Source organism: Rhizophagus irregularis, chromosome 6 (genome assembly GCF_026210795.1).
Source record: "Rhizophagus irregularis chromosome 6, complete sequence".
In the NCBI taxonomy this organism is placed as follows: domain Eukaryota; kingdom Fungi; phylum Glomeromycota; class Glomeromycetes; order Glomerales; family Glomeraceae; genus Rhizophagus; species Rhizophagus irregularis.
The window spans coordinates 5,545,011-5,689,189 of NC_089434.1; the positions used below are offsets into that span (position 1 = coordinate 5,545,011).

Genomic DNA, 144,179 nt, shown 5'->3' on the forward strand with positions numbered 1-144,179 from the left:
GTTGCGGACTAATTCCTGTTAAGTGATCTGGTTGGGATTCTCCACATTTTAATTCACTTTCACCATCTTTTTTATGCAAGTAGTATATCTTCCCTGGAATATATAGTTTTCTGTTGGTGCCTTCCAATTCATTTTTATTCAGATTCTATCATAATATTAATATTTACAAAAAGATAATTAATTCATTAATTATTTGAATTAATATTACAATTTAACATTACATACCATTTTAGATATCTCTCTTAAATTTTCAAAACTCATTCTTGTAATAATATCATTTTCATTCACAAAATTATTAATAAAATCCTTGGTTCTAGAAGTTAAAGAAAATGAACAACATGGTGGGGTTGCAAAATTCCATGCTTGGGTATCAAACTCATGTTTTTGTAAAAGTATAGCTACAATAGATGACACAGCTGCGCCTAAAGAATGCCCAGTCACTTTAACAGAATAATTATTATATTTTTTAATTTTATCACGTAACTCATTAAAAATAATGTTTGCACTTTGATGCATTCCACAATGATAATAGTCTTCGCAATTATAATCTACATTGTATGCTTTAAGATCGATCAATATATCAGAAATACTCTACAAAAAATATTGTTAATTAATAGATAAATTTTTATATATGTGTTAGAATAGAAAAGAACTTGGTTAAATCTTACAAGGGTTCCGCGGATACATATGATAATGGATTTTTTTGGTTTATCTTCAATTATCATGTATGCAGGTATATTCTTTCTATTTTTGGTATAACAAATGAGTTTTTTACTACGACGTTCAAGAGATTTTTTAATTTTGTTTTCAGCAAGAAGTCCTAGCATTGAATATTTCTAATCGAATATTATGATAAACTTGTTAGTAAACAAAAATGGTTAGTGGTCAATAAATTCAGATTATATACAAGAACATACGTATAATATATTTGAAAATTTTAAGTATTCTAGGGCATCCTTTATTTTATTCTCAATAAGAGGAGGATATGTAATTGGATGATCACTAAATAAATAATAACATCAATTAACAAGACTTCCCATATTAATATGTAAATAAATAAAATAAAAAAAAATATTACAGGCGTTTTTGGGTATCACAACTCCTAGATCTAAGAAGCTTGCATATTTCCATAATCCCGCCATCAAAATCCTCAAGAAGGAGTTGGACATCCCTAACATTAGAATGTGGTTGTAATTGTGTTCTGGAGGTATGCATACTTATTTTAATACGACCAATAATTTCTTGTGATCCTTTAGCTTTAAGATCAATAACACTGTTGTCATTAATATAAAATTAGTATAAAAAATATTTTTTCACTTGAATGATGAAACGTGTAGTGTAGGGTGGAAGTGTTGTGTAGTGTATGGCGCCCCATGTGACATCATACATAGGTGATAAATAATATAAATCGGCCAAAATTATCATAACGCGGGCTGGGATATTATTTATCACCTGAGTATATTCCACACTCTTATACTTTACCGCGTTACACACAGCTAAATATCACCATACACTACACATGATTTCGTCTTACCGTTCAATTTTTTGGTCCGGTTCTAAAAAATTTAATCGAATGGAACCACATCCAATTGCTTTCCCATGAAGGTGATGTTCTCCAACTAGTTTCTGAAATTTCTGAAATTTCTGAGATTTCTGAAATTTTGATCGGATGTCATCAAGAGTATTTTCAATTAATAAGGGTTCGTAAACTCTAAATTTTAATTTACTATGATACAACCATTCATCAGGGATATTAAGATTCTCTATACTCCCTTTAGAAACATAGGTACACTTATTAACAAACTTAAGTTTAGTCCATTTAAGTGATTGAGAACAAGTTATCTGTTCAATACGGACGGTAACCGCTAAACCTAATTAAATGAATGTGTAATTAATATAGGTCAATGCATAATTAGTTATTAATTGTTTACTTTTTAAACCATAAGAATAACAAACATATATGAAGCTACAGCAGTATACCATTTAATGATGACATTGATTTGTGTTTTCTCGATAGTTGTTTAAAATTTATAGCTAAACATTACAAGTCTAAGCGACCTTTATATAATAATACTAATTATATTCCAACAAAAAACCGGTTATGATACCAAATTTAATATTTAGATACATGAAAATACAGTATTATTATAACTAAAAATGAGGCGCCTATTACAAAATCGGCTTTATTGAAAAATCCACATTTCTTTGTTAAAATTAATAATAGACTAGTAGAGATTGGTATTATTCGTCCAGCTTTATATATAATACAGGACACGAAAATTGCTGTCACAGATTATGCAGTCTACCCTTGAGATGGATATTGTAAAAATCTGAAGTATAGCCTCGCTCCTAAAGGGCTCGTCACACATTTAAATTATGTCATACAAGCATTCATTTTTATGCATTCACCTTTCATTTAAATCTATGCTTTCGTACATGCGTCATGAGATAATTAGGTTTGTTGTAGCGATTATGCAGGTTCAAATGCATAACAGTCACCACCCAAAATGTTGTACCATAGTATGTCGATCATTTACTAGCAAAATTTACTAAACCTGCATAATCGCTACTAATTACCTCATGGCGCATGCACGAAAGCATATACTCAGAATGAATTCTTGTTGTTTTTGGTATATAGAATTCAGTTTACCTATAACAGATAAGGGAATTAAAAAAGGGCGAAAAATCATGCATAACAGTCACCGGACATGTCCACTAGCAAAATTTACTATGATTTTTTCGCCCTTTTATTTAATTCCCTTATCTGTTATAGGTAAACTGAATTCTATATACCAAAAACATACAAGCATTCATTTTTATGCATTCACCTTTCATTTGAGTATATGCTTTCGTGCATGCACCATACAGGTTTATGCATAACAGTCATTTGTTAGGGCTTAATTTGTTGAAAAAAAAATTTATTTAAAATTGTTTCTCAGTATTATATACAAAAAGGATATATTATAACTTTGATAAAAAAAAAAAATATAAATAGTTAAATCAAGAAATGATCATCGTGCATCATTTGCTTGAAAAAAAAAGGAAAAAAAAAATTTTTTTAATAAAACTAATAAAACCAAAAAAGCAAATTAAAATAAAAACAATCAGTCTAAATTTGTTTATATTGAACAAAAAATTTATGATTTTATTTCATATTCTTAACCCAGTAATCCATATATCAATGAATCAGAATTGACACATTTAGAGGCTTATACTATTATGAATTGAAAAAATTTTAATTTTGTTATAGGTCCAAGTTTCATAGATGCAAAATAAAAACACTCAGTTAATTACGTTTCTTGATATCCTTAAATAATAATTATTAAATTATTTTATTATGATAAACGGCGAATTTTTTTTCTTCAAAATTATTAATTTAAGTACGAATTAATATTCGATGCAGGAGTGTTACACAATTCGTTTATTTTATGCGTCTTGAGAGACAAATTGTCTTCATATTTATTAGTCAATCGACTCTGCTAGAATTTTACAATGAATTTAAAGATATACTGATATACTTTATTATGAATTTAATCTTCTTGTAAAATTAATATGCATGCACGTCATCTCAAGATTGTCATCTATAATCCTTATTCGGTAATGTACTAGTGTTGCAATAACTGTGTGTAATCTAATCAACATATGCGTTAACACGGGGAAGAATTTTAGAGGTTGTACTATACCATTTGTTGCTTCGAAAATGAAAAAATCTATTAAGATAATTAATTTGTAAATATCTTCTTACTTGATGATTTTTAGCTTTTTTTTTTACGAAAAAATTCAGCTCCCTGAATTTCACAAATATAGAGGGATGCAAAAATTACCAATCATTCAAATCACAGTATCAATTATTATTATCAGTTATGATATTTACAATTTATTTACAACTTAATAAACCTGTAATTTAGGAGTGCTACGAAAAGGTGTAGAGTAGTGCCCCCGTGGTGAGTAGAGTATAACGAGGAAGTGACATTATACTCAAGTGATAAATAAACACCTCGGCCCAAGCTCGGCCCAGCGGTTTGGCCAGGTGTCTATTCATCAATTGCGTATGTTTCACACCCTTTATGTTACACACTGCCAAATGTCACCATACTCTACTCACCACGGGAGCACTACTCTACACCTTTTCGTCTTACCGGTAATTTAGCTGGTGTAAATATTCACATATAATAAAAATATTGTTTTCCGTATTTTACCATTTTTTCAAATACAAATTTGTCGGATATCTTGGTGCATTTTTGTAACGAAGTACTAAAAAAAAAAAAATTTTTTAACAATCAGAGAAAAATAAAAACAAAAATAATTTCTTTGTAAATTTTTTTTTTTAATTTTAAAATTTTATTAAATCTATTTCTATTTTATTTAAATTTAATAAAATAACTATATTTTTCATATAATTTTTGTAATAAAGAAAACAATAATACTGCATTATGTTCGCTCTATAATTAATCAATAATAACGATTGACTTGTGGATCAATTCCTTAAATTAAATTCGTATTAGCCATTGTTGATCTGATAATTATATTACGTTACGTTAATAAAGATCATACGATGATCGGCTGAATGGTAACTGATTTCAGTTCTTCGATAGAAATGATGTATTTGTTTTTTTTTTTATTTTCAACATATGCATGTGATGTTTCAAAACATACAACCAAATATGATTACATTGATCAACATTGTACAGGGTGCTAGAATATATGAGGGTGAAAAAAAGTTCGCCTGCAAACTTTGAAGTTTAAATCGGAAAATTTATGATGAATGTAAGTATTGATCTGCAAAGGATCTTGGTAAGTTCTTTGTAGAAGAAATAAATAATTATCAACCATTAATTAATAAGAGTAAAATAATAATCTATTTTTTAATCATTGTATTCCATGGTACATTATCTATAATCGGTTTATTAATACAACTTTAATATTTGTTTCATGCATATGTTTTAAATAATTATCCCTTTATTAATTTTCTTTCAACAAAAAGCCTTCTTTTATTTAATATATACTTAATCTGTATAATTATTGAACAAAAAAGAACTCATTATGTTGATTTTACGCCACTGACGCGCGATTTTTCTATTTGTTTAAAGTAGAAAATTTATTTTCGTGTTTACTTTTTTGAAAAAAGAAAAGGTATTACTCATACACATATCGGACGATAGAGGAATTCCCTAAAATTTTGGGGATATTTTTGTGATCAATTGTCAGCCAATAAATTAAACTACATTTATTATATATATACTCGCAAGAAACTCATCTGTTATAAACAAATGGGACAATGGGTTAGACGTGATTTATATATAATAATATACATAATAAAAAGAGGGTTAGACGCGATTCTATATAAGTAAAAGAATCAGATTACGTAATATTAATAGACAATTAAGGCCCAATTTCTCCAATCAGCCGATATGATAAACTCATCATTAATTCATCATCATTCATCATCATTAATTTATGATTGTTCTTCTTTCTATTAACAATCTCTTGACTTTTGTTATATGTTTTCGTTACTGCGTAAGTTTCATAATATTATATAAAAGCAGCCATTTAATTCTCGAAAAAAATCTTTATAAGAATTTCATGAAATGAAAAAATTCAATTATGCCCGGCCCGTTGTTAAAATTATATTTAAATTATGTTTAATATATACATAAAATTATGATTCATAAGCTTTTTCCTCCCATCAAAAAACCAAAAACACAAAAATAAAATAATAATAATAAAAATGACGAGAAAAGTTCGGCAGGTTAAACGAATGAATTAAATTATAATTCGTTTTTTTTTGTACAAATAGAATTCCGTAAAACGATTAAGATTTTTACTGGGTTACAAAATTTTAATGGTTTTTTTTTCTATATCTCTCCACCTTATCTTCCTCCCTTTTCATTTTATTTTCTTTTATATCTCGGAGTCTAATTCGTATTTACTATTTCCGATTGCCGTTGAAATTTCTGTTTTTTATCTTTTTGAACGTTATTTTTTTTTTAAAGTTATTTTTTAAAGTTATTTTTTGAACGTTATTTTTTTTGAATGAACGTTATTTTTTTTTCTTCTCTCGTTCTGCTTCTTTTTGTTTTGTTTTGTTTTTATTTTCATTTATTATTATCTTCATTTTATTAGTCTTTTATTTTTAATAAATTTATACTTATCGGGTTATTTCACGTGAAAATTCTTAAAAAAATTCAGGATATTTTCCTGAGATTCTTTTTTCATAAATGTTTACAATGTTGCATAATTTTCTCAAGAATGTTTAAACTTTTTTGAATGATATTCTATTGACATCTATAAAAAGAAAATAATATAAATTTTCTACTTAAATCGTGACAGCAACAAATAAATCCTCAACATATAATCTCTACGTAATTGTCTTGATGAAATTGAACACGAATCGCTTGCTTAACTAAAATTCTTTATTTATTCTTATAAAATATAGTTAAAAAATTCGATAAAATGTAATAAATAGATGATAAAATTTTTTCGTCTAAGTATAGTTTATAATACTTCAATATCGGGCACTAGAATCTTTTTTTGTTAGTAATACGCGGCAAATTCAATGAAGTCTTACCGTAAAAAGCTCTGTCATGTGATACCCAACAATTATTGTAATAATTTTTTTTCACGTGCCAATAAGTAATTGTTATCAGTCATGTTGTTAGGGATGGGATCAGTTCGTCGGCTCTATTTCGGTCATAATTTTGATGACAACCCGATTTGGATCGAACCGGTTCGGAGCCGGATCGATTTTTAGAACAACTTCCCAGAGTGTTTCAAGTTCAGAATCTGCTAAAATTAGAATCGGTTCCAGAACCGGTTTGGAACCGCTCTGTTTGGAACTTCCCCATCTCTACATGTTGTAGTTAATAACTGATTTACCACTAGGACAGAGACCCGGGAAAATTCCATTTTTATAATAAATGAATAAATCGGAATTTTTGCTGTATTATGGAATAAACCGGAATTTTTATGATTTTTAACAATTTTATTCCGTCACGTGACAACTAGCCAATCATTATTGCATATTTTATTGACTATATCGTGATAGAATTTGTAAAAAAACTAGTAATTAGTAAATTGTTGATCATTTAAATCGTTTTTGGCTAAAATTATTGTCGTGTCACTAGATCAACCTAAGTTGGCCTGCATTAAGATGTAAGCCGGCTAGAATTATCAAATATTTCTTACTATAATTTTTTATCGGAATTTTTTCCGTTATCGTGATAAAAATTTGCGATTTAATATCGGAATAAATCCGGGTCTCTGCACTAGGATTGCTATGTATATCATGTGGCCGAAGGCCACATGATAGAGTAGCATAGTGTAAATCAGTTATCGTAAATATGACTGATAATAAAGTTATTGGATATGTATGACGTAAGCAACTGAGACCTTTTTCGTGTATCTTATTTATTATTTTATAATAAAGTGATCAAGATTTTGTATATCGCTAATTATAAAGTGACCAAAATTTGTGTATCACTATTATAAAGTGATCAATAACATACGTGAAAAATGTCCAATGCTTACATAGAACATATACAATAATGTGTCTTATCTGTTATTTTAAAATCAAATTTGAATTTATAATAATTAGGTACTTGTAATTACATATTCAATTATATATTTTATTTAATTATTAAATAAAATAAAATAATATTTGATATGAAAAAAAAAAAATAATAAAATATTTATTTTTTTGGCTAATATAATTGCTTTATCATATAATAACCTAAAAAAATGGATTGAAAACCCAATAATCGAAAAATTAATTATATTAAAAATATTTTTCAAAAGAATTCATTACTGCATGCATTCGACCGGGTCGCATTATCACACTACAGATTATCAATTAAATAAAATGTTTAAACTCATAATAAATGATTCTGGATTACCTGAAAATACTGAGAATAATATAGATAATATTAGCGTGACAAATAAAAAAAGAAAAAGATCCGTTAACAAATAAATTACGCGTTACCATGATGATCCTTCAAGTATAATACGATAAGCATTAATTTTTTAAAAAAAAATAGTATTGTTTTTTAATACTTAAAAAAAAATGTTTTTTGTACAATTAATTTATTACCAAATGAAATTTTATTAGAAATATTAGAAAATTTAATAAATTATATATACAAGCTACAAATATGTTACGTCTTTAAAAATTGTGTGTAAACGCATGAATACAATAAAATATTATAGGTTAAATCTAGAATTTAAGTATTTAACGAATTATCGTATGGTCACTATGGTTGAAACTTGAAAGTATAGCATTACACAATTATTACAATTATTGAACGTATCATAAGAGATCTGATACAGTAATATAATAATTACAGAGTTAAGGAAATTTAAAAATGCAAATATTAACGTTAGTGTCTATTTTATAAATAAATAAATTACTGCATTCTTATTACCTTCAAACTTAGTATTATTATTTCATTTATTTTAAAAAACAAATTACTTGAAAAAATTTTTTGCGAGTGCCATTAATGAGAGTTCATCCGATCATATTGCACTATTTTCAAAAGCTAATCATATCAGATATATATTAGAATTTTTTTGATATTGTTTCTAAATAGTTGAATTGTCGGTTAAAATTTGTATCTGTCTTGAATGGGCCTAGAGTGTCTGTAGGAATTTGCATAATTTTTGAATATTTGCGACAGTTTATAAATGGCGTTACCGACTAATTTTTCTTATTTTTTTTTTTAAAAAAATGGTTTAAATATTATATAATTTCGTATTAACTCATTAACTTTTAAAAACAAAATAAAATAAAAAAATGAATTTCATTTTCAAATTTATGTCGATCCGTTTATCATGTGGACTGTGGACTTGCGGAACCTGGTGACGCAAACTAGATTAAGAAGTAGAGTACTTTGTAATCTTTTACTATCTATATTTTTTTTAAACAAAAGAAACCGGCTTGTCATTTTATCGCCTGATTCCCATATCAATCAATCATTTGCATTTATTATGTTTGATATAAATGGTGCACTTTATTATATAATTTCGTACTTTCAAATTTATGTCGATCCGTTTATCATGTGAACTGTGGACCTGCGGAACTGAGTACGGTTAGCTAAACTGTACTGTACGAAGTGAGAACTCACCAATCAGATTTTATTGTACGATAAATAAAAAAAATTTAAAAGTATACAATGAGTTATGATTGGCTAAAATATTTTCGTACAGTACAGTTTGACCGTACAATACAGTTTATCTATTTACCTTGCGGTACCTAGTGGCGCAAACTAGATTAAGAAGTAGAGTACTTTGTAATCTTTTACTATATATATTTTTTTTTAAACAAAAGAAACCGGCTTGTCATTTTGTCGCCTGATTCCCATATCAATCAATCATTTGCATTTTATTATGTTTGATATAAATGGTGCATTTTATTATATAATTTCGTACTAACTCTTTAACTTTTAAAAACAAAATAAAATAAAAAAATGAATTTCATTTTCAAATTTATGTCGATCCATTTATCATGTGGACTGTGGACTAGTGGCGCAAACTAGATTAAGAAGTAGAGTACTTTGTAATCTTTTACTATCTATATTTTTTTTAAACAAAAGAAATCGGCTTGTCATTTTATCGCCTGATTCCCATATCAATCAATCATTTGCATTTTATTATGTTTGATATAAATGGGAAAAATTAATTTTATGTAAAACAACAAATAACACGAGAAATTTCAAACAAAAAAAAAAAAATTATAAAAGATAGAAAATCTAAAAAATTTTTTTTATTCAAACTATCTCAATTCGTGATTATGTACAAAAATGTCATCATCTAATTCATCTTATAATCCAGCTGAAGAAACAATTAATTCAATTCTCACTGGATTACTTCCAGTATTGATAGTTGGTCTGTTTAATGGTTTTGAAGATGGTAAAAAAAAGAAATTATCTGTGATAAATATATTTGATGATTTTGTTATATTTGCATCTATTGTCATATATCCTTTAATTACAGCAATTGAGTGGTATCAATATTATAGCAACTATTACAAAAAAACAGTTATTATAAATTACACCTTTATAGCATTTTTTGGAATAATTTCATATATCTATTTCTTATTGGTTCAATACATAAATGAAGAGAATGAAAAGAATGAAGAAGAAAACAATGAAAATGTAAGCTCGGTTGAAGAAGAAAAAAAAATTGATAAGAGAGGAAGTAATGAAATAAGTATAAATGTGGATAATGAAAATGGAAACAACAAAAATGGAGAGAATGAAAAGAATGAAGAAGAAAACAATGAAAATGTACTAAGCTTGGTTGAAGAAGAAAAAAAAATTGATAAGAGAGGAAGTGATGAAATAAATATAAATGTGGATAATGAAAATGGAAACAACAAAAATGAAGAGAATGAAAAGAATGAAGAAGAAAACAATGAAAATGTAAGCTCGGTTGAGGAAGAAATAAAAATTGATGAGATAGGAAGTGATGAAATAAGTAAAAATGTGGATAATGAAAATGGAAACAACAAAAATGAAGAGAATGATGAAAAAATAAATGGGAGAGAAATAATCAAAATAATCATAAAAGCGTTATTTGAAAGATCTATAAATGAAATACAATTGTTAGCTTGCTACTTCATTTTTGTGCTTACTATTTCAACATATTTTGGGTATGATGCCTTTATCCATGGTGATCATGATCTCTCGTTTGGTTTTAATAACCCTAACAAGGTTTATAATCACATGAGTAGTTATTGCATTGAAAACTTTGGAGTTAACAAATGCAACAGTTTGAGGCTAACAAATATAATAATATACTTTGCTGGAATTGTATTTTATGTTTTACATGGGCTTTATATCTCAATTTTACGCATTCGCAAACTTCGTGAAGGCAAATTGGGACGTTACTTAGAAAACTTTAAACATATCGATCAATTCACTACAATCTTAAATGTTTTTAAACATATCAATATAGTGTTATTAATTGTTTATCCAGCTATTGTATCTGGATATTTAATTAGCACCAGTCCTATTACCACAAAAATAGCTTTTGGAATTTGTACTTTATCTTTTACTAGATTAGTTGACCATTTTAATGAAAACCCTGATAAAATCAATACATTAATCTCCATTTATCTGAATGGCGAAGGAAATAGTAAAGATAAAGAGCAAATAGATAAACTAACAGAAGAGATAGAAAAACTAACAAATAAGATAAACAATCAAACAAACGTGATATATAATCTAAGAAATGAGATAAAAGAGAATAAGCTGAACAAAGTGGAAAACGTGAATTAAGAAATGAAAAAAATTGAAATAGGAACTAAAAAAGAACAAAGGAGCGAAAAAAAATATATTGAATGTGGTATTTAGTTTTTTTCAGGAAATATAGAGGTATAAAATGGTAGCTAGTTAAATATATAATTCTGTAAAAATTTATGTCATTTATAAATATTACATGTATATATATCATATATTTTATCTTCAATTAAATATTGTAAGATTTATTATCACATTAATAAACAAAGTGTTAAAGTTAACTTTCTTTTAATGGCTCGCATATGCGTTATTATTATTTGGATGAAGTTTATATTGTGTAGTACATAAAAAATTTATCATGTGATCAATATGTAATTTTATTGGCGGGTAAGTTTATCACGTGACTGAGAACTTAAATAAATTCTTTAATTACTCTCCCTTAAAAGTCAACTAATCAGATGTCACGATTTTATATATAACCTTTTTTTATTAATAAACAATAAACAATAAACTCCGGGTCCCTGGTCAATTTTAAATTTCAATGTTATGTGAACCGAAAAATTGAATTTGTGTTGTGAAACTGTTTGCGATTAGTGAAATGTTTCGCCTATTTTGAGTTTCAGTTTTGGCTATTCCGAAACTGTCAAAACCTGGTGAAATGTCTGAAACCTAGCAAAACTTCCGAAACTCAGCGAAACTAAAATTGTCATGCATGTCATAATTGGTTGTTAAATAAGTTTCATATCCAAAATCCAGTTGTAGATTACACGCCCGTTCATTCAATTTACATTAAATTTTAAATTTCAAAATCGCAATCTAAATTCTTTTTATCATTCGTGTTTTCATATTTATTTATTTTATTCGCTTTAGTTGGAATATTAAATAAATTATATATATATATACTATATACTAGCCGTTGAACCCGTCAACCCGTTGCTCCGCCGCAACGTCAGATAAACATACACGTGATCGGTACGACGGTTAAATGTTATACGCGATTTTATACAGTCTTTCGGGTGCACAGGTATAAATTCGTAGTCTAAACATTACGGATACACAGGTATAAATTGTAGTCTAAACGTTACAGGAACACAGATATAAATATGTAATCTAAACGTGACTGTCACACAGGAAAACAATTATTATATAGTAGATTTTTACCATATTTACAATATCCAATCATATTCCGATTATGACGAAATTTTTTAAATGGAAGTTGATATTTGGTAGCAAGTGTCAAAAATGAGAACTTGTACAAAATCCTACCTTACATCTAAAATAATTTAAATGAGAAATGAGATCTTGGAATCATATGATTATACCTTATAGCCAATTAAAAGTTAAACATTTAACACGTGACTTTTTTAGGTTTCAGAGTTTCGCCAGTTTCGGAATTTTGCACAATTGGCAAAACCAGTTTCGCCTCACACATTTAGGACGTGCTCACTGCTCACTTGTCATCTAGTAGAAATTGCAAAGAGTATGATAACAAAAACTTTAATTTTTGTTATTTTTATTAATTTTCTTATTTACTAGATCAAAAGCATTGTTTCTATAATCAAAATACAATGAGCCTTTTCTACGATCATGTATATGCGACAGATAACCATCACACAGTTCAGGCTGTCATATGCCTTTACACCTCACATTATCTGTTAGAGGTGTATTGAATATGAATAATAAACATTTTAAATACTTTATACCAAACAAACAATTTTTTTAAGCACTACGATAATTTTATTTCCTAGTAAATAAGAAATAAAAATAAAAATATTGGAAAAAAATCAGTAAAAAAAATAGAACAAGTCGTCTAAATAAAAAAAACGTAGAAGAGGGGGGATGAGCACATTAAAAATCGAGAAATAGATTATCACAAACACGGAAAGAGTTTCGTAATTCGTACACGACAAGAATTTAGAAAAAAAAAGATTCAACATAAGAACCGAATATAGACTTGGCTTACAAAAGGGTTTTTTATACAAAGCATATGATTTATAACGGTGTTACGGGTATTACAAAAAAAAAAAAGATTTTTACGAAAAAAAATGCGAGAACGAAATGTATTAAAAAAAATCGAACTGATCAAAAAGGACAGTGATATATAGTACAGTAATGTTCACGTACAGTAATGTTCACGTACTGTAATGTTCACGTACTGTAAGCCCAAGCCCACCTACCTAGTGTTTCGATCCGTTTCCGGGTTCAACCGGATAAACCCGGATAAATTTTTTTTTTAGGTATCCGGATAATTACGGTTTTTACCCGGATAAATATCCGGATAAAAAATAGTAAGATTGACCCGGAATCCGGATAAAAAACAATTTTTTTTTAAAAAATTTAAATCACTTATTAATTTTCATAACATTTCATATATTTTTAATACTATGATTCAATTTGGTAAATTCATATTATATAAAGGCTAGATTTTACTTTAAAGATATAATAATATATTTTTTATTATTTTTAATCCCTATAAGAAATATGTATACGGAAAGGATACGTTTTGTATACATTTTATGTACGTTTCTATAGATTCCGTGTACAAATTCCGTATATTTAATAAGCAATTCATTTTTGAACATTTTTTAAAAAAACTAATGTATACGGAAAAAATTAATCATACGGAATGTATACGGAATTTTTAAACTTAATATTTTTAGAAAATAATTTTACAAAAATCTCGTATCATACTAACACGAGATCACGTGATTGTTTATTGTTTTGTTATGATACGTTTTTTGTTTTTATATAAACCCTTACTTTGATGAGTTTGATCTTCCGATCTTCCTTTCTGTCTTTCCCTTCCTTCTCTTTTCTCTTGTCTTATTTTTGTTATTTTTCTAAATTTTTCTTCTTTTTTCGTCACCCCCCTTTTAAAAAAAAATTTTTTTTTTTCGTACCTCACTTTAAAAATTTTTTTTTTCATCACTCTCCTTTAAAAAAAAAATTTTTTTGATTTTATTCTTTTATTCCCACTCTTCTTTTTTTTAAAAAAAATTTTCTTCTTTCTATTTCTATTTCCTCTTTATAAAAAAATTTTTTGTTTTTCTAACTTTGACGTCCTCCCTTTAAAAAAATATTTTTTTTAACTTTCCTAACTTCGTTACTCTCTTTTTAAGAAAATTTTTTTTTTAATTTATTCTTTATTCCCCTTTCTTTTTTATTTATATTTATCCCTTTTTTTATTTCATAGGCCAGCAGATTTTTTTTTGTGAGAAGATTCAGTTTCTTTTTTCTTTTTTGTAGATCAGTTTGGGAGTCCTTTCCTTTTTGTAGGATTGTTCAGGATTTTTTTCTTTTTTTAGGTCAGTTCAAATTTTCTTTTTTTTTTTTGTAAGTTGGATTCAGTTTCTTTTCTTTTTGTAGGTTGTTTCAGTTTTGTTGCTTCAGAGACTTCTTTTTTTGTAGGTCAGTTTTGGATTTATTTTGTTGTTTTGGTTTCTTTTTCATCAGATGCTTCATAATTCTTTTCATTTATGTAGGTCAGACATTCTGGAGTTCTCTTTCTTTTTTTGTAGGAATGCTGACCTTTGGTGACTTGGACGATTGCAGATACTATATGAAGGGGGTTTTTGTTTCCAATTAAGTTAGACGTTCTTTTTTGTTTTTTTTAGGTTGTTTGACTCCAAATGAACCTGAAATTATAGATAATTTTGGTTGCAATAGGTGGCCTTAATAAAGAGGGAATTTTCATAATGTATTTGTATTTTGTTTATTTTTTATTTTATATTTAATTTAATAAAGTAAAATTAGATTTATGTAAATATAATTATAGTAAACTGTAATACAAATAGTAAATTCAGTGACCAAATCGTATAAATTTCGTGATAAAATCAGTGATCAAATCATGTAAATTCCGTATGAATTCCGTGCAAATTCCGTATCCAAACCATATTTTTAGTGATACGGAATTGTGCATTTTTCCGTATCCTATTATGATACGTTATTTCTAAGGAAAAAAATCGTATAAAAACTTTATAAAAAACGTATCCAATTTTTTTATAGGGAATTATTCATTAACTACAAGGAAATAATTTTAAATTATATCGCATAATTTGAATATAAAATATTAAATTCGCGGCATTTATTATTAAATTTATATAGTTCAGCATTTAATTATATAATATAGTTAATATTATACAGTATTTATTTATTTTGGTTATTTAGGACTAGATTAACTGTAATTTAAATTTAATAAATAAAGGATAAATGCTATAAATTGATTAATAAATTTTTACAAGAATCCCGTGAAATTTAATTGTTATAAATTTAATAAATGCCACGAATTTAGTTCAATAAAGCCACAAATTAAAGCCACAGATTTAATCAAATAAATCATGAATTTAATCAAATAAAAGCCACATATTTAAGTAAAAAATACACTAATTTAATTAAATAATGCCACATTTGAATTTAATAATTGCCACGAATTTAATTAAATAAATGTTACATATTAAATTAATTAAATGCCATATATTAAATTAAATGAATGCCACGAATTTTATTTAATAAAAATGATCTATAGTAAAAAAAAATTTTGTTAATTTTATCCGGGTTTCGGTTTCTATCCGGATATATCCGGATTTTTATCCGAGTCGGATAATCCGGATAGAAACCGGATATTTTTTTTAATTTATCCGGATGACGGTTTCTGCCCGGATCGAAACACTACACCTACCCACCCCACTGCCCTGTTAAAGGTTGGAACAAATGTAGGCCACCAAATATGATAAATTGACTATTATTGATAAGATTTTTTTAAAGTGAAATAAATAATAATCCTTTTTTTAATCATTGTATTCCATGGTACATTATCTATAACAAAAAAGTAAAACAAGTAGTATTAATAAACCGATTATTCTTCGTGGAACTTTAGTATTTGTTTCATGCATATTTTATTAATTTTCTTTCAACAAAAAGCCTTCTTTTAATATATACTTAATCTGTATAATTATTGAACAAAAAGAAATCATTATGTTGATTTTACGCCACTGACGCGCGATTTCTCTATTTATTTTAAGTAGAAAATTTATTTTCGTGTTTACTTACTTTTTTGAAAAAAGAAAAGGTATTATTCATACGTAAACTCAAATACATCATCATTAATTTATGCACGCCAAGAAACGCGTTTGTTCTTCTTTCTACTAACAATCCCTTGGCTTTTGTTATATATGTATTCCCTCCCCTTACTCGTTTCATACAACTTTTCGTTACTGCGCAAGTTTCATGATATTATATAAAAGCAGCCAATTAAGTCTCGAAAAAAATCTTTATAAGAATTTCATGAAATGAAAAAATTCAATTATGCCCAGTCCGTTGTTAAAATTATGTTTAAATTATGTTTAATATATACATAAAATTATGATTCATAAGCTTTTTCCCCCATCAAAAAACCAAAAAAACACAAAAAAAAAATAAAAAAAAAATAAATAAATAAAAAAATGATGAGGAGAGTTCGGTAGGTTAAACGAATGAATTAAATTATAATTCGTTAAAAAATATCATTGTACAAATAGAATTTCGTAAACGATTTAAGATTTTTTTACTGGGTTACAAAATTTTAATGTTTTTTTTTCTATATATCTACACCTTACCTTCCTTTTCGTTTTCGTTTTATTTTCTTTTATATCTCGGAGATTCTAAATTCGTATTTACTATTCCCGATTGCCGTTGAAATTTCTTTTTTATCTTTTTGAACGTTATTTTTTTTTTCTTCTCTTGTTTCTGCTTCTTTTTGTTTTGTTTTTTTTATTTTCATTATTATTATCTTCATTTTATTAGTCTTTTATTTTTAATAAATTTATACTTATTGGGTTATTTCACATGAAAATTCTTAAAAAAATTCAGGATATTTTCCTGAATCCTGAGATTCTTTTTTCATAAATGTTTACATTGTTGCTTAATTTTCTCAAGAATGTTTAAACTTTTTTGAATGAGTGCTTCGATCCGTGTACGGATTGATCCGGATTGATCCGGATGAAATCAAAAATCCGGATGAAATCCGCGGTTTGAACCGGATTTCGTCGGATCCATCCGGATTGCCAGTTTTCGGATAACTTAAAATATTTCTGAAACCAATGATCAGAATTTAACAATTTAAGGCATGTTTGATAGTGCTTGACGTTGCGCATTTAATGGTAGGACTGGATTTTTTGAAATAATTTTTTTTTATCCGGATTTTCGTTTAATAACAATTTTCATCCGGATTAAATGTTATTCAATCCGGATGACGGATTTCATCCGGATCGAAGCACTATTTTCTACTTAAATCGTGCAAATCCTCAACATATAATCTCTACGTAATTGTCTTGATGAAATTGAACACGAATCGCTTGCTTAACTAAAATTCTTTATTTATTCTTATAAAATATAATTAAAAAATTCGATAAAATGTAATAAATAGATAATAAAAATTTTCGTCCACTTTATCTAAGTATAGTTTATAATGCTTCAATATCGGGCACTAGAATCTTTTTTTTTTGTTAGTAATACGCGGCAAATGAATAAACAATAGTTTAGTTCAGTGCATGTTCATGCAAGACTTACCGTAAAAAGCTCTGTCACGTGATATCCAACAATAAATTTTTTTCGCGTGCCAATAATGTGCAATCTTGAAAAATCAAATTTGAATTTATAATAATTAGTACTTGTAATTACATATTCAATTATATATTTTATTTAATTATTAAATAAAATAAAATAATATTTGATATGAAAAAAAAATAATAAAATATTTATTTTTCTGGTTAATATAATTGCTTTATCATATAATAACCTAAAAAAAAAATGGATTGAAAAATTAATTATATTAAAAATATTTGCCAAAGAATTTATTACTGCATGCATTCAATAAAATGTTTAAACTCATAATAAATGACTGAAAATACTGAGAATAATATAGATAATATTAGCGTTGCGTTACAAATAGAAAAGATCCGCTAACAAATAAATTACGCGTTTACCATGATGATCCTTCAAGTATAATACGATAAGCATTGATTTTTTTTTAAAAAAAATAGTATTGTTTTTTTTAATACTTAAATAAAAATGTTTTTTGTACAATTAATTTATTACCAAATGAAATTTTATAGAAAATTTAATAAATTATATATATAAGCTACAAATATGTTACGTCTTTAAAAATTGTGTGTAAACGCTGGAACACACTTATACGGCGATGAATACAATAAAATATTATATAGGTTAAATCTAGAATTTAAGTATTTAACGAATTATCGTATGGTCACTATGGTCGAAAGTATAGCATTACACAATTATTACAATTATTGAACGTATCATAAGAGATCTGATACAGTAATATAATAATTACAGAGTTAAGGAAAATTTAAAAATGCAGATATTTTAACGTTAGAGTCTATTTAAAGATTTATTTTATAAATAAATAAATTACTGCATTCTTACCTTCAAACTTAGTATTATTATTTCATTTATTTTAAAAAACAAATTACTCAAAAAAAATTTTTGCGAGTGCCATTAATGAGAGTTCATCCGATCATATTGCACTATTTTCAAAAGCTAATCATATATATTAGAAACTTTTTTTGATATTGTTTCTAAATAGTTGAATTGTCGGTTAAAATTTGTATCTGTCTTGAATGGACCTAGAGTGTCTGCGACAGTTTATAAATGGCGTTACCGACTAATTTTTCTTCTTTTTTTTTTTAATTAAATATATTAAATATTATATAATTTCGTACTAACTCATTAAATTTTTAAAAACAAAATAAAATAAAAAAAATGAATTTCATTTTTCAAATTTATGTCGATCCGTTTATCATGTGGACTTGTGGGTCTGCTGATTTACCCCAGTAACGCCACAAAAAATTTCCACACATTGAAAAAATCTCAAAATGGAAAACAGGAAAGGTGTGACGCCGGTGACATTTTGTGGCGATACTGAGGAAGATTACTCCAACACTTTTCTGCCCCCACGTGATCATAGTAAAAATATTTGTCACCCTCCGCGTTTCCCTTTTTTCATAAGTATTCTGGGGACTTGGATTTTTTTCGAGGTATGAAAAATTATTTATCACATCATTATTAATCACATGGTTAATTTCTTAATTCCGTAATGCCGGCCAAAAAGTCACGTGGGGGCAGAAAAGTGACGGTGATACTGGGGTAAATGATCTGCTGCAAAAAGTAACGAAACAATGAAACCTGCAAAAAATTAGTGGCGCAAACTAGATTAAGAAATCGAGTACTTTATTTGTAATCTTTTACTATCTATATTTCTTTAAACAAAGAACATTGACTTTGACTGATTCACATATCAACCATTTGCATTGATATAAATGGAAAAATTAATGTTATGTATGTTATGTAAAACAACAAATAACACGAGAAATTTCAAAAAAAAAAAAAAAAAAAATTATAAAAGATAAAAATTATAAAAGATAAAAAAATCTAAAAAAAATATTTTTTCTCAATTCGTGAATTATTTACAAAATGTCATCATCTTATAATCCAGCTGAAGAAACAATTAATTCAATTCTCACTGGATTACTTCCAGTATTGATAGTTGGTCTGTTTAATGGTTTTGAAGATGGTAAAAGAATGAAATTATCCGTGATAAATATATTTGATGATTTTGTTATATTTGCATCTATTGTCATATATCCTATAATTACAGCAATTGATTGGTATCAATATTATAGCAGCTATTACAAAAAAACAGTTATTGCATATTACACTGTTATAGCAATTCTTGGAATAATTTCATACATCCGTTTCTTACGGGTTCAATACATAAATGAAGTTAAAGAAAACGAAAACAATAAAAATGTAAGCTTGGATGAAGAAGAAACAGAAATAGATGAGAGAGGAAATGGTGAAACAAGTATAAATATGGATAATGTCAACACAAATAAAGAGAATGATGAAAAAATAAATGGGAGAGTAATTTACAAAATTATAAAAAAGTTATTTAAAAAATCTACAGGTGAAATATTTAAAGGTGAAATGTTAGCTTGCTACTTCATTTTCGTACTTACTTTTTCATCATATATTGGGTATGACGCCTTTATCAGTGGTGATCTTGATGCTCCCAACTTAAGTTTGAATAACGTTACTTTTAGTACCGATAATTTTAATAACGCTAAAAATAACGTTAACAAGGCTTTTAGTCACATGAGTAGTTATTGCATTGAAAACTTTGGAGTTAAAAAATGCAACAATTTGAGGCTAACAAATATGATAATATATTTTTCTGGAATTGTATTCTATGGTTTACATGGGTTTTATATCACAATTTTACGCATTCACAAACTTCGCAAAGGTAATTTGGGACGTTATTTAGGAGATTTTAAACATATTATCGATCATTTCAAAACAATCTTTAAGTTTTTTAAACATATCAATATAGTGTTATTAATTGTTTATCCAGCTATTGTATCTGGATATTTAATTAGCACCGATCCTATTACCACAAAAATAGCTTTTGGAATTTGTACTTTAGCTTTTACTAGATTAGTTGACCATTTTAATGAAAAACCTGATAAAATCAATACATTAATCTCCATTTATCTGAATGGCGAAGAAAATAGTAAAGATAAAGAGCAAATAGATAAACTAACAGAAGAGATAGAAAAGCTAACAAAAAAGATAAACAATCAAACAAACGTGATAAATAATCTAAGAAAAGAGATAAAAGAAAACAAGCTGAACAGAGCGGAAACGTGAATTAAGAAATGAAAAAAATTGAAATAGGAATATGAAAGAACTAAAAAAACAAAAAAAATATATTGAACAGTCTTTTAATTAGGTATTCAGTTTTTTCAGGAAATATAGAGGTGTAAAAATTTATGTTATTGTATAAATGTATAAATATTACCTGATATATATATTTTATCTTCAATTAAATAAACATTTTATTATCACATTAATAAACAAAGTGTTAAAGTTAACTTTCTTTTAATGGCTCGCATATGCGTTATTATTTGGATGATGTTCTTGAACATTGTAGAATATTGTTCCTGCTGAATCGAATAATGATGATACCATTGACCGATAAAAAGCTAAAATAGGAGGATCTGTAAAGGACCCCGAAGCCCGAGCTATACGCATCAGGAAATTTTAGAAGTGTTGATTCATACCAGTATATGCGTTAATTAATATCATCTAGTTGTTTAACACGATTTGTAATGTTCATTAACACCTGTATATTACAGAAGCATCCTATTAAAAAAATTTTAAAAAAAGAAAATTTTCGAATTTCGGGGAAAAGATATATTTTATATATCACGTGTATCACGTGATACTGAATTAATAATTACCGCAGCTGCTTCAGCTGCGGTATAACGAAAAAAAAAATTAATTCATGATACATGAGTCAACTACAAAAAATTTATATTCAATTTTGGTGCAAATTTTTGTCGAACATTAATCAATTTTTAGTAGAACCCAGTTTTCCATCCTAGAGTAACCATGTTTAACATTTAACATGTTTAATTAAAAAATCTTCATTTATAAAATTTGTAATAATAAAAAATAATAAATTAAATTCTTTATTAAATTTCTAATTTACTAAATGTATTACTTGTCCCACATACACCTATAGATTACCTTCATACATAAAACGAAATTGTATTAGGCTATAAAAATTTTTTCACTTCATTTCTTGTAATAAGATCAAATATTTCATCAACTATAACGCTTCATGGATATTGGACATGCTCAGAGCCCGCATTGTGAGCATGGCGGCAAGCCATTTATGATATAGAAAAAAGCAATTAGAAAGAAGTAATTCGATTGCTTTTTCTTTAAATCCATGAATATTTGATTGAATTTCCATTGACATTTCTCCCAGGTTGTAAGTTCAGGTATAGAATCGTTCGCGAGATATCAACATTGTCCTTTGCAGTATAACAAGAATTTGTGGAATCTGTTCATAAATGATGACAAGAAAAGAGAGAAAATATATAAATAAATAAATAAATATGTGTGTAAGCACATTAATAATTCGTAAATTATAATTAAGATTATATTATATTTACCAGTATAAATTTTTACATAATCTTCAGGTGTATTAGGAACAGGTGTCTCTCTACAATTTGAGTACAAATGTTTCTTGGTTCTGTATGAAACGAGGAATGTCCACTAGATATTTCCCATAATAATACACCCACACTATGGGAAAATATCCATGTGGACATTCCACAATCATCCTGGACGAACCAAGATTTGCTAATTTAATATTTTTTTGATGACTTAGCATCAAAATATTGGAGTGCTATATTATTAGATGCAATAAATAACATATATTAAAATTATAATATAATAACAATACAAAATAAGAAAATAAGAATGTAAAATAAACGAACTTTACCAAGTCACGGTGCACAATTCCTTCATCATGTAAAGATAATACAACATGAGCTAATTGAAATGCCATATTGATTTTATCTTTCCATGTAAGTTGAACACTAAGAGTACCGCTATCAGCGTATTCCATTACTAACGAAATTTTATTAAAAAAAATTATTTTAGGTCTCAAAAAGGGTAATTATATATTATATATATTTATATCCAAATATTTAAAACATTCATTATACCTCTTATAGTGCCGTAAAAATGAGTAATATTTTTACAAAAGTTTACTTCAATAATCTAAAACATGAATAGAATTGTTTTAAAAATTTGATATACGTTAAAATAAAAATAACACTTGTATAATAATTACCTCTTTAACAATTTCCTTTAGAGTAATAAATTTATTAAAGTAAACTTTTGCCATAATTCTGGAACCAATTCTTTTAAATTCACGATTGTTTAAGTTTCTAGTATTAAGCATTTTTGTATTGAAAAAAAAAAACCAAAAGAGCGTGATTATATGCAACTTTTATGTAGATTATCTTGGATATCGGTGTTACCGATTTGTTGATTGATAAAATATAAAAATGGCTGTGCAAAAAAGCCCCCTGGAAAATCGGTATAATAATGGCATCTAATAAGAGCTTTTCACAATACTGTACATCTTTTAATTGCGCCACAAGAAATATATTAGTATTATCAATAACTGATCAATTAGGAAGTCCTTTGTGCGACCAATAGGAATCAATGCGATCTTTCATTATGCTGATATTCATATTGTAAATTCGGTTTTGCGTTTAACTTTTCTGATTTATTTTTTGATTATCGAGACGGATTTTTACTGATAACGAACGAAAAATATTAGTAATGCTTATTTTCTGTATGAATACTGATAATTTTAAAATTTTACAATGAAAATTTTTTTCTTACTACTCTGTACTACAAATACATTTCATGTAGGTCCAATAGCTATCAAGCCTATCTTGATGGTATCACGTGGAGTAAAAATTATGGCTTTGATAGGCTGGCTATACAAGCTTTTGTCAGGTTGCTCGGTATTAAGCCATTTTTTTACCGGCTGAATGCGCATGCGGCTATGCCAATTGATTCCGGCTTTGATTTCAAATTTACTATATTTCAAAGTTTCGATGAGCTTATGGCTTTGGGCCTATATATGAGCTATAATTAACCTTGCGGTACGCATACCAAGCCATTTTACCGGCTAAATATGCATGCGGCTATGCACTGGCTATTCCAATTGATTCCCAGCTTTGATTTCAAAATTACTTTATTTATAAACTTAGATGGGCTTTGCTTGATAGGCTTTGTTAGGCTCGATCTTATCGTCCATCAGCTAAATGTGCACGCGGCTACCCTACAAAAAGAGATGCCCGGAAATTGTAACGAGATAACATCCAGAAAATGTCTAAATCGTCCGGAAATGTACCGAAATATAAAAGATTCCGGACGTCCCGAAAGACTCCGGATATTATCTGGACAATTTATTCCAGTCAAATTCCGGGATTTCTTTTCATAGAATGATCTTAAAAAGAAATGTAAAACTTCGTAATCAATTCGCTATTATTCTTCAAATAATGTTTTCAAATTTTTTGGAACCTCCTCTCCCCTGTTATTATTTATTTTAGGAAATACAAAAATTAAAATACAATTTAAAATGAAATGTCATCCTGTCCCGACTTTTTGTCCGTTAAAAGATATTTTCAATATTATACCGACATTCATGTATAAAGATTTACAAATGAGCAGACTTTATGATCCATAATTTTTTAATATTCCAGGCACAACCAAATTGTGCGACATGAACTCCGAGAAAAAGATGGAGATTAAATTATGAAAGGAAAAAATTAATACATGATGAATTTCGGGAAAAAACGGTTTAAGTTATGGAAGAAAAAAAAAGGTCGGGAAGCCATTAAAACTCTAAATGGCTGTGTTATTAATATTCAATCACTAATTTCCCATATACAAAAAATTTGTTTAATCAATTATTTGGGAAGTATCTTAAAAATATTTAGCCAAAACATAAAATTAGTATACAACAAAACTTTTTGTTATAAATTAAACTCTTTAAACTTTAAAGATTAAATCATCAGTTGTTAAAGATGTAATTTTTTAGTTTCAAAATCTGATAATTTCTCGAGGTTGCTTCAATGCTTCATCAACCTCTCACAATTCTTTCACAATATTTTCTTTTGAAAATAATAATTCAATATAATAAAATATTATATATATATATATGATAATAAAAAGATAAATACCGATATTATAATAATATTATTTTGGTTTGGTTAATAAAAGATATGGTATAAATAGAATGTTCCTATATGTTTTGATAAAATTGAGCCCCAATATGACGGTTATAGGTTTTAATATGTAATAATTAACAGTTTACATTGCTCTTATAACGAAGTAGCCGTCCTGAACATCAACTTCGTTACGAAGAATCTGAAGACTTTAATTGGTTGGTTCACTATATCGAGAGTATTTTGGCGAATACTATTGGCTTTACATCACGTGATTCGTAATAATAACAGCGATATTGTTTACCATATGATTTATCCTGATGATTTATTATTGAAGTGATCATATTAACGTTGGTATGATCTGACGGCAAGCGATTACTGTAGAAGAATCAAAGAATCTTTAAATCAAATGAGCAAGAAACGCTCCTTATTATAAAAAATAAATAAATAAATAATTTAAACTTCGACAAATCGGCTGTCGATATATCTCGTTGGTTTCTGATTATTTATGAACACGGATTATATGCAATCCAAAAAGATCGGCGAATCCGAATTTGTGAATACAATGATCATCTTAGGAAAATTTTACACAAATAAGCCATCTTCATGCACAGGACAGGCGAAAATAATTGGTTTAATTCTATCCAAGTATGACAGTAAGCAATTGACCTAAAAAAATGTAATTGTTTCCAATTTTAGTAATAATATATAAGACAAAGTAATACTTTGCCATAAAGAAAAATCCATTATTTGTAGAAATATTTACAGACGTAGTATATTTTTCGTGAACATTCTTCGGGCAATCCTCTTGATTTGACGATAATGTAATCAGGTGATTTGTCGATCAATTATTAGCGTATACCTACAATTCTTTACAACTTTTAAAAAATTAATTCCGTTAAAAAAAATATGCATTGTCCGTTTTTTTTTTTCGTGATAAATCAACTGATATTTTGGTGGATTATTATTTTTTGAGATATATACAGTATAACGAACGAACGATAATAGCCATTTTATATCCCGTTTGCGATTCTTCCTCCTAAATTCTTACGAATTTTGTAACATTTCTTACGAAAGTTACCTGGCATTTATTCAGTAATTTTATGTTTATCAAGTGGGATGTTTTTCTTTAGAGAATGTGAAAGTGAAACAAGTACCCATCAATCAGATCACCGAATCGCTCTTATAAAGATATAAAAATAGTTGAATATGCTATAAATTTACCATTTATATACAAGCAAGCTAGTATTTTTATGCAAAAGTTACAGAATTTTATTGTTCGAAGCGTAGCAATTTCCGTCTGTCCGCCGCATGATTAATGATCAGGTGTAACCAATGAAATTTTAGGATCAGTATGTAACATCATCAAAAAGATTACTACATTACTTTATTCATTACTTTATAGCAATTTATTATTTCTAGCTTCGTTTCTATTCAACATAATATTTTTTAGAAATTATAAAATATTCGTACTGAACTTACAAGTAGGGTTTTAATCGAATAATAACTTTTCCAAAAGTTCTCTCTAGACTTACAGCCCAATCATTAGTAAAGTTATAATTATTAGATAATAACTGCGTCAATAGATAGTGTTGTTGATGATAAAGGTTATAATCATATTGGGAAATAAATTTCTTGAACAAAGAAATAGAAAGAATATGAGAACTCAAAGAAGATCGCACACAATAGTTGTAAATTCGTCTATTCTATATGAGGAACTCTAAATTAGGTGAAAGTGGAATTAACGAGTTATTCAATAATTGAAGAATTAAAACACATAGAAAATTATATTCACATGGGTGTGAATTTCACTGCTGTTGGGTATGTAATATACATTTATATATCTTTTTTAAAAAAATTTTTGCGTTAAATTTTATTTTATTTACAAATGGCCTTTGTCTTTTCATCGTGAACTACCCAAAAAGCCAGTGTTTATATTATATTATCGGTACAATAGAAATGATTTATTTATCATGAATAGGTTTAGTAACTGAAGCACAAGGCGTGATACTATTATTCAATTAGTGAACCGCCACTGTTTACCGGAAAAAAATCAATAATCTCAAAATCAGCCAGCGCATACGATAAGCATATATTTCACATTCTATCACCAGCACCAGCACCCAGTTCATTGAAACAATTAAACATTTCAAATTAAAATCATCTCTCATTACTACGTGACGATCAAACTCTCTCTAGTTACAATTAGATGCAGGATTATAATAGTCAAAAGATTCTACCAAGTTCGAATTTTATTTTTTTGGTCAACATTGTTTCTTAAAATTTTCATTCAAAAATTTAGTTCGATAAATTACTTATACCATTCAGCATATTTCTGAAAACTGGAACAATCGACTAAGGAGATAAGAATTTGATTAATTAAATACTTTAACAAAGAATAAAAAACAAAGGTCAGCGAGTGGTATTTCTTCCATTTGTCTAATTTTCATCGTAGTTAGTCACAATTATTAAACCTTTTTGTTCTCTAGGTCTTTGCGGTGGATTATTTCCACTTGAGAAGGATAGTAATGGAAGGTATTACACGATTACTTTCATTATTTATGAAAAAGATTGTGCACTGTTCTACGCATATATACAGTACTTGATCAAGGTTTGCTGCTTTTAAAGAGCTTATTAGAATAATAAAATATATGATCTTATTATTCTTAACGATCCATAATATTTACTAAAATGGTTGATTTGATCTCTTTTACAAAAGGAAAAAAGTTGCTGATATTTTTACGGATGATGTTTAATTAGAATGATGGATTAAAGGTCTCGATATTTAAAACCAGTAATCTGTCCTGTACATAGCTCCGTGAAATAACATTGAGAAATCGTGATTGTGAGAGATGATACATGATCCTATTTATGGAAAAATATGATGGTGGCAATGTGGGCGTTGCTGCTGCAGGTGGCGGTTTAATCAGAGTGAGTTATGATGAAGATGATGATAGCGCTTGTTCCTGGTTTATTCCAAAGGAAATTGAAGAGATCTAAATCAGGAGACAACAAACGAAAACGTGTATTATTTTGAATTAATAAGGGTTCCAAGGAAAAGTAAAGTCCCTGCTTTATTGCCGTTAATCCAATCACCGAATAACGCGCGAATCAGCAAAATTAATAAAATAATTTTTTGCCATCCTTACAATCAACAATTCATGACTAGTGATTTATTAATACCATTTTTCACACCATTTTTCACAAAATTAATAATGAAGCATTGAAAGATGATGTCTTCATCAAATATAATGATATCCAGAATCAGGAAAAGTGTCGAGACCAATCATCGATCGCGAACTCTTGCGGCTTTATTACATAACCAGTTATCGGCTTGAACGATGGTATGTAATTTAAATATTATAAACTAAGTTTGTAATATTCATGTATTGACAAGTTTGATAATTAGATACCACGCATCACGACATGGAAAAACGACGCGTTTTTTTGGGGTATGATATTTTGAAGCTATAAATGTTTCTTTTTCATAAAGTTGATTTCTAGGTATTTACAAAAATATTATAGACCTTTTACGATCAATGACCAATACTTTTTTTTTTATTCAATTTCGAGTAAGTGAATTTTTTAATGATTAATTCCGATGTTTCATAACGAAATCTAACTTGTATGCACTTTTTATGCTTCTTTTATACAGAACTTTCATGGCTAAATATTTTAAATAATATGTTCAAAAATATATTTTGATATTTTTTTTTTCCTTTAAATAAAATAATTATAATCATTCAAATTGAGAATTTTTCTTTTTACTTGAAGTTGGGAATCATAGATTTCGCCTATGAAGAATATAAAATGTATGCACAAGACTAACTATAAAAAATAATCAAGATAATTAAGTAAAGTCCTTAAGTGAATAATTTATATTTAAAACAAATTAAAATATTAGTCATTTGGATCATTATTTTTTCAATTAAGGCATTCTTTATTTATAATTTCATTATTTGTTATTTGTCAAATTTTTATTAACCTAAATTCCTCATTATAATTAATATTACTACTTTATATTGTAAAATTAATGTAAATTTACAAATTTTAAAATAAAATACAATTTGTACACTTTTGTGAATCAGATTTATTTACAGCAGAATTGATTTTGATTGCTATAATATTACGGAACAATGCTGAATTGTATATTGACTAACGTAATTAATTTGTACCAACGTAATAAATCTATGACCAAAGTTCTGCAAGTATTGCCAAAGCATTTATGAAGGTATAGCAACATGAATTGCCCCGAAGATTTTGCACGCTGACGGTAGGTCGGAATTCAAGGTTGAAGTTATTAGGTAATGAAGGATAAAGGCACGCGTATCCGGGTAGGTACTATACTGACGTAATTATTCGTACAGACGCAATAATTATTACCGACGTAATTATCAAGAGCTGATCCTAAAAAAAAATGAAAACGAACGTTAGTAACGTCCAAACAAAAAGAACACATTCGCCACCTTCAACTCACGATTCTGGAATCTCAAATCAAAATCTAAGTCCAGGAGCTGTCACTAAAGAAAAAAAAATGAAAAGGAAAATTAGTGAGGGTTTCCAACTCTCAATTCCTATTCCGCTCTGAGGTCCAAGACCGAAATTCACGTCCAGGCGTCCAAGGAAGTATCTACAAGAAAAAAAAAATAAAAGGGACGTTTCAGTCAAATTTCTAACATTTCCTAACCTCCCTACTCTCTAATACCAATTCTCACACCTTATTATGAAATCCAGTCCGGTAAAGTACCCTCAAAAAAAAAAAAAATACTATTTCGGTACTTTTCTTTTTGAAAGGTTCGTCTTTATTTTCAAAAAAAAAGGTTCTTTATTTTTAAATTAAATAGAATATATATATACACATATATTCTCTTGTTTTAAAATAAAAAAAAAGATATTTCCTTTTTTTAAAAAAAAATTTTAAGAAAGAAGTAAGATATTTCTACGTCTTCTTTAAAAAATAAAATAAAATATATATATCGTTTTATGAAAAAAAAAGTAGTTTTACTAAAAAAAAAAATATTTCGTCTTTAAAAAAAAAAATATATTTCGTTTTATAGAAATATAAAAAAATATTTTAATTATTCCGTTTCGTTTTAAAAAATAAGGAAACAATAATACTATCGCTTTATTAAAAAAAACAAATATTCCGTTTTATTAAAAAAAAATTAAATATTTTGAAAAAAAAATATTTCTTTTTTTTTTAAATTAAGCAAAACTAAAAATATTTCTCTTTTTGTAAAACGCTGAACCATTTCTCATTATTTTTTCAATTTAAGTAAAACGAACAAATATTTATTTCATTTTCCAGTTAAGTAAAAACGAAAATACTTCTTTTCCTTTTTTTTCAATTAAGTAAAAACGAAAATACTTCTTTCCTTTTTTCAATTAAGTAAAAACAAAAAGTACTTCTTTCCTTTTTTCAATTAAGTAAAAACAAAAAGTACTTCTTTCTTTTTTTCAATAAGTAAAAACGATAAATACTTCACTTTTTTTTTCAATTAAGCGAACACGAAAAAATGTTTCTTTCTTTTTTTCAAATTAAATAAAAACGAAAATATTTATTTGTTTTTTTCATTTTTTCATCTTTTTTTAAAAAAAAATTTGGTTCGGTAAGTCATATGACCTTCGGTAAGTCATTACCGAGCCGAACAATATTTAAAGCTTTTTTGTTACATATATTGTTTTTTGTATCACATTTTAATAATTTAATTAACCATTTTTTTAAACCGGAAATTTCAGGTTGATCGATTTAATCTTCACGTTAATACTTTACTTTCCGCAAATTTTTTTTTTAAAAAAAAAATTTTCATGTTTTGAAATTCAATACGCATCTCGCACATAATTTTTTATAGTTGCCGTAGTGATTTGTATCTTTAGTTTTGGGATAATAATATAAATTATCCGGAGGGAAAATTCTTCCTGTGACGAATAAGGTGACAAATAGAATTTTTAAATAACAAAAAATTTCTAAGTCCCCAGACCGTGGGGGTGTGATACATTGTGATACTGAATTTTCTATAAAAAATTCTTAGTAATATTTTAGAATAATTCTTTTTAATGTGCAGTTATTTAACTTGCAAGAATTCTATAATAAACATCATATTTTTTGATTTTATCAAAGTATTAAGAGTACTGATTAAATATGTAGATGTTCAATAAACATCAATGATCTTTTTCTGATCATATTATTTATCTATATAAAATTTTTAGAATTTAGAAAAAATTCAAGAAAATGATCTTTGAAAAAAAATAATTATAATAAACAATTGGTATGAATTTGCAATTTTAAAAAATTGAAATAATAGGCTTTTCTAGTATAAAACATAATATTTAATGTAAAGAAATTATTTCAAAAATATTAGCTCTTTGCTTGTATATAGATCATATATATCAATAAATTCAATATACCAAAAATCAAGTATGATCAATAAAAGTGAATTATCAATATTTAAAAAAAATGATAGCATGTATATTATATATTAAATTTAACTTTTTGTCTTTAATTTGTGGCTGCATAAAGATAAAATAAATGAAACTTAATAAAAGCATAATAGGAAAATCTAACATTATCAATTGGATTTTATTAAGTATATCATATTTTTTAATTGTTAGTTATTAGTATTATAGTTGGATTTATTGAACCTTAAATTAACTAAATTCTAAAACACATAATTAAAGTTCTTTTGTTTTTTAATCTAATTACCTACAGCTTCATTATATATATTATTATACTATAATTTATTTAGTATTGTGACTTGTTAAACAATTAGTTAATTATTTGTATATTAGTAAAATACTGTGATGCATTATTTTTTTATAATCGTAATATTAGTATAAATATTACTATATTTAAATTATATTGTTATCTTCAATTCAATTTTAATAGTGAAAATACTTTTTCATTTTACAAAATTTTATTAGTATATGACAAGATTTATTTATATATATAAAGTATATAAATTTAGAAAAATCAGCCCAACTTTCAATATCACTTTTTGATTAATTTAATTGAATTTATTAAATAAATTATTTGTTTCATAATAATAAATAATATATTTTTATTAAAATACAAATTTAAGAATTATGAAATAGTAAATATTTAAAATTAGATGGAATTATATTATAATTTTATTACTTAATCTAAAGAAATTATTCTTTAAATATTTAGTTTATATTTAATATTATTAATGTAATTTATTATTTATTGATTTATTAATTTAAGACTTTATTTGTATTTAATAATTAATTGTACAAATATTTTAAATAATACTAATATAACTCACATTTAAAATTATTTAAAGTTTATATTAAAATTTTTCAAAAGTTGCATATTACAAGAGTATTTTCAAAATTTCATTATCCTACATACCACTGTTTTTTAATACAACTGGTAATTTAATTTTATAAAATTTATATCATTAAATTTGTTTTAATAAGAAAATTCTAATAATAGTAAAATTGCATTTTTGGCTTCAATATTAATAATAGAATTATGCCATAAAATGTATTTTTACTTTAGTATTTAACATTTATTAGATCTTATTATAATTTATATAAATTATGATTTTAGCTTTAAATAAATAAAAAAAAAATTCTATTATTATATCAATTATTATTTTCTTTTATTTCTATCAATAGAACATGATAATTAAAATTTTTTACAAATAATACAAATAAGAAAAACTTATTTTAAATTACATTTTTTGATTATTGAATTACTTATAAAAGAAACATTAATTATTTTTACTCAAAAAATTATAACACTTTTGCTCTCATTGCATTTCTATTAAAATATATTAAATTTATTAAACTAATTGTAATAAAATTTTAAACTTAATATTTCCTTTTAAGTTTTAATATTATTTATTTATTGCTAATATTCTTTTTTTATATAAATTATACTAAATATATTTAATTTTCCTTTCAAATTTATTTCTTTAATTTTCTTAATTATTCTTTTTCTTTTTTCAATTTACTTAATCTCTTTACTCTTAATTCCTTACTTTCCTTTCATACATTCAATTAAAACATTTTTAATTGAATAATATAAATGGCAAAATTGAATGTAATCTTTTAATTAATTGCTTTTATACAAATACAGTAAATTTAGTTGATTAAAAAACTATTTACATTGACTCTTGATATAATTATTAATAATATTAGAAAATGAATGAAAGATTTTCTAATATTTAAGAAAATAAAAATAAATTGCTTATATAGAACTAATATACTGTAAAATTCTAAATATAAGCATACATTCCTCTGAATATAAATACCTTCAGATTTTATATTATCTAAAAGTAAGCACTCTTAACTAATATTTTCTTTAAAAATATTTATTTTTTTAATATATTTTATTATCTTTTTATAATTTTTTTGTATATTTAATTATTTGTAAATATTATTATATTGGTTATCAATTATATAATTTATAATTAATTAATTATTAGACTAAAGATCTGAAAACTATGTCTTTTTTATTAAATATCAAGCCAAATACTAAGCATTTTTTTGTTAAATATAAAGCTATTTTATTAAATATTAAGCTTTTTTTTTTGTTAAATATTAAGCTACTTTTGTTAAATACTAACATTTTTTGTTAAATCCAAAGCTATTTTGTTAAATACTAAACTTCTTTTTTGTTAAATACTAAATTACTTTTATTAAATATTAACATTTTTTTTTTGTCAAATTCAAAGTCATTTTTATTAAATTTTAAGTTTTTTATTAAGTATCAAGTAATTTCTGTTAAATATTAAGAAAAACAACAAATTATAAAATTTTTTTAGTTCTTTTATTTATCAAAATAGAATAAATTAATTAAAAATAAAATTCTAATATAAATATCTGTTACTAATCATAAAATTAGCTATAAATAAAATTAATTTTTCTTGAATTTATAATTAATAGTAGGTATTGATGATGCTAATTAAAATTCTAATTTATAGCTAATTTAAATTAATCTTAATATGTTTTTTTTACTTTAACTAATGGCTTTTTTGTTTAATATAATTTGGATTAGTTTTATTTTGATAGTTTTTCATTTTTATTATTTATTATTTTATTATTTTTATTATTTATTATTTTATTATTTTTATTATTTATTATTTTATTATTTTTATAGATATTATTTTATAGATAAATTAAAATAAAGTTTTAAGATATTTTATATTATTTATTATAAATATTTTTGTTATAAAAAGTTTAATAAACAATCTATATAAATACTTGAAAAAATATTATTAAAAGAAAAAGCCTATTTATGAAATAAATATAATGCAAATGTAGGAAATAATTAAATAATTGAAAATAAAAACTTCTAATTGTAAATATAGTTTTATAAAGATATATTATACGTTATATCAATTGTAAATATTAAAGGCTACTAATTTTATTAATATCATAATTTGTAATGCATATTGTATTAAAAGATAAATTAGCCAATTATATTAATGAATTTACAGCTAATAAAAAATCTTGTGATTATACTGGCATTTCTTCATGTAGGAGATTATCATGGATTGGGTGATTCAAGTCTAAAGGATCTTTGCCACCCTTAAGCCAATCGTTACCATCATCTCTCTTAGGTTCATTCATTCCTTTCTCTGTCCTAACTCCCCAAAGATGTCCAGAGTTCTTCTTTCATGATTCCTGCTGTCAGTCATCACTGCTAAGGTTGTCATCTGTCTTAGCTGGAGTGATTTGAGGTGTAGATGATGAACTTTCTTCGGACGAGGCAACTGAATTATGGCAGGAGCCCCTGGTCAAATCTCAGAGAAATTACCCATAGTCCCTTAGATTTTATCATTAATCAACTCTGAAATTGGGTTCGCATTATATGTAGTGATATACTTAATTTTGTCTACATCTACCTTTTCAAATAATTTATATATCTTCACAGCTTTCTGAGTTTCCCTTGCAAGTATTTGCGGGAAATTTCTGAGTCGTAATCCCGTTTCTTCAGATCTCTTTTTACGAAAAATAGGAAAAATAGAAAGGCCTTCCAAGATTTATCCCCTTTGCCTTTTTTCCTTGATTTCACCTTTGCCATCTTTACCATCTTGTATAGTTGCTCCAACCTGAATCAATTCTTTTCCATAATAATACCAGCGTAAAATCTCTTCCTGATTAGCACAATTACGCCACACTCAGCATCCGTTGTTTTATCGAATAATTATGCTAAAGAATGAAGAATTTTGGCCAGGGCCCCGGCTAAAATTTCATCGCAAGGATCGCATTCTTGTTTTTAAGATCAAAATTCTCCATCACGAAGGTACCATTCTTAGAATCAAGTTTTCCTCTTGCAGAGTAACGCGTCCTCTTCATGTTTTTTCAAATTCGGCATTCTCAGCCTCAAGCTCAGTGGTACGCTGTCTCAATACTTCAAGCTCGGGTGGGTTCGCTTTGTTAACTAACATTGTGAAAATTTATGAAGGGAATTGTTCAATGTTATGTGACAAATGAAAAGACTTGCTTTATTAATATACTATACATGCTTATTTTTTCTTTATCTTTTCTACACGGCGTTTCTTATTTGCGGTTCCTCACTATCCTTTAACAAGCATAACCCCTAAAATCATCTTCACGTTCTTGTACAAGTGTGTTGGGATAAAAATTTATTTCCGAGAAAGTAGTGATCGTTAATACGTTTTTATATCGCACAGAAATTGCATCATTTCACGTGACCCGCTTTCTCGACTCTCCTACCTCTCGAACAGGAAATTTGCAATTATTTATTCTTTTACGATAGTATTCGATCAAGAAAGGAAATTGGAAGATTCAGTATAGCAACCCGATGAAAAAGAAACGATCAGAAGAGCCACATTTCCCGTGATCTCAGATCCTTCGTGAAAGAATGCGGACATGCAAATCAATTAAAGAATTGGAATTTGACTAAGAAAAGAGTTATAAACAAGATATATAAATGTATGTATACCGATACAGTGTATTTCTGCAAATTCAACCATTTTAACTTACATAATTATTAGATTATTCGAATGAGATATGAGATTTGTAAAATCATCCAAACTTAAAAAGTTATTTATTTGTTGTACTGACTGCCATTGTGTAGCTACAATTTTTAATAGAAAAGAACATGTACAGTACGCTATCTCTTTTGAATAAAGATGAAAAAGTCATACTTGTTATTGTGTCTTTTACTCATAACCAATTTTTCAATAACGGTTTACGCACAGCAAGTAGAATTATATGATGCCACCAGCGATGCCATCGATTTTTTCATCACGGTCATGGTCCCACTGTTGGCAATATCACTCTTTGAAACAAAGAGACGAACAAAAAGAAATATATTCACTTTTCTCGACGATTTCATAATCTATTCCAGCTTCCTCATACCCGTCATATATTTCTATTTCTACAGTATCAGGACCGGTACAACCCACACACTGAATTTTGCAGTAGCTTGTGCCCTATTTTTTGCTCTTATTTTGATACTGTTTGAATTCTTACTTTTCATGAGGGAAGATTATTTTAGAAGATACAAGAGATTTTGTAGTATAATCTATGCATTCATTCTTTCTGTAAATGTATTTGAGCTAGGAATTATTTTTAAGACCAACACAGTAGTGAAAAAATTAGATCCTTATGTTATGACTGCCATTTGTGATGGAGGTCGTGTCAGATGTAATCTTGCTACTGCTTTGCTCATAATAGCCGTCATTTCTTCGCTTCTACTTTTGCTTCTGCCAATATCCAAAGCGATCGGGCGTTGCTACCTCACTTCATTCTATGTAAAACTTTCTTCAACTTTATGTCATGCAGTGATAATAAGCATGGTAACACTAGTGACGGGGTGGACACTAAGTAATAGTGAATATGTGACGAAGATTGTATTGGCTATTGGTACATTATCTATCACACGAATTATTAATCGTTTCAGGGATTTTGATACTAGCAAAGTAATAAACGTCCAAGGACAAGAAGAAATACCCAAAAGAATTTTGTTGTCGCATTTTTTGTTCGATTTTGATGACTTATCTAATGGGATCAAAGAAACAAAAGAACTCAAGCAAACGGTTTAAAAACTCTATTATTCTAATATGGATTTGTAAATATTTTATCCCAATGAAAATAAATTATTTTGATTCTCTTATTATTTTTATAATTTTAATATGCCGAAATTATTTGCATAAAATTCTATCAGGTTCGCATAGTGAATTATCTATTCAAAGATGAGTTCATGGTCCTCACTCCTCAGCATTAAATTTTCATCCAATTCGTTTCCATATCGTAGAGTTGCTAAAAATAGGATCTGTCTATGTTTCTAAACTTCAGTGATGATACCAAGCTTAACATGAAGATTGATCAAATGACGCCAAAGATTCTAAATCACTATCCAATAAAGAGTGAGGCGAAATAACATCTGAAACTCATTTAAGGCCATATATCACGCGATATCATTCGCATTTTAGCTCTAGGTCTTTATTCATAATATCATATTTGTCGCATCATTTGCAAAAATCCAGTCTTTTAATGATCAATCTCCCAATTTATTCATCTATTGCTAACTGAATTTTGAATTTGTGACGAATGGCCTCTATATTACGAGTTCTCAAATAAAAAGGTCCTAATATCACTTGATTGCCAAAAGAATTAATCAACAGCATTCATTCTGGCACTGTTTGATAGCTATAAACTTTCACGATCACGAGTGGGAACGCGTTCAGAAAGTATAAAAACTCGATCATCCTCTTTTCCTATCTTTCTCAATAAATTAATTTTCACAAATCTCTTATTATCCTTTTGACTCATTTGATTATGATTATGGGTTCATAAGCACCCGTTTCTGTATCCGTCAGACATTAAACATTCTTAATCGATTCCGGATACGTGGCATATTTGTCAATAACCTATCAAAAACCAGTTGCGATTTTAGAATATGTTCATACATTACTATTGTTCCATTTGGACTTTCGCGACTTATAATACAATTACCTGCCCTGCTGGAAATCAAAACAAGGAACTGTTGAACAAAGAAATCAGCGAACTTAAGTCTTTAAACCCGGGAATACACCTAGAGTTAAAGCTTTACTTCGAGAAATTTCTATGAAATGATCACACAAAGACACTAGAAAATATAATTCCAAGGTAAGAAATGAAACTCACTCGTTTGAGGTGTTACTAATAATGTAAAAAGGCATAATGGCATATAATCCCTCCTTTGTAAAATGAAGAACAGAACCTCTCAATACATAAATACATAACTAACTATTTTGACCAGGACACAACTTTAAACTTTGAGGCAAATGTATCGTTCTTATCAATCTTATGAGACTAACTCCGAAAACATCTCGCAACGCGTAACTTATTTTTAGATCATCACAGGTGACACACTCACACTCCACAATTTTAACCATATGACTTTGTCAGAAAATTACATACTGTACATATTTTCTTCGGAATCCTGCGCTAGTCTGAAATGGTGCGATTTGCAACTAGATGCAAACCTTTGTATAGATGCAGGTAAGATCAGTAAAGTATTAGTGTAAAGAATTCTATTATCAGATAATTGTAATACTGATAATAGTGGTATTAAAGTTGCTTGTTTAAATTCCTTTAAAATCTTATGATTAATTTTGCAAAATAGTTTTAATATAGAATTTCTCTAGTTATACCATTATTAATATAATTTGATAGTTTTAGCATTCAATTAATTTGATAACTTGTTAAACCCTCCTAGTTTTTTAGCAATCTTACTGGTAATAGTAAATAAAAAAGTAATAAAAATAGTTTTAAAATTCAAAAAACTATATATAATAGTTTTTTTTTTTTAATATTAAATCATGTACTTAAATATTATATTACAAATAAAATTAAAAATATAAGTAAACCAAAATAAAATACTATAAACTAGAAATAAAATAAAAATAAAATAAAAAATAAAGATAATAATAATTTAAATAAAATTATAAATAAAAAATAAAATTTAAATAAAAATATAGAATTTCAGATTTTGATAAAATATAGCTTTACTATAAAAATTAATTTCAAAACCATCTATATTAAATACCTATTATGGGTCACGTTTAACTCACTGACAATTACTTCACCGACAATCATTTCACCGACAAACGTTTCACCGACAGGGTTATTTCATCAACAAACGTTTCACTGACATATATATATAATTTTTTTTTTTTTTTTTAATAACACGAAATACTGTATATATAAAATTAAATATAAAATTTTATAAAATATTTACATATATCTTTATAACTTTTGTATGAAATAGGGGGAATTTTTTTTTGTTAGTAACATGTGTTTCTTTGTTAGATTTAATACAAAAAAGCTACTATTAATAACCTGAACAAAGAAAACTTTTTAATATTATCTTTATTTAGTAATTATTAATATGTACATAGTCACAATTTTTTATTACCGTAGACTTTTATCCAATATTGATAAACTTTTTATCCATCTTTTTAAATAAAAATCATCCGTGAGAATATCAAAAAAAATTATTATTGTTATTAGGAAGTATAATATAAAATTAACCTTTTTTTTTATTCTCACTAAATTTTCTTCTTTTATTAAAGAAATGGATATTTGCGAGATTATTCCTTCTATTCGTAATAAACATAAAATTAATGTTCCATGGCAGGTTATGGTCAAAGACAAAAACAGAAATTATATGTACTATTGGTATTGTGAAAAGCGAGATATGTTAAACTGCAAAGGACGAGTAACAACAATTTTAACTGAAGATCAGCATCATCTTGTAAAAGCTACTGACCATAATCATGCCGCTAAAGCCAACTAAGTTAAAGTTATAAAAGCTATCAAATTATTAAAAGAGAGGTTTCAACAATCAAATGACAATCCCGTATAGGTTATCCAATCTATTGTAGCTGGCACTTCGCAAGATGTCTACCCGTATCTTCTATCACGTGATGCTTTTCGTCAGACGGTTAAACAAATTCGACATATTAATTATCCAATAGAACCACAATCATTAGATCAACTTATCATACCCAAAAATATGCGAAAAACCTTAAATGGTTCAGATTTCTTAATTAAGGATTTAACCGTATGTGAAGAAAAAGTATTGATTTTTACTACTACTTCTAATATTAAATATTTAGCACAATTAAACTTTTGGCTCGCAGATAGAACTTTCAAAACGGTTTCAACAATTTTTAGACAATTATATACAATACATGGAAGTATTAGAAGCAATGAAAATTCACAAATAATGCCGCTGGTATATGCTTTAATGTTAAATAAATCTGAAGTAGCTTATAGAGCTTTATTTCAAGAATTAATTGACTTCAGCTATGAACATGATGTTGATCTACAGCTTCAGTTTATTATAACCGATTTTGAAATTATTGCGATTAATGCCATACGTGCTGAATTTCAAGGAGTTCAAAATAAAGGTTACCACTTTCATTTATCGCAGAATATTTATCGCAAAGTGCAAGAACTTGGCCTTACAGTTCAGTATGGAACTGACAAAACTTTCAGTTTACTCATTCACCACATTCCTGCTTTGGCTTTTTTACCTCATAACAATATACCTTCAGCATTTGATGAACTAAGAGCCATCATGCCAGAAGAAGCCAATAGTATCATGGAATTGTTCGAAATCTATTACATCCATGGTAGTAGTGCCTCGACCCGTATCCGGATCAATCCGGATTGATCCGGATTTTTTTTTTTTTCGGATATCCGGATTTTCACGGTTTTCATCCGGATTATAAACCGGATGAAAAATATCCGGTTTGACCCGGAATCCGGATGAAATTTTTATTATTTTTTTTTTTATTAATAATAATTTTGCTGATCCATAAAGATCTATATCTAAATGATATTATGGCTAATTATTTTTGCGCCTAATACCAATTTTTTTATTAAAATTTATTAAATTTATATTTGTCATATTAAACTTTTTAATACAGTAAGTTTAAGAAGATTTTTCAATTATAATTTATTTATTGAAGTTTGTATCAGATTTGTTTATTTAAATTTATACATTAACAAATAACAAATAATTTTAGATTTCACATTCAAACATTCAAAAGAAAAAAAACTTTATATTATTTTTGTTACAACAAAATAATAATTATTGTTTTAAATGAAAAATTGTTCAATATTATAAATTTATATAATTATAACAACTTTTTTTAAAAATTAAAACTAGTGTTATATAATTTGATTCAAATGATTCTTTAATTTTGAAAGAAGAAACAAATCCTTAAAAAATTGCCTTACTAACCCAACACATCTATTTATAGTAATCTTTAGCTGTATATAAAAATATCTTGTTTAAAATTTCATAATTAGTTAATTTACAAAGAAATGTTAAACAATAGTCTGAGACAATGCTGAAATAATATGAAATTGGTTTGAAGAAAAGTATTTAATGAAATTGGAATTATGTAAATTTCGTGGTCTTGGATAATTTTGGCCAAATTTGTAATTCTGGCCGAAATTAACATCACGTGATACCGAAAAAATAGTTTAGCCACCGGGCAAAAAATTTTTTATCGGCTGGCATGAAAATTTAATGTTACACAATTTGTAATTCTGGCCGGCGTTATGAATTCTGGCCAGAATTATTGCCGATCATTTGTAAATCCAATCCGGTTTCCGGTTTCTATCCGGATTATCTGATCCGGATTCAAAATCCGGGTCAATCCGGATATAATCCGGATTTTTTTTTTGTGTAATCCGGATGACGGTTTTCATCCGGGTCGAAGCACTACATGGTAGGATATGACGAACAACAAGAAGTGGGAATATAATCTGCTTTGATCCATTATTCCCACCCTCAATCTGGTCAGTCACAAACAATATTGAGTACACTTTTCCTAGAATCCAGAATGTCGCCGAAGCATGGCATAGGAGATGGAATACATTGGTAGGTCATGCACATATAGGTATCTTCAAAATAATAAAAGAAATACAGTATGAACAAAATCAAGTTGAAAATAATATCGAGGTAATTTTGCAAGGAGTCCCATGCCCTTTACAAAAGAAAAAGGATCAGGAATGAGAAATTTGAATTCAAACAGTTTATAATGACCGGGATAATAGAGAAGTTATTGATTTCCTTAGGGGAATAGCACATAATTTATCATTTTAGCTTGATTTTAATTGTTTTAAATAAATGTATTAAATGTATTAATGTAATAAGTAACAGCAACTATACTAAATTACAAGGGAAATGTAAAAAATATACAATAAAATGGTACCCAATAAAACACAATACGAATCCATTTGAAATGTTTATAAAATAAATAGCTTTATCAGTGAAATGATTGTTGGTGAAACGTTTGTCAGTGAGATAACCCTGTCGGTGAAACGTTTGTCAGTGAAATGTTTGTCGGCAAAATGATTGTTGGCGAAATGAACCAGGCCCCCTATTATATATAATTTTATAGTACCTTATTTCATTTTTAAAAATTGGCTATCAATTACTATTCAATTTCTAATTTTAAAAAAAATTATATATTTGAAATATCTTAATATTTCTAACTAAACTAAAAGGATACATAACAATTACTTTTATGAAATAGAAAATTTTTTGTCCATATAACAGATTCTAATCAAGAGTTATCTATTCCCTTCATATATTTAATATTAAAGAATTTTTTTCTAAAAAAAAGATATAGAGAACTCAAGTTTATTGTTAAGTCAGAAAAAACTATACTAACAATTAATACTCTCTTTTTAAAAATATTTGTTAATGAATTTTATAGAATTATTTGGCAATTACGTTGCAATTTAGTAATAAAATGAAAATGCACAAAAGGAATTAAGAAGCAAGATTTAAGAAAGAAGATACCAGCACATCAATATATTGCATATGAATAAATTCTAATTCAACAAATAGAAGGTGATACATATGATTTAAAGAGAAGAAAAATTCTTAAACATAATAAACAATAGTCAATTGCTTTTGGAAAAACAAGACAATATATAAATCAGTTTATTAGAGAAAAAAATAGGATGATTTGGAAGATATATAATGATATTAAAATGTATAAATACAAAAATAATTTTTTTTTGTTTAGAAGGTAGTAAAAGCATATACTGAAGCCATATAAAATAATAATTCTATATAATTTGATAGCTACTATAGGAAGATATAGATGAATTTTATATTGGTGATAGTAGATTTAAATACAATACAAAAATTGTTAAAACAGATAATTAGAAAAATTATTTTAGATTTTAAAATATTGATTTAGGAATATAGAAATGAATTACAGTTAAGAAAAGAAAAAAGATATAATATTAGTAATACAGACAAAAAAATGAAGTCGAATAGTAAAAAGTGTAATAGAAAGTACATTATAATAGAACACTTTAGTAAAACTAATTAAAACAAATGAAATAATTTAGCATTTTATTGGAAAGGTTATTGGGCAAATTTTTAAGTAGATCTTGATAGTTATCTAAATTTTGATTGTATTATTATTTATAATAGTAATATAATATCTAGGTAATAAGTTAACTTTTTCTTTGAAAAAGTAGTCTTTTTTCATAATGCTTAATTTTTATATGTATTATGTTTTTCTTATTTTTATAAATTTAGTATATGTAAGTAAATATAGTTATATTAAGATAAAATCGCATCTATATAAATTAATAAAAAAAAAAAATCAAAATCTGAAATCCAAAATTATCTTCTATATTAATAAACAACTTAATTTATTCAATAACTAAAATTATATTTGAAATTATTTAAATCATTTAACCTAAAATATATTAAAAATTGTATATAATAATTATTTTTTTTTTATATAAAAAATATTTCAAATCTAAAATTCTTACTAAAATTATATTTTTTTAAAATCCAATTTAAGAGCCATTTATGTATAGTATTTAAATTATATATGGGCCAGTGCAAAAAGATTCGTACCTCACTAAAAATAGATAAGATTTACATTAAGGTCAAATATTGCACAATAAAATATAACAGTCTGAAATTCATATATTTGATAAATAATACTTGATTTTAAATTTTTTTTCTTATACCATCCTTTTTTCTTTTTTAAAATAAAATAGAATACTTTTAAAATATAAAAAAAAATAGTAATAATTAATGATTGCAATTACATTTTTTAAATTAATTTTATAAAGATAAGCCATCTGATGTTCTCATATTCATATTATACAAGTAAACTGCTGAAGTATTGGAAATTACTAAAAGTACAATTAAAATTATGATATCAAATTAAAATAAGGTATAGCAGCAATATATTTATGTTAAAACTTTACATATAAAATGTAAATAAATAATAAACTGCCTAATATTTTTGCTGAAACTTGGAGTTTACAATCGATATTGATTAGATATTGCAATGATATCATTATGATATCATTACGATATTTTGATAAAAAATAGATTCGACATCGTTAAGTTAGTCGTAACTGTATTTATTCGATATTGATTAGTTCGATATCTCTGCGATATCGCTGCGATCATTATGCGATGTAAATATTATCACGTAACCACATCGTAGTGATGTCGTATTAACATTGAATTAATATTACAAAAATATTTGACATTTATTTGATATCGTAACCACATCGTAATGATGTCATATTAATATTGAATTAATATTACAAAATATTTGACATTTTATTTGATATCGTAACCATGTCGTAGTGATATTGTATTAACATTGAATTAATATTACAAAATATTTGACATTTTATTTGATATTGTAACCACATCGTAGTAGGACCCCGGATATCTCCAAAACAGGTCATAAGTCACACTTTCGGCAGATTGGCCCATTTTTCAGGGGCTCAAAAAATCGTTTTTTGTAAATATCTCGGCATCCAGTGGTCCAATTTTGATGAACTTTTTTTTAAATTGTAGAGCTAAATGAGGGCTACAAAATAAAAAAAAGTTCATTAAAATTGAATTACTGGATGCTGAGATATTTACAAAAAACGATTTTTTGAGTTTCAGCAAAAAGGGGTGTTTTTGGCCAAAAGTCCATTATGACCTTTATATTAGATATCCGGGGTCCTATCGTAGTGATATCATATTAACATCAAATTAATATTGCAAAAATATTTTACATCTATTTTATATCGTAACCACATCATAGTGATGTCGTATTAACATTGAATTAATATTACAAAATATTTGACATTTTATTTGATATCGTAACCACATCGTAGTGATATCATATTAACATCGAATTAATATTGCAAAAATATTTTACATCTGTTTGATATCGTAGCCACATCGTAGTGATGTCGTATTAACATTGAATTAATATTACAATTTTATTTGATATCGTAACTACATCATAATAATATCATATTAATATCGAATTAATATTACAAAAAATGTTTTACATTTATTTAATATCGTAACTACATCGTAATGATATTATATCAACACTGAATTAACATCACAAAAATATTTTTATTGTAATATATGTTTATTATTTATTATACATTAATAATAATAATTTTTTATTAGTGGATTATTATAGGTGAGTGGAGTACGTTTCTTTTCTTCCTTTTTTTTTATTCTTTTCTTCTCTTTTTTATTCTTTTCTTTTCGTATGTGAGTGGATGGATACGTTATTTTCAATTTTAAAATATATATATATATATAAAAAAAACAATCATGATTAATAAAATGTATTCTTTGTAAAATATATTTAAAATTTAATACATAATCTTGGGATAATAGTTAGAGCAGGTAATTCTGGGATTTTGTAAAGAATAATAAAAATGATAATATTTTTAAGTTAGTTCTTTCTTTAAATTTTTTTGAGAGTGTTTTGTTTCTTAAAATCATAATATTGTAAAAAAATGCTGGTTGCTACGACTGACGGACAACGACAAATTGTCAGGCTACCCCCGGACAAAGTAATTGGAAGGCAGAAAATGCCATAAATATCCAGCCCTATTTTACAACATTTTCTTCCAGGCTAAAGCAAATATTACAAAAGAAATTGCAAATATATTTAACAAGCAATAGATACATGGCCATTGAAAAATATATTCACACTTCATATTGTAATACCACAGTCTAACAAAGAAATTGCAAATATATTTAACAAGCAATAGATACATGGCCATTGAAAAATATATTCACATTTATACCACAGTCTAACAAAAAAATACTCAAACCACAACATATTGTAAAAAAAATATGAAAAATACGCGTATATCCTATTTTCATACCTTGCTTAACAGCTCCACTATTTATTTAAAAAATGGCTTTTTTCTCTTTTGTATGTGGTTAAGTGGGTACATTTTTCCTTTCTTTTATTCTTTTCTTTCGTATGTGAGTGGTGGGTACATTTTCTTTTCTTTATTCTTTTTTTATTCTTGCTTTTCGTATGTGGGTGTTTTACTATGTTGAATATATAAACTAAAGTGTCCCAAAGTATTGTTAATATTGTAAAAAGATAATTAAAGTATACTTTAAAAAGAGAAAAGAAGAGATGAACAAAATACCGTAAAGTGTTAATATAAAAGACAAAAGAAAAGTGTATTTTTGAAAATAAACAAAAAAAATCTCATTAATAAACGCGAATTTTAGCTATTTTTAGATATCACATGCATGTAATTAAAGTGATTTTAATTGGTTAATTTTAATTTATTATTACATCATGCATATGATTTTATTGGTTAATTTTAACCAAAATTTTATACGATACAAATTAAATAATTATTTTATTATATTTATATAATTAATATAATTATATGGCTGTAAAATAAAAATTATTTTTTATCCAAATTCTATTTGTAGTATCATGATTTGGTAGTTGGCACCTTTCTGAATTACAATTATGAATAAAGTGTACTTTTTGAACATTATCTATTACAGTAATTGGAAAAATACGTCTCCATTTATCTCCTGTTGCTTGAAGACGGTAAAGTGGACATTTTAATACTGAATGTTCAACCATAGTATCTTCAAACCAATCTACAACAATAAATGCATAATATTTGTTATTATTACCCTTATGTTGAAAGATACCTTTAATTATTGCATAAGATTCTTCATGATCTTCTTCATAAATTATGATAAAATCATTGAGATGTAGGTGAACTTTTGAAAGGATACCATTTTCTTCTTCAATCATATATGATGCAAATTTGTACCAACTAATTGAAGAATTTATAAGTGCCGCCTCAAACTTCATATCCACATAAGATAAAAACAATTCAATTTTAAAATTATGCAAAGTCAAGAGAAGTTTATCATGTTCCTGCTTTGACATTCTTTTTTTTAAGGAAATATTGGAAATAAAATTTACTGGTGAAGTAACTAAATTAAAAGATTAGTAAATATTATGCATATGTGAAAAAATAAATATGAAGTACTATAATATTTTGCTATCTTACCTTTTACGTCATCATTTTGAATTTGTTCCTCAATTAAATATTTATCTTCTGTAACATACCAATTCGAAAATAATTGATCAAAATTTGAACTTGTGAACCCAGTACAAGATCTATTTAATCTTGGATCTATACCTCCATCTGCTAAATGTCGAATTGCAAATAAAGTATTGTAACATTTTAATAAATCCAGGTCTATAGTTTTGCAATTAGTTTTTGGTATCATTCCTTTAAAGATACGATGAACCATCTCTTTTATACCAACCTGAGAGTTGACAAGTGTACCAAAAGTTTTAGCATGCATCAAAAGATGCATATTAATATGTATATTTAGTAAGTTAACAAAACTTGCAAAAACCTATAAAAAAACAAAATATTGTTAATTATTGAATTATTCCATGTTCTGAATTTCAAATTTATAATTATACCTTTGGAAGAATTAAAAACTCTTCTTTAAGACATAGCTGTAATTTTTCATAGCTATCTAACGTAAATTCCTTATTAAAAACTGCTTTCATAGTCTTTGCAACTTGTACCCAACAAGATATAATAGCTTTTAGCACTAAGCTAATTCGAGCCACATCAATCCTTTGTCGAATAGTGGCTGCTTCATTATTTTTGAGGCTTGATTCCTTTAAAAATCGATTTAATAAAAATGGCATAATCATAGCTAGTTTAAGAAGATCAGACATCATAAAGCTATTGTAATGACTAATTGGATTTGGTAGACGAGACCACTTTTTTGGAATTTCAAAATTTTTCCAAATTTTAACAAAATCATCCTCTCCTTCTTGTGAAAATAATTCACAGGTTAGTTTTAGTAACCGCCCAATCTTTCCTGCGGTGGCATGATAAATATCCTGTGGCGTCTGTAAATGTCTCTCACGTTTTAATTTATCCAAAATACTAGGTAATGATCTTAAACCATATTCTATACAAAGTTGTCCTCTTTTTGAACTTACAGATTCTTGAGAAATTTTTGAAATTTCTTCATCTGTGATATGATGATAACGTAATGTTGCACACTATCCTGATTATAGGTACTCAATGATTCCTTTTTAGTTGTACAAGTACGGCAACCTTTATTTGCATTATGTCTAAATTGATTTTTAAATTTAAATCATTTTAATAGTTGTTACGAAAATATATTATTAAGATTAATAATTAAATTGAAAAATACCTCAGTACTCCTGCCATATCATTACCTTGAGGTAGATCTGCTGTAACAAGGCCCAACCCAGCAATAACCCATGCATCTTGTCCTTGAACAGTCATAATCTTTCCTTTCTCAAATTTTTTTATTTCTGAAACAAATGGTACCATAAACTCGTTAAAATTTCCACCAAAAGGAATAAATCCAAGAACAAAATGGTTCTTGATTAGCTTTCTCTGATGCGTTGGCATGTTACCAAACTGTATATAGACGCCACCTAAGGAATGGTATACATTTCTAAATGTACCAAAATCATCATAGTAAAGATCTAAAAACAGCTTATAAACTGGCATAGACGACAGTGGATTTCTGACAGAAATGTAATCTGAAGGATGTTGGTATGAAAGCTTTGCATCACGAACGTGCCAACGGTCATTACATTTATAAATTATTTCAGTAATTCGTAATGAACCTTCTGGAATAATTTGGTGTTTATACGTCATCATTATAGTTACTTTCTCTAAAATTTGAGAGGTAATTATGGTTATAAATGGTTCATCCTGAAACCATACTTCCCCAGTTAGAGAACGACGTCATCTTGATAGCCCTTTTATATTTCCAGGTAAATCATCATAATTTAAAATTAGTTGAACTCGTAACTCATAGTTTCCATTTTCATCTTTTAAAATTGCTCTCAACCTTCCAAGTTTTTTAAGACCATTATCATGATAGTAGACAAAATCACCAGATTGATATATTACTATTTTATTAAAATAAATATTTTAATGTTAACAAATCATAATTATACCAAAGTATATTGTTCTATTACCTTCTGATATTATTATTTCATGTTGTCCAAAAAGTGGTGATTCTCCCCATAAAGTTTCATGCCAATATTCTGACTTTGTTTCAAAATTAACACCAGGTCCGAAATACATATGCTTCATCAGCATTGGATTGTTGAGAACACGCCATATAATATCACTAATTGAGAGTTGATATAAAAGCTTCGAATCTCGCGAAGTTGACGTAGTTTTTTTTGGTAAAATTTGAATAGGCTTTGTTATTATTGGTAGGAGAGGAAGACGTTTTCTCCATGATTGGAATCTATGGATATTTTTTACTACATGAGTAGGTTCGAATTGAGGATTGTGAATGATATCAACAAGGTCTTCATATGCTTTTGTAGAAACATTATGCTTCTGAAGCCAACAAAATAGTGCCGTAGTTGTATAATTATCAAAGTACGGTGCAAATTCACCATTGCAGGACGGTATCTTGTCTTCATCCAAAGCTTCAACAATTTGATGTATTTCTTCCTCTTTGTTGTCATTACGTTCCTCTTCGTCATTGTTACGTTCCTCTTCCTCTTCATTATTACCTTCCTCTTCCTCTTCTTCATTATTGTCTCCATTATCATCATCTTCCTCCTCATCCCTATTGTATTCATTGTCATTTTTCTCTTCCTCTTCACTATTGTATTCATTGTCAGTTTCTTCTTCCTCTTCATTATCAAATGATTGATCATCATCTTCCATCTCATCATTGTAATACTGAGGACCAATTGATCCATATTCATTATCATCATCATTAATGTCCTGAAAACTTAAATCATTATCTTCGTGATTATACTGAAAGTCCATGTTATCGTCATCATTATCAGGTGAACGTACAGGTGAACGTCTCTCACCGGAAGTAGTTATCTCACCAAGATTGCTGTAAGAAAACTGATTTTGAATTCGAATTGGTTTTATTGGTTTGGCGTGACTATTCGTCTCCTCATCTTTATAACAATTACAATTTAAATTAATTTAAATTTAACTAGAATTTTATTAATTCAATTAGAACTTTAAATTTATTAAGCGTGTTAGCAAAAAAAAAAAAAAAATGCAATTGCCAATTAAGTAATCACTTCGGTTAAATTAATGCCGATTTGGCTATTAATGGATACACAAAATTTAGGGTCAATTATACTGTATATGGTTAATGACAATTGGTATGACAAATAATATTATCGAATAATGTCATTTATTGAATAAAATAATAAGTATATAATAAAATAAAATAAAACATAATAATAAAATAAAATATAACATAATAATAAAATAAAATAAAATATAATAATAAAATAAAATAAAACATAATAATAAAATAAAATAAAACATAATAATAAAATAAAATAAAACATAATAATAAAATAAAATAAAACATAATAATAAAATACAATAAAACATAATAATAAAATAAAATAAAACATAATAATAAAATAAAATAAAACATATAATAAAATAAAATAAAAAATAAAATGAAATAAAAATATTAATGACGTCGGTGACGATAAGATCGAGAATGAGAGCGCTCGCGCTCTCGGTAGTAGGGAGATCGAGAACGAGAGCGCCCGCGCTCTCGGTGGTGGTAGAGGGATCGGGAGCGAGAGCACCTAGAGCGCCTGTGCTCTCTATACTCGTATGTCCTACGATCTACCCTATTTCTCCGGGAGGACCGGACTAATGCTTAAAACAAAGCAATTATTAATATAAATGCAATGAATTAATGAAAAAATCAGTTAAATAATAAATACTTACACTCAACTCTCCAGAACTCGTCCGAGAGTTCTTGGTGGAACCTCTCGTCGTGCAAAGACGGGGTACGAGTAGGGTAATCATCAGGATTTCTATTGATTAGCCTCTCTAGATTCTCGTACCCCGCCTTTAGTGAATTCCACTTCTCTCTGCATTGTTTTCTAGTTGGCCTGAATGTGTGGTTATTTCGTATATTACGAGCAATTCCACGCCATAATTGTTTTTGATCATGTAACCTCATTGTGGTGAATAAGGGCTGATAGGCCCGACGACGCTGAATTAAGGTCAAAGCAGCGTCATCGGGCCATTGAATGTATACTGAAAGATTTGCGTTTAAGTTTAATGCTGCCATTATTAAATATTATTAGTTTGATGGGGAAAATGTCAAGAAAAGGCTCTATATTTATAATAAATTTATTATGATTTCTTTGAGTTTATTTTTACGATCTTGTCTAAATTTTTTAGTTCTAATGCAATCCTTAATTAATTTATTTAACATTGAATACACACATAATTTTTTTTTGATTTCTTTGAGTTTATTTTTACGATCTTGTCTAAATTTTTTAGTTCTAATGCAATCATCCTTAATTAATTTATTTAACATTGAATACACACATAATTTTTTTTTGATTTCTTTGAGTTTATTTTTACGATCTTGTCTAGTTCTAATGCAATCATCTTTAATTAATTTATTTAACATTGAATACACACATATTTTTTTTTGATTTCTTTGAGTTTATTTTTATGATCTTGTCTAAATTTTTTAGTTCTAATGCAATCATCTTTAATTAATTTATTTAACATTGAATACACACATAATTTTTTGATTTATTAATTTATTTTAAAAATATAGTTACAGTAATACTGCATCACGGCGTTAATTAATATATATAAATAAAAATAAATAAACAAATTCTATTAATAAAAAGTGAGTTAAAAATGTTATTTATAATTATACATTAAAAAAAGCAATAAAGAAGACGAAAGTAATCTGCAAATTATATTTAAGGTAAAAGAAAATGTAATATTTTAAACCACGCATGTCCTTCCTTGATTATATTTCATATTACACTGCGATGATATATTACAATTATACTGAATTTTAAGCTAACCTTAATCTACACCATAAGGAACTTAATTCGATCTTAATTTACTCCGTTTTAGAATATTACCGAACAATTAGACAAATGATTAGTTGCACATGACTTGCATTATTTGTATAGTTGATACTTTATATACCGATATTTGATTACACCAATATGTATTAAAACTCTTTCCTACAGTATAAAATATCAATATATCGGTATTTTTCAAATATCGTTGTAAGTTGACTACTGTAGATCCCATCTATCTATTTAAAAAATTCTTTTATGTAATCAATCCAGGGGCTTACACTAAATAAGGCTTAGATATGGCTTAGTTAGATAGGATCATCACATGGTTCAGTTTAAAAATAATCGACCTTTTTTATTGATTGGTTTTTTTCTGATCATATTTTATATTTTATCGTCAAGAGTATAATTATTTAAAAATTTAATTTTTCTTGCATGTCATCGTATCACACATAAAAATGGAAATTCAAAACGTAATATTCCATTAATTTCTTCTCACTCCTTTTTCTTCTACCGATCATTTTTCTTCTCACCCCTTTCCATTATTTTTCTTCTCATTCCACGTATAGCCTGAAAATATAATAAAATTTGGAACCGTAAAATCGATTTGAGGTAATCTTCCATATAAAAAAAAATGTCACTGAATGAAATTCGATATTGTAATAATTTATTTATATAAACTAAATTTAATTTCTGATCCTCTAGAAATCATAGTTTTTTTCCATCTTTCAACATTTTCAACTGATCCCGCATTCCCCTCAATTTATACGGTACACAACGATATTGAGATCCTGCATACTTTCCAATTACGTTCTATAATTAAAATTACAGTAACCAAGATCTCATTTATATCGTGACAACCTCGTTTTATATCCCATATTTGATCAAGGGGTTATATCGACAATCTCGCTCTTTTCGATCAAGAGATCTCATTTATATCATGACAATCTTGCGAGAAGTTTACTTCACTTTTTTTCTCGTTCTCTCATTTTCTCTTGTTCTCTCATTACGATATTATGACTAAACGTAATAATAAAGAAATAGAAATCAAAACAGGTATATATGTAACTCTTCCGTAAAAGTTTTGCTTATATGTAAGAATAATAACCGAAATATGTATAATAGGATCGAAAAAAAATCAAAGGACCTTACCGAGAAAGAGGAGAGAAATAAATATTGAAGAAACTAATCAATTATTATTAGGTAAATATTAATTTATATAGGCTTTAGCTCTTTAATATTATTCTATTAATTTTTAATTGAAATAATTGAAATAATATATTACATACAGATATGAATACCAGGCAAAAACATAACGAAAGTGAAAAGGAAGTAATAGTAGAAGAGGATGTAAGGGATAAAAGTGAAGAAGAAGAGGAGGAAGAAGAAGAAGAAGATGATGATGATAACGACAAGTTAGGCGCGGCTAAAACAATTCCAGATCCGTTTCAGTTTTGTACCAAATTAGACATATGTAACTGGCTTGTAAAAAATCCAGAAATCTTACGATTAGCGAATGAGATGAACGAATCATCTTATGTTGTTAGTTCAAAGAATACTGAAGTTAGTATTAATACAATATGATAATATTTATTATGTCTAAATCTCAAATAACGTATCTCAATATTTTAGGATAAAATACGACTATGGGATGAGTCGGTAAAGTGCTTATTTTTACGAGTGAGGAATCCGAGTAGTGAAGCACTCGACAATTTGGTTGTGAAAATTTTTCGGTTTAAAATTTACACTAGCGAAGCTAGAGGATATCTAGATAAAACTCGTAAGTCTTTAACAGACTTCAGGAATAAATTCAACCAAAATATTCTAAATTTAGTGAGGGAATACAAAGAAATCAGAAAGAGCAGGTATTTGTTTATTTTATTGTTTTATAGTCAACAAAATAGTGCTATTTGTATAATTATTAATTAATTAATTATAGGGGTACGACTGGAAATCTTTCCCAAAAAGAAATTAAAGATTACGTTGACAAAAACGTGGTGCAGAAACTTCTAAACCGTCAACTCGCAGCTGTCAATATTTTGGAATTGACAAATAATGGAGGCATGGATACGTTAGTTGAGTTTGTTAAGGAAGCCGTCTGCGTTTCTTGAGACGGTAAAAACTTACCTGGTATAAAGGAGTTGGATACCATGACTAAAAATATAATTATCCCTTCCCGAAGTGGAAGTGATATAGTAAATACCCTAAACAAGTAAGTTATTTTATTTATTTCGCACATCACGCCTTTGATAATAATATATTAATAAAATTAAATTATAGATTTAGGTGCGTTCTTATAAAATTATATGACGAAGAAGAATCATTAATAAATGATTTTATAAAATTTTAATAAAAAAATAAAATTGAGTTTTATTGAGTATTTCTTTTTAGTTTATTTAATTATATTCTTTTAATGGTATAGACTTTAATAATAATTAGCTTCAATCGAAAAATCACAAAAAGTTTTAAAAGTTTTGAATATCTGTTGAGATTCAATCATATTTGAATTTCTTTAACTTGTTGTGTTATTACCATTAAATAATCAATTATCTATATAAACTGTGTAAAGTTAATTTGGCTCTATTTTGATAATATCCACCTATAAAGAACTCATCCGTGCATTACCTAAACAATTATTGGTTGATCAAGTTCGTATAATACCAAATTTATAAAATTGTCTGATTAAATGATCGCGTAATTAAATGATTGCGTATATTAAATGATCACGTATAAGACCTATTAATTCCTAAAAAGTCAATTCAACCACCATTTTATTTAACCGCTATTTATTTGTACGTTTTTTTTTTTGAAAAAAAAAAAACTTTCTTTCTGAAAAGTAGAGTCTTCCTCCTATACCGTTTGCCGTCGTGCATAGTGTGTTATAGGAAAAGGCGGACTTGTTTGATTGATTATATGGGCATAAGCTTATGTTATATAGGCGTAAAACTTATATAATCAGTTTGATAACGCAACGAAAATCCTTTAATCAAGGGTTAAAATAGGCATGATGGGATATTCTCATATATCATGAGCTCTGTCTGTTCGAAGTGTCGTTTTATATATAATTAAGTAGGCTTAAGTCGTAAGTAACTTTTTTATAACATTGATTATTGGAGAATTAAGTGGCAAAAATAATTTTTAGTTTGTAAAACTTTAACTCCATACCAACTTGTGTGTGTTTGGGCGTTAATTTATTCCCTAACCCTTAGACCCACTCGTGGGTTAGGTAGGTTGCTTTGCACTTCTTGCAGCCTATCTTCTAATGGGTTTTAGGCCCACGTTTGCCCATTTAAAATTTATTAAACAGGATATCATCCGTCTAAACACATTGCAACGTTTGTTGATGAAGCTATGGTTGTCTAATAAAAGTTCGCTTTGCCTGGCAATTTATAGTGGATTCAATGGATCAAATTACAAACAACAATAATTTAGTCATATGAGAATTTCAGGCCAAAGAATAAGGGTGCATTGTCAAAGTTGAGAATATATTTGTATTTTTTTTTTTAAAGCCGTCATTCTCATGAACTTTTTCATTGTATCCCTAAGTTCAATGATTTTGGTAATGATGAAACTGCAGTTGTTTATAGGGGTTTCCCGCCAAACTTCTGGGGTGAATTTATGTCTGGTATTTTCGAATATACTTATCCTTTTTGCAATAGAGTCGTAGCGAGTCTTCTTAAAGCGTACCTGTGACTATACTTCTCCGCTAATTAATTATGTCATATTTCGGCGAACGGACCAATTCACTATTTATTATAAAATTACTATGAATTAATTACGTCTGTCAAAATAAATTTAATTAGTATTTTGTCATTTTGACGAAAAGTATACCTGTGACACCCCATCCAACTTGGGCAGTGTCGCTGAATCTAAAGCAAGGTACCCAGTTAATCCTCAACTTTGGGTTGATGAGTTATGATTCTGGAGTATTAAGGCATAATGTTTTGACTTACATCACCAATTTAACTCATAATTCTAATTTATTGAATTAGTTTATTATAGATTTATTGATATTTTTTTTATCTGTTATATAATATTTAAACTAATGTATACTTTATCTGTAATTAAAATTGTTATTGTAATAAATAACCGGTAACTTAAATCTATTGAAATTAACTTTTAAATTAGATTACAAATTATTAAAATATTATAAAATTGAATTTAACGATATTTGATTGATTTGATATTTTTATAGATAATATCATTTTGATATTATTTTGATACTGAATTAATATTAAAATAATATTATATTGATATTGCATTTATTAAAAAAAAATCATTATTGTTATAACAATATCAAAATGATATCGTTTCGTTATTTGTCAATATCGATTAGATAATTATAAAGTGATATCTTTACAATATCATATTGATATTGAATTAATGTTAGAACGATATCATATTAATATCGTATTTACTTTCTATTTTTCATTATTGTTATAACAATATCGAAATGATATCGATTTGATGTTTCGTCAATATCGTTATGATGTCGATTAGATAATTATAAAGTGATATCTTTACGATATCATATTGATATTGAATTAATGTTGGAATGATATCATATTAATATCGTATTAACTTTCTATTTTTCATTATTGTTATAACAATATCGAAATGATATCGATTTGATGTTTCGTCAATATCGTTATGATGTCGATTAGATAATTATAAAGTGATATCTTTACGATATCATATTGACATTAAATTAATGTTGGAACGATATCATATTAATATCGTATTTACTTTCTATTTTTCATTATTGTTATAACAATATCGAAATATCGATATGATATCGATTTGATGTTTCGTCAATATCGTTATGATGTCGATTAGATAATTATAAAGTGATATCTTTACGATATCATATTGATATTGAATTAATGTTGGAACGATATCATATTAATATCGTATTTACTTCCCATTTTTCAAAAAATTCATTATTGTTATAACAATATCGAAATGATATCGATCTGATATTTTTTCAAACAAATATCTTTACGATATCATTTCGATATATTGAATTAATATTGAAATGATATCATTGCGATATCATAATGATATCATTTGCAAATCGATATCGCCACGATATTTATTTAACATCATTATTATATCAATTCGGTATTGTTTAAAAATTCAAGGTTTCTGTAAAGAATTTACAATATTGCCTTTTTAATAAATGGAAAATATCAGAATTTTTAAAATTAATTTAAATAAACAAAGAAAAAGCATTTATTTTCTTGTTCTAAAATAGCAAAATACTATAATTATCAAAAAAAATTTTATCTCTACTTATTACCATAAACTTTAACTAATTGAAGGTTTTTAAATAGTTGTAAAGTGTAAAATTGTAAGTTTAAGTTCTCATTCAAAATCTTTATCCATTCATGATACATTATTAAATTCATTTAAAAAAAAAATTCCATAAGTTTTAATTAAATTTTAGATAACAGCACTTAAATATATTAAAGAATACTTTAAATAGCATAGCAGGCTTTCTCATATATCACATTAATTTACCGATTATTTTCCGATTTTATCACATGATATAAAATGCCGTTACAAGACATTGCATAAAATTCTACATATTAATATGACCTCAAATATTGCAAATAAATTTATTGCACTTTAAATTTTAATCATACAAAATTTTATTCAAATTGAATTATTATTGACCGATTTTTGCAAGTAGTAACTTTTAATTTAATGCATTTTATGTAATTTTTTAATATAAGTGACTGGCAGATTTAAAAACTCACATAATAATCATACTTTAAATTTTGCAAACTAATAAATATTAATAAAATATATTTGCAAAAAAAATTTTATTAGAATCTGAAATAAATTCAAGAATTTTAATATGTACCTTCCATATAAATTAAAAATCCATTATAATTCCTGTTGCAAAATCATAAATAACTCAACATATATGCATACTAGAAAAATGAATTTATATTTATTTGAAAGGAGAGAATGAGATCTATCTAAAAAGTTAAAAATCACATTGATTGAATCATTAGTTCCTTAATAAATACGCTCAACACATTTACTATCAATTTGACATAAATTCTTGCATTTGAACGTAAATATCTCCTTATCTAATAATTCAATTTGCATGATTTTTGATTCCAAAATTAGAGCCCATTTACACCTTTCAAAGAAATATAAAATTATTCATTTAGCATATGTGTATGTTGATAAATTAACAATAACGTCATTACAATCAAAACCTGACACAAAATTTAAATTATATTTCTTACCAATAATTGTAGCCATAAAACTCCTTTCACTTTATTTAAAGGATATTGTTTAAGCTTTTAATAGAATATACTGATGAAATTCATAAGTCAACTCCTAAAAAAGAGAAAGAAATAATTAGTTTATTAATAAAGAAAAAAAAATTTCTAAAAATCTATCTGATCCTTTAAATGGTAAGGAGTTCTATCAATAAAGAATTTTTTTGACACTAAACTTATTTAAAACTTTATAACTTACACTTAAGAAGAATCTGGAGAGTCAAAATATAACTTTATTTGATTCCAACTATTTTTTGTCAAAAATTCTTTGTAAAGCTAAATAATATAAACGTACTATACTTATTTTCGTTTTATAAGAAGGTTTCAAGTGTTTATAACTTCTGGATTCCTCCTCCAATAGCCAGATTTCTGTAATACGTTTAAACAAGACCTGAAGAATCAATTTTTTTTATCATCCTTTGCTATTAAATTTTTTGTGGCATAATTAAAATAAATTAGTACAGCTATCATATGCATGTGTGATATATATAATATCCAGCTAATAAAATACATATCTATATACAAACAATTATGTCAGTATTACGTCATTTAAAAATTACTAGAAAATATGAATTTTAGTTATTTATTATGGCGCCATAACAGATAATTTATTAAATAAAAAACTAAAAATAATATATATGCCGATCATCATGTGATTATTCAAAAATCGGAAAGCCTGCTATGTTACTTTAAATATAATATAAAAAATGTACAATTAATCAATAAAAATTTAGTAATTATAGTAATTTTAATTGATAATACACAATTTAATCTTACACTTATGTTTTTATATTTTCCAAACATATATCAATTCAAATTAAATAAATAAATAAACATTTATATAATAAAAAATTTTTTTATTGGCATTTTGTTGAGGTACGAATTTTTTTGCACTGGTCCATAATTTTAAAAATAATATCAGATATATAATTATTTATTTATTATAATATTTTATACTATAAATTTAATTACAGCATATATTAATAAAAAACTATACTAAAAATATATATACTAAATATTTATTTGTATTAGGAAGAAACCTAATGTATTTGAACAAAAGAATTATATTAAAATATATCAAAAAAAAAAATTATTATTTTTCTTTTTTATCCTTAGATAAGGATTTTTTTACCCATCTATCTAATTTTTTTTTATGGATATTCCACAAATTTTTAATATCATTTTGCGCACGAAGTTTTCCAAAATCTTCCAAGATTTTAGTTTGTAAAGTTTTCCAAGGTACTTTTTTATTACTGGTTTTTAAATGTTGCTTTACCCATTTAAAGATGAATTCCTTCTCATCATTGCTAAATGGTATGTTTTTGTTCAAACAAACTACAATAAAAAAGGTATTCAGTTTTTTATTTTTTATTTTTAACTGATGTAATTTACTTACGTCTAGGATTCAGTTTATTAGCCCAACTAAGTTTTTAAATGTAAAATTAAAATCATGATTTTTTTTTTTAAAAAAAAAAGATTATTTAATGAACTTACTAATGACTAATTTGTTTAGGAGTGTAAGGAATTCTTGTGCTTAATATTGCAAAAGGTTTTCTATTAGGTTTTCCACTATCAATCCATTCATTCATATATTTGAGAATAGTATCTTCACTCTAAAATAATGATAATAATAAGTCAAATTTAAAAGGAAATTCAAATTAAAAACCATTTGTTTAACATACTTCTTTATCAAATCTATTTAATTTTTTGGGTTGACAATCCATAATTTCTAGTAGGAAAGGTGAAGAAATTTTATTTTAAAAAATTTTTTGAATTTAATATAGGTTAAATTCCCTAGACGGTTCATTTTCACCCTTTTTTATATCTAAAATTTGTTACCATATTAAGACTACGTATAATGATTTTTTTGTAACAAATAACCATAAGAAGTCATATCTCTTATTTGTTAAAAAGACACCGGTTTTCTTTGTATTTCATGAAACACTCGTTAATGGAACCTATAGATTCATTAAACTTTTTCATTATATGAATATATATATGCTAAAGAATAAATATCATACGGTCATGCGTTACATCATATTACCAGATTTAAGAAAAAAGTTTTATTAAGTACGTGCATAAGGGAGTCGAATTTGAAATTTAATCTTTTCTCGGTAATACATGATTATTTGTTTAAATCAGAGATAAATAAGCAAGTATTTGAACTATCGATTCAAAGCACAGATCTTCAATTTTTTTGGGGTGGGAAAAAGTTCTTTCAGCAAAAATTTATTATGATGAAAGTTGCTTTCTTATGCAACTCATGTAATTTTTCTAATTTTATACAAATCATAAACGAAACGCCCAAATTTTCTTATGAAATTATTTTATTGATTGTTTAAAATAAATAAATATTTATAATGCAATATTTTCTGGCGGTTTAATTTATTTTTTCCGTTTTTTATGTTTACATTGACGTTTAATTAAATGGAATAATTCCTGTTATTGTTGGAACGAAATCCTGTTATTGTTCACCGAATGGATCTATACTTCCGCTATCATAGTAGCTAATCCATTTTTGTTTAAGTCCCGTTTAGAGATGAAAGTGAAAGGGAAATGAAAAATTACCGAAACTACGAATACGTACCGGAAGTTGTCGTTATATGCTTCTCGCCATTCTTTTCTTGCGCTAATTTGTGGCTTTTTTTTTATTAATTTATTTCACGACAGAGAAACAAAAAAACTCATCCAAGGTATTGGGGTAATTATTTTATTTGCCTACTGTATCGTAATTTCCCGATTTAAATCTCATCGGTTTACTTACATGCATCGGTTTACTTACATACATCGGTTTACTTACATACATCGGTTTACTTACATACATCGTGTTACCTTACATACATCGGTTTCCTTACATGCATCGTCTCTCACGATCACGTTATCTCAAAATTTTTCGTTTTTTTGGAATTATCTTTATTTATAGAACCTTGATTTATCATGTGCAATCTAAATTAGGGACGTTGATTTACTAACCAATTAAAATAAATGCGCGTATTTCTAACTCTCATGAGTAAGCATTTTTGAAATCATGACTAATCATGAATAGAAGATATATAAATATATCATCTATGACACGAATCAAAATAAAATTGACAAGAGGCAGAATTTTTAATTTTTTTAAAAGAAGTGAAATAAAGATTTATAGAATTATATATGTCACTTATAATGATTAAAAATTTTTCAAAACTTTAAAAAAATTAAAAGTTTACAACTCTAATCTGTAACTATATTAAACTACTAATTAGATTTTTAAGAAAGATTAAAATAAAAAGATTATTAGTTGTGATTGCTGTGATTAACCTCAATTTAAACCATATAAATGCAATTTTATTAGTCAAAATTTTCATTCCTAAAAGATCTTTTGTGCAAGAAGAACTTCAAATCATTCCTTTTGACACAGAATTACCACCTTAATGGGTACTTACGAGTTAAAATAGTCTTCTGCCTCCTCATCTAATTGTTCTTCCTGACTTTGGCTAATTTATAGTATAACTTGTATAGATCCATGATCGCATTAAGAATTCTTATAATTCTTTAATGCCAATCCAAGTTATTGTTAAATCATTAAAATTTATTATATATATGTAAGAATAATATTAGTTAAAATAGCCAAATTGTACTTTTTTTTTATTAAATATATTTAATTAAATTCACAATACTTTTACATACTATTCTATATGTAATATAATTAAATCTTAATTTTATTGGGTTTCAAAAAATTTGAAATATAGATTTTTAGTACTATAGTATTTTTTTAATAATTATCTTTATACTACTATTTTATATTTTATATTAAATTTTTTTAGCAAGAAATTGGATTTGAAAATTTAATTAATATTTTTCTATAAATAATAGCTGATAATAAAATAATTTATTATTTTAAATAAAACTATCATAGTAAAATTATAAAAATAAATACCTTTTTTTGCAATCATATAATTAATAAAATTGATAGAAGTACTATTTATTTTTATAACCTTTATAATAATCTTTTTTTTATGTATCTAAAAAATATACTTTATTTTTTTAAAAAATAGTTACACTAAAAAAAAATATTTCTATAAAAATAAGTGTAAAATTACCATTTCTTTAAATAAATGCAAAAGTTTTTCTTTTGTACTTTTGTTTTAAAGCTAAAGTCTAAAGTTTATTTTCTATAAAACCGTTTATTATAAAATAAATATTATAATAAAAAATATGGTATTGGTAATGGTAATACTAATAAGAAACTTTGTATATAAATTATAATAAATGATAAATAGTCTTTTATTTTAACTTAGAAGTATTTGTACTTATTTATATTTGTAATTTTTTTTTACTTTTGTTAATAAATGTGCAGTATATTCAAAAAAAAAATACTAATAAGAAATATAATTTTTATATTTTTACTATTTTTGATTTTTAGAAGTACTTATAAAATATTTATAAGGTACTTATTTTTAATTTTTATAAATACTATTGCAAATCAACAAAAATACTTATTTTCAAAGGATGCTTATTTTTACAATTTTATGATAATTAACTAGTAAATTTAGGTATTACTTTAGATTTTCAGGTTTAATATTTTAAATTAATTAGTAATTTCCATTTTAAATTAATTAAATAAGAATTTTTAAATTTTTTCTTAATATTACTCTTAAGTAAATAATAATAATATATGACAGTTTATAAAAGAATATAAAAGTTAGAAAATATAATTCAACCCAGTTTAATTACTTTGATATTTACTTTTAAAATGGATAGAATTTAATTTATTACTTTTAATAAAATTTACCAGAATTATAAGGTAAAATTTATATAAGAAAATTTTAAAAATCCTACTATATATAAATCACTGGTCAAAAACCAATATATCAGGTAGCAGATATGTATCAGATATGTACCCGATATGTGTAGTATTAATGCAGAAAATCGGGTACCTGATATGTAGACATATGTGTAAATATATATATCATATACATATCGGGTACCGATACGTATATTTATATATATAAACATGTATACGATATATATATTTACACATATCTTACACATATCGGGTACCCGATTTTCTGCATTAATACTACACATATTGGGTACATATCTGATACATATCTGCTACCCGATATATTGGTTTTTGACTAGTAGTAGCAACTCTCTCCTGAATTTTTCAAAAACGAAATTTTCACTAAAAATATTTTTTATTATTTTTAAAAAATAATACAAACTACTAATAAAATTTTATATTTTATATATTCCCAACTCGAAGCCCTCTACTATGTCTGGTAACTATGCCAAGAGAGGCCGTGGAGGTCATAACCCTAACAGTAGGAAAGCTTCCCGTCAAGAACGAAAAAATAATAACTCCGATAACTCAAGCTCCGATGGTGAAAACACTGTCCAGCAGAAACGTAATCGTACGATTACCGAAAATTCTATGGAAGAAGACTACGTTGCCGATGACCAGACGGCTGACGTTGGAGTAGATGGATTTTCCTCTTCTCCTCAACAAAATATCTCTGGCGAAAATACTTTGACCTCCTCCCCGAAAAAATCTGCTGCGCCAACTGCGCCCAGTCACGTCCGCGTCTTCTGGAAACGTGGACGCGTCCATGCATGCACCTTTAAACAAAGACTTGCAACAACCCCCTAACGCGTCGCCCAATCTGGATACCAATGGCGCTCCAGATGACGATCATACTTCAGATCCAGCGCGACCCTCGCCATAACCAGAGAAGATTTTCAGGCTGCGGCTGCACAGATGCTGCCCCCTGAATCTCTTAAGAAATTCCCTACCAACAAAGCCCTTGTGAGGTGTTAATAATCTTTTTAGAAACTGCAGTCGTTTACTGGAAAAGCACGTATGACTGGTTCAGTGAAGCCAAACGCTCCGTTATCAGCCATACAGCTGAAGACGCGATCTGCGTTGGTTCCACCCTCCTGAGACGGCTTAATCTTTCGTGCACGTGACCCTCGCCAACTCCGATCAATGAAGATCTCCGGGCTATCCAAGTTACCGATATCCCTTTCTTCATTAAAAAAGACAACCTCATGGCTTATTTTAAGAAATTTGGTAATATCACCTCTTGCCGCCTTTTCTCCAGGCCTAATGCCAAAGTTCAGCAAGCCCGCATTGTTTATGATCACGCCGATTCTATTGCTCGTTTTACCGACCAATGGGCTGTGTACTGTTTCTCCACCTGCTCCAGTTACTCATGTGTTCAATATTCTGTGGATCAAAAGGCTGCGCGCCGTCAATACGTTGCCACCCTCACCCAACTTCCCCCAATGTTAAGGATATCAATTTGGCTCCCTTACCCTTTTCTCGTAGCCTTGGCGCTAAAGCTGTCCCAATGTGCCGCTTTCTCTAAACTCTTCTGAGCCCAAAGATGGGGGCTTTATGTCACCTTGATTCCCAAGAAACCATGGATGCTGCTATGGAACAGACTGTCAGCTTCCAAGGCAAAGTGCTTTTCTGGTCCTCCCCAGATAATTACTAACAAACTTTGTCACAGATGTGGCAAATTAGGTTGTGCTCCAAATTTTTGCCCACTCAAACAAACCAGAGGTGAAGTCGCACTCGCGGCGCCCCGTTGCAAAACTTAAAGAACGATTTAATGTTAATCAACCTCATCGCTCCAATTCTAGCGTCGCCAATCGCACGTTCTCGCTCTCGATCTCGCTCCAAATCTAAAGATCGATCCGCTTCCAATTCTGGACGAGCCAATAACGATTTTGCCCACGACCACTTACTTAATAATGATAATAATCATAACAAACCCCCTCCCAGTACCTCTCATCGTGCCCGCCATAATAGCAAAGAACGATCGGTCTCCTTTTCTTCCTCCTCTCGTTCTAAAGCACGTCCCTTACCTCGACAAACTCCTAACTCTGCATTATCTCCTGATGACGCTAATAACATTTTAAACCTTTTGCGAGAATTACAATGTGAAGTTGCCGAACTTTCACAAACGCATCTCCGCTCTTGAACTTGCTGACCAACGGATGACTCGTATTGAATCGCACCTTGGCCTCGATCCACTTCCTGTGCCCAATGAACCCTGAACCGGACCTCATGCAAGAAGATGCCCCTGTAACTCATGTTCCGCTTAATATTCAGTCTTCCGCTAAATCTTCACGCCCCCCAAAAGCATTTTAACGCGACCTTCGCCTACATTCACTATTATTCCTGACACATCACTTCCTTCTTCTCACCTTTCTCCAAATGCTCCTCCTTTTACCCCTATCTCCTCCACGCAAGAAGAAATTAATGATCTCAAAAATAGTAGAGTCGTTATTGAAAGTAAATTGGACCAACTTACTGGTCATATCAAACAATTCATTAGCTCCATTGGTGGTGCTCCCCTAGAACAAGCTGATTCAGCTTCTTCTATTTAATTTTCTTCTTCAAATCTTATCTTCCCGACTGTTTTTATCATTGTGTTTTAATGTCGAACAATAATTTTAATTATGACACCTTTGTACGAAACCCTCCCAACCCCAATAATGTTACTGAACTTTTTTCACATGAATCATTATTTTCTTCTCCTAGTAACACTTCTCCTATCCCCAATTCATTTAATATCTCCTCTTTTAATGTCAATGGCCTTAAAATGCATGGTCAGACTAAATTAGAAGAGATTTCTACCTTCTTTTCTCTAAAACATATTTCCTTTGGTGGTATTGTTGATACTCATATCCACCCTAAACAAATGAAGTTTTTATCCAAACGACTTTCTAATTATACTGTGTTTTCTTCGAATTTGGATACTTCTAAACAAATTCTCTCTTCTGGTGGTGTTTCCCTATTTATAGAAAATTCTCTTGCATCACATGTACAAGACTTTAAATCCCATTCTTCACGACTGCTTTCTGTTGATTTATATTTCAAAGGCAATGTTAAATTGCGTATATTTGTTATTTATATCCCTCCCCCTGCTGAAAGTGTTCTGCGCACCGACACTATTGATTTGCTTATTCAACAACTTATCCTTACTAAACAAGCTGGTTTTTATCATGCTGTTTGTGGCGATTTTAATATGCATTTAGATAAATATTATCCTATTTATTTTAATCAACCTCAAATTGCTTCAAAACATATACACCGATTACTTTTTCATCTCCTTTCCCATGGATATGAAGATTTTACACCCATTAATCTTTCCGATTCTTTAGGTACCTTTCAACGCAATGACCACATTACTCGTGTTGATTATGTATGGTCCTGCCCTCTTCTCAAAGGATTTGCTCTTACTGCTTGTATTTTTAATGCTCAAGACATCTGCACATCTGATCACAACCCTGTCATCACATATTATGATATGTCTTTACTTTTTGCCTCTACCAAATTGGCTCGCGCTCGTCAACTTAAGCGCCAAACCCGTCGCATTTTCAAATTTGATTCTGTAACTGATACTCAATGGACGGAATTTGCTGACAAAGCTGATGCCTTATGTGATGTTTCACCATCAACCTTTTCCTCCTGGCATATCAATCAGATGTGCGAATACCTTCAATCGCGAATCCTTAAATCCGCCAACGCTACTTTACCTTCTTCTACTGTTGGCAATAATTATACTCCTAAGGTTCCTAAAGATCTGGAAATTTTAACTCAAAATTATCGGTTTTTAAATCGCCTAATGCATTCGATACGTCTATTGCGCAAATATCCTTTAACTTATTCTGCTGCTCATGAACATAAGTGGTCTATACATTTGCATCGACTTCAGAACATTCTTCAATTATATAAGAAAATTTTTACTTTCATTCCTACTCTGCCCTTTTCTCTTTCATCATGTCGACAAGATAATTTCAAGTCACTTCTTGATGATTTATCCAATATTTCAAAATCCTTACGGGGATTTCATTTACTACAAGAAAAAGAATTCCAAGACTCCTCCATCCGTGCTCACTTGGACGATAGGAATAATAATTTTGAAACTGACCTTTCCTCCTTTATTGATTCAGCGCTTTCTCGCACCCGTCGCCGTATCACTTTGGACCGTGTCTTCATCGACCATCCTTCTCAACCTCAGTTGTTGACTGCTCCTAAGGACATAGATGATGCTGTTGTTAACCATTTCCAAAACTTTGTACCTATAAAGTCCACTCCTCCTGTATCTATCGATACACTACCCGATAGATGGTCTTCTGCCTATCAACCTATGGATGATGTGTCCTCCTCCATCTATGATTCTTTAATGAATCCCCCCTACCCTTGATGAATGGTTATCCACCGTTTCTTCCACTCCTAACGGTAAAGCCTCTGGTCCTTCCATGATTACTTATGAAATGCTCAAACATCTCGGATCTCGTACCTCGGCTTTACTTCTCATTTTGATTCAAGCATGTCTTTCCAAAGCTGATATTCCTGATTTATGGCGACAAGCAATGGTTTTTCCTATCCCCAAACCTCACGAATGGAAGTGTCAATTAAAAAATACTCGCCCTATTACCCTACTTGAAGTGATTAGGAAATCTCTTGTCAAACTTTTTTATAATCGCCTTTCTACCATTATGGCTTCACATGATGTTCTTAAAGGTGGTAACTTCGCTGGTCTTCCTGGAGGTTCTTGCCGCGACCCTATTATTACTTTAGAATCTATTATCCATGATGCTGATATCAACAAAAACCCACTTTGGATTCTTTCCCAAGATATTTCTAAAGCTTTTGATTCTGTTGATTTAACGATGTTACGTTTCGCTTTAGAACGTATACGTCTTCCAGCCTCCGCTGTTATGTTTATTCTTTCACTTTTTATGAAACGCACTAATCGCGTTTTCACTGCTCATGGATCTACGCCTGCCTATAGGGTTCGCATTGGTATTGACCAAGGCGAAGTTATTTCTCCTCTTTTATGGGTCATTTATATTGATCCCTTACTTACTATTCTGAAGAATGAGATGATGGACCCTTATGTTCTTTCTACACCGTCTTTAATTGATTCTTCAAGTCCTTCTCTTGATTTGAAGATTAATAATTTAGTATTTATGGATGACTCTACTCTTATTTCCTCGTCAAAAGCTGGCATGGAATTTATGTTATCCATTACTGAAGAATTTTATCAGATCAATAACACTTCTGCCAATCATAACAAATATGTGTTAATCACTAATTCGTTGCCTTTGACTCCGAATTCCACTTTATCCCCTATCACTTTTAATTTGGATTTATCCTTTTTAAATAGTGTTCCTTCCATTACTATTACCCCAATTTCCATGACAACTTCTTTTCGTTTTTTAGGTGTTTGGTTTAACATTAAGAGCTCCCGTGATTTTGTCAAGAAGCAACTCAAACGCGAATGCTGCTCCTTTGCTGCGACCATCCGACCTGCAAAGCTCTCTTCCAAACAAGTTGTGTATTTACATAATGCCGTCCTTATACCGAAACTTGATTATCGGATGCAAGTTACTCACTTATCTGAATCTGATTGTCACCTAATAACGAGAAGTATACGATCTGTCGTAAAGCATAAAGCAAACTTTTCTCGTTCTTTACCTAATTCCATTTTATTTTTGTCTCATGCCTTGGGCTTGATTAATTTGTTTGCTCATCAACGACAATGTCATATTACTAATTTATTTTTAATGGCTAACTCTTCTTCTGTTTTTATTCAATCTCTTTTTATTTATAGATTGAGTTTAATTCAATATAATTTTTTGATTCCTATTTCTCCCCTTTTAATTAAAGATTGGTCTATATGGTCTTCTCTATTTTCTTTCAAAAAAGATTATATCGCATGCACTATTGCTCTCTTGTCTTCTACTCCTTTTCGGTTGCTTCACACTCAATTATCGAAGCTTCCAAATTTATCCTTGATAGATGGATGCGTTCCTTTATTTGAATGCATGACGCCTATAGCCTTTAAAGCTTATTTTCCCATCCTGCGTAAACGACAACTGTTTTATTTATCTCAGCTTGTTACTCCTCAAGGAACTCATTTAATTTCCTGGAAGGCTTACTATGATAATTTGGTTGGACGACGTGGCCCTCGGCCGTATCCCTTATTGGTATAAAGATATCCAACAAGCTACCACTGTTCGACTCCAATAATCGTTTGCTGGATCAGTTTATTACTCTGCATACGAATGCTTCTTCATTTTATGAATTGGAACCTTGTCTATCCTCTCCTCCCACTACAAAAAATTGGATTGTCACGTTAGACGATCTTGGTTCTCCCATCTTCGGCAAACAACTTTTGGTCCAAACAAGTCGTGGTACTTGTTCCATTGTCCATTGGGTCTCTCCTGATTGTGAATCTTCGCCTGGAGATCTTATTCGACTTTCTCTTCGCCCCTGGCTGCGCTGCCCATATTCCCCTACCTCCTTCCAAAAAACGGAATGCTGATTTAACCCTATGTACAACTACGGTCTCTCTACGCCATTCGCTTATTTTGCCCACTACCAATGAACGAATTAGACGTACTACCTCTGAAGTGACTTCACCTTTTACCTGGGCTGATATAGAAGATGGTGTCCGTCTTTATTATAGTAGATTGGATTTTGATTCCGATTCTTATTCTGCAGATACCGCTATAGCCCCTAATACTCCTGTCGCTATTGAATCCTCGGCTGCTGCTGTCTTTGCAAATTCCCCGCTGGTCGTTTATCGGATTCGCGTTATACCTTTTTCGCTGATGGGTCTCTTATTAATTTAGGCACTCCCGATGTCTCTATGGGCTGGTCTTGGATGCAAATAGTCCCTGATGCAGGTTTTCCTAACTCTATCGCCACTTACGCTCACGGCCTCATACGTGATAATCCCTCTTCTTCTCGTGCTGAGGCTGCTGCTATTTATGCAGTTTTAACTATTTCTCCACGTGACTCAGAAGTTACTATTTATACTGACTCGCAAACTGCCATTGATGGTCTCCGAAGTTGTTTTTCCTCTATTTATTCAAATAGTCGTTTGTACTATAAAACTACAAATTTTGAACTTTGGGCTATTATCGAGCGAACCATCCTCTCAAAAAATTTGACTGTCCTTCCCGTCAAAGTTAAAGCTCATTCTGGCAATTACTTAAACGATTTTGCTGACTCCTTGGCCAATACTGCTCATACCGCGTCAACCAGTATTTTGATCTCTGGAATGGACCTGGCCTCTGCCCATGATTTTGTCTTAATTTATGACAATGATGTTGTTTGTGAATTTAATCCACGACACCTCCTAAAACAATATTATCAAACGCAGTTAATGCGCGATTTGTTAAATTTAACGCGATTTCACTTTATTACTTTATTATCAATTAATATAGATTATATTGTTGACTGGGAACTTACTTGGTTCACCTTAAATTTTAAGCCCTCTCATGATGCATCTTTTACTCCTGAGCACGCTTCAAGACACCTAACCTTTAAATTCAAACTTTTCTTGGATGATTTGCCTACACTGGAAAAGCTTAAACGGACCCGACCAGACTTATACATGGACGAATTAACTTGCCGTTCTTGTATCGACCGCATGGAAGACCTGATGCACCTTTTTATGTGCAAAAGACGACGTCTGCCTATGCAGCAAATTCTCCAATCTTATCAAAATCATTTGATTTCCAAACTTCTGGAAGCGAGTAATTTGGTTGATACTGATCCTACTCCATTTATAGCTAAACTTACTTCTCTTTCATGCTGGTCCTTTTCTTCTACAAATTGGTCCTCCTTCGCCCTTATCCGTGGTTGCTTACCCAAACTTTTCATCGACTTATTTGTTGATTTATCCATTCCGAGAACTTCTGCGATTAAAGTTATCGCTGCTATTCATAACAATTTTGTCCAGAAATTCAGAAGACGAATCTGGAATCCGCGTTCTTTATGAGAAAAGTAGATGGGAAAATGCGATGAACATTACCTATAAGTTGAAAACTACTCCGAAGCCATCCAATCTGCCTTTGTCGATGTACATACCTTACTCATCTTTACCACCTCCGACCCTACACGATTCACGTGACTCCGGAACCGATTGGTTGAAGAACTCGATGAAATATGGTTTGCCTTGGTTTAATCACTTTTCGGGTTTTATGGGTCGTCTAACGGTGCTACTTAATAACAGCTTTTGCAGGATGGAGTGTCGATTTTTATAGTGGGCGCGCTATTCGTTATTTTGTTAGCATAGTTGCTTCTACTTTGGTTGGAATATATCAAGGGGGAAGATCTGGGGAAATTTAGTGTAATGCGATTTTTCTTTTTTTAGATTAATTTTTTACTTTATTTTTTCTTAGGAGACTATATAGCTTTGTTTTTAGTTAGTTTTATTTTTATATCTTTCTTTTTATTTTTGTAAATTGTTAAAGTTCGAATAAATTTAATAAAGATAAAGGCTACTATGCCACGTTTGCCTGGTTTTTGACTAGTTTATCAAACGCAGTTAATGTGTGATTTGTTAAATTTAACGCGATTTCACTTTACTTCTTTATTGTCATCTAATATAGATTATATTGTTGACTGAGAACTTACTTGGTTTACTTTAAATTTCAAGCCCTCTCATGATGCATCCTTTACTCCTGACCACGCATCAAGACACTTAACCTTTAAATTCAAATTTTTCTTGGATGATTTGCCTACATTGGAAAAGCTTAAACGGACTCGACCAGATTTATACATGGACGAATTAACTTGCCGTTCTTGTATCGACCGCATGGAAGACCTGATGCACCTTTTTATGTGCAAAAATCGTCGTCTGCCTATGCAACAGATTCTTCAATTTTATCAACATCATTTGATTTCTAAACTTCTGGAAGCCAGAAACATGGCTGACATTGACCCTACTTTACTTATTGCTAAACTTACTTCTCTTTCATGCTGGTCCTTTTCTTCTACAAATTGGTCCTCCTACGCACTTGTCCGTAGTTGTTTGCCTAAACTCTTTATTGACTTATTTGTCGATTTATCCATCCCAAGGAACTCTACGATTAAGGTTATTGCTGCTATTCACAACAATTTTGTTCAAAAATTCAGATGACGAATTTGGAATCCGTGTTCTTATGATAAAAGTAGATGGGAAAATGCGATGAATATTACCTACAAGTTGAAAACTACTCCGATGCCTTCTAATTTGCCTTTGTCAACGTACATACCTTACTCATCTTTACCACCTCCGACCCTACACGATTCACGTGACTCCAGAACCGATTGGTTGAAGAACTTGATGAAATATGGTTTGCCTTGGTTTAATCACTTTTCGGGTTTTATGGATCATCTAACGGTGCTACTTAATAACAGCTTTTGCAGGATGGAGTGTCAATTTTTATAGTGGGCGCGCTATTCGTTATTTTGTTAGCATAGTTGCTTCTACTTTGGTTGGAATATACTGGCAAGGGGGAAGATTCAAGGGGAAATTTATTGTAATGCGATTTTTCTTTTTTAGATTAATTTTTTACTTTATTTTTTCTTAGGAGACTATATAGCTTTGTTTTTAGTTAGTTTTATTTTTATATTTTTCTTTTTATTCTTGTAAATTGTAAAGTTCGAATAAATTTAATAAAGATAAAGGCTACTATGCCATGTTTGCCTGGTTTTTGACTAGTGAATAAATTACATATAAAAAAGGAAATATTACAGATTTTTTTCTTTTTCAATCAATTAATCAATAGAATTGCTAGTAAAATTACTAATAAATTTTAATAATTATTAAATTTATATTTAAAGGAAATATTATATTATAAAGAATAAAAATTCTAGTTTTAAAATTGTTATTTTAACATAAAATAAATTAATTTTATTTTATTATAAAAATATATTATTTTTTCAATTAATATAACAATATTATATTGGTATTCATATTGAAATATTTTTTGTTATTTTTTATTCTTTAAAAGATTATTATTAATTATAATTTTATATATATAATTTTTAAAATATATTTATCGCAATTTTCAAATTACTGAAAATAGTTTAAATAGGAAAATAAAATAAAAAAAAATGATTTTTTTCAAAAACCCATAAAAACAGTAAATTTTATTGTATTTTCGGAAGGAAAAGGTGCGATTATAACATGAAAATCTTAATTTTAGGATGAAAAATCTAACTCTTAGGTAAGTTTACTTATAGAGAACTTTTTAGGTTACATACAATCTCAAAAGTCACTTATATGCAAACTTGCTGAAAATTTAAGTTTTCTGCTCTAAAATTAACATTTTCAGGTTATAATCGCACCTCCTCTATCTAAAAATGCAATAAAATTTACTGTTTTCGTGAGTTTTTGAAAAAAATCATTTTTTTTATTTTATTTTCCTATTCAAACTGTTTTCGGTAATTCAAAAATTGCAATAAAATAAAAAATAATTTATAATATTAATATATAATAATTTATATTTTTTTATTTAACTTTAATTTAAATTTATATTATATATGTTAGTATTAAAAAGTTGTATTATTATATTTACAAAAATATATATGTATATATATAGTAAAATATAGTAAATAATAATTAGTAAAATTTTTTTTTTAGAAAATTTTATAAGTTTTTTTATTATTTTACTATTTTATTTATCTATAATATTAAGAGATTATATATATTTCATTAGAAAAAAATACTAAAAATATTGGAAGGCTGTAAAAACTAAGATTAAAAAATTAAATATATAATATAATTTATATTAAAAATTTTTCAATAAAAAAGTAAAAGTTTATTTTGTATATTTTTGAATAAGAAATTAATAAATAAGATAAAATTAATTTGAAAGAGTTTAGAAATAGTATTTATGATATTAAAATTCAAATTATATTTGAAATTAACTATTTTTTTTATTAAAAAATATTAATATTATTGAAAATAATATATTATCAAATAGTAAATTAAATATAAATTTTACATATGGGCCGATTTGGCTCACTTCGGTTATGTCATCTATAAAATGATCAACTGCCGATCATTTACTAATTTATTAAATATCACATTTATTTACATTATTTCTTTTTGAATAACTACGCGAAACTTCTAAAATGACACAGTGTAATTTTCCTTGCTTTTTATGTTCTAAAATTTTTAATACAAGGAAAAAATTGCAAAATCATGAACGAAATGTACATAAAAATAATAAACTTATTTCACACCGTCATATACTTCATCAACCTTCTAATGAAACAATGTCATTTTATCGAGACGCAATAATAATTCGTTTAAAAAATAGTCTTGGATTTAACAGACATTCAGTTAGAAAAAAACATATAACAATTGACGCGTTTCCAGAGGATGTATTTGTGTCTTTATTTGAAAATGAAGATAATTTCAAATATATACCAAGCCAGCGAAAATATCAATGTATTTTGGAAGGAACAGTAGGTGAGGAACAATTGAAGAAAATATTTAAATATGACCAAATAATATTTCGTGAAAATATTAATACTTCAACTCGAGGGTATATATTATTTGAGAATAATGATGGTCAATATAAAGCAATATTTAATTGGAAACAAAAAGAATTAAAAGAAAATACAAGACATTTTTTGTCTGGAATTTTGACAATTAACTTTATTGCTGACTCTGGTGAATTCATAAATGAGTAAGATTTATGAAAATTCTGTGTTATTAAAAGATATTTTTGTGTTAACTTTATTTTATTAATTTTAGTCAAGAAAATTATGTAGCGCCACTTCAACCACTTCAACCGCCATCATCTAATGATGATCATATTTTACATATAATATATTCCAATCCACCTTATAACGCATCTAACAATAAACTTTCATCAAATAATAAATCAACAACCTTTACCAAACCACAATATAGATATATTTTACCACGTCCCCCTTTATCAAATACAAATAATTCTTAACAATTTCAATGTAATAAAATTATTGTTTTTGGTAATCAAATTTATTATTATTAATAACTTAACCTCATACATCACTTTCGCATCAATTATTAATAAAAACGTAATGGATTTTTAATAATAATAAAATATAATTATTAATTAGCTTTCCTTATTATTGACATCAATGTTTCTAGCGATAATCTTTTTAGGAGTATTGTTAATTAGGTAAAATAATTGGTGATTTTCAAAAGACATTATATTGTATACTACTGATTTTCCATCAGTTCCCCCACCCATAGTAGTACCTCCAAAAAATAAACAGACCTAGATTAAGAATATATATTAGTAATAAACATAAATTTTTTCAAATAAAAAAAATAATTATAATTTTTTAATACATGATTGTGATTTTTTTTTTCTATACTTGAAGTAGAAAAAGTTTGTAAAGAAAGGCCAATTTCTTTTAATTGACGCATAAATTGGGGTACATGTTTTGCAAAAACATGCATATATGGAGTAACATCATCTTTTCGATATAAATCAGGAATTTGTGTACCACTATTCATGTGACCTTGAGTTGGACGATAAAACGTGCAGATCCAATTTTGAGTATCGATTTCAAATTGATCAATTTCTTGATCTGAAAGATATTCTTTGTGTAAAATTGTATATAATCGATAAAACTCTCGCCATAATTTTTCTATATCTTCTCCATGAATATCTGAAATAAATTGTGATACTGGAAACTCTTTTAACGTTTTTTTTTATCTGGTCCCATTAGAGAAGTCCAATTCCAATTTTTTCCAGATTGAAAAAATTTAAAATGAACTTTAATATTTTTAAATGCTAATTCAACTGCTGGCTTAATTTGCTTTTGAAATTCCTTTTTTTTAATTAGATCAGCAAATAAGCACTCCATTAAGACATCTGAAATTCTTAAAAAAAGATGTAATTCATCTGGTATATAATTTTTCTGATTAATTGCAGGAAATAAAGGAGATTTCCTTTCACCTAAATATTAAGTGTAGTAAATTAAGTTTAAAGTATTGTAATTTAATTAATAAAAATAAATTAATATATCAAGTAAACTTACATCTTGTATTTTCTGTATTATTCCATATTTTATCCATATCCCATCGCAATGATGCTTCACAATTGCAATACAAATAAAAATACTTTGAGTTTGGCGCATTTGTACCCATAATTATGTACATAAATTTCCAATCTCCACAGAAAAAGAGCTCAACTGGCCAATTAACACCATCCTGATCGATAATTCCACTATTTTTCAAATCAAATAATTGATCTTGAAATAATTGGTCAACTTTTGCTAAATCTTTATAATTTTCATGACCAATATAAAGGCAAATACTGTAATTATATAAGAAACTAAATTAGTTAAAAAATTTATAGTAAAATCAATAGTAAGAATAGTTAAATTTTACCAATATTGATGATCAGGTTTTAAAACCTCTTTTTTTCGTTTAATAAACAGAATGTGATCATTACATGATTCTGACGTCTTCCCGCATTTCTGCCATCACCACCTATTTTGATATAAAGAGTATCTCCTGGAAATATTACAGGATTTTGTCCTGCTTTCCAAATGGGTATTAATATTTTAAGTATATCTAAAATAGAACGAAATGCACCATTTTCTATTTCATGATCATCTACTAAAATATCATTAACATTATTATTAATATTATTATCAATATTAGATTGATTATTAATTTCGTTATCTATATTAAAAATTCCTATATGAATTTGCATATTCATAAGTTCGTTCATTTCATTTCGACGATTAGCAACCAAATATTCACGAAAAAGAGTTGGAACAACTGCAGCTAAATTTCTATATCCATCACGACCTAAGACTGCTTCATCACAAACACGTACAATAGCATCAACTCTTGTTTGAATTGCAGAAGAATTATTTGGATTTTTGAATTTAATATAAGCCTGCTGGTCTTCTTTATAATCAAGTTCAATATAACATAAATGGACAATTGGTTCTCCAGATAAGTTTGTCAATTTATGTTTGATAATTAGTTACATCAATGCTTTCTGCACATCTCTTCCGAAGCTATTCAGTCTTTTGTTTTGTTGTGATCGTGAAGAAATCTTTTCAAGTGGCCTTTTACGCCTATTATTGTCCTTTATTACAGGTTGTAAACCAATTTGTAAACGAAAATTATATAATGGTTCAATATCAAAACCAAATAAACAAGGACCAGAAAGTTTAGTTGATCGATTCTGATTGATTTTCTAATAAAATAATATAAAATTAATTTGTGTATAAAATAAAAATCATTATATTTCTTTTAATGTAAATATGAATTACATACCTGTAAAAACAAATTAGTAACTGCCGTAGAGGATTTTGTGCTACTAATATTCCAATCTACACGTCCTTCCTTCCAATTTATAGTATAGCATACTTTTGAATCTGTGATATATTTGGTTTCACACTTAAGACTCCATTCGAACAACTCTGTTTCAACAATGTAATCATTTGGTATCGGATATTGAAAAGTACTATTTTGGAATTTTTGAGTCAGTCTTAGTATGGAAGGATAATTCCCCACTGCAATAATATTGTAATATGAAATGTATAATCGACCATTTGATATATAACGCGCTTCAATTCTTGAATTGTTTGGGTAGTCATGTATAAAAACGCGACTAGAAAAAGAGTCTAATAATTAAAAAAAAAAATTTTTAGTATTTTTATTTTTGCTAAAAAATATATCTTAGAAAGCATATTACTTTCGTTTTCTGGTGCTATTTCTACCATTTTGTTTGTAATTTAAAACTAAACAGTTTCGATATTGAACATTTCTAAATATAATACTCACTGCCCAAACCCTTAAAACCAATTCCAAGACAATTCCCAACAGGTTTCGAAGTTGCAAAATCCAGTTTCGAAAGCATGCGTAGCTGGTGCGTAACCTTTAACAATTGGCTTAAATATGAAATCGGCATTAACGTCATTATGCATTATTCAAATTTGTCACAAATTTGATGTTTATTTTGATCTCATGTCGATCAAAAATTCATATTGTCACCAAAATTTATTTAGTGGTATGAGCCAAATCGGCCCATATGATAAATAATATATTAATATTATTTTTTGTAAAATAGTAAATTTTAATTTAAGTAAAAACTTTTAAGAATTGAATCTTTAATAATAACATAAATTAATTGTAATATATTTAAATGGATTTTAAATTAATTAGTTAAGTATTATATACATCCAAATTAAATATCTTTAAAAATAAGCACTCTAGTTAAAATTATGAAAATTTTGGCTTATATTATATTATTTTTGGCTAATATTACAGGATCTCGCTTACTTATAATAAAAGTTACCATAGAATTAGCTTTTTACTAATGATTTTTACCTTATTTTTTTCTTAAATTCTATTGGTTAATTAGCTAAAAAGGAAAAAAATTTAATAATATAATATAAAATTTCCTTTTATAGTAGGATCTGCAAAGAATTTTATATATGATTTTTACTTTAAGCCTAAAGGTGACCTATCTTATAAGTAAGTAGGATCCTAAATATTACAGTTAAAAAAAAAGTATTTAATTTCAAATATATATAATAATATATAAAATATTAAAAATAAATATTTAAACTAAATTTATATTAATTTTATATAAAGTTTCTTTTTATTGGTTTTTATTCTTTAATTAGTTATATTTTATAATTTTTTATTTTATTTTTAAATTAAAAAAAAATTTTATGATGTATTAATAAAAAAATTGATTCTTATAATTACTAACTTAGTTTTAAGAAAATTTACAGGAAAAATTTTAATATTAACAATTAGCAGGTTATTTAAAGAAAAAACAAAAATTTTAAAATCTGAGATTATCATTTTTGCTATAAAATTTTTAAATAAAATACTGATTATTAATTTCAAAATTTTAAATCTATAAACGAGAACCAATTTTTTAATATTATATTACCTTATATATATATGAAAAATTTTTTTGTATACATTTAAAAAATTTAAAAAAAAAATTATATATAACTTAAAAATTTTTTTGTATACAATAATACATATTTTAAAAATTTTTAAAATTATATATATTAAAAAAGTTTTTTACTTCAATGATTATTACTATTTACTGGAATTATCAATTTTTACTGGCATATTTTTTAATGCTGTTAATTATCATAATTTCAGTTATTGGTGATTATCACCCTCCGGTGATAGAAAATTTTTTTAAAAAAATGTACTTATATATAAATTTTATATACTATAAAAATTTATAATTTGATTTTTTTTTAATATATCAGATTTATGTTGTAATATAAATTAATTTTAAAAAAAATTCTATAAATCTATATATTTTATTTATTTAATATATATAATTTATATTATAGTGCTAATAAAGAAATATATTGCTAAAAAAAAAATATATTAAAATTGCACATAATAGATAATATATATATTATTTATACAGAATACTCTAAATATGATAATGATCAAACATTAATAATTTTAAATATAAGATTATATAAAAATATATATTTAATTAAAATTTAATAAATTTATAAAATTAATAAAATTAAAAATTTTTCAAAAAAATCAAATAACTTTTTTTAAAAAATATTTTTAATATTATAAAATCTTATTTACAATTTAAATAAGAAATTATTTTTTTTCTTTATATTTAATATTTTTAATTTTGTAACTAATAATAACATTTTTTTTTAGGAATTATTTATATATAACTGTTACAACTTACAAGTTTAAAAAATATTAAAGTTTAATTTCAAAGTAAAATTGTGATGAAAACTACTAAACATCGCCTGGATGATCATTACTTTTACCAGAATTAGGATGGAACTTGGGGCAGAATTGAGAATATGAATGTAACTCCGCCCAAAATGCCATCCTAATTCTAGTAAAGGCGATCATCGCCCAGGCGATGTTTAGCAGTACCCAAAAAATATTATATTTAATATATTTTGTTACTAATAAAAGGTTATAAAGTTTATTTATTTAAAAAAAAGCCACAAATTATATTAAATAAAAAATCTATTAATATTTTATTAAAACAAAGCCATGGAATTTTATTAAATAAAGGTTATATTAAAAAAAGCCACGAATCTTATTAAATAAAAAGCCATAAAGTTTATTAAAAGCCATGAATTTTACATCGGGAAAAAGCCCATGTCTTAGCCTAATTTTTGTCGATCATCCAGGTGGTTCCACTATCATTCGTTTTCTAAGAATAATGTTTGATTAGAAAATTTTTTATAGGAAGACTAACGTCCTATTTATCTGAACGTTCTATTCTTATCCAGAATAAATATAAAATTTATAAGTAAAAAAATTAAAATATAAAAAATTAAATAAAATAAACCAATTATAAATATAGATTAAAAGAAGTTCCGATCGTTCTTAAAAATGTAACACTTAAAATATCGTAATGTCAAAATTTTAATTATGGAAAGAACATATGATTTGTTTCACGTAACACTAATAATGTAATTTTCGATGAATGCGAAATTATACATAATATATAATTTACATTGTTGTTTTTTATTTATGCAAAATAAACTGTTTGAACTGTTTGAACCCTACTCCTACTGGATTTCTCGATTTTAATCATGTCATATGTTTAAAACTTGCATCATATGCATAATGATGTTTCAAAGCATTAATGACTTATTCATGTCCTTTGTTAAAGTGTATAATCAAGAAATTGTTTATAAACCAAATATGATATAGGATCGCTGATTGACATATTTTCAAAAAGATATATCAATAGATCTTTTTTTTAACATTTTGATGCACAGAACGGCAGAACGCCCTCATGATACAGTAAATAAATATCAAGTGAGAAATTTGGTACTCAAATCGGAAAAATTTTATTATGATTTGCAAAGAATCTCAATGCAAAATAGTTTAGTAAGTAAGAACTAAAAAAAGTCTTTTTGTTGTATTCCGTGGTACACAATAAGTATATATTCGGACAATATAATTACGGAAGTTTTGAAAGGAATTCCGATGTATACTTCCATCCACTAGAAATTTTTTTTTTTTTTAAAAAATAAATTTAAATATCTAATAAATCGCAAATTATTTCTATTTTGCTTTATTTCATTCAATTGGTCATCCCTTATCTATACGCAAATATTTCTAAATATGATTAAATCTTTTAACAACAATGAAGCTTCTAATTCTTTACTCCGTGTCGCATTATTTGTTTTATCTTTATTCAATTGAATCATTGTATACGCCTAGTCATAATATCATATATTTTATTGAATCTATTGAACTAACTATTTTGATTTAAAGAGTATATCCGATTGTTCTATGCATATGATTTTATTTACGCCAAGATATTGAAATGAACGCGTTGTTCTTATAATTAAAATTTTTAAATTCTCTAATATGATTTCGTGATACAATCCGTTGACTCGCATGTATTCCCCTTATTGCGTTTCATACGTCTTTGATGCTGCGTAAGGTTCAAATATCAAATATAAAAGCGACTATGATTTAATCTTGAGAAAAATAACTATGAAAAATTTTCTATGAAAAAAAAAATTAAGATATTAAATTAAGCTTTATGAACTTTAAGATTCAAAATAATATTATGATTTTTTTCTAAAAATTGGTTAGTAATACTGATACAAATTAATTGAATTATAACTCGTAAAAAATATTAATTATTAATCTCTTTTTTACATTTCTAAAGGCAATCGTGTTCGAAAAGTGTCATGTGAAACGAATACTCTAATTATAATTCATCATCGTTAATTTATTTACAGAATGATTTTATCAATTTTTGTTTATACAAAAAAATTATTATTTTTTTTATTTTTCGATTCGCTATTATAAATATTTCTTTTTATCTAGATAAAATAGACTTTTATTTTTTCGTTTATTTTTTTTTTATTTTATTATTTTTTGTTTTTTCTTAGTATTTCTATATATATATACATATATATATGTATTTTTTTTTTTCATTAGATTTATTAGATTTCTATATATATGTGTATATGTATATAAAAATATATATATATATTTGATGAGTTGAATAAACATAAATTATTGGATTAACAATACACATTTATGGTTTCACGTGGAATTTAATGTTTAGTGCCGATTAAAAGATCGTGTGAAAAGCTGCACACGATCAGTGATCATAATTAATTGAGAATCTTCAGAATTAATCGAGTGTTTAGTACCGATCCATTTTAGACCGGTTTCGTTACTGGATTAAATCTTCTATGTAACCCGCCTTATCTATTATGGCTTATTGTTTGGTCTCACATTGTGTCTTGATCGCCATCTGGCACTGCCCAAGGATATTCTCCTGTGCAAAGTCGAAGAAACAATAAAATTTGTGAAAACGGGGCGGCTATACAATGGCTATACCGGGCTTTTTGAAGGGCTTTTGAGGCTGATTTTGAGATGAATTTTAATATTTCGCTCCTGTAAAGTTTCATTTAAATTTACTACAATTTTCATTGGAACTTTTCTTAACAATGCAGCGTGTAATAAGCCTCCTTTTCACAAGGATTTCCTAAATAATACTTTATAAAACATGATTTTCCTCCTTTTCAAAAATTAGTTTATGTATCACCAAAGCGCTGACCTTACTCCTATATAATATGCACCTAATTCTTCAATTCTTTTACAAGCTCTTCATTCGTGAGTTTCCTCTGGTAAGAAACTGTATAAGGATGTTATTGGTGATTAATTAAGAATTCTAATCATTTTAATACGTATTTTTTTTTTATTATTTTTATGTTTACAGACTCAGGTCAGAGTATCAAATAATCGCACTTGAATGACTTTTTTTTCGAAATGCAACTGTAAACCTTTATCTTCTATCTTCTTTCTTTTCTCTTTTTAACTTGCTCACAATTCTGTTCTAATATTCCAACACATTATTATTTATACTAGACAATCATCATTGTAGAAGTTATTTCTCACCTTTCCTCTCCTCAAATATCATCACCATCCGAATACAATTGAAAAAAACTGGATTTTTTTCTCACCAATCAACCAAACCGCATTAAAGTTTTTCTTTTTTTAATTGAACATCTAAAAGATGTTTGATGAATTTTTAATTTGGACAAAAAAAAAGCAGTCCACTCAGATTTTTAGAACTAAAAAAAAAAATATTCGACATTCAGCAGAAAATGTCAATCACTGCTCAAATAATTAAGGTCATTAGGCTCACTTGTGAGCCTTACTAAGAAAAAAAAATTCTATTTCCTCGTTTTATTTTTATTCTTCGCTTTCCCCTTTATTCGTCGTAAAAAAAATTATTTTTTTCGTATATTCCTTTAAAATTACCCGCGATTTGTACTTTTTCTTTAAGCTTACCCAAAATAAAATATGATTGAAAATAATTTAAATTTGTCAGTGACATTATTTAAAAGTGTATGTGATGTGTGAATATTTGCTGATTATTCTATGTAAATCCTATTTGTCGTCTATTATTTTCCAAGTCCCCACGAATTATATGTTTTGATTAGCCTCTCCCTTAATGGATTATTGTTAAATGTATTTTAACTAAAAAAAGGTGTGATCACATGGACTCGGTGGTTGGTTAATCTTAATTCCGAGTGCATATTAAGCAATTTCATACCAATCCTAAAAACATCAATACGACCAAAAACAAGTTTCTAATTTGGGACGAACCTGTCGTACAAAATATTTGTCTTATATTCATTTCAATTTTTGCTTCAAATTCTTCTGGTAAGAAAAAAGACGGAATTCATGTTGACTGTATCTAAATACTTTTAATAATTCGACTATTATATACTATTATGAGATTCAAGATAGACTCACATATATGCAAAATTTATTATAAAAGGAAGTTAAATTATGGGAAATCATTTTAATTGAACCTTGTCTACGATTTTTTGTGCTGGAATGAAAACAAGTATTTGTTTTATAGGTAAAGTGTAATTTTTTCATTGTCACTTTTAATTAATGGACCATTTTGAGCTCATTATATTAATATATTATGGTTAACCTTTAGGTATATTAAAATTATTAAGTTTCGTTTAACTGACATCTAGGAGTTATGTGATGTACCTTTTAAACTTTGATGATGAATCCTTTTTTTCTCATCAATTTTTGAGAATTATGAATAATCTTTTTTTTCTTCTTCTTTACAATGTAAAGCTGGTATGTATACTTTTTTTTATAATTTCTTATAAATTTTTTAAAAAGATTTTTTGCGAATCATGGATTAACATTTAAAGTTCACTTATTTCTTATTTCTTTTTTTTTTTTATAGTAAACACCATAACAACATTGGTGTTTGACCATTTGTTTACAGGTTCGTTTATTTTTATTTAAAACAACTTCCTTTGTAAAGATTAACTTAATAACCTTAGCACAAAATTCTGATGAAATAGAAATTGGACATCTCGTTCGAAGCGTATTTTGAGATTACGAGAAGACAACGAACGCAAGCTCTTAAGGACTTTCTTAAATTTCTCCGGTAAGAAAAAAAGATAGTCATTGCTAATTATAAGTTTATACTTCTAATAGTTTCGACTAACATTTTTTTTTTTTCCTTAATATTACAAGCTCGATCCAGAGCACAAATATTATCCAAATCAATTGAAGTCGAACAACCCGGACAGCCTGAACCAAATTCGGATTAAATGAAAGGGAAAAGGAAAAAATTTCAATTGGACATCTGAAAATAATGATGTTTGATTCCAACTGGATAACGAATGTTTCGTTGAGAATTGGTCGTGAAAATACGAATTAAAGAAACCTTGTAATTATATGTGTTAACTATTTTTATCATTTGTGCCTATTGTTATTTAAAACTAATATTTTTAATTTTTTCTTTTCTTTTCTTTTTTTTTTTGTAACATAACATATAGGAACTTTACTTTTTTTTAATAATTGATGGTAGAAGCAGTTCAGAATAAGAAGATAATGATGATGAGGGGTTAGATAAATTGTTAAAAGAAGGACTAGATGAAATAATGACGATAAAATTCTAAAGTCAAATGGAAAGAACCCATCTATTTTAACGGTTATTTTTTTTTCTTAATAAAAAAAAAAGAAGAAAAAATTTTGAGATTTACAAAAAATCAAAATATTGAAACATTCGGAACTACTTTGGTAAGAATTAAATTTACATGTATCGTCATACGCTACTCAACTATTGTACTGAATATAAATTATTTTTTTCCCTTTATTCGCGTTGACTATGGATTTAGTATTCGGATCTTTCATATTTTCTTTAGGAATAGTTGCTACAAGATCATTTATGAAACTCGACAACGCTTCAAATTTTTTTGAAAAAATAATTTTTTAGATAAAAAATAAATTAGGTTACTACTCATATACTCATAGTATACACAAGAAATTATTGGTGTTGTTATATCATTGAAAGAAACCATTATAATAATTAATATATTTTCTTTTTTAGTCGGTATATATTGTAGCATTATTCTTCGGCAAGCAAAATTTATAATAACACTGGAACTTTTATTTTAGGATTTATAAGTATATTGAACTAAATGTCCTTTATTAATTTTTATTAATCTATAATTTATATCTAATATAAATATAGAAAACGAGTAGACGAGAATAAGGATAAGATGAAAATGAAGAAAGACGTACGATGAAAAAGAATTAGAGATTAATTATTAAGAAAAATTCTGAAAATTGAATAATTTTTTCCTAGTATTTTTACTTGATAAGAATTAAAATTTTTTGTTTTTTTTTTAAAAAAAATAACAAATTACTTAATGAATTTGGTATCTGATCTTTTGTATTTTTCTTCAAATTTTTAGCGCGAGTTACTAATTTTTGGGGTATGTCATAAGTTATTTCGTTCTTTTCTCGATGATTTCGAATTATATTTTAAAATTTTTTTTTTTAATTTTCTTCAATAGAATATTTATTCGTGTTATATATAGGATATTGTACACCAACTTGGATTGTGAAATATTCAATCAAGGAAGAAATTAAAGGTTCTTCATTTTTATTTTTATCTTGATTTTTTCTTTGTGAATTAGAAATGATAATAATTTCATCAATAAAGAGTTTAAACAATCAAAGATTTTAACAAATTAATATTTTACCACTAGATCCATATTAATATATTCATAAAAAAAAATCAGTGATATTACTTTACTGTATTTTCTCGTATTTTTCTCGTATGAAAGACCGTTAAAAATTATACCTTTTTATTATTTTCATCGGAAATATCGATAGTGTTGTTTCTAAATTTGTTATCGATATTTTAGATAAATTCTTGTAAGAACTTAGGCATTTAGCCGGCAATTACTCATAATGAATAAATCAGTATGGAAGGCATAGGAAAAAGATTATGGTGCAATAAAAATATGAAATTTTTGTACCGTATTTATTATATTTGATTGGAAATCGCACTAATCATGTGAACATGTGATGACTTCACTTAACCATTCATGTCTTAATGCCATTTCCGCGGTGAAATTATCATCTTTTGCAGATTCAAGTAATAGATTTTTAAATTGAATAAAACTTTTAGAATAATTATTAAAATATTGATCTGTACCTTTTAATTCATCCATAAGAGTTCCAACTTGATAAATATCATAACAAGCGAGATATGGTTTACCAATAACAGCTTGTTCAGGCCATCTATTCCAAAGAGAAAATTGTAAAATTTCATTAACAGGACCTCCTAATTCTAAATCAATTATTAACCAATCACCATTATCTTGTCTTAAAATATTTCCCCAATAAATATCTCTATGAGTCCAATTAACTTGATGCATTTCTTTAAGAACTTGTAAAATAGTTTTAATCATTGATTTAACTTCCAATTCATTCTTTGGATAATAATAATATCCTACAGGATGTAAAAAAATTTTACAAGAACCATCTTTAGTTAAAATTGGATAACTAAGATTACCTTCTAAATCAATACAATGAATTAAATTTTTAATATGAGAAGTTTCCAAATAAATTTTTCTTATAGTATCATAATTAAAATTTTCTTTCATTTTTTGTGTTGATAAAGATTTTTTTACCAAATTTCCCATAAATTCTATAGTCGTTCCACCATCACGATTTATTGTTAAATATAAAGGATGAGTGGATTTATTTATCTTAAATTGTACCCAATTACGTTTTATTGAATCCAAAACATTATAAATATTAATAACAGTACGAATCATTCTTAATCTATCCAAGATCCTATCCAAATCAAAATCTTGAGATATTGATATAATCTGGTATTTTAATGGATCAAAAACATACCATCTTAAAATTGGACCTTTTGATATATAAACAAATTTAAAAGGTAAATTTGAATAATAAATATCTTTCCAATGAGTTTTATCAATAATATTTTGAATACCAACATTCCATTCAACATTTTCGGGTAATTCAATACCATGAATTATTAAATGATCATTAATCCAACACATCCAATCAGGTCTTAAAAGATCTTCCTTTGATTGAATAAAATTACGTGCCATATAAATCCATTGTGATTTTTGAGATTGTAAACAACTTAAAGTTCCTTGAATTAATGCATCAATAATTAAATTATAACAAATTAAATTATTTTCTTGACAAGGTGAATTGGAATTATATGGATATGTCAAAGCATTAATAAATGGCAATGAAATAGGTGAAGATGGAATAATATTTCCAAATTCTCTAAAACATTGTTCTTGAGGTATGACATATGAATATATATTGGAATTTTCTTGATTATTTAAAAGACAAAATGATGGAACAAATACTCTCATTGGTAATGGAGTCAAAAGGAATCTTTTTAATTCATATATGGAAGGAACTTTAAGTAATTTTCTTGTAATAAGTTGTTGAAATAAATCCTTTTTGTTGAAGAAATTTTCCTAATTATAATATATAATTAATTATTACATATGGAATTTATGTATATATATATAATTTATGTATAATTTTTATATAATTTTTTAACTTACTTTTGGTATATTATTATTTCTTAATTCAAAACTATTAAATTTTAATAATAATTCTAAAAAAAAAAATTATTTAAAACAATTATATTATAATTATTATGGATTAAGTAATTTAATTACCTTCAGGTTCATAATAATTCTCATTTTTATAATATCCTAAAAATATCTCAAAGTTTGTAAATAAAAAATTTCAATTTTAAATTTTTTTGTAAATTTTTCTTACCATGTAAACGTAAAATTTCGGCTTCTAAATGTAAAATTAATAATCCTGAAATACCCATTTTAAAGAAATCATTTCTTGTCATTTTCAAAAAAGTTTTCCCATCAATTTGTTTTAATCTAAATTTATATTCGGATTCTTTATTAAATAAATCTTTTCGACAATAACCTTCAACGCTAAACATAACTTTTAAATGATAAATGAGTTTTTGAACATCCCATTTTTTAATTATATCAAGATTAATTGTTGGAAAATTTAAAATATTCCAATATTCACGTTTTACTTGAGAAATTGATTTATTATTTTCAACTTTTTTTTTTAACAAAAAATAATTTTTTATGATTAAAAATTTTTATTTTAATATTATCGTTTATAAAAAATAAAATATTTTATTATTTTAACTTACGTAATTTTTTGTTCAAGTTTCTTTTTTTATTATTATTTCTTGTCATGATATTTATTATTTTACCAAAGAATTTTTTAGATAAAAATTTGGTTTTTTTTATTATTTAGAAAGTTTTGTTTTTTAGATAAATTTGTAAATAATAAAAAAACCACATTTTGTGTACTTATTTATATATTCTTAAATCGTCATAAACATTTGAAAATTTCGTATTAATTTCGTAAGAAAAAAAAAAATTTAATATACCGCAAATTTTTATATTCAGTATTTTAACAATAAATGCCGCGTGATTCATTGTAAATTGTGCGTTGTTGTTACCTTTGCCAAGCAACCAAGCAATATGGCTTGAAAAAAATAAAATAAAATAAATCCAAGCGCGGATTAAAAAATTTGCGCATTGCGCAGCAAATCGTAAAGAGAAGAAGTTTTTAAATGATTCAATATACCTCGATAGTCTTGAAAGGTGGAAAGGTTCTTTAATTGCCATTTTAATTGTTACTTCGCGTAACTTGCGATTATAAGTTAGAAAAAAAAATTTATCATTTTACGCTTTTATTAAATTTTCGGGTAGGTCGATTGGCTGCGCCACCGCATTAATTTTGATTTTTTACTCTGTTTGGTATTAAATTTTCGGATAGGTCGATCGGCTGCGCCACTGCATTAATTTTGATTTTACAATTAAAACATTTGCTTGCAAAAAAAAATCAACATATGAAGAGAGTAGAAAATTTATGAGGCTAAGAAAAAAAAAATGGTACAAAAAATTTGCAACAATTTGATTTGAGAATTTTTAAATAGAAAAAAAGATAAGAAAATAGATGAACAAGCAGGAAAAAAAAGATGACAAATATAGTTTCTAAATATTTAGTAATTGATGAAATTGAATTAATTAATTATTAATTTATTTTATTTGTTTTATGTTATTATCTATTTTTTTTTATTATTATTATTTTGAAATAAAAAAGTTAATAAACAAATAAGCCATAAAAATTGACGAATCAGATATTGTGCACGCTAACAAGAAAAATCAGGTGATTTTTTTTAAAAAATGAGATCACAAGTATGAAGCTTATACGGCTGACGAGTAATGTACTGCTATCTATCTATGGTTTTTTTTTGCTTCCAAAATATGCCAGCATCTTTTAAAAAAGTTTGAATGCTCATTTTTGGTTATTTTGTACTTATTTTTTTCGTAAAACCTACTTCCATATTTAACGAATTAAGAGATATACCTTTACACGACGAGCTCATATACTGCAATTTAATTGGGTTTCTCTTAAAAAAGATTCTAACACAGCGGGCATAAGCAGTACATGAACCCAGTCCCCCTTTTCCACAAATATTAAAAAAATGGCTTATCATTTTATATGCTATATAAACAGGTTGGCTTACACCCTAAATATTAAAAGATTCGAAAAATAAAATTAAAAAAATTTGTATTTCCTATTAACATATTCTAATCTTTTTGTAAATCCTTCTTTTCCTGGTAAGATTTATGTTGTTTATAATTAATTTTGATTTATTATTTGATTATTGGTTGAAATCAAAATAAATATTATAAGTATTATTATACGATAGAATATTATAATAGAAATTAATAGTGTCCCGGACATGTCCGCGCTCTGTCCGTACTCTTCTGTAACTTAAAAAACTCTAAAAACTCTACAAAAATTATATATATTTATGCATAATTGGATGCTAAACATTTTTGCTAAGTATCGAACAAGGTTATCATAGTAAAATTTTGAGGGGTTATCATTTCGGACATTGTCCCGTGACAACACTTCCAGGTATAGTGATCGTAAATCTTTATTCTAAATAGTCACTTTTTAATTTCATTTTAAGCTCTTTTTTTTTTACTTTTATTTAAGTTAGGACAAAATGTGTTAAGACCGAAGACAGAATTAAGAAAGGAAAGGAATTAGAAAGAAAAGATTAGTCTCGTGTCCTATTATCGTCAAATGCAAGATATGGATTCTACAGAATACGGATCACAATAAAAGATGATTTCAAAAGTGATCCGTAACATATTTAATTTTAATATTTTAAATTGTTTTATTATATTATTTATTTAGAGTCCATTCTTCTTTACCGAGAAGTGGACTCATATTTTAACGATATCCAATATAGCAAAATTTAAAAGAATTCCATGTCAAAGGAATAAATTTAGATCTCTGGATTCTCCGCCCAAATCTTATTAAGCTGGTGCAGAAACATTAAATTAATTCTTGATAGTTGTCATTATCTAGAGAATATTAAAATTTTTTATGAAAATCAATTAATACGAAAAACCATTTCTATTCACCATTTCACCATATTATGTTTCTATTCACGAAAAAATTTTAAAATAAAGTATTGCCTTAGTAATAAACACCCCAAAAATAAGCACCCTGGCCAGAATTATGGCGATTTTGGCCAGAATTATGAGGAACTTGGCCGGCATTAAGTGCAAAAAATGGGGTGCTTATATACCGCAAAAATACGGTAATTAAATTCGCAAAACAAGTACGTAACATAAATGGGAAAAAGTATCTCATATGGTATTAACCGGATGGCGCAAAATTCAAAAAAAAAATTCAAAAAATTTTATAACTTCAGCAAAATTTTTCATTAATTCTCGAAATGGGGCATGTACATAGTATGATAAGTAGAGGACAAGAATACTTTACGTTTATTATATTGATTATACAAGTTTATATCGAGATATACGAATTATAATTTTATCCCAATTGCATTAGTATCAATATTTTAATGCTATCCGGAATTAAATTTGTCATAAAAAATTTTTATTTACATGGTAATTTAAAAAAAAATCTTAATCATATAAATTTTAAACATAGAAATCTTAAATTTTAAATACATTAAATACATAAATAAAAAAAACTTTTTTTAAAAAATACCGAGATATTTCCTTTTTTTTTAATTCTACAATTAAGCAGAATTGTTTCATTACTTCCAGTAGCGCTCTCTTTGATTATTAACCAAAAAAGCTTTTGTTGCAAAAAATATTATACCATCAAACATCATTCTTTCAGATGCCTGATTTATTGCAGGATGATCCTTCATTCATGTCCCTTAGTTGTCTTTTAGTTAATAGAGCTTGGTGCTACCTAATCAGTGAAAATTCAATCAATGATTTAATAATTTGTTTAGGAGCAATTGAGCAAAGTAACTGATTATAAGATTCCTAACATTACCTTTAACAGTTAAATATAACTGATCTCACTTGCTCAGCTCATTGGCTCTATAGAAATTATTGGGTTCAGGAAATCTAATAAGATAGAAATAATCATGTGAATAAGACTTTTAATTTGCTGAGCCACTAATTTAATTTTCACGAACCTTTCTACGTATTCACATAGTTTCCCTCCCTATTATGACCCATAAAAAATCGATTCAAGGCGCAATACCAAGAGATTCATTACGACTATAAGAAAAAGAATAGACTTGAATAATAAATATTCATGAATTATACTATCACATTGTTGATGAGAAGCAGAAAAAACGTACTTACGTGTTAGTTGCATCCACGAAAGAATAAAAACCATCTCCTTCTATAACAATGTGTACTCCAGCTCAACCGTCGAACCTGTAATTATAATTAAAAAAAAGTTCAGTACGTTAGTCGAATATTAGAAATATAAATTTATGGTACATATGTTTTTTAGTTTTTCTTACCAGAGGAAGCTCTCAAGAGCTTGTGGAAAAATTAAGGAATTCGGAGTTCATTTTATCTAAAAAAAAATCATCTTTTTTTTTTCGTAGGACAACGCCGGCTTTCGGTAGTAAGCCTCCAAAAGAATACATATTAATTTTTGAAACTTGTTTTTAACGATAAGCTAAGAAGAAACAAATAAGGCCGTTTATGACCGATGATATTGTAGTGCCAAAGGTAGAAATAATGACATTTTTTCGCGGATCCTAAGCTGCATAATTTCTTTAGATATCAATCCAATCATTATCTAAAAATAGATAACAATAAAAAAACTCTCCAACCCAAATTATATCATTAATAGCAATTTTATTCTTTTGTTCGCTGGCGATCTGTTTTCACATGATTAATGTCATTGAAAATTATTAACTGCGGTTATAATGATTTTCGCGTAATTTACCATTTATAATGTTGCTATTTATTCTATATTGTTTCACACGTTGTATTTTAAATATAAGTTTGAAATTTATATTCTGAATTAAGTAATCAGCCGAATGAAATCTATAGATATTTATTTAATATCGGTTTAAAAAATTTCTCTATTTATTTCTCTTTAAACCAGAATTATTTTTTTCCTCCATACGATTCGCAAAAAATTGAGAGATTATTAATAAGAAATTCTGAAACATAAAAAAGAAAGTAGCCTAAGTTTTACTGTATCATCAATTAATATAAATATATTATCTAAAAGAGTTGCATATAACATTGCTTTATAAAATCGTATTTATGAATCGAAAAACAGCCACTAGACTTTAAGATCTGCCAATGTCAATTCTTAATTAAATATTGCTATTGTTCAGTCGATTAGGAATATGCGGGATTTTAACTGACCGATATTTTTATGAGACATCCAATATTGAAATCAGTATTAGTAGCATTAATTCCTATTGGTCACCGCAGTATTCCTAATGACCGAACTATAACTCAATTTTTGGATAGGGGATATCGGTCTTCGACCGATATCTCTATCCCCCCAATCCAATAACTATTTAATATTGAATACTATAGATTATTTGAATATGACTGGAGAAATTGGCGTTTGGAAATACTGAAACATGCATGCATGCATCTTTCGACACTTCATGATAAAATAAATTTAATCAACCCATTTGTAAAATTCTTACCAGCTTCTTTTGTTTTACTTTTTTAAGTCTTTACTTAAATTATTTGATAAATAATACAATAACACAATCATGTAATATAATTTGTTGGCGTAGTAAAAATCCTAAGTCCTAACCCTATTATTACATATGTATTTAACTTATTAAATAAAAATTATACAACCACCATTGTTTGCGGGAATCGATCACCAAAAAACTACCACCCTTATTTTTTCTTTGATTTTTTTTTTGTACGTATTTTTTTGTCCATTATTGATAAATAAATTTATAAATTAGTTAAATTCTATGCGCATAAGTACTAATGAGATAAAATAACTAATACAAAAATATACTATACAAACTGATTTGTGAGTCCAAGCTTTACTTCGCGCTTGGTTAATAATTTCAATTAAATGTCTTATTAATGATTTATGCTATTGCCATCAATCGCATCATTTCCAATCGCTTTATTTCCAACATCTTTCCAACACCAAATCGAAGCGTCATCACAAACTGCTACAATCCATTGTCTATCTTTTGAAAAATCAACTTGTCGAATTATGCTCTCACATGATAATGATTCAAGGATAATAGGTTTCTTAATATCTGCACTTTCACTTACATGAGAACTACTTCCACTTACTAATGTATCAGTTTTATCACTAGTCTTTTTATTAGCAACGGAAGTACTGCCTTTCTTTTTTGTAGCTTTTTCCTTTTTCGTTCCCGAATACTCTGCTTTTTTCTTTTCGATATAATAATCAATATAATGTGGAATATCCTGAAAATCCCATATATAAATTTGCCCTGCTTGATTCCCTGTCGCAAGCATTCGATAGTCATATGAAATTCCAAAGCGAAGAAACCAAATATCACAATGTTCAAATTCCATTTCACAAATTATATCAAAATTTGATTGTATCTAGAAAGTTAAACACATGAATATTAGAAAATAAAAAAAAACCAAAAAAACAATTTTAATTTATCGGATGAAATTTATACATGTTCTTACTTTACTAGGGACAGCTGGTCCACCTACGACTACCGATGTGACGGTAGACTTATCGAACGCCATTAATTCTACGTCAGGCTTCCACAATACAATCTTCGCATCAGCAGCACATCTCGACATTAATAAATCACCATACCATCTTACACAGTCAACAAAGTTATTGTGCAATTGTGCTGTTGAAAATATTGGATAATGCACAATTACTGGAAAAGGTGTTGTACCATGCGATGAACAACAATTTTTTTTTTTCTGGCAGTGGTGAGATGGCGACGATCTTGAATTATATGATGATTCTATTGTATTTTTAATTATTGGAGTACATAACGTCCATATTTTCACTGCGTTATCCATTCCAGAAGAAACCAAGAAATCACCAGTTAAATGCACATCCTAAAGAATTAAACTTTCATAAGCATTCATCAATAAAGAAGAATTTCTCAATGACATATTTGGGAACATTACAATGCTTAAAACTGGTTCACGATGGCCACGATCTCCACCAAAGACCACAACAGGTTGCATAGTCTTTAAATTCCATAAGCGTATAGAAAAATCTTTACTTGCGGAGAAAAGTAGTGAAGGATCTCTTGGATGAAATTTAATTTCATTAACTTCCTGTATTAAAAAAAATTTAAATTTAAATTTAATTATAAAAATTCATTATAAAGTTAATCATATAAATTGAATTATATCAAACTTACACCACCGTGCCCTGTAAGAGCCTATGAATATGAAATATTTAGTCATAAAACAACTAAATCAATTTGCAATATAATTTTGTTATTATACCTTTATAGCCGATCCTACACTAGTGTTTAGAATTTTAATAATTCCTGTAGCTCCAGCAACAGCAAGTAATGGCGCTCCCACGTTCGGATCAATAGACCAAGCGCAACAATAATAATTTTCTCCTTCCTACGATATAAACAAAAAAAAACTAATAATTAATATATCAAAACCATAAAAAAAAATACACATGTAAATTCGATTTAAACAACTTACATTTTCGTCCACATAAGTTTGGAGTATGCTAAGTGCCACTTTGTTATCGTCAAAACGGGCAATTATAATCTAAGAAATAAAAAATTATATAATAAAAAGTTAATAACGTAATTATTATAGGGTGATAAAAATGGCGCGTTTAATACATTAAACCAATATACTTACATTACGTCCACCAACAACAGCGAAAACAATGTTATTTTGTGGGTCATGGTGATTAAAACTCACGCCAAAGTAAGAAGCTTTTGCCGGATCCTTTCTTTTGCAAATGTAATTGTAACAGTATATGCGTTTGAATTGTTTTAATAAATAACAAATTTTAAATCATTTAAAAGTACTTTGTCTATACCGTCAAAGTATGTTTCAAACAGTATTTCTCTAGTTTCGACATGTGAATATTCGAAGTAAAACTACTTTTTATTTATTACTAGGGAAAAGTTCGAAATGCTAAACGACTGTAAAAATTACATTCTATACGTATGCAGTATGCACTATGCAGTAACACAAAGCATTTCTTTTTTTTAGAAGTCACGTGGTGAATTAAATATCTTACATTTTTTTTTTCTTACTTTAGAAAGACAAAAAGTGTGCACCCCTACGGGACCCACCCTTTGATATAGTTCTATGCTTACATTTTATTTTATTTTATTTTTATTTCAAGAACAGATTGCTAACCCTTAAAAAAGGGCAGCTGAATATTCAAGAATATAAGATACCAGCAATCGGAGAGATAAATAAACGGTTTCACTTATAAACGAAAATTATGAAAATTATGAAGCATTTATTTCATGAGAAGGATACTAACAGGCGATTGATATCACAGTTTCTATTTTTATCAAATTATGAAAATAATACTTTATTAATAATATAAATAAATACAATAATGTGCTTGATTTAATAATATTAGATAATAAAATAAATAATTATATCAAAATTTCAAATTGCGATAATTTTCCCATATTAATAACCTTTAATTCCATTAAATTACTTAATGTGGCAATTTTTCATTATAAGAAAAATGCTAAAAGAGTCAAATTATTATTATTAAGATGAATTGTAATACTTAACCATTTTCAAAATTCGTAAAATTAAGATTGTTATTTGGGAAAGTCATATTATCCTTGGAATTTATATTTGTTTTTGTTACACTAAAATTATAATCTCCTTGTGGAAACAGGGCGGACATCCCCATATTATCATGATATTGCCGATCATTTTGCTGATCACTTGTCCAATATTATCACATAAAAAAATACGTTGAATTAATTTTTTCACAAATTCTACATAATAATGTATAAAATTTCGATTTTATTTACTTTATTTTATTTATTGTTAATAAATTAGTTCTTAAATAATTCATAAAGATTTTGTCAAATATCAGACATATATTAATTTTACAATAATTGTAAACATTTATTTAATGATAACTTTCGGGTTATCAAAAATTATTCAGGTTTATTTTAGCCACTAATTCTTGAATACCTAAATAGCATACTGTGAAAGTTTCAAGTTTGGCCCGAAGTTCTGTGGCTTGGCCCGAAGCTTCAAAGTCAAATTAGCAGATGATCAGCATATATATGAATTATTGAAAATTTCAACCTAAGGCTAAATTTGGAACCATATTTTATTTTGCTACAATACTTTTATATTTAACTATTGATAACCTAAATTATTAAACAAGGCAGTTAAATATAATTTTTAGAACATTTATAGCTTGAGATAAGGCTTCAAAGTTAATGTGATATCACATTTATTATGATCGGCAAATGATCAACATGTGATATAGGGTATGTCCGCCCTGTTCCTTGTGGATAGCATAGCGAACATCTCTATTTTATCACAAATTTGCCAATCATTTGCCGATCATTTATTTGATCTTATCACATAATACATATGTCGTGACAAATCAATTTTACACAATAATAAATATAATAAGTGTTTAAAATTTACAAATAACTTCACAGAATTTTAATTTTAATTAAAAATTTATATAAAACATAAAAATTAATACAAATACTAATAATTATATTAATAATTTAACCATGTTTAGTATAATATTTCAAACAGGTTATCTATATTACTTTCTATTATTTCTAAATTATTTTCAATATTCTCATCATTATTATCTTCACTTAAACTATTATCATCTTCATCTTCAACTAGAAGTTTTTCATTATCTTTAATGATGTAAATAATCTTTTTTATTAGAAATATATTAATAACAAATAATTGGCTAATTTCTCTATAAGCAAAGAACTTGCATTATGGGTCAAAACCTTGCATTATTTTTTTTACAGATTATATATAATAAAAGGAATGTTCATGCAAAATTTCAAGTTTCAGCTTTGCGTATTTGGCTTCGGCCTTCAATTTTTATCCTGAAACTTCAAATTATCACATATTAATAATTTTGCATATAAAAATTAAAAATTATATAAATTATTTAATTTAAAGTTATACAACAATAAAAGGTGGCATATTTTATTTTTTTCTTATTTAGGCATTTACTTTGCCTTGCACTTTTTCATAATTTAATCATTTTTTAATAAAATAAAACTTGTGATCGGCAAATGATCGTCAAAGTGATATAAAGCATGTTAAAATAGCAGTATGTAAGCAGTTAGTATTTTTGTCAATATAATTATTTTTTAACTACGTGAAATTTGCTATGCTCTTATGGATACTGTATAATACTTTAAAATCAAAAATTCCCACAAATATTATTTTTATACTTCTCAGTAGAATTAAAAAGTCAATGTCAAAATATTATGGCATAGCCAAAAACAATTACGTTAGTACAAATGTTTACTAATAAAACATATAATTACGGCAAATTACGGCATTTTAATTACGTCTGTCATAATTCAAAAATTCAATTTCGCTGATAAGTATAATTATTTCTACAAATTATTTTGTATCTCTAAAATATTTCCACAAATTAAAAATCTTTGTTTTCTTTTATCCATAATGATTATACTTGCCACCCATATTAAATGAGATGGGAGAATCTCCTATCTTATCCCATTCCATTTGCCAAAATCCCATCCCAAATTCCAAATTCCAATCCCACCCATATCACATATCCCATATTCCATCCCATATCCCAAATAATTTCATTGGTCAATTATCACATGATGTTACACAAATTTCCAAAAAAAGGAAATTTTGCTTTCCACAAAATTGGGAGATTTTGATTTCACAAGTACAGTCAACTCTCTTTATAGTCACACATTTGGGACAGTCCATATTTGGTGATTATAAAGAGATGTGACTATATAAAAAATTTCTTATATTAGTATATCATAATTCCGGCCAAAAATTGACATAATTTTGGCCAAAATTATACTTAAAACTTTATTGTATCGTAACTCAGCCAATATTAATCGTAGAGGAATGATCTTACCGCCATTCGATTCGTCTCGATGAGACTGTTCTAATGGTATATAATACATTAAAATCTAATCACTAGATTAATTTCCGAAGTTAAAAAAATATTAATGGTTTTTGTGTAATAACTCTGCCAATATTGATCCTAGAGAGACAATCTTACTACCATTCGATTCGTCTTGATGCGACGAATCTAATGGTATAAGATACATCGAAATCCAATCACTAGATCAATTTCCGAAATTAAAAAATATTAAATGGTTTTTAAGTAGTAACTCCGTCAATATTGATCACAAAGAGATGCTCTTACCACCATTCAATTCGTCTTGATGAGGGGATTCCAACGAGCTATTAATCGTCTTTTTAGAATCACTAGATACCGAGAAATTCAGCAAACTGTTAAATGGCGCAGTGAATGTAAATCAAGAAATATAATAATGCCGATGCTTAACATTTTGTTGAATAACACATCAGCCAGTGATCATGAAAGGATAAAACTACCACCATTCGATTCGTCTCAGTGAGACGATTCTAACAAGCTATGGTACATCTTTGTACGATTATTAGATGCCAAGTTATTTAATATATTCTTTATATAACTGTGATTATAAACGGTTCTTTTTAATATAAGATTTTTGAGGATAGGTGTGATAGAGACTATAGATAGATTGTGACTATATAGGATAGATTTTAATAATAAAGTGTTTTGAACATTCAACTGGTGTGACTATATAGTAGAATGTGACTATAACGGGAGTGACTATAGAGGGAGTTGACTGTATTCCAAAAAAGGAAATTTTATTTTCCGCAAAAATTGGGCATATGAGCGTATTATAATAATTGGGCCTTTTTTAAGGTCACTGATCAGATGATTTCTGCATCCGTGATTTGCGCAGCTGATGCATAGCTATCCCGAACACACGAGAAAAAAAAATCTTTGTTTTTTTTGATTTAACCAATCGTTCTAACGTGTTCTAACGTTTAACCAATCATTTTAACTAAAGCTCTGAACGGTTTGGGCTAAACTGGGGAACTGATCCGAAACCGGCTCAAAATTCAGTTCGGTTCAGTTTGGGTATTAGAACTATACTTCCCAGCGAAATTAATTTAATTACGTCATTATACCTGACGTAATAAGCCGTAATAATTACGGTTTTAAATTTTAAAATGCCGATATGCCGTAAGGGCAGTGACATTTATTACGTAATATTTTAGGGGGTGGGAGGGTATTTAAAGGTCATATAACATATAAGTGTAACGTAAGATTTTTCATATTACATGGGGGTGGGGGAGTATGGGCTTATAGTAAATAGATATTACGTAATAAATGTCACTGCCCTAATTAAATTAACCTGTCAAATTAATTACGGCAGTAAAATTTAAATTATATTAAAATAGGAAATAGATCAACTAATAAACACATGATTTAACATGAGTATATTAAATGAACGTAGTATATAATCATGTGTTATATTTCTTAAATTTTTTTTTAAAATATTTCTTTGTCTTAAAAAATGCCAAATTTAAAATATTTTCTAAGGCGTGTACCAATTAAACATTCTGATATAAAATAATACATTTTTTTATATATATTTTATACACTAATTATAATGTCTACTCAAGAAACAAATGGTGGAAGTTCAAGTGGCGTATTATTAAACACAAATAAAGAAAAAGGAAAACCAGGAAGAAAAAGAGGACCTGTTTGGATTCATTTTAATGATATTAGCACTAAAAAAGAAGGTCATATTGGTTGTAAATGCATGTATTGTGGCTGGACTCAAAACCGAGGAGAACCAGCCCAAATGCAAGCACATTTAGCTTTATCCTGTTCAAAAGTTCCTTCTACAATTAAAATAGAATATTTACTTCTTATTAAACAAAATGCTGAAGAGCGAGTTACTAACTCTACTTCAACTGTCTCAAAAAAAAGATGTATTAATTTATCTCAAACAAGAATAGATAAATTTTATGAATCTGACCAGATTGATAGTACCAAACAAGTATTATGCGATAAAGCTGTTGCAAAATTCTTTGTTTGTTGTGGTGTGGCATTTCATTTAATTTCTCATCCTTTTTTTATTGATATGGTTAAAAGTTTATGTAATGGATATGAGCCACCGTGTTCTACTACTTTATCCAATACACTTATGAACAACGAACTTACTAAAATAACTGTTGATCAGCAACTTACGTTAGATAAAGAATCAGATTTAACATTAGGTAAAAAAATAAATTTTATTTTTAGATTTTTTAATTATTTAATAAATTTTGAATTTTTTAGGATTTGATGGCTGGACGAGCCCACGAGGTCAATCATTATACGTTTTTATACTTATTACACGTGAACGAAAGGAAATTATACATAGTTTAAAAAATCTATCATCAGAATCTCATACAGCAAAATTTTTAGCTGAAAAAATTAATGAAGTAATTACAAATATTGGGCCTGAAAAATTTTCTGCAGTTGTTTTTGATCATGCTGCTGCTTTGCGCATCTGCTAAACGAATCATTGCTGATACACATAAACATATTATTCCAATTAGATGTATTGCGCATCACATTAATCTCATTACAACTGATATTTGTAAAACTTCATTTGCCAAAGAGGTTATTGCGAAGTGTACAAAGTTAGTAAAATTTTTCAAAACATCACATCAAGCTGGTGAAAAGCTTAAAATGAGTATAATTGATGATTCAGTTAAAGGTGGAAATCTCAAAACTTATGTCAAAACTAGATGGACAACAGCTTGGGATTGTACGAATTCTATTTTACGTCTTGAAAATCAGTTAAAAAATGTAAGTTTATTAATTATTAATTATAAAATGAATTAAAACGTGAAATTTATTTTATTTTATTTATTTATTAGTTATTAAATGAATGCCCGGAAATATTGAATAATGAAATTAAAAGTTTATTGCGAAGTAGATCATTTTTTAATGATGTTGATGCCGTTAATACTTTATTAGGCCCAGTCAAATCAGCAGTAAAGGCTCTTGAATTCAAATCAACTACGCTTGCTGATTGTTTTGTTGAATTAATCAAGTTATCACAAAGGATTAATTTCCTTCCACCAATATCAGATCAAAATTTTAAATCTACCTGTATTGAATTATTTAATAAAAGATGGAAACAATTCGATTTTGATCTTTATATTTTAAGTTATATGCTTCATCCATACTACCGAGGTAAATTGTGAATTTTTTTTTGAATTATTTATTTTTACACTAATCTTAATTAAATTATTATATTTATACTTTAGGTAAAGGTTTACATCCAATGGTCTTTCGTGATGTTTGTCTTAATGCAATGAAATTGCTAAAAAATATGGGTGGTGGTGAAAATTCTTGTAGCGAATTAGTTGCTCAAATTCGCGCATTTACACAATATGAAAAACCTTATGATTTAGAGTATGTATTAGGAATAGATAATGTTTTTTATGGTGGCGATTATGCAATCCAGTACGTCCTGAAGAACATTATATTCAACAACTTGCTATGAAGATTTTATCAATTACTCCACATAATGCAGGATGTGAACGTGTTTTCTCCATAATTGGTTGGATGGCTAATAAAAGGAGAACACGGTAAGTTAATATTTAATATTTAATATTACTATATTAAAAAAAGTATATTATGCCTTTAATTTAGTTTTAATGTATTTAATTTAGATTAAATGTTGAAAAACTTGAATCAATGGCGAAATTACATACGTACTATATAACAAATGCAAAGTCTGAGCTCAAATTTGCATATAACACACTTTCCGAAGATCAATTTCAAAATGAAATTCAAGAAACATTATCTGATCCTTCTTTTTTTGATGATGATGATGATAATAGTGATTATGATGATGAAGATGAGGATTATGATCAAAATGAGGATGAGGGTGATGATACTGAGGCAGCTAATAATAATAATTTGGAAATTTCACGATGGGTTAATATTATGGATAAAGAATTGCAAGAACTACTTCAAACAGAAGTTAAAGTAGTAATTGATATTTCTCCTCCACCACCACTGGTAGATCACGGTTCTCAAGAATTTAATATGGAAGAAGTGTTAGATAGAATTCTCACTTAAAAACATAAAAATACATTGATAAATAAATTTTAATATTTGTTTGGTATAATTACCCATAAATTTTTATAATGCTTAATTACGTCCAATATAAAATTGACCCGTAAACTATTTAAAATTATTTATTTATTGAAATTAATCGCTAAACGCTAACACATTTTATACATTTTATTAAAAAAGAAAAAATTTTTTTACATCGAAAATATGATTCCGATGATTGGGTCGATCAGATGACAGATCACAGATCCATAAATTCGATCTCATCGATCATTTTTTTTTATTTTAATCTTTTTCTTTAAAAAAAACAATTTTAAAACCGATTTGTTTTAAAAAAAAATGATATTTCGGTTTTCTTAAACCGATTTTTTTTTATTTTTAAAAATTTAAAATCATTTATTTATTTTTTATTTATTAATTATTTTTTTAAAAACAATATTTCGGTTTTTTAAACCGATTTCTTTTTTATTTTTTTAATTTTTTTTTTTTTAAAAAAAATAATATTTCGGTTTTCTTAAACCGATTTTTTTTCTTTTTTAAAATCATCATTTATTTATTTTTTATTTATTAATTATTTTTTTAAAAAACAATATTTCGGTTTTTTTAAACCAATTTTTTTTTATTTTTTTAATTTTTTTTAAAAAAAAATGATATTTCGGTTTTCTTAAACCGATTTTTTTATTTTTTTTTATTTTTTTCTTTAAAAAAAATAGATATTTCGGACCAATTTAAAAAAACCGATTTTTTTCTTTTTTAAAATTTAAAATTATTTATTTATTTTTTATTTATCAATTATTTTAAAAAAAAACAATATTTCGGTTTTCTTAAACCGATTTTTTTTCGTTTTTTAAAATATATTTTTTAAAAAAAAACATTTCGGTTTCTTAACCGATTTTTTTTTTTTTGCTTTTTAAATTATTTTTTTTTATTATAATTATTTACTCTGAAGTTAGAATTGTAACTTTTTTAAAATCAAGAATACGGATCTTGGGTAAGTTGCCTTTTTTTAAAAAAAAATTACTTTTAGAAACGTTATTAACGTTTCTTTTGTCTTATTTTTTAGGACTTATACTTTTTCGGGTTGAAATTTCGACTTGAAAGGTATGAGGTTTTTTTAAAATTTGCTTTTTTTTTAGAAATTATTAACGTTTATTTTATTATATTTTGTAGGGAAACATTTTCGGCTTCCTGGATTCTTCTAAGACATGAGTATGTTCTGTGTAGGGTTATTTTTATAATTTCTTTAAAGAATCATATTAACGTTTTTTCTTTTAATTTCTCTGTAGGTTTTGGCTTTCTAATTCCTTCAGGATACAGGTATATGTGTGGGTGGGTATTCTTTTAATATTAACATTTCTTTTTTTATTTTTTATAGGGTTTTCCATAAACTGCTTTTCCATTTGTAATTTTTGCGATCTAATCATTATTGTTACATATATTAATAATTACGTCATTTAATTTGCAGTCTGTCCTAACAAATAAATGAAAAATATCAATAGTGCTAAAACTAAAACTAAAAAAAAATAAAATAAAATAATTAAGTATATTGTTTAAGAACTCCATTAGGAAATTATATAGTGCGAAAAGTTGCGCAAGTTTACACATCATAATATTTCGTAAGCTTCCAGACCCGCCGCAAGTTTGCGTAAGCGTAATATTTTGTAACTTTTTAAAATATTTCGAAATATTACGATATGCAAAGCTTCGTAATTTTACGATTTGTAATATTCCGTAATTTTGCAGTTCACAATATTTCGTAATTTTACATAATATTTCGTAAGTTTTCAGACCCGCCGCAAGTTTGCGTAAGCGTAATATTTTGTAACTTTTTAAAATATTTCGAAATATTACTGTATGCAAGGCTTCGTAATTTTACGATTCGTAATATTCCGTAATTTTACTGCGTATTACTTCGCAACTTTTTAAAATATTTCGAAATTCTATGATGCGTAATGTTCCATAATTTGATGATTCGTAATATTCTGTGATTTTACACAACTTAATATTTCGTAATATTTCAAAATATTTCGATAAATAATACTTCATTTTCTGTACTATAAGTTTATATAATGTATGTTTTATTAGATATAATTTTATTAAACCATAAAAAATTACAAGTATTTATTAATATATACAGAATACATAAAAGTAAAAAAAAGAAAGAGTAGAGTAACAAATAACAATATTATTAGACGTAAAAAGAAGAGAAACAGCTATAGTAACATTAGTATTAGATATAAAGATAAAAGAAATATTGTTATTATTGTTAGTATTAAGGTAAAAAGAGTTAAAGAAACAGTAAAAGGAGTAAAAGAAACATGGATATTATTGTTAGTATTAAAGTACAAGTAAAAAGAAATAAAGGAAACGTAGATAGTATTGTTAGTATTACGACATAAAGTAACAAAGAGGTAAAAAAAAACGCGTTAATATTAAAATAATTAGTATTAATAAATAAATATTTCTATACCTGCAAAGTAATTGAATAAAAGAATAAAGAAATAAAGAGAAAGGAAAAAATAAACATGTTGTTAGTATTGTTAGTATCGTTAGTATTAAAGTACAAGTAAAAAGGAATAAAGGAAACATGGATATTATTGTTAGTATTACGATACAAAATAACAAAGAGGTAAAAAAAAATGAAAATAATTAGTATTAATAAACAAATATTTCTATACCTGCAAAGCAATAAATTATGAAATATATGTAAATATATTGTATATAATTAAAGAAATAATAGAAAGAAGAGACAAAAAAATTAAAAATATTGAACAAAAGAATAAAGAAATAAGAAACAAAAATAAATAAGACAAAAACGCGTGCATGATTAAATGATTAAATGATTAAATCACATGCAAGGATCAGCCTAATTTGATTGGCCAGAAAATACGATATCGTAAAATTACGGAAATCTGCATTTTAAAAAATCACAGAAATTGTATATGCACAATTACTAAATATTATCCCCTCGTGATAAATTAAAAATTATCAACACAAATTCAACACAAATTTAACAAATTTAACGAAATTTGGCCAAAATTAACAAATTTTTACCAGAATTATCAACACAAATTGAACACAAATTGAACACAAATTTCAGCCACGATTTATTTATGTCACACCCGTGTTGTTAAGAATTAATAACCATTTTATTTATTAAAACTATATTAATTATGGTAAAAAAAATGCTATTACGTGTGATATATATAAAAAATAATATTTATTTCCTATGCAACCCATAATTCTCTAATAAACTATTTACATACCGACCTTCCTCCTCCGTGTTATAAGAGTCAATAGAAAGTATATCATCGTCAGCTATGCCATCATTGGCCGCACCATCGCTTGCCGCACCATCGTTCGCCGCATCATCATTAGCCACACCATCGTTAGGCCTACCATCGTTAGTCACACCATCATCAGCCGCACCTGCTCTATCGTCAGCTGCTCTATCACCACCATCATCTACATCATTACCATCATGAGAATCATCGTCCGAATGTGTAAATTTATCCCTATTTTCCAACTTTTGCTAAAAATCAATAAATAAATAAATAAACTGTAATTCAAATAATTCACATTTTGCAAATTGTAAATTAAAAACTTACTAAGTTGTTGATTATCTTCGACTTCATTATACTTTCGCTCATTTGAATGTTTTGATTATTAGGATTTAAGTACGTTTCACATATGCTAATCGCATACGCTATTTGTGTTTTTGAGGGATTTTTATTTTCTTTTCGCAACTTATCAATTATCAGCGACATATATGTCGTAGGTTGCCCATCTTTAACCTTTTTAAATAGGTTGTTGTAACATCTTTTTACCTCCGCCTTACTCTTCCATTCCTGAATCTTTGACAGACTAGCCTGAGTGTTAATAGACGGTAATTTATACCCAGTCGCTTCGAAAACAGAATACATAACGTCTTTAACTCTAGACGTGAACGTCCCTCGTATGCTTCTATGTTGTTGTACTAACTATTAAAAAAAAATGTTAGTATGAAATTTAATAAAATTCATAATTGCTTTAACTTACAGTCGGGGCAATTTTTTTTTCGAAAAAAATAATCCATTGATTTTTTTTGAACTGGCGCATAAATTCCAGATTTTCATCTTTTAAATATTTTTCGGTAGCGAGTTTGTACTCGTCTTGCGAAGGATAAACAAAATTTTCAAATAAAATTTTCGACACCTTCTTAACGAGCTCCTAATCAAACGAGGTTAGCATTTCAGGTTTACATTAAATAATATTCATCTTTATTACCTTTACATACTCTGGATCTATTGTATTATTATTATTTTTGTTATTATCGTTGAGCTTTTTTCTATGCTCGAGAGACGGGTTTCGAGATTTTTTTGTCCGGTGATAAGAACTTCAAGCTTAGAAATTATCTGCGAATTGGTTCTTAATAGTTTTTCTATTGTTTTTTTATTAACTTTAACAATAAAATATAATTTAACTATATATTATATAATTTCTTTTATAAAGAATATGATACATATCATGTCATATATACCATCAACGCTATCATCAGATATTCTCACTCGCTTCTCAGCTTCGCTACCTCAGTACTACATTTTGAAAATCTTTTATTATCGTCAATTCTTCGTTTCTCGCCACGCTTTGTAGCCATTATAATAATAAATTTGAAACGAAAATATGAGAAAAATGAGGAAATATATGAGAAAAAAGAGGAAATATATGAGAAAAAGGTGAACTAGAAAATTCGAAAAGGATGAGGAAAAAGGGGGAAATACATGAATCAGAAATTCAGAAAAAGGAGGCAAGCTGTCATAAGGTAATTTCCGCCATTCTATACTAAAAAAGAAAAAAAACTTGCGAAATATTGCGAAAAATGGATGAACTAATGCGAAATATTACGAAAAATGAATGTACTAATGCAAAAATTTTGCATCGTGATATTACGAAAAAATATTGTAACACTTTCATAAGAGAACTTTAAAAAAAAACTCTCGTAAAAGCACATAGTACAATCGAAATATTAATCAAATCCAATTTATAAAAAAATAACATGTTACACATGTTGGGGCTTTTATGCATGGAAAAAAAAGTTGCAGCCAGTGAACTCATTTGGCTGATCAGATTGATAGTGATCTTGAGCGCTTATAACCTGATTATCGCATAAATTTGTGGCTGATCATCCGTCCATTATTGTAAAAGTGATTTGCCGTGTTAAGCCAATAAATTTGCGGCTGATTATCAGATGATTAGCCGATTGAATAAGCCATCCGAATTCTTACAGCCCGTTACAGCAAATTCAAAATATGCGAAACACTCAGCACTTTTGCTGTCAGATTCACTTGGCAGGTTGCCGGCAAATTGAAATAGTAAATAAAATAATAAACAATATTTATATGGTACATCATAGACTTGTTACATTTATTTTTAGATTTGCCAACCCACGAACTCGGCAAGTTCCCGACAGCAAAATTGCTGAGTGTTTCGCATATTTTAAATTTTGCTATAATGCGTAAAATTGCGAATGATTCTGCGATATTAGCCACCAGATTCTTACAGCCAGTTCCATTCATTAATGCGTAAATTTGCGTAGTCGTGTCTATTCAAATAACTCAATCAATTGTAATCCATTCAATTAATTCATTAAATTTTTACAATGAATTTGCAATATAATTTTATTAGCACACATAATCTCATATAAATTAAATAGTGAATTGATACTTTTCATCAAATTTGACACGTTAATTTAGTAACATGAGTTTCAAATGCCCCCTTTGTATGCGAATATTCAGTCAACGCTTTGCATATACTCAACACGCCCAAAAATGCTTAAAAAATGTAGAAGTAGAAGTAGAAGATGATGATGATAATAATGATAGTGAAAAATATAGCAGTGAAATGGATACAAGAAGTAATCTAAGTAGTGAATATGAAAATGATAAAGTTGAGGTAATTATGTTATTCCAGATTATTCTTTTTAAAGAAAAAGCTCAATAATTATGTTATTCCAGATTATTCTTTTTAAAGAAAAAGCTCAAATTATACTAACTCATTTTGGTTTATAATTTTAGGTGGATGATGATAATAATGTACAAAATATGTCATTTGACAGTATTGGAAGTGCAATATCAGAGATGAGCCTTGAAGATAGTAACTTTGAAAATATATTAGATTCATCTGAAGAGCCTGAAATTTTTGAAGAACCCAAAAATCTCAATACCAAAACTTGCACAGAATTTCCTAATGATGCTTATAAAGATCTAATGTTATTAGTAACGAAATATAAAATAAACAATAAAGGTGGTAATGAAATAATACGTTTTTTTAATAAACATTCAAATCTTACAGAATCACCATTACCAAAAAATATTGAACAGGGACGAGCATTTATGAATAATATGCAGTTTTCTAATTTAGAATTTAGTAAAGTTCTTATAACAAAACATAAGGATAAAGATTATTTTCTTTATTATCAAAACTTAATACAGTGCATCAAAAATATCTTAACTGTTCCTGACATAACACAAAATTTTGCGCTATCTTACGAAAACTATGAGGTAAATAGTAAATATTAGTTAATTCAATAATTTAAATAATATTTATTTTAATTTATTTATATTATTTTATAGTATAATAGAGAAAGTATTTACAGTGAACAAAACACTGGAAAATGGTGGAAAACTACGCAAGAATCCTTACCTACTGGTTCCAAATTATTATCAATTATTTTATATTCTGATGCAACAACTACAGATACATTAGGAAAAAGTCAATTGCATCCAATATATATTTTTCATTAGGCAATATCCCAATATGGCGTCATAATAAACAGGATGCAAAGCAACTTTTGGGATATTTACCAATTTTAGAAGCTGCAAATAAAGATCTGGTTCGTGATACCTTTCATAAATCTTTACGTCATTTACTAGAACCAATTATTTTATTAAAAGATGGTATAGACCTTTTTATAAATAATGAAAATACCTGGTTTTATCCTAGAGTTTCAACTATTATTGCAGATTGGCCAGAAGCTGCAAGTTTTTGTTTAGTTTATAAATCCTCCAATTCAAGCCTTCCATGTCACTCCTGTTTAATTAAAAGGGACAATCTTGCAAATATAAACTTATCGGTTAATGATGTAATACTAAGAACTCATGATGAAATGCGTAAATATTTTGAAAATGATACACAAAAATCTGTTTGCATAGAATCTGTACCTAATTTTTTTTGGGATTTGCTGTAAGTATGCAAAAGTAGAAATAATTATAATAACATATATATATATTAATTATAAATATTTATATTATCAAGGAATATAAATATCTACTTGGCTACTGTTCCTGACAGAATGCATCATTTAGATTTGGGTTTATTTCGTTATCAAATTATCTTCACGTGCGATATCTTAAAATTGCAACATGTTAATGGTAATAAATTAGTTGAAGAAGTAGATCGCCGTCTAGCAGCAATTCCACGTTTTCCCGCCATTAAAATTTTTTCCAATGGACTGCAGTCAATTGCAAGATTAACTGCTAATGAATATCGAAGTTTGATGAAAGTCATGATATTTGTTATTGATAATTTATATGATGAAAATAATAACGAAGTAGATAATTTTGTAAATAATGATGATCTTGTGAAATTGTACGAATATTGGAATGAAATGTATATTTTAAGTAGATATGAAGAATTTAGTGAAAGTGACTTGGAGAAATTTAATGTATGTATTAAAATTTTAGTAAAATCAAAAATTTAAATTAAATAAATTAAATTAACATTTAAATTTTAGGATGCAATACATAGATGGGCGCGGATGTTTGTCAAGGCTTTTAAATTTGTTTCTCCTTTCAATTTGAAGTTGCCTAAATTGCATTCATGGGTTTATCACATTATTGACTCAATACGATCTTATGGCGCAATAAATGGCTATACCACAGAAACTTACGAAAGTCTCCACAAATATTTCGTTAAAATACCTACCGAATTAGCAATAAAAAAGATGTCGAACCTTAGCTTTTACGAACTGTAAGTATTTGGAAATTTATTTATTGTATATATTTATTATATAACTTAAGATGGAAATTAAATTAATAGATAAAATGTCAAGCAATATCTATTAGAATGTCTCAACATTCAGTGAATCCGGCAAAAACACCTCGCACTTGTAAATTTTCTGCAAGACTCTTTGATTTCTCTTTACAAGATGCAAATACATTTTTTAATGAAAAAAAAGATTCCGTAGACAATAAAATGCAGACCGGTTTTGCTAGATTTATAAGTTGTCTGGATTCATATCTAGATTTACTTGATGGGTTCACAATTATTGGTGAAACCTGAATAAACATATACGGATCGGTAACACTGGAAAATGGTGCCATAATGCGTGCCACAAACAGGTATCATAATAAAGTATGGTTTAGCGATATAGCTATTTCAATGGATTCTGAAGAATCAAATGATTATATATCAGACAAAGGACTTTGTTATGGACAGGTATTTTTCCAATTTATGTAATAATTTATTATAAAGTATTAATAAATATTTATTATTTATAGGCCTTATTGTTAGCAGAAGTATTAACAGACCCACCGCTAAATCTCGCATTAATTCAATGGTACGATTTTAAATCTAAAAGGAACCTATATTTATATGGATGTCCCCACTTAAAATTGATAGAATTATATAACTTTGTAGCTATAGAGTCTATACATGGTGTCGTTCACATAGTACCCCGATTTGATAAACAAAATGAATATTTCGTAAATAAATATATTTTTTAGTCACTTGATATAGGAGTTTTGATTTATTTTAATAAAATTATATCCTTAAAGAATTTATGGTCACGTTTCCCATATCATAAATAAAATGCAGATTTATTTATTTAATTATTAACAACACGGGTGTGACATAAATAAATCGTGACTGAAATTTGTGTTCAATTTGTGTTCAATTTGTGTTGATAATTCTGGTAAAAAATTATTAATTTTGGCCAAATTTCGTTAAATTTGTTAAATTTGTGTTGAGTTTGTGTTGAATTTGTGTTGCGTAATTTTTTATTTATCACAAGGGGATGATATTTAGTAATTGCATGTACGACGTACAAGATTTTTTTTATGATTTTTTTAAGAAATGTACGCAAAATATTTAATCAGAATATAATTGTTTTATTTTTAAATATGATATATTGATGATTTTTTTTTTAAAAAAAAAAATTGATTTTTTTAAAATTCAATAGAATATGCTAATAATAAATTGGTTTATTTTTAAATATAATATATTGATATTTATATTTAAATAACCAAAACATGTACATGATTTTTAATTATTTTTAATTGAAATCAAACTAAGATTTTTTTTTTAAAAAAATTAAAATAAATTAAGTGATTTATATTTATATTTAGAATCATGATATTTATATTTAGATAATCCATATCCGCATGAGATTTAATTAATATGTTTAATGATGAAAAGTCTAATAAATTAAATTTTAATTGAAACGAGAAATAAAATCAAACCAAAGAGGTATTGTTCAAATTTTATTTAAAGTGACATTTTACGACTTTCTTTCAAATTTTTACTCATCCCAAAATCAAATTATAAAAATCAAATCTAATCTAATAATGCCTCGCCACACACGTCGTCGTTCCCACTATAACATCCATTGGAACTGGGCTATAATAGACGAACTTGTTGACATACGCCGAGACAGAAACCGCGCCTACCACAATATTAATGGTAGAAGCCGCCAAGATTTTTGGGACTCTATTGCCAATAGGTTCATATGACTAATATCTATAATTTCTTTAAGAAAGAATTTAAATTCAAATTAACCAATCCATTTAATTGAATCAGAATAAATAGAATATTTCGAACGAGGGTTTCCGGGCAACAGTGCAGCCAAAAGTGGAGGAACCTCGTCAGGGATTACTATGTAAGTAAATAAATAAAATTACATTCATATAAATTAAATGTATTTACCGAATATTCAAACTGATTTTGATATTTAGAACTATGTCCTTTATCGTAATGGTAACCCTGGGCGGCGGCTGTGGACGCGTACCGGTACAAGATATTATTGCGAATTTAGAACGAGATTTTGGGAGAGGCCGGGTAATTATACTATAATAAAATTTATAATTAATATTTACGTTCATGTTTTAAATTTGATAAATTTGATCAATTTTAGTCACGCGTGATGATCGTAGGGCAAGAAGAAACTTACCTACGTATCGTAGAAGAAGATAATTATTTTTATTTTTTTATTATTTATTAAGTGAGTAGCTAGGCCCAGTCCGTACCAAATATCGGCTGGAGACTCACGTTTTTTTTGGACTGTGACTGATACTGACGTTCACGCTGTACAGCCTGGGTACTATTTTATAAAATAGTAGCGAACAAGTATCAAATGTGTATTTTTTTTATTAAGTTATAATAAAAATTAGAATTTACTTTAATTTTTAACATAAAAATTGTAAATAATAAAAAATTCGTAAATAAAAATAAATTTGCTTTCCCAAACTTAAAAAAAAAGGTGTTTATATAAAAGAAAAGGTGTTTATATTATTTTTGATTATTCAATAGTATCACATGCCCCTTGTATACGTTCTACTGCATATGCAGTTTACAATCTCGTAAATTTTCGAAATATTTCAACCGTAATATTACGCAGGTTTACAGTTTCGTAAATTTTCGAAATATTTTAACCGTAATATTACGCAGGTTTACAGTTTCGTAAATTTTTGAAATATTTCAACCATAATATTACATAAGTTTACAGTTTCGTAAATTTTCGAAATATTTTAACCGTAATATTACGCAGGTTTACAGTTTCGTAAATTTTCGAAATATATTAACCGTAATATTACGCAGGTTTACAGTTTCATAAATTTTCGAAATATTTCAACCGTAATATTACGCAGGTTTACAGTTTCATAAATTTTCGAAATATTTCAACCGTAATATTACGCAGATTTACAGTTTCGTAAATTTGCAGAATATTTTGACCGTAATATTGCGTAAATCTTATGATATTGAAAACTTACGTAATATTTTAACCGTAATATCACATAAATCTTACGAAATTGTAAACTTACGTAATATTTTGAAATTTTTTGAAATATTATGCCATAAACTTTCGTAAACTTACAAAATCGTAAACTTACGCAATTTTTCGCGCTATAAAATTTCCTGATGTAATTCGCATAAAACCTTAGATTGGAATTGGAGTTGCCAAGTATTCTCTAATTTTACTTTCAATATCTTCAGGTTTATATCGAATTTCTTTTCATACATTATTACATTCTGCACATAAACTAACATTTGGGTATGTAGAGGATCCCAGACATCACATATATAACTCATAACTGATCTGTATGAATTTAGCACTTTTTGCTCCTGCTAAAATAGACCTAATTTGCTAAAAATCAAATTATTACATTTTAAATCTATACTAATTTGCTAAAACTCAAAATATGAGTGTAACTTTTTAGCAAATTGGCTTAAATTTCAAAAAAAATCACGTTTTTTGTGATTATCTCAACATCCAGTAGTCCAATTTATGCGAACTTTTTTTTGTTTTGTAGCCCTCATCGAGCTCTACAAATTAAAAAAAATTCGCATAAATTGGATCACTGGATGCCGAGATAATCGCAAAAAACTGAAAATAAAAAAAATATTGTGAAACTAACATCGGGAAATTTTTTGGGGAGCAGATCTGCGCAGATTTTCAGAAATTATATCTGCGCAGATCTTATACCCTGGCGCAAAACATTAAAGGAAAAATCCAATAAAAAACTGCGCAGATTTTAAAAATAACAAAGTTCTGCGCAGATTTTTAAATAAAAAACCTTCGAAATACCTCAGCAATTTTTTTCGGTAAAAATCTGCATCACAATAATACAAATTAATTTATTGCATTAATTACTAATTTATTTATATAATCAAAATTACTTTTTTATTATTATTATATATTAACAAGTTTACAAATACAATTGAAATCTATTACTAGTCATTGCTATTTATCATCTCTTTACTGCACATTTACATGTTGTTAATGGTTTGGATATTGTTCCAGTTGGTTCGATTCCAACAAACAATAAAATAAAATAGAAAATCAGAGATGTTTGTTAGAAATAAGAAAATCATTTCAAAGTTATTACTTTCGAAATGTTTGACACAAAATCTCAGGATCTAAAAAATAAAGTAAAATGAACGTTAGTAGAACGTTCGTTAAAGAAGAATAAAAAAAAAAAATTATAAAGAATTTTGAAGATATACCTTCAAATTCTTTCGTCCAGGAGCCAGAGAAAAAAACCCAACAGAAAAAAACAACTGAAATGTTAGTAAACGTTTTGCAAATTAAAAAACATGAAAGAATTTTGAAGGAATTTTACCTTCGAAATTCCATCCAGAAGCCGTAAACCTGCAAAAAGTAAAAAAAAAAGACAAACGAAACGTTAGTAAATGTTTCGTTAAACATTAAAAAAAATTAATTTTGAAGGTAAATACCTTCGAAATCCTGAAAAAATCTCCAAGTCTGGTTCGTTTAAAGAAGCCCAGCGTCCCTATATAAAGAAGAAAGAATGTTAGAAACGTTCTTTGAAAAAAAAAAATTTTAAAGTTTCACAACAAGAGTTGCGAAACTTACCATTTACCCATTTTGGGAACCTTGGAGTACCGAAACTTACAACAAAAAAGAAAAACGAAACGTTAGCTAACGTTTCGTTTAAATAAAAACAAAAAAAAACAGAATTTCGAAGGTTACCTTAGAAATTCTGTTCAGGAGCGTCCAGAGAGCCGTGTTCCTACAAAATACAAAAACGAACGTTAGAAAATGCTTTGTTAAGTATAATTATTAAAAAAAATTTTTTTCGAAGATTTCACCTTTGATATGGGAGACCGAACTCATTTTCGGTTTCCTTTACCTAAAAAAATAAAATACGAACGTTAGTTAACGTTTGTTTAAATAAAAAATAAAAAAAAATTTCGAAGGTTTTACCTTCGATATGGGAGCCTGGAATTCGTTTTTGGATTCCCTTGCCTAAAAAAAAGGAAATACGAACGTTAGTTACGTTCGTTAATAAATTAAATAAAAAAAAATTTTTTTTACGAAGATTTTACCTTCGTATGGGAAAACCTTCGTATGGGAGTCCAAGTTTTCAGCTTCCTTTATTTAAAAAAAAGGAAATACGAATGTTAGTTACGTTCGTCAATAAATAAAAAAGAAAAAAAATTTTCAAAGGTTTTACCTTCGATATGGGAGTCCGGAACTCGTTTTTGGATTCCCTTGTCTAAAAAAAAAGAAACACGAACGTTAGTTAACGTTCGTTAATAAAAATATTAAAAAAATAAAATTTTCGAAGGGTTTTACCTTCAATATAGGAGTCCGGAACTCAGTTTCGGATTTCCTTGCCTAAAAAAAAAAGACAAAACATTTGTTAACATTTTGCTAAATAAAAATATTAAAAAAATTAATTTTTTTGAAGGGTCTTACCTTCGATATGGGAGTCCAGAACTTGTTTCGGATTCCTTTGCCTAAAAAAAAAGAGACGAACATTAGAAACGTTTCATCAATAAATTAATTAAAAAAAAATCAATTTTCGAAGGTTTGTTTTACCTTCGATATGGAAGTCCAAAACTTGTTTCGGCTTCCTTTACCTGAAAAAAAAGAAACGAAATGTTATAAACAGAACGTTTCGTTAATAAATTAATTAAAAGAAATAATTTGAAAGTTTTACCTTCAAACAGAACTTTCAAATGGATCCGAAACATACCTTCAGCATTCTGGACCTATAAAATACAAAAACGAACGTAACTAACGCTCGTTAAAGTTAAATTATAAAAAAAAAAATATTTTGAAGATTTTTACCTTCGAAATAAACGTCCAGAGCTATTCTTCGGCGTCCAGGACTTATAAATATAAAAATGAACATTAATTAACATTTGTTAAATAAAAATATAAAAAAAAATTCGAAGGTAAAACCTTTACCTTCGAAATAAGAGTCCAGAGCTGTTCTTCAACGCCCAGGACCTAAAAACATGAAAAACGAACATTAATTAACGTTCGTTAAAATAAAATTAAAAAATATTTCGATGGTAAACTTTACCTTCAAAATAAACGTTCGGAGTCATTCTTTAGCGTCCAGGACCTATAAAATGTAAAAACAAACGTTAATTAACGTTCGTTAAAATAAAATTTAAAAAAATATTTCAAAGGTAAACTTTACCTTCGAAATAAACATCTGGAGCCGTTCTTCGGTGCCCAGGACCTAAAAACATGAAAAACGAACGTTAATTAACGTTTGTTAAAATAAAATTGAAAAAAATATTTCGAAGGTAAACTTTACCTTTGAAATAAACGTCCAGAGCCGTTCTTTGGCGTCCAGGACCTATAAAATGTAAAAACGAACGTTAGTGACGTTCGTTAAACAAAAATATAAAAAAAATTTCGAAGGTAAAGGTTTTACCTTCGAAATAAGAGTCCGGAGCCATTCTTTGGCGTCCAGGACAAGAAAATAATAAATCGAACGTTGGACAACGTCCGGTATATAAAAAATATTAGTTTCGAAGTTTTACCTTCGAAATAGAGTCTGGAACTGGTACTTTCAGCGCTCTGGACTTACAAAAAAAAAAATAAAACGAACTTTAGCTAATGTTTCGTTAAATTTTTTTTTTTAAAAAAAAAATTTCTCTGATAAGTTTCAAAGCTTAAAAAACTATAATAGAAATATTTTTTCTTTGGAATCTTTAACAGATTATTTCCTAAAAGGTGTTGTAGAAAAAATTATTTCACTTCTTTAGTAATAAGTGTTGTAGAAAAAATTATTTTTTTAAAGTCTTGTAAAGTTTTTTTTTTTAAAGAGTATTGTAAAAAAAATTAAATCAAGTTAGAGTTAATCAAAGTTTAAATATTAAATCAATGATGAAATTGCAGATCGAACTGATATTTTAATGAAAAAAAAGCAAAAATCTGCAAAATTGCAGATTTCTGCATAAATTTCACATAAAAAAAAGCAGAAATCTGCAAAATCGCAGATTACTGCAGAAATTCATACATAAAAAATCGGAAACTTGCAAAATTGCAGATTATTGCATAACTTTGTAAAAAATAAAAAGCAGAAATCTGCAAAATCGCAGACTTCTGCATAAATTCACAAAAAAAATGCGGAGATCTGCTAATTTTACAGATCTCTGCAGTTCTGCATCTTAAAAATTTTCTGATGAATCAGATGGTTTTTAGCCTGCATTATGCTTAATTTTGGCCAAAATATAACCCGGAACCCGAAACTAATATTTTTAAAAATATTATCAATAAAAGTTAAAAAAAAAAGGATAAGTTAAATTCAAAAAAAAGTACCAATTTGTTCAAATATAAAATATGACTTTGTAAAATCAACACAATTTGCTAAAACTCATAATTATGACTATTAATTAATTTTCAATCAATTTAATCAATTTGCTCTATCTAAAATTATGAGTTTAACCTAATTTTGATTGAATTTGCTAAAACTCAAATGTGAGTTATATATTTGATGTCTGGGGTCCTGTATGTAGGGTTTCTTGTATTTACCATACGATGTAATAACCAGAAATATAATAGATAAATGACGCAGTAGATCCTGTGGCGCAGTAAGTCACATGATATGGTTACACAAGAAGAAATAGTTGGGAATACAAAGTCACGTGACAAGTCACATGGCGCAGTAAGTGATGGATAAATATTTAGCCGATGGATAAATAATTAGCCAATAAAATTATATTTATAGTTTAGTTTAGTATAACGAGATAGTCATATGATAATAGATCTTCAAATTTTATTAGAAATATTAGAAATATTAGAAATATTTTTCTTAAAAATGTATAAATACAAGTGAATTTCGATAGGAAATTCGGCAGTTCAATTTTTGGAAAAATAAAATTTTTAGTTCGCCTTTAATAAAAACTAACACATTCTTTTTGCCTTTTTCTTATGAGTAAAAAGTGCCACATTAATTATTTTATTTTAATTAATGGTTTATCAAAAATATAAAGAAACTATCGTAATTTAAAATTTCGGTAAGAAATAATGTTTTGTAATTTTTGTAACTAATTTTTATTTTAAACCAAGCATAGATGTTATACGAACTCAACACGTCGGTGGCAACATACGATATTTTATTTTAATATCCTATGGGCGGTGTGTCACATTTTTGGTGCATGCTCGCGAGAAAATAAAAGATTGTTGTCTTCATACAAGATCTAAATGAGAAATAAAAGAAAAGTATATGAGAAAATGAAAGAAAAATTTGTGAAATTAATAAGAAAGGAAGGATGATATGAGAAATCATCAAAGAAATATAAGAAAGGAAGGATGATATGGGAAATCATCAAAGAAATATAAGAAAGGAAGGATGATATGAGAAATCATCAAAGAAATATAGGAAAGGAAGGATGATATGAGAAATCATCAAAGAAATGATAAGATAAGGAAGACTTATCTGAAATATGAGAAAATGTTACTATATATGAAAAAGGATATAGTAAAAGAAAATATATAAGAAAAATTAAAATATTATTGAATGATATACGAGAAATAAGAGAAAGTAATATTATGAAAAAGGAATATTACAGAATATATGAGAAATGAAAATATATGATATATTGAAAAAGTATATATCGAAAAGATGAATGAAATATTCAAGATAATAATGAAAAGATTTAAAAATTGAATGAAAATAAAAATTTATAATGAGAATGAATTTTGTGAATAATAAAAGTTAATAAATGATTGAAAAATTTGAAAAATATTATAAGAAAAGAAAAGTTATTAGTGACAAACCCGTAAACTACTATACTTCTATGAAGAAGGTAAAGGCAAGCCCGGTAAACAGGGCGGACATCCTTATATCACCTTGCCGATCATTTGCCGATCTTATAGTAAATTGGGTGATATCAGACTTTAAAGCTTCGGCCAAAGTCACAGAAGTTTGGCCGAAACTTGAAACTTTTATGGGTCATAGTTTAACTGATTTAAAATCAATGGCCGAAGTAATCATTCCTAATTTTAGGTAATCAAGAAGTTATGGCTAAATTTATACTTGCAATTATATTTGTTATAATCTATATAATAAATAGAAATTTTCAAAATGCAATTTCTCAATCAATTTAGTGTAAAAATTTTATGAAATTACTATCAAAATGTTTGTCTTGACGAGATGAATCTAAAAAACTAACAAAAATTAAATTTTAATCACTGGTTGTCACAATATCATTAAAATAATTTAATTTTCTAATTATTATTAAAATTCAGCCCATTTTTGGGTTTTAGTTAATTTTTGGATTTGAAAACATTAATTTTCGGACTTTGGATGAATTTTGATAACAAATAAAATTTATATAGTTAAATTTGCAAAAAAATGGTATTTTTTATGTGATAATATTAAAATAGATGATCGGCAAAATGATCAGCAATAATGTGATAATATGAGGATGTCCGCCCTGTTAGCCCGGTATAGGTTACTAAACGAAAGAGAAAATTAAAGGATATTGTAAATATGAGAAATATTGAAATGTTATTATTTAATATATGGGAAATAATTTTATTACAATAAAAGAATGATATGAAAGATTGTAAAAGATAATAATGAATTATATGAAATAAAATGATGTAATAATGATGTAGTAAAAGAAATATATAGCTGCCCCTTGGGCAGGGGCGACTGATTAATAAAAATATAAATGAATAAGAAAATAATAAAAGAAATAGTTGTGTCACCAGGGGCGTTATGTCAACAGAAATTTTAGTATGTTGATCGCTTAAAAATCCGTGGCTATCCAATTATAATAAAAAAATATTAATGAATTATAAAATGAAATGCGAGAAATGAAATAATATGAAATAGATTTGAAATAAATATTTTGGAAGTTAATATAAGAAAAAGATTAAAAATTACTAAAAGTTTAATGTTGTGTATAGAACTGGGAAGACCCAGTATAAATAAGCCTTTGTTAGTGATCATATTAGTCTGACACTGGGCGGCCCCAGTTATAAACAATCCCTAGCTTTGATCACAGTTTATTTGCGCAAGATATGGAAATTTTATAAATAAAATCACGATTATAGATTATAGATTATATTATAGAATGTATAGAGAAATTATAGAATCAAAGCTGGAACTTTGAAAATATTAGAATTTAAATTGTACTTTAAAGAAGTAAAAGATAAAATAGTAATTTAAATGATGTTAAGTTAATGATAAAATATAAATAAAAGTGAAATTATGAAATATTTAAATAAATAAAAATGTCCAATATATACGATGAATTAGAAGAGATTAAAAGAAGACATGAAATAGAAGAACATAATGAATTAAGAGAAGAGTATCAAGTAGATCCTTCATGCCTAAAATGTTATAGTACTGATGAAATAGAGATAGGAGATTGGTTTAAAAGATTTTGGAAGATTTTTCAAAAAGTAATATTAGAAGCAATGAGTTATAATAGAAATACATATGTAAAATTAATGGAGTACATAATATTAACAAGAAAAGATGGAGAAGAAAGTTATCCATCTAGTAAAAAGAAAAGAAATAAAGAATTTGAGAAAATAAGAAGAGAAGGAGAAAAATTGTTAGATATAGTCGTAAGGTCAATTAGGTATAGAAATAAATCAGATTATAGAAAAATAGGAATTATATCAGTAATAAAAGTAATATGTGAACATTATATACTCAGTGAAGATAACGAGTTTATATTAGATGATCAAACAGAAGAGAGTTTGTTAGGGAATAAAGAATTATTAACGTATAGATATATTATAGAAGATGATGAATTGGATATAAGATTTACAAAATTTAAAGAATGGTTAGAAGAAATGGAATCAATAACCATTAAGAATAAAGGATATAGTACTATGAGAAATTTTAAAGAAATATTACATTTAGAAGAAAATATTGCAGAAGAAGAAAATAGAGAGAAAATCAAGAAGTTTCAGAAAAGTATAACATATCAATGGTGGGATGGAAATAAATATCCAAAACCATGGATGAATGATGATTTAACAGATAAGATAATAGAGAAAATAGTAGAAACAAAAGGTTTTGTTGAAGAACAAAGTGACATAGGAGAACTAGAAAGTTCAGATGATGTAGGAGAATCAAGTTCAAATGAAGGAGACGAACATATGGAAAGAATATATAGAAATTATTGGTTAGAGAATGGTTATGAAATTGATATTGAAGAAATAAGACGAATAATAAATTTTGGAGTAGAATATGAAATAATAAAAACTAAAGAATTTATGAGTTTTTACAAAACTATTGAAGAATTAGATAATAAAGGAATAGAAGAAGAATTAAGAATATGGCATTATATGTATACAATAGAATGTCCAACATGTAATAAAATAATATTGAAGAAAGAAGCAATAGAAGCAGTAGAATACAATAAAGAATTTATAGAAAAGATATGTAAAAGTTGTTATGAAAAAGGACCAGAAAATTTAGAAAATGAGAATAAATTAGATGATGAAACAGAAATAGAGAAAAGATTAGAACAGTTAAAAAATTTAATTAAAATTTTAGAAATTGAAGTTTCTGACAGAGAATTATTAAGATTAATAAGTATGGGATATAGAGATGTTGATATATTAAGTGCAGACTTTATAAGAAAATTTCAAGAATATAAAAATGAATCAGAAAAAGAAATAAAGAGAATATTAAATGAATATTTAAAGAAATTTGAAATTGAAGAAAGTGAAGAAGAAGTTGAAGAAGAAAATGATGATACAGATGATTCAGAAAAGATTGGAGAAATATTAGATCCAGAAGAACATGAGATTTGGGAAGAAAATACCAGAAGTTTTAATGAGAGCGAAAACGAAAATGTTATAAATACAGAAGGTTTTGGTCTAAGTCAAAATTCAGATTCGAATAATTCATTAAATATTGAAAATTCTGATAACGAAAGTGAAATATCTGATTATAATTTACAAGAATTATTTCAAGAGAATATATTGTTAAATATGGCAAATCAAGATCAAATAAAGAGAATAGTAGAAAATGCTATAGGACTCGCACCTAATACATTAGATAATGCATTAGGAGCAGGGCAAACTTTAATAGATAGAATTCAAACTGCAGGAATGGGAGGAATAGTAGGTATGCCAATTTTTAGTGGAAAAGAAGATGAAGATGTTAACGACTGGATTAGACAATTTGAAGTAGCGTTTACAGTAAGTGGAAGAGTAGAAGGAAATGTTGGGGGAGGTGTATGCAACTAAAATAAAGCAAATGTAGCAATAACATGTTTAAGAGGAACTGCATTACAATGGTATAATGAAGAAAAAGAAAGAGTAGCAGCTAATTTAGTAAACTGGTGTGATCATAATGATGATAGAAATTTGAAAAATAAATTAATTAATAGATTTACTAGAGAAGATGTTAAAAGAAGAAAAATGATAGAATTGACAAGGATTAAACAAGAAAAAAATGAAAGTGTTGAAGAATATACTGGAAGATTTAGGTCAATATTAAGAATTGCAACTAGAGGTCAAGCATTACATGATACATATCAAGTAAATTATTATATCTAAGGATTAGAACCTACATTGGGGTACCAAGTTAGAAGAAGTAATCCAACAGATTTAAGTGATGCAATTAAAACGGCAAGAGGAGAAGAAGAAGCCAAAAATGAATTGATAAGGAAAACAACAGGTATAAATATAGAACAAATAAGTCAAGAAAAGAATATAGAAGAAATTTTAAAAGAAGGAACGAATAAAAGAGAAGAAAATGAAATATATAGAAAGATGCAAAAGCCAGTTAATGAAAAAGATATTGATGAATTAAGTAAAGCGTTAGAACAATTTAGAGCAGAAAGAATAGCTATGGGAGAAACGTTGAATGAAATAAAAAATCAACAAAGAAGAAATATAAATAGAAATGCAAATACAAGAAATGCAAGAATTATGAGATGCTATGAATGCAATGAAGAAGGTCATATAAGACCAGAATGTCCACAATTAAGACGAAGAATAATTATAGAACGCAAAATAATTTTAATAGAAATAATAATAATGAAAGAAGAAATAATAATGATAATAGAAATATAAATTTAATGGATCACGAAAGATATTACGATAATAATAGAAATTATGATAATGGTAATTATTATAATGATTACGAAACATATAAGTATGAAAAAGAAATATTTCCAACTTTAAGAAGTGGTAGAAAATATGGAAGAGATTTAGATAATGAAGATATCGAAATGGAAATTGAAGATGTTCCAATACCACCAAAAAGAGAATATGATATAAAAATGGATATTGATGGTGAAAGAAAAAGAGGATTTTCTAATAAAGAAGATAGAGATAAAGCATATCGATCAAGAAGAAGATATAACCAATGTGAAAGATGTGGATTAAGAGGTCATTTTATAAAAGAATGTTCAAATCCAGGAATGAAAAGAGGAAATAAAAATATTAGAGTACGAGTTAATGTACCACCAGAAAAATATGTAATGGATATGTATAATGAAAAAGCAAATATAACATATGGACAAATTTATAATGAAAATCCAAAATTTAGAAGAATAGCTAGAAATTATGATGAAGATGATAATGCATGACTACACTCGGACCAACAAATAAAAAGTGCAGATAATAAAAGTGAAACTAGAGCAATGAGAAGTGAAGTTATAATAAAAGGAAAATTAGTATCAGTAATAATAGATTCAAAAGCATCAGTCAGTTTAATATCAGATAAATTAAGAAAAGAATTAAATATTCCAATAATAGAAAAGAGTGATATTAGATTTATAATGGCTAATGGAATAAGAGTTGCATCAAAAGGAAAAATAGAAATAACAATAGAAATAAATGAAAATACAGAAATGAAAATAATTATGGACGTAAGGGGAGTGACACATATTACGTGATATTAGGGTTATTATAAAGTTGACCCCCTCCCCCCTTGTGAGACGTATTTTCATGTGATGTATTATTTAACCAATTATCATTAAGGCATCATTTTGATCTCGTTCAAAAATTTTTTTTTCAATTAATATTAAACATCTAAATGAATGTAGAAATACGATACTCTACTTTTATTTTAAATAAAACACTGAAATATTTATTTTTGATTCATAATGTATTAAAAACTATTTTGAAATATTTATTTTTATGGAATTTGTAATTTGTAAGAAAATGACAGGAAAATTTGGAGTTATGGAAATATAAGTATGCATTGATTTAATAAGTACTTTTTATCAATATACTACAAAAAAAAATCTAGAGTTTGATATACATGATGATCGTACATCTAACGTGACTTAAAAAAATGATTATTAAAATTTTCGTGTCTAATTTTCATGTCTGAAAAATTTTATATCCAAAACTTCAACATGCAGGCTTTTCTAATTACACCGAAATATAACAAATTTTATATTTATAAGACCCCTACAACTCCATACCAGAGGTTCTGCAATGCTTTTGGATATCATCGTATGGTAAATACAAGAAATCCTGCATACCCAAAAATTAGTCTATGCATAGAATGTAATAACGCGTGGAAGGAGTTTCGACATAAATCTAAGGAGGATATTGAAAGTAAAATTAGTGAATACTTAGCAACCCCAATCCCGATCCAAGGTTTTATGCAAATTAATCAGTCACAACCCGGCTCATCTCAAAGTTTAAAGCCCACTCAAACTAACCAAGTCCTTCAAAGTCCTATTGAAGAAATTATTATAGCTGACTCCACTCCACCTCCTAATGCTGCTGCACAGAAAAAAGCTGCAGAAACTATTAATGCAACTAACATGAAGCTTGCTGAACTTCAGCAAATTTATAATTCTACTAATGACTTGGAGATTCGGAATAATTTATTGGAACATATGGCAACTCTCAAGCAAACTCTACATGATGAGGATAACAAGATTAAAAAATTGAAACGTCACGCAGGATATCAATGAAAATGTAGAGCAAAAAAAATAAAGCATCTACAAGAGCACCAAGAAGTAATTCAATATGATTCACCTGGTCGTCCATCTTTTTTAATTCAATATCCCAATTTACATGAACATATACACGAATGTATTGAGTTTGGAGCTGCAGATAAAAAAAGAAGAAAAGAAGTTATTAAAGTTAGAACCATTCGTCATCTTCGAGAGAATCTTAATTCAAAATATAATGAATACCTTTCACGTACCACTCTCAACAATTACTTGCTACCATCTCGATCAAATACTAAAGCAGCAAAGACACATCACCATCCAGCTCTTGTTGCAAATGCCTCAGTTTCACGAACTGAAAAAAATGAGCATATTGATGAACACTATTGTCTTGCATCTGTGAAAGGTGCAAAACAATTCGCGGCATTATTTTCAACCCATTCCGTAATCATTTCTCAGGACGATAAAGTCAAGGTTCCTCTAGGTATTCCTGCAGTCGGAAGAACGTTTCAAACTATACAAAGTTTTCAAGAGCCAGTTACATTACCCGATCATGATTTTCCAGTCGGTATGCAGCAAAAACTTATCCCATCAGTTTACTTACTAATTAATCTGAGTGATACGAATAATACTTTCCGCAACAGTCAACTTTCAATTTTTGTACGTCCACAATATCATGTTGGTACAAGCTCAAGTACCCATATGAGTGATTTTAACTCGCTAATTCAAGATAGCCAATTTGATGGGATATTAAAAATCAACGGCCAAATCAAACCTATTTGGATACTTTTAGTTGATGGAGGTCCAGATAAAAATCCCCGCCATATGAAGAATATATTTCAATATTGTAAAATGTTCTGTAATTTTGATCTTGACTATCTATCCGTTCGGACACATGCACCTGGACAATCAGCATATAATCCTGTTGAGCGTAGTATGTCAACACTCTCTCAAAAACTGGCTGGCATAACACTACCGATTGATAAATTCGGTTCCCACCTTAACTCCCAAGGTCAAGTAACGGATTTGGAGCTAGCAATGAAGAACTTTCGTTATGCTGGTGAAGCATTGTGTACTTTTTGGAAACGTGATCCTATTTTTGGGAAACCAGTTATTGCGCAATATACTGACCAAAAAAATTCTCCATTCGATGATATCCTATTTCCTGGATCTGAAAATATAAATGAATCAGCTGTACCTTGGCAATGGATAGAAAATCACATCAAAATATGTCAATACTCACTTGATATTAAGAAATGCGAGGATTCTTCCTGTTGTTCACCTAAACGTCATGAGGAGGCAGCCGTTCTTCTTGCAGAAAATGATGGATTTCTCCCACCTGTAACAAAGGGAAAAGATGGGCATTTCCTAAACCCGCTTCATATATTAGAATATTGTGACAAGCTCAAAATACCTGGAAATGATGCCCACTGTCCTTCAATTAATGCAGACACTTATGAACGTCTTTGCTGTTCTGAATGTGATGCGTATTTTCCAACGCTTTCTATGGTTGCTCAACATAAAAAAATTCAACATCCAAAATGACGAGGACGACCAGCCAAAAAAAAACTATTTACTAATTCCATTGACGATTTTTCAGTTATACCTGCGTGTGATGTACGAGTTTAATTATAAATGATCGGGAAATACAATCAGAAGGTGAATAAAGAGGTGTGCCAACTTTAAATTTTAAAATTAGACCAGGTAAAAGTTTTTAGAAGAGGAATATTTGTTTTATTATATAAGAACACTTGTTAACGTTCTTATTTGCTTTTTTTTTTGTAGGTACAGGTTTTAACATTGGAATTAAGCCGGGTAGGACTGTAGGAGGAAGACTAATAAAATTAAATGTTTCGTAGTTATTTTTTTTGAAAATAAACTAAAAGAGGTGGTGCGACACGACTTAAAACAAAGAACAAAGATGTGTATGTAATACGTTACACTGTTATAATAAAACAAAAAACATTAATAAATCACATGAAAAGAATTTTATTGGCAAATTATTGTTTTTAATTTTCGCTAGAGTTACGAACCAGAAAACTAATTCTGGCCACTATAAATAAATATCACGTGACAAATGAGATATTTGCGAACCCCTTCCCCCCCTTTAATAATTACGTGATATGTGTCACTCCCCTAATTGAATCAGTAGAAAAAGAATTAATATTAGGAAATGATGTATTAAGAGAAAAAGAAGGAATAATAAATTATAATAAAAAGATATTAATATTAAGAGAAGATGGAAAAGATATTGAAATACCAATAGAATATGAAAATAATGACGAAAATATTAATGATGATAATGATAGTGATGATAGTGAAGATGAAGATAGTGAAAATGAATATGAAGAAACAAGTGAACGAGAAATATATTTAATAAATAATGAAGAAAAAGGACATATTATAGAGGAAAACTATTAGGTCTTGGCCATAATAATGGAGAGACATTAAAGATGCACAAAGATTGGACAGACGAAATAAAATATAAAGATTTAGAGAAATTACAAGAGAAAGAGTTAAAAGATTTAGTTAAAGAATATGAAGATATTTGTATATATGGAGATAAAAAAATAAGTAAAACAAATATAGTAAAATGCAATATAAGGTTAAAAGATGAAACGCCAATAAATCAAAAAGCATATAGAGAAAGTACAGAAAATAGAGAAATAATAAAAAAAGAAATAGATAAAATGTTAAAAGAAGAAATAATACAAGAATCATGTAGTCCATGGTCATCACCAGTAGTAATAGTGAATAAGAAGACAGGAGATAAGAGATTTTGTATAGATTTTAGAAAAATAAATCAAATGACGATAACAGACGCATATCCTTTGCCAAGAATAGATGACTTATTAGAAAAATTCAGAGTAGCAAAATGGTTTACAACAATTGATTTAGCAAGTGGATATTGGCAAATAGAGATGAAAGAAGAAGATAAAGAAAAGACGGCATTTATTTGTAGTCAAGGATTATATGAATTTAATGTTATGCCGTTTGGATTAAAAAATGCACCGGCAATATTTTAAAGAACAATGAATAAAATATTTAAAGAATACTTGGATAAATTTATGAACGTATATATAGATGATATTATAATATATTCGAAAAATTGGAATGAACATTTATAACATATAAAAATGGTATTAGAAGAATTAAGAAAAGCGAATATAATGTTAAAGTTAAAGAAATGTGAATGGGCGAAAAAGAATGTAGAATATTTGGGACATATAGTAGGAACAGATGGGTTAAAACCAGATGATAAGAAAATAGAAAAGATTAAAAATTTAAAACCGCCAAAGAATATTAAACAAATAAGAGAAATAAATGGATTATGTTCATATTATAGAAAATTTGTGAAAGGATATTCAAAAATAGTAAAACCAATAATGGAATTAACGAGAAAGAATATTCCTTTTGTGTGGACAGATAAACAACAAAAAGCATTAGAAGAATTAAAAGAAAAATTAATAAATTATCCGATATTACAACATCCAAATTTTGAAAAAGAATTTATATTAATAACAGATGCATCAGGAGAAGGATTAGGAGCTATATTAGAACAATTAGATGAAAATAATAGAGAAATAGTTATTAGTTACGCAAGTAGAAGTTTAGTAAATGCAGAAAAGAGGTATCTGATAACAGAATTAGAATGTTTAGCAGTATTTTGGGGAATAAAATATTTTCATAAATATTTATTTGGAAGAAAATTTAAAGTAATAACAGATCATGCAGCATTAAAAGGATTTATAAGTACATCAAAAGTTCCTAAAGGAAGAAGAGGAAGATGGATGATGGAATTACAACAATATGATTTTGAAATACACTGGTAAAAAAATGATTTATCCTACACATATCTTACACATATTGGGTACTCAAAATGTAGAAAATCATACACAAATAATACACATATCATACACATATCGGGTACTAATATATATATCATACATATATCAGGTACCTGATAGGTATACTATATATATAAGTACCCAATATGTATATGATATGTGTATTATTTGTGTATGATTTTCTACATTTTGAGTACCCGATATATGTAAGATATGTGTAGAATATGTGTAGGGTAGACCATTTTTTTACCAGTGATAGTACATAGACCAGGAAAAGAAAATAAAAATGCTGATGCGATGTCAAGGTTAATATGAGAAAGATAGAAGTTAAAAATTATAAATAATAATGAATAATGAGACAAATAAAAATTAAAAATGGTTGAAAGAATAGGATTAGAAATATATATATTTATAATTCATACAAATATAAATTATCATTGCATATTATTTGAAGATAAAGAAATAAAATTTATTTTACCATTTGAAAACGAAATAGAAAATTTATTAACAAATGGATGAAAAAGAATATGATAAAATTTTAAAGAATATAGAAAAAGAAGAAAAATACGTACAAGAAAATGGAGTTTTATATAAAATTAAAGATGAAAATAAATTTAGAGTAATAAGAAGATTTGAATTAGAAGGAATAATGTATATGATGCATGATCGTGAATTATCAGCACATTTTGGGATTCAAGCTACATATGAAAAAGTAAAAGAAAAATATTGGTGGAAGAATATGAAACGAGATGTAGAAAAATATGTAAAAAGTTGTGATAATTGTCAAAGAAGAAATAATCCACAAGGGTTACATGAATTACATCCAATAGAAGTAAAAGAACCTTTTCATATGATTGGAATAGATGTAATAGAACCATTACCAATAACAGAAGAAGGAAATAAATATATAGTAGTAGCAATAGATTTCTTTACGAAATGGCCAGAAGCAAAAGCAATAAAAGAAGCAAACGCAAAAGAAATATCAAAATTTATTTATGAAGAAATAATTTGTCGACATGGATGTCCAAAGAAAATACTTACAGATAATGGATCAGAATTTAATAATCAATTAACTAAAAATCTTACAGAAAAATTTAATGTTCAACATAAATTCTCGACTCCTTATCACCCTAAAACAAATGGATTGGTAGAACGATTTAATAAAACATTAATAGAATCATTGGCAAAATTAGTAAAAGAAAAATTAACGATATATAGAAATAGAAAATATGAAGATAAAAATTGGGATCAAAGAATAGCACCAATATTGTTTGCATATAGAAGTAAAATACAGAAATCAAGTAAAATGACACCATTTTATTTGACTTATGGAAGAAGAGTAATATTACCAAATGACGAAGAAGTTAAAGGAATTACAATGATTAAAAGAATAGAACATATAATAGAAGAATTACCAATAAAAAGAAATGAAGCAAAGAAGAATATTGAAAAAGCACAAGAACAACAAAAGAAATATCATGACAAAATTGGAAAATGAAAACAAAACTTTCAAATAGGAGATAAAGTATTATATTTTGACGCGGCAAAATACAAAACACATACAGGAAAACTAGAGGAAAAATGGAAGGGACCATATTATATACATGAAGTGATAATAAATGGATCGTACAAAATTAAAGAATTAAATGGAAGAATTTTAAGAAGACCAGTAAATGGAGAATTATTAAAGGAATATTTTGATAGGAAAATATTTGAACCATATATAGTAATATAATATGTTTGAGACCCGAATTCGATTCTTAAATTAATTTATGGGACATAAATTTTTCAAGAGGAGGATAAATGTAATAACCAGAAATATAATAGATAAATGACGCAGTAGATCCTGTGGCGCAGTAAGTCACATGATATGGTTACACAAGAAGAAATAGTTGGGAATACAAAGTCACGTGACAAGTCACATGGCGCAGTAAGTGATGGATAAATATTTAGCCGATGGATAAATAATTAGCCAATAAAATTATATTTATAGTTTAGTTTAGTGTAACGAGATAGTCATATGATAATAGATCTTCAAATTTTATTAGAAATATTAGAAATATTAGAAATATTTTTCTTAAAAATGTATAAATACAAGTGGATTTCGATAGGAAATTCGGCAGTTCAATTTTTGGAAAAATAAAATTTTTAGTTTGCCTTTAATAAAAACTAACACATTCTTTTTGCCTTTTTCTTATGAGTAAAAAGTGCTACATTAATTATTTTATTTTAATTAATAGTTTATCAAAAATATAGAGAAACTATCGTAATTTAAAATTTCGGTAAGAAATAATGTTTTGTAATTTTTGTAACTAATTTTTATTTTAAACCAAGCATAGATGTTATACGAACTCAACACGTCAGTGGCAACATACGATATTTTATTTTAATATCCTATGGGTGGCGTGTCACAACGATGATATTTAAAAGCATTACAAAACTTTTGGTATTGGTTTGTAGGAGTCTTATAAACGTAAAATTTATTATATTTCGGTGTAGTCAGAAAAGCCTGCATGTTAAAGTCTCGAATGTAAAAATTTTTCACAGACGTAAAAATTTTAATGATCAAACTTTCACAAATTACGTTGGGTAAGGGGTTACCATGTGTATCAAAACTATAAATTTTTTTGTGATATATTTATAAGAAATTTTCCCGTTATTTTCATCTAAATATTCAAAAATAACTTTTACATTATGAAATTAAAAAATTTTTACATATTAAAAGGTTGAGTATTACATTTTGTATTGACATTAATTAAAAAAATTTTTACATAAAAGTTGAGTGTTACATTTTGTATTGACATTAGTAAAGAAAAAAAAAGATTTGGAACGATATCAAATTGATGATAGTAATTGGTTAAATGTATATTATTTAATAGATCACGTGTTAATAAATCTCACGAGAGGGGGAGGGGGTCAGCTTTATTGAACAGGGCAGACATCCCCATATTATCACGATATTGCCAATCATTTTGCCGATCACTCGTCCAATATTATCACAAAAAAATACCGTTGAATTAGTTTTTTCACAAATTCTACATAATAATGTATAAAATTTCGATTTTATTTATTTTATTTATTTATTGTTAATAAATTAGTTCTTAAAATAATTCATAAAGATTTTGTCAAATATCAATTTTACAATAATTGTAAACATTTATTTAATGATAACTTTTGGGTTATCAAAAATTTTCCAGGTTTATTTTAGCCATTGATTCTTAAATACTTAAATAATATACTGTAAAAGTTTCAAGTTTCGCCTAAAGATCTGTAACTTCGTCTGAAGCTTCAAAGTCAGATTAGCAGATGATCGGCATATATATAGCATATATATTAATTATTGAAAATTTGACGTAAAATCTAACTTTGGAAACACACCTTATTTTTCCACAATACTTTTATATTAAATTATTGATAAATGAAACTATTAAATAAAGCTTCAAATTTAATGTGATATTACTTATATCATGATCGGCAAGTAATCGACATTGTGATATAATGCATGTCCATGATATGTGTCACTTCCCTAATATTAATCTCTATAAAATAAAAATATTTCTTGCAAGAAATAATAAAAAAAAGAGCAAATTAAGTTAATTTTTGCAAAAAGCCAGTATAAGTTCTATATTAATTAAATAAGAAATAGGCAATTTCTATTTGTACACAGAGTGTTTAAACATGGGTCATATTAGTAGATTAAAAACAGCATTCAAAACCTCCTTTAATGCCTTAAGTAAACTTGTAGAGCAGGTGAAAATACATATATTTATTTGTAATATAATAAGAATAAAAAATAAACATTCAATTTCAAATTAAAAAACAAAAAATTAGTCTATTAAAAATTATATTTATATGACCTGTGTACAAACGCCCCGTCCCATATAAACTTAGAAATTTTCTAAGAAATATTTGGAATTAATTTTTTAATGTTGCATTGCCTTTTTATTATAAAAAACATTACAAAATTATAAACTTTTATAACCAAAATGTAATATTTTAACTTTATTTTAATTTATCTATTAAAATAATAAAAAATTTATCTATAAAATAATAAATAATAATTCATCAACATCAAATGCTTAATATTTAATTAAAATGGTTTAGTATTCAATAAAAATGGATTTAGTTTTCTAATTTTTAATTTAATTTAAATTATTAGCATATACAGTATAAGATATAATATCTTTAATCTAAGAATTGATTAATTACAGATTATATGATAATAATATGAATGCTTAATAGGTTAATACTTTACAAATAATTAAATATATAAAAAAATTATAAATAAATCTTTAAAAAATTTTATGTTAAAAAAAAGGAGTTTGCTATCACAGGTCGAAAAGTGAAAAATCAGGCATCAATCAGTCACCAATCAGTCACCAATTAGTCACCAATCAGTCACCAATCAGCTACCTGATTGGTGACCGATTGGTGCCTGATTTTTCACTTCTGGAATCACGCAATTTTTAATTTAAGTGATCAACATAAAATTTCTTTTTTTGGATTATTGTATAACTCATTTTCCCATTTTTGATGAGAATCAAAATTGCCTTTTTTGGATCGTGTAACGTTACTCAAGTGCCAAAAAAGGAAATTTAGGCCGGAATTATAAAATTTGGCTGAAATTATAGGAAATGGGATTTGGGATTGGAATGGGAATGGGATTTGGGATTTGGGATGGGATGGGACTCCCATCTCATTTAAATGGGCAGGTGATTTGTAAAAAAAAAATTTGTATATTAAAAACATCCCGATTAGGATAATAAAATTCAGGGGAAATTTTTTTATTTGCAAAAAAAAAAAGACCGATCAGTCTTAAAAAGACTGACGGTCTTATTATATGTGATACAGGACTGAAAGATTACAGTCCTATACTAAGACGGACTGGTCCATCTTTTTATGGTGTAGGACCGTAGGACCACGGTCTTTTAGGACCGATGACCATCTTTATGTACAGGTGTACATTAGTACATACAAACTAATGTGTAAGTTCATTCAGGATCATAGTTTTCATTCATTCCATTTTTGAGCATAACTAATGTGTAAGTTCATTCAGAATTATAGTTCTCATTTATTCCATTTTTGAGCATAACTAATGTGTAAGTTCATTCAGGATCATAGTTCTCATTTATTCCATTTTTGAAAATGTTTTCAGAAGATATTATTGTCAAGAGATACAAAATAATTATAATAATTTTAATGGTTACTGAATTATACACGTACATTCAACGTTTAAAAAATACAAATTAAGGTTTATTATTACTGTAATTAAGTTCTCGTGAGGCAAAAATTACCATCTTGACCGCCTCACTTAATCAACACTGCATAAATCATCGCACCCTACTGACCCCCTTGCTATAAAATATTTATTTATATTATGCAGAGGGGTGATGATGGTTACACGGGTCAAATTTTTGCGTCTGTGAGTGAATGTGATCGTGTAACATATTGATACGATTTTCACTGAAATATGCTTTACATGCTTCTTTTATCACCTGCGATAGCCGGGAATTTAAAATACTAGTAACAATATAAAAATTTAAAAACAAGTTTGCTGCTTTTTTCGGAGTTATATTGCCATAGTATGCTAACTTTGTCCTTTATATAAACCTAAAAATTTCTGCGGAAAATTCCTGATTTGTTGTTTTTACCAGATTTTTATGAAATTCGCATTTTTTGGGGGGAATGTAGATTATCGTGGTTTGTCATACATTCCACTCAAAAATATATTAAAAGGGATGTCTAACTCATTTTCCCAACTCATTGGAAATTAACATAGCATTCCAATATTGATAAGTAGTAACAAAATTTTAGGTAATAAAGTGCACGTAAATAGTGCAAAGAAAATATTCCTTTTAGATATCATGCTTTGATCATTACGTTATTTGTACTTACCATTTGCTATTCTTCAACTTGTTTTCCGTTAAAAAGTCTTTAATAAATTCTTTTCAGTTTGACACATCTTTGTAAGTTGCTGAACAGAGCAGCTCAAGATATGCAAATGGATAGCAAAATCCCTGATGTGATACCAGAAACTACAACTGAGTACGACAATAGTAATGATTTGTGCAAATTTATTCCTGGACTTTATCGATTGCTGGATTTGTGCAAAGATGAAGGTTCTAATGGACTCGGTAATGAATCTAGTTTGAAACTTTTATTATTATGCTGGGAAATATTATAATATCAATATCTCGCTTTAATTAACCTTTTGATTTAAAATAATCAAAAACTTTTAGTTGATAAGATAATTATATCTCAACAAGATGTTAAACGTCTTTGCAATAAGATCATGCCAAATAGTTTCAAGTCCATCTCGAAGATAAATTACGAAAAATTGAACTCACGATCAATCCGACTTGTTGGATGCTACGGCCGCAACGAACTAATTGCAAAGTTTTTGTTCATTAAGAATATTATTAATCAGAAAAAGTAAGATTTTTTTCCCTTTGAATATTGTTTCTGATCATTTAAATAATTAACTTCTAAAAAAATATATAAAATGTTTCATTAGTTATAAATCAATGATTTCATGTTCATCATCTGCTGACACTTCCTCACGTGACTATACACCATCACTCCGACCAGGAATTTATCTTCAACAAGTTGATAAGACAAAAAATGTGAACCCTCTTTTTTTAGTTATACATTGGAGCGAAGATGGTTGTTATGATGATTCTGTATCTTCATATAGAAAGAAGAATATGACAAATCTACATCGGTAATTATTTGGTTATTTATTTATAACCTATTAAGTTACAATTGCTTATTTACAATCTAATTTTTATCTTTTTGCAGATATCTTACAAAATTGACTGATCATCAAATATGTTTAATGAGTGAACGTGATCTTGAAAGCATAGATTGGCAAATAGCCCCAAATGAAGTCAGCGATGATGAAAGTGATGATGATGATGGTGAAGGTGGTGTATGTTACGATTTTGAAGTAAAAAAAAGTCAAGAGCAAAAGGAGGATTTCGAAATCTCCCCCGGATTCAGAGTAAGTTAGATGTTGTATAATTCAACCCATTTTGAGGGATAGATATATAAATTGATATTTCAAGTTCAATTTATATTTATATTGACTTAAATCAACCAACTCTTCATAAGATTAATATTTCAGGATTGGTATCATGTCAAGCTCAAAATAGTTATAACTGCTTCACTAATATTCCATTGGATTCATCGGTTGTCGAATCCGTATCGAACCAAACCTTCTTTACACGTGAAATACTTCCTGAAACAAAGATTACTGACAGCAGCACAATACCATTTAAATCAACCTCAGAATTTCGCGAATATTTCAGGAGCAAGCTGGAAACTCAAAAATGTGCTCTAATATTAGACACCGATTTAACAATGTCGAAACTTGAAGCAATTGTTAAAGATGGATTAGACTTGAAAGAGATTCTTCAACCGTATTATGACGCTTTGATTAAACTTGAACAGGAGAAGGCTATATCTAAAGAGCAAATAATTAAGCAAGATGCCTTACTTATAGAGAAACTTGCATGGCAATGTCTTAGATTCAATTATGGGTAAATAATCTTCAAGTTTCTTTTATATTACAATAAATTATACTAATAATGTGTTGATTTTAAGTGAATTTGAGGACTCCCTGTGTGATAATAAAGGTAAGGTTTTCATGGGAGCATGACATTTAAAAAATTTTATCTAACTCTATTTAAATCTATTATTATAAAGATGTCATAGAAGATGATGGTCAGTAAATATTGATGTTTATTACTCAGCTGCTATATACAGGCCCAATCCAATTTTAATTTAAATACCATTTTCTTTTTTAGAAATTCAATATATTCGGGATAAATATCCTAAAATTACATCAAAATTGGAAGATATTGTCAATTATATTGAATATTTGCCATGGGTAAACCTTAAGAGGCGGTTTATTTTTGCGAGAAATTTCTGTGAAAAAAATGCTGAAAATAATACTCATGAAGCTTTGCTGGATCCAAAAAAACTTTTTTTAGAAATCTTTTTTGATAAAGAAGTAGATCTTCGTAATCTTGTCGATAAGTATAATAGCTCAAATTGGTGGATGTCATCTATTGTTCAAAAGATTAGGGATGAGGCCTCTAATATTCCTGACTGTCAATTTGTTAAATATACTTTTCAAGAAGTTAAAATTGCTAATGCATTTTATGATGAATATGTTAATTGGCGAAAAGAGTGTTTTCCAAACAAAGTCAAGGGAGTTTTATCAAAATTTTCAATGTTTAATATAAAACCTTCACGGAAGTTAGATCTTGAGTTTGACCATAAGAAGCGTGAACTTGAAATTTGCGAAATAACTCGTATTTGTTCTGAAATTAAAGATAGGTATCCTGAAGGAGAACTTTTAATAGTAAAAGACATTGAAATAAAAGGTAAATTGTCCTTCATTTTTTCTTAATACACGCACAAAGATCTCAAAGGAAAAATTTCGCATTTGAAGTTCCTTATAGTACGTATTTTGGCAAAACGTCATATCGACTTTATAGAGAAACTGAGGCCATACGTTCAGCCCAGTTAAAAATTACCATATATGAAACAAAAATTAGCCAAGAAGATTCTTTGGAATTAGAAAAAGATGAATCCTTTGTACCTACACCTTTATTACCCGGGTTTGGTCGAAATCCGGGTGTTTCTTTCGAAATTGATCCTGAAAAATATGATTTTATGTTTGTATCTTTTCTCATTAAATCATATTTACTATATAATATTTGTCAAATGTACAAATTAAATTGTTCTTATTTTCTTGCAGCAATATATCACAATTTGACAAAAAATTTCTTGTAATCTTATGGAACAAAGAGAGCAATAGAATGGAATTTTATTTTGATACGTTGAGACGTTTGCCTAAGATGATTGAGCAACAAATTGCAATCAAGAAATTAAATCCTGGACTTGGTTCGAAAATTGCTATTAATGATTCGAAGGGTTTAATTGCAATTTATAGTCCTGAAAAAGCTATGGTTTGTTATTATCTTTATATAATTATATGTAGTTATGTTACTCTGATTGATCAAAATTTATCCCTTCTTTCTTTTATTATTTAAGCTTAATGTTTTAGGTTTTGATGATGAACAAACAAATCTTAATTTGCGATATAGGAATATTCAACTTTTGCAATATTATAATGACACTGCTCCTGAAATAGCTCATTTTCTTTTCATAAAAAATACAGAAGATATTTGTTTTGTTGAATATACTGGCAGAGCAAAGATATACAGTTTAATTAATGATAGCTTCCGTCCTGGGATTGCAGATTTCCCATCTTCAGCTACTAAGATCTTGAGCACCCCAGATGGTGCCTGCATTGTGGCTTTTACCGCAGAACAACAAGAAGAAACCGAGGATATTCAAATGCCAGACGTATCTATCTCAGACAGCGAGAATGAGGGTATAAGCAATGAAGAGCCTTGTGACAATACTGAAGAGAATAATGAAACCGCTTCAGAAAAAATAGACAATCCGAATTCTGACACCAAGAATTTTAATAAAGAAGAGCCAAAAAAATCCGGATCTGATTTTGTTAATGCACATATTTATTTCGTCGAAGGCTTCAGCCAGAATGCTAAAAAAGTTATTGTATTACCTTTTACAAAATCATCAATAGAGAACATTCAATTTTCAGTCATTGATAAACGTCAAATTCATTTGATCACTCTAAACAAACAAGAATTATTTCAATCAGTAATGGTAAAAATAACTCATGCCAAAACTCAATACCGTTTCGAGCGACAGTCACAACATATATCTTTAGGTCAAGTTAAAATCGAAAATAATAGATCATTAACAATTTTGGGAAAGGATACTATGTTCAATCGTGATTTACGTGTTGGTGATTATTTAATTATTGGAGATGAGAAACGACAAGTATCCGAAATTATTTATGATAATGTATTGAAGATTGTTAAGCCAAGCTTTGATCACTTTAATGTTGGACAGTGGTCAAGTTTTGAGATTGAGCAAAGGAATACCAATAATGGTCTTATTGATGCTTACGCCATGGTCTTTACAAAGTATGCAACAACAACTCCTATCGGCCGAATTGATAACCCTTTAAAAGCAACTTTTGCGGCTGATGTATCTGAGAACTCTGAAGTTGCAAGTTATGAAACAAAAATTCAAAAGTATGTTGCCAAAATGTTTGAAAAAGTTAAAAAAGAAACCAAAAAACCTTCTGGTCATTTAAAGCATTTCAAAGCTGGATATACAATTTTTGAGAATCTTATCTTAAATGAAGAAAGCACCGAATATCAATTTGGAGAGTAAATATTGTAAATTCTAATATGTTTTTTATATTTGAAAGCGAGCATGTTTTTTTCTAATTCAGATATTAATTTATTAGGTGGATTATCCAGCTTTTCTGTTTAATTCCAATTCAAATTGCTATTGCCCGTGATAATGAATTTGTGCCTTTACAAGATGGAGTGTTCTCACCTGAAATCGATCAACCTACCTTTGATGAAGGATATGGGTTAATTGGGAGTGTAAGCAAAGCCATATCTTTTGGGTGGTATGAAGCTATTTTCGAACATTATGCAGACCTAGAAGTTAAAGTGATATCTTCAATGGGTGAACAATCATGCGGCAAGTAAAATAATGTAATTCTGTATATGAGTTTTCTAGCAAATATTCCTAATTGACCGTATTTCATTAATAAAGGCAAGAGTTATTTGCTTAACCATTGTGTTGGATCTACCTTTGATGGATCTGCTATGGTAAACAAACATTTTTTAAATCATTTTACATTTAAGCTAATTTAAACTAATTAACAATTAATTGTCCATCATCTAGCGATGCACAGAAGGAGTATGGATGTCAGTAGGTACGAATGTATAAGACATTACAATTTTTTCGTTACTCTCACTATAGATATTTAATATTATATTCATTTGATCGAAAGTGAAAACAAACGATATTCTTTATGTTGCCTTGGATTTTGAAGGTAATACAATTATCTTCTTCATTTTATTTTCTTCATTATATTTGCCAATCTCTTATTAAGCTTGATTATTTACGTCAAATGTTGCAGGCTTAGCAAGTATTGAGAGAACTCCGCAAGAAGAGACTTTCATGCAGCTTCTCAACGCTGCCTTATCAAATCTAGTACTATTTAAAAGTCAATTCGCTGTTAGCCGGGACATTTCTTCAATGTTTCAACGTTTTCAAGATGGCACAAATTACTTTGGTGATGATCCGGATATATTTCAAGTAAATATCTGTAAAAATAGTTGTCAATAATAATTTCCTGCTATTCATTCACTTTGTATTCACATATTTCTTAGGCTCGATTTTGTATCATTATTAAAGATGTGGCTAAAACTGATCGAGAAGATATCGTCGCTGAATTTCAATCTAAATTCTCTAAAATTGTGGATCGGGTACGGAACTCAGATATTATGTATTCTTTCAGAAAAAAACAGTGAACACTAATTAATTGGCTAATTTTGGAATTTAGGAAGAGGAGGATAACTTTATTACCAAATTGTACCGTAATAAAATGAGCATTGTTCCTTGGCCAGTGTTTAATGAAGCCGCATTTTATACGACCTTCAAGCAATTGAAAGTTAAATTGGATGCCCAAGATTCTAAGTATAAGAATGCCAGAGCTTTTATTGAAAAAATTAAGGTAAACATGCGATAATAATTTATCTTAATTACATTTATAAATTATAATTATTTAATATTAAATTCGATAATTCTAGGTCTTGATGACTAAGTTAAAGTTAGTAAATTTTTTTACCGTTATTATTTGTTTTTTTTTATTTAAGATCCTAATTCCATGTTTATTTTCACAGAGTGTGTGATTGGGGTAGTATCCAAGCAACTTTGGTCACAATGCGTGCATTGGAAATCAAGAAATTCCTCAATAACGTCATTTCTTATGGTTACGAGCAAAAAGAGGATGATCCTTTTTCTGAATATGAAGCTTCATCGGAAAATGCGAGTACTAATATTGATGGAATTAAGCATCTTCGGGTGATTATTATTTACGATACTTTTACTTATAGTCAGGAATGTATGTAAGTTATAATTTCATGTTTGGAATCAAATAGGGGCGTGATGATGGAACTTTAATACCTGATGATGTAATATCTCTCTCGGAGATCTTTGATGATATCAATGAATCAGTTAAATTGATGCCTGATACTGGACTTGTATTACTAAAGAATGGAGATGATTTTGTCAAACTTTCAAGTGGTAAAGTAGAACTGTATTGCAATAACAAAAAGTTTACTTTGAATAATTTGCAAGCATGAAGTTTTTTCTAATAGATTTGAAGAATTATTTTGAGGAAAATGTCCATACTCGAGGAGAAATACCAGATAGCCAATGGATTGAAAAATATGATAAGTTTTTAAAGTTCATTATAAAGAGACGCATCGATCGTGCCCAACAATGGTTCAACAAAAACATCTCGAGATTTCCTAACGATCATAACGAGATCAAGATTACTAGTTATGCACTTGAGCAAGAAATAACCAAGCTAAACTTATTCTGGAACATTTGTCGGCTCCAATGTAACAGCTGTGGCATGGCATGTCTCAAGACAAGTCGTCATGATGATAACGAAAAAGATACGGGACATGATTGTCTAACAGATCATTTATGTCATTTCCGTTGCTGCTTTGAAGAAGCTCATACCACTGGCACTTTACCGGAATGCACACAATTCGCTGGTCATGAAGGAAGGCATGCTTGTGCTCAAAACCACGCTTGTGGAGAGCCTTGTATTTATTCGGGAAAACGAAATTGTCAAACCCGTTGTGCCAAAGAGGTGGGACATGAAAAAACTCTTGGGAGCGAAACTCATTTATGTGAAGCCAGCCGTCATTATTGTGGCGCATCATGTTCGTTAAAAGTAAACTTGCCGGGTGGTTCCTATGAATGCCGAAATAAGTGTATAGTAAGTATATAAATATTAAATATTTTATTTGCCTTTTTTTTCACTATTAAATTTTTTTTTATACAATTTGAAGATTCCTTGTGAAGATGATCATACTGTTCATAAGTGTCAAAACGAGGTATGTCCGATTGAATGCCCACTCGAAGGGTGTCAACGAAGATGCGAAAGCAAAGAGCATTTTCATGCTTTTGAGAAAGATGTGCAACATTTTTGCGGGTAAATAAATTTCATATTGTTTAAGGCTGAATATAAATAGTTTATTAATTACAAAATTTTAGAAACGAACATCAATGCCCAAAAGAATGTGAAGAAAGTGGGATCTGCAAAATAGTAACTGAACCTACTGCGATAGTTAAAGAACAAGCTGAATATGTTAACAAATTCGGCAGCTTTATGTTTACAAAGGTAATATTTTATGAAAATTGATCATATAAATCTTCATAAATTAATTTCTTTAAATTTATAGTATTCTCAAACATTTCAAAGACTTCAATGCTGTAAAAAAATACCTCCTTATAAATTTGATCACGAAGGCAAGCATGTTCACGAAGAAAAGAAAGCTCATGAATGTAATGCATCATGTCCTGATGATGAGGGTGAACATATTAAAGAAGAAAATGACAAACAAAATTTTCATTATTGTGATGTCAAGTGTCCGAATTGTGCTTACTATGTAAGTAACTTTCATTATAACCATTTTAACAGTTGAATATTATGATATGAGCGATATGAGCAAAAATAACATCTTTTATTTTAAGTGCACACTACCTTATGATCACGGTAAAATGCATAATACTGAGCATTGTAAGTGATCAAATTATTTCAAAAAAAGACGCAATTCATAAGAAGTTCTAATAGCTTTGTTTTAATAGCCACTGTCCATGGAAATATGCTTTTGACTACCTTTACATGTGAAGAGGAGGAGTTCGAATTTGAAGGTCCAATTTAAATTCATATAGATTTCATTACATATAAAATAATAATGTATTTAATATTAACTTGTCGTATCTTATCATTATAGGACATCGTTTGAATGTTGGAGATCGTGGTGATTTTGTTCTTTGTCACAAAGTAGGTGTACCAATTTTTAATAATTGCATGTTTATAAACATAATTTAATCTAATTCATTCGTTTTTTTTAGCTATGTGAAAATATGGGTCGTCATCGTCATATTGACTTTTGTAAAGATCCTGGTGTGTGTGAGAGTGAGGGAGGATCTCGAAAGGAAGGAATATTAGAGCATATAAAAGGTAAGAGTAGATTATAATTTATATTTTGACAAGATTTGACATGATTTTGATTTTTGAATTTTTTTAATAACAGCACATATTAGTCCTCAGCCAAACCGAAAAAAAGATTATATATCTCATCGTGTCTTTTGGGAGCGAACAATGTTTCAAGGTATTATTATACAAGATCAAATTTTTTGTTATTGACTCAATAAATGTGTTTAACTTCTATCTTTAGATCCTTATTCGAAAGAGGACCGTGAAAATTTCAAGAAGTGTGATCATGAATGCGCGGATGAGAAACATCACAGTGTGAATGAAATAACTGGCAAAGAACCTACCAAATCCTATTGTACTC

General features: G+C 27.5%; 20 protein-coding genes across 21 annotated transcripts in view; 9 read left to right on the forward strand and 11 right to left on the reverse strand.

Moving 5' to 3' along the window:
- The window catches only part of OCT59_026820 (uncharacterized protein), a gene marked incomplete at both ends in the record, with an annotated part of 2,067 nt that extends 71 nt beyond the window's left edge, over positions 1-1,996 (reverse strand). Inside the window, 7 exons of the mRNA XM_066143470.1 lie at positions 1-145; positions 226-591; positions 669-836; positions 918-1,002; positions 1,079-1,273; positions 1,535-1,871; positions 1,981-1,996. The exon at positions 1-145 is cut by the window's left edge and continues 71 nt beyond it. Of these exons, the coding sequence (XP_065992986.1) occupies positions 1-145; positions 226-591; positions 669-836; positions 918-1,002; positions 1,079-1,273; positions 1,535-1,871; positions 1,981-1,996 (1,312 nt within the window). The remainder of the gene's footprint in view (positions 146-225; positions 592-668; positions 837-917; positions 1,003-1,078; positions 1,274-1,534; positions 1,872-1,980) is intronic.
- A 7,795-nt stretch (positions 1,997-9,791) lies between these two features.
- Positions 9,792-11,270, forward strand: OCT59_026821 (uncharacterized protein; the record flags this gene model as incomplete). Of its 2 annotated transcripts, XM_066143471.1 has the most annotated exons (2): positions 10,114-10,145; positions 10,202-11,270. In XM_066143471.1, the coding sequence occupies 2 exons, from the start codon at positions 10,114-10,116 to the stop codon at positions 11,268-11,270; spliced, it is 1,101 nt and encodes a 366-aa protein (XP_065992987.1). The 2 variants fall into 2 exon arrangements, with proteins under 2 accessions (XP_025175255.1, XP_065992987.1); XM_025326613.1 differs by having other exon boundaries at positions 9,792-11,270.
- An 8,430-nt stretch (positions 11,271-19,700) lies between these two features.
- Positions 19,701-20,933, forward strand: OCT59_026822 (uncharacterized protein; the record flags this gene model as incomplete). The annotated part of the gene is made up of 1 exon (XM_025326612.1): positions 19,701-20,933. One exon carries the CDS (start codon positions 19,701-19,703, stop codon positions 20,931-20,933), a length of 1,233 nt encoding a protein of 410 aa, XP_025175253.1.
- Positions 20,934-21,715: 782 nt separating this feature from the next.
- On the reverse strand, positions 21,716-23,049 carry OCT59_026823 (uncharacterized protein). Its single transcript, XM_066143473.1, has 5 exons — positions 22,933-23,049; positions 22,805-22,859; positions 22,579-22,706; positions 22,247-22,482; positions 21,716-22,134 (listed from the first exon to the last, which is right to left on the reverse strand). Exons 1-4 carry the CDS (start codon positions 23,041-23,043, stop codon positions 22,297-22,299), a joined length of 480 nt encoding a protein of 159 aa, XP_065992988.1. The 5' UTR covers positions 23,044-23,049; the 3' UTR covers positions 21,716-22,134; positions 22,247-22,296.
- A 5,903-nt stretch (positions 23,050-28,952) lies between these two features.
- Positions 28,953-29,687, reverse strand: OCT59_026824 (uncharacterized protein; the record flags this gene model as incomplete). Its single annotated transcript, XM_066143474.1, has 6 exons — positions 28,953-29,093; positions 29,178-29,233; positions 29,304-29,327; positions 29,435-29,456; positions 29,544-29,626; positions 29,684-29,687. 6 exons carry the CDS (start codon positions 29,685-29,687, stop codon positions 28,953-28,955), a joined length of 330 nt encoding a protein of 109 aa, XP_065992989.1.
- A 6,613-nt stretch (positions 29,688-36,300) lies between these two features.
- On the forward strand, positions 36,301-36,867 carry OCT59_026825 (uncharacterized protein; the record flags this gene model as incomplete). Its single annotated transcript, XM_066143475.1, has 1 exon — positions 36,301-36,867. One exon carries the CDS (start codon positions 36,301-36,303, stop codon positions 36,865-36,867), a length of 567 nt encoding a protein of 188 aa, XP_065992990.1.
- Positions 36,868-39,383: 2,516 nt separating this feature from the next.
- OCT59_026826 (uncharacterized protein) lies at positions 39,384-39,605 on the forward strand (the record flags this gene model as incomplete). The annotated part of the gene is made up of 1 exon (XM_066143476.1): positions 39,384-39,605. One exon carries the CDS (start codon positions 39,384-39,386, stop codon positions 39,603-39,605), a length of 222 nt encoding a protein of 73 aa, XP_065992991.1.
- Positions 39,606-47,302: 7,697 nt separating this feature from the next.
- On the reverse strand, positions 47,303-48,448 carry OCT59_026827 (uncharacterized protein; the record flags this gene model as incomplete). The annotated part of the gene is made up of 5 exons (XM_066143477.1): positions 47,303-47,317; positions 47,439-47,531; positions 47,602-48,167; positions 48,254-48,270; positions 48,354-48,448. 5 exons carry the CDS (start codon positions 48,446-48,448, stop codon positions 47,303-47,305), a joined length of 786 nt encoding a protein of 261 aa, XP_065992992.1.
- A 471-nt stretch (positions 48,449-48,919) lies between these two features.
- OCT59_026828 (uncharacterized protein) lies at positions 48,920-51,260 on the reverse strand (the record flags this gene model as incomplete). Its single annotated transcript, XM_066143478.1, has 3 exons — positions 48,920-49,086; positions 49,156-50,109; positions 50,912-51,260. The coding sequence occupies 3 exons, from the start codon at positions 51,258-51,260 to the stop codon at positions 48,920-48,922; spliced, it is 1,470 nt and encodes a 489-aa protein (XP_065992993.1).
- Positions 51,261-53,036: 1,776 nt separating this feature from the next.
- On the forward strand, positions 53,037-54,131 carry OCT59_026829 (uncharacterized protein; the record flags this gene model as incomplete). Its single annotated transcript, XM_066143479.1, has 5 exons — positions 53,037-53,076; positions 53,146-53,223; positions 53,312-53,583; positions 53,653-53,885; positions 53,960-54,131. The coding sequence occupies 5 exons, from the start codon at positions 53,037-53,039 to the stop codon at positions 54,129-54,131; spliced, it is 795 nt and encodes a 264-aa protein (XP_065992994.1).
- Positions 54,132-59,222: 5,091 nt separating this feature from the next.
- Positions 59,223-60,383, reverse strand: OCT59_026830 (uncharacterized protein). The gene is made up of 6 exons (XM_025329049.2): positions 60,361-60,383; positions 60,156-60,274; positions 59,999-60,045; positions 59,811-59,929; positions 59,713-59,738; positions 59,223-59,651 (listed from the first exon to the last, which is right to left on the reverse strand). Exons 3-6 carry the CDS (start codon positions 60,038-60,040, stop codon positions 59,410-59,412), a joined length of 429 nt encoding a protein of 142 aa, XP_025164223.1. The 5' UTR covers positions 60,041-60,045; positions 60,156-60,274; positions 60,361-60,383; the 3' UTR covers positions 59,223-59,409.
- Positions 60,384-77,096: 16,713 nt separating this feature from the next.
- Positions 77,097-77,841, reverse strand: OCT59_026831 (uncharacterized protein; the record flags this gene model as incomplete). Its single annotated transcript, XM_025329719.2, has 3 exons — positions 77,097-77,312; positions 77,393-77,742; positions 77,814-77,841. 3 exons carry the CDS (start codon positions 77,839-77,841, stop codon positions 77,097-77,099), a joined length of 594 nt encoding a protein of 197 aa, XP_025164605.2.
- A 6,121-nt stretch (positions 77,842-83,962) lies between these two features.
- On the forward strand, positions 83,963-84,705 carry OCT59_026832 (uncharacterized protein; the record flags this gene model as incomplete). Its single annotated transcript, XM_066143480.1, has 6 exons — positions 83,963-83,987; positions 84,072-84,089; positions 84,333-84,374; positions 84,454-84,467; positions 84,512-84,539; positions 84,629-84,705. The coding sequence occupies 6 exons, from the start codon at positions 83,963-83,965 to the stop codon at positions 84,703-84,705; spliced, it is 204 nt and encodes a 67-aa protein (XP_065992995.1).
- Positions 84,706-86,454: 1,749 nt separating this feature from the next.
- OCT59_026833 (uncharacterized protein) lies at positions 86,455-88,406 on the reverse strand (the record flags this gene model as incomplete). Its single annotated transcript, XM_066143481.1, has 5 exons — positions 86,455-86,528; positions 86,604-87,915; positions 88,006-88,058; positions 88,123-88,158; positions 88,226-88,406. 5 exons carry the CDS (start codon positions 88,404-88,406, stop codon positions 86,455-86,457), a joined length of 1,656 nt encoding a protein of 551 aa, XP_065992996.1.
- A 5,452-nt stretch (positions 88,407-93,858) lies between these two features.
- On the reverse strand, positions 93,859-95,842 carry OCT59_026834 (uncharacterized protein; the record flags this gene model as incomplete). The annotated part of the gene is made up of 8 exons (XM_025323065.2): positions 93,859-94,359; positions 94,450-94,839; positions 94,912-95,064; positions 95,151-95,171; positions 95,239-95,364; positions 95,452-95,520; positions 95,617-95,706; positions 95,801-95,842. The coding sequence occupies 8 exons, from the start codon at positions 95,840-95,842 to the stop codon at positions 93,859-93,861; spliced, it is 1,392 nt and encodes a 463-aa protein (XP_025164603.1).
- A 4,606-nt stretch (positions 95,843-100,448) lies between these two features.
- OCT59_026835 (uncharacterized protein) lies at positions 100,449-102,922 on the forward strand (the record flags this gene model as incomplete). The annotated part of the gene is made up of 4 exons (XM_066143482.1): positions 100,449-101,061; positions 101,810-102,028; positions 102,103-102,301; positions 102,511-102,922. The coding sequence occupies 4 exons, from the start codon at positions 100,449-100,451 to the stop codon at positions 102,920-102,922; spliced, it is 1,443 nt and encodes a 480-aa protein (XP_065992997.1).
- Positions 102,923-106,136: 3,214 nt separating this feature from the next.
- Positions 106,137-107,552, reverse strand: OCT59_026836 (uncharacterized protein; the record flags this gene model as incomplete). Its single annotated transcript, XM_066143483.1, has 5 exons — positions 106,137-106,448; positions 106,525-106,896; positions 106,955-107,125; positions 107,193-107,199; positions 107,464-107,552. 5 exons carry the CDS (start codon positions 107,550-107,552, stop codon positions 106,137-106,139), a joined length of 951 nt encoding a protein of 316 aa, XP_065992998.1.
- A 3,725-nt stretch (positions 107,553-111,277) lies between these two features.
- Positions 111,278-111,638, forward strand: OCT59_026837 (uncharacterized protein; the record flags this gene model as incomplete). Its single annotated transcript, XM_066143484.1, has 3 exons — positions 111,278-111,391; positions 111,454-111,512; positions 111,593-111,638. The coding sequence occupies 3 exons, from the start codon at positions 111,278-111,280 to the stop codon at positions 111,636-111,638; spliced, it is 219 nt and encodes a 72-aa protein (XP_065992999.1).
- A 3,414-nt stretch (positions 111,639-115,052) lies between these two features.
- On the reverse strand, positions 115,053-116,668 carry OCT59_026838 (uncharacterized protein; the record flags this gene model as incomplete). The annotated part of the gene is made up of 11 exons (XM_066143485.1): positions 115,053-115,087; positions 115,291-115,319; positions 115,406-115,461; positions 115,552-115,579; positions 115,781-115,821; positions 115,896-115,937; positions 116,018-116,063; positions 116,146-116,187; positions 116,391-116,431; positions 116,514-116,554; positions 116,635-116,668. The coding sequence occupies 11 exons, from the start codon at positions 116,666-116,668 to the stop codon at positions 115,053-115,055; spliced, it is 435 nt and encodes a 144-aa protein (XP_065993000.1).
- Positions 116,669-135,676: 19,008 nt separating this feature from the next.
- OCT59_026839 (uncharacterized protein) overlaps positions 135,677-144,179 on the forward strand; it is a gene marked incomplete at both ends in the record, with an annotated part of 9,472 nt that continues 969 nt past the window's right edge. Inside the window, 31 exons of the mRNA XM_066143486.1 lie at positions 135,677-135,809; positions 135,915-136,107; positions 136,190-136,396; positions 136,474-136,675; positions 136,786-137,213; positions 137,278-137,309; positions 137,380-137,397; positions 137,481-138,062; positions 138,131-138,356; positions 138,440-138,650; positions 138,736-139,949; positions 140,030-140,271; positions 140,347-140,402; positions 140,479-140,509; positions 140,588-140,629; positions 140,717-140,895; positions 140,970-141,065; positions 141,143-141,313; positions 141,390-141,409; positions 141,483-141,663; positions 141,741-141,885; positions 141,960-142,591; positions 142,665-142,807; positions 142,870-142,996; positions 143,058-143,264; positions 143,350-143,395; positions 143,464-143,529; positions 143,613-143,662; positions 143,734-143,842; positions 143,916-143,993; positions 144,060-144,179. The exon at positions 144,060-144,179 is cut by the window's right edge and continues 502 nt beyond it. Of these exons, the coding sequence (XP_065993001.1) occupies positions 135,677-135,809; positions 135,915-136,107; positions 136,190-136,396; positions 136,474-136,675; positions 136,786-137,213; positions 137,278-137,309; positions 137,380-137,397; positions 137,481-138,062; positions 138,131-138,356; positions 138,440-138,650; positions 138,736-139,949; positions 140,030-140,271; positions 140,347-140,402; positions 140,479-140,509; positions 140,588-140,629; positions 140,717-140,895; positions 140,970-141,065; positions 141,143-141,313; positions 141,390-141,409; positions 141,483-141,663; positions 141,741-141,885; positions 141,960-142,591; positions 142,665-142,807; positions 142,870-142,996; positions 143,058-143,264; positions 143,350-143,395; positions 143,464-143,529; positions 143,613-143,662; positions 143,734-143,842; positions 143,916-143,993; positions 144,060-144,179 (6,187 nt within the window). The remainder of the gene's footprint in view (positions 135,810-135,914; positions 136,108-136,189; positions 136,397-136,473; positions 136,676-136,785; positions 137,214-137,277; positions 137,310-137,379; positions 137,398-137,480; positions 138,063-138,130; positions 138,357-138,439; positions 138,651-138,735; positions 139,950-140,029; positions 140,272-140,346; positions 140,403-140,478; positions 140,510-140,587; positions 140,630-140,716; positions 140,896-140,969; positions 141,066-141,142; positions 141,314-141,389; positions 141,410-141,482; positions 141,664-141,740; positions 141,886-141,959; positions 142,592-142,664; positions 142,808-142,869; positions 142,997-143,057; positions 143,265-143,349; positions 143,396-143,463; positions 143,530-143,612; positions 143,663-143,733; positions 143,843-143,915; positions 143,994-144,059) is intronic.

Coding starts and splice junctions, on each gene's coding strand:
- OCT59_026823 (XM_066143473.1), bottom strand. CDS start 23,043: ATGCTTAATACTAGAAACTTAAACAATCGTGAATTTAAAAGAATTGGT. Junction 22,860..22,932: donor TAAAGGAAATTGTTAAAGAG/GTAATTATTATA, acceptor TTCATGTTTTAG/ATTATTGAAGTAAACTTTTG. Junction 22,483..22,578: donor GAATTGTGCACCGTGACTTG/GTAAAGTTCGTT, acceptor CTAATAATATAG/CACTCCAATATTTTGATGCT.
- OCT59_026830 (XM_025329049.2), bottom strand. CDS start 60,040: ATGGATTGTCAACCCAAAAAATTAAATAGATTTGATAAAGAA. Junction 59,739..59,810: donor CCTAAACAAATTAGTCATTA/GTAAGTTCATTA, acceptor TTAAAAACTTAG/TTGGGCTAATAAACTGAATC. Junction 59,652..59,712: donor TAATAAACTGAATCCTAGAC/GTAAGTAAATTA, acceptor TTTTTATTGTAG/TTTGTTTGAACAAAAACATA.